We start from the raw sequence: 141,645 nt of genomic DNA, 5'->3' as shown, positions 1-141,645 counted from the left end.
GAAAGGAGTTTTCAAAAAATGGGGCTAGAATAAGTGGGTATCAACACAGAAAAAAAAAACCTAAACTTGGGGGCTTCCCTGGTGGTGCAGTGGTTAAGAATCCACCTGCCAATGCAGGGGACACGGGTTCAAGCCCTGGTCTGGGAAGATCCCACATGCCGCGGAGCAACTAAGCCCATGCGCCACAACTACTGAGCCTGCGTGCCACACCTACTGAAGCCTGCACACCTACGGCCCGTGCTCTGCAACAAGAGAAGCCACCACAATAAGAAGCCCGTGTACCGCAACAAAGAGTGGCTCCCGCTCGCCGCAACTAGAGAAAGCCCACGTGCAGCAACGAAGACCCAACACAGCCAAAAATAAATAAATAAATTTATAAAAAAAAACTAACCTTGACCTCTACTCCACGTCATTCACAAGAATGAATTCAAGGTGGATCAGAAACCTAGATTAAGAGCTAAAACCAAGTTTTCAAAGAAAACATGGAAGAATACCTTCATGACTTCCTGAGAGCAGGCAAAGATTTATTAACTCATAGAAAGCAATATAATTGTAAAGAAAAATCTGAGATGCACTTCATAAAAATTAAGAACTTCAGTTCATCAGAAGACACCATTAAGAAAATGAATAAAAGAGTCAGAGTGGGAGAAAAATACTTTTTAAAAAGCCATTTCCAACAAAAGACTGTAATCCAGAATATATGAAGAACTCCTACAACTCATTAAGACGACGAACAACCCAATTTTTTTAAAAAGTCAAAATATTTGAACAGAAACTTCACAAAAGAAGACAGATGAATGGCCAGTAAGCACGTGAGAAAATGTCCAATATCATTAGTCGCCAAAGAAATGCTAATTTAAACCAAATGAGATACTACTACACACCCACCAAAGTGGCTAGACTTGTTTGATAACAACAAATGCTAGCAAGGATGTAGTGCAACTAAAATACTCATACACTGTTAGCGGGAATGGAGAGTCTGACAATCTCTTATAAAACTAAATGTATAATGACCCAGTCATTCTATTTCTAGGCATTGACTAAAAAGAAATAAAAACATGTTGACAAAAAAGGTCTGTACAAGAATACGCATAGCAACTTTATGTATAATAAACCCGAACTTGAAATGGCCCCAGTGTCCATTAATAGGAATATAGGTAAGCACTGTGGTATCGCACAATGGAAACTACCCTGCAGTAAAAAGGAACAAACCACAGATTCCTGTAACAGCATGGAAGAACCTCAAAAGCATTATAACAAACAATAAAAGCCAGACACAAAATATCACACACTGCATGGTTCCATTTACATGAGTTCAAGAACAAGCAAAACTAATGGAACAGAATTGTGATGCGGGGAAAAATTCACAACAGTAGTTGCCTCAGTGCCGGTAGGAGCTGGCACTGACTAGGATGGAGTATGAGGGAACTTCCTGAGGTGTAAGATTCAACGTCTCCACGGGGGGTTGGCTCAACCTCAAAACTCAGTGAACGTACACTTAAAATTTGTACATTTCATTTTATATTGTAAATTTTATATCAAAAGAAAAAACTAAACAAAAGTTAATCTCTAGCTAATGATATGCACCCTTAAGTACTTGGCGGGGGTTAAAAAAACATGGATGAATGTGTGGGTGGGTGGGTGTGCGGGTGGAGGAATGAATGCATAACATGTTAATGGCAGAATCTAGGTGATGGGTATTCGGACACTGACTTTTAAGTTCTTTCAATTTTGTTATGTCTTAAAATTTTCAAAATGAAATGTTGGGAAAGATGTAAATGGATAAGCATCATTAAGAGAACACACAGTTGAAGGCATCAGCTGCCACGGGTCTTCAACCCAGGAATCTCTCGGGAGGACAGACTCACCTTATCTTTATAGGTATCGGGCAGTGACTTGGCTGTCTCTGTGTCTTCAGGAAGACTGATATAAAATCCCAGGACATCTCCCTGTCCATAGCCAGAAGAGTAGTGTTTGCCAATGGACTGGTGGAATTTGGTCCCCTTTTTGCTCCGCCAAGAATAGCTAAATTTATCATAACCTAAGGGAGCTTGAAGGTTACCTGTCCCAATAAAAAGATATACAGGAAGTCAGAACTGCAAGTCAACTCTGGTTTGCTAAAGGAAAATATTCTCCTTTTTTTACTTTTTTGCCAGTTTTGTAAAATGGCTAACGAACTATTTCTCACAAGCAATGAATTATAAAAATATTCCTAGGAACTGCAAACCACCTAAACCCTCAGGAATTGAATTTTATGACCACAATCCAATAAGCATACAAGTCATGAAGCTTAGCCAGATGGTCTATACCTCTCCACCAGTTGCCACGTCCGTATCATAGCCCCAGCTTACCTAACGGCTGGGACCAGCCCAGTCTGGCAGCAGTGTCTGGCGGCATCTCATCCACCGTGATTTCAAAGTACCAGGCACCTTTCCGAACCCCATGAGAAGCCCGAACCATAGAGTAGCCCTTCTCTCCAACCACAGTCAGCCGGTCATCAGAGATCTTTAATTGGGGAGCTGCAGTGATGGAGATTAAAACAAAGGCCTGCAACTTATTTGAAATACTTGGAGACAACTGCCACAAACTCTTACCCTCCAGTAAAACGAAATAAAAAATCAGAAATATCAAGTCAGGAATTTGAAATATTAGTTCAGGAGTTTAAAAGTCTCCAGATATAGATGAAGGAGGAGAAAGAAAGAAAAAGGAAGAAAGCTGTCGAGTAATCAGTTTTTATTAAATGTGATTTTTTTTTTTTTTTTGCGGTATGTGGGCCTCTCACTGTTGTGGCCTCTCCCGTTGCGGAGCACAGGCTCCGGACGCGCAGGCTCAGTGGCCATGGCTCACAGGCCCAGCCGCTCCGCTGCATGTGGGATCTTCGCGGACCGGGGCACGAACCCGTGTCCCCTGCATCAGCAGGCGGACTCTCAACCACTGCGCCACCAGGGAAGCCCTTAAATGTGATTATTTAAGATGGCAGGTTAAAACTAATTATACTTGTCTATTCCCTAATATAACAAACCAACTGTAATGTGTTTGGATCCTGATGTGAATAAACCACCCTTTACAAGACTTTTTATTTGAAACAATTTCAAAGTTTCAAAAATAGTGGAGTCCATGGGCTTCCCTGGTGGCGCAGTGGTTGAGAGTCCGCCTGCCGATGCAGGGGACACGGGTTCGTGCCCCAGTCCAGGAAGATCCCACATGCCGCGGAGCGGCTGGGCCCGTGAGCCATGGCCGCTGAGCCTGCGCGTCTGGAGCCTGTGCTCCGCAACGGGAGAGGCCACAACAGTGAGAGGCCCGCGTATAGCAAAAAAAAAAAAAAAAAAAAAAATAGTGGAGTCCTCACATGTCCTTCACTCGGCTTGCCAAGTGCTAACACCATCTGTGACCATCACACAAGGATCAAAACCAGAAAATTGACACTGACACAATACTGTTACACTAATCTATAGGTCACCTTTGAGTTAAGCCAGTTATCCAAATAACATCCTTTTTTTGTTCCAGGATCTAATCCAAGATCCCCCATTTCATCTAGTTGTCGTGTCTCCTCAGGTCTTTCATGACCCTGACATTCTGAAGGGTACTGGTCACTTGGTTTGTAGAAATGTCCCTCAAACATTTGTCTGTCCGATGCTTCCTCCTGTCTGGGTCCAGGTCATGCCTCTGCCGGGACACCACTGCAGTACTGCTGGGCCTCTCAGTACGTCAGGTCAGGAAGCACATGCTGTCCAAATGGTGATGTTAAACTCTGATCACTTGGTTAAGGTGGTGCCTTCCAGGTTTCTCCACTATAAAATTACTATTTCCCCTTTGTAATTAATAAGTATTTTGTGGGAAGATAAAAAGATATTTGAGACCATCAAGGAAATCTGATTTGGACTGAATTCAGATGATAGCAAGGAATTATATGTTTTGCTAAGTGTAATAAGAGCTTGTGGCTATGAAAGCAAACTCCATACTCCTTAGAGATACATATTTTTAAGAGTACATAGGGGGAGACTTACTTCTTAAAAATTTTTAAAAAAGAGTGAAATAAAGGAGCGGATAAAACAAATATGGCAAAACCTTGATAACTTAAATCTGGGTGAAAACTCTGTGGAGCTTCATTGTATTCACCTCTCGACCTTTGCGTATAGTGTGAATCTTACTTTACTAAGAGACCATTATGTAACATAAGGGGACAATCTAAACCAACTGGAAGGGACACTGTGACTTGGAAGTTGGAAGTGAAGCAAAACATGACAAAAGGCGGGAGAGTATTTTTGTGCTGTGTAGGTTGATTCTATAGATGTAGAAGCATCTCCAACCCAATTAAGACTTAACTGAGGGAAACGCATTTGAAGTAGTATTTGTGGGACTCTAGAAGTTGTCTGAATTCTGCTGGAATAACAAAATGTCGTTTCATTAGCTTTTATAAAGCTTACGATTTATGAAGTACTTTCATAGGTAGGTAGGTAAGTAGGTAGACAGGTGGCCAGACAGACTCCCCCTCACAACCCCCACCTCCAGCGGAGAAGCAGACCACGTGGCTGTTCAAGCTCAGCCCGCAGCTGGCAGAGCCTGATTGAAGCCCTGGCCCTGCACTCTTTCCGTGACCCCGCAATGGCTCCTGTATTCGGGAGATACGATGACAACCTCCCTACATTAAATGCACATTGTTCAACAGAGCTTTCTTAGGTATCTGGCAAATTCTACCTTCTCAAATACAAATACTTCTTCCTTTACTCCTTCCTGATCAATTCAGTCCTAAAGCCATTAGGTGGGGCTGAGCAAGGTTAAGTGTCTGTGACAGAACAGGATATTAAAGGGTCTACCTCCTCACAAAACTTTTTAATTACAAAGGGAAAAAAGAGCAACTTTCCAGTGGATAAACCTGGCAGATACCACCTTAGCCAAATGATCAGTGGACATCACCAGTAATGGGACACATTCAAGTCCTGCACCACCTACAGGATGTAGTATGTGAGATTATTTCTGTGATATTCCTGTTGAAGATGCAGAACTTGGATCATTAGGAACAAGATGAAACCAAACTGAGGGATATTCTGTAAAATAACTGCCTTCTAACTTTCAAAAGCCTCAAGGTCAAAGTCTAGGAAAGATGGGGAAGCTGTTCCAGACTGAAGACTTAAGAGTCACAACAACTAAATGCAGCAAATGATTCTCAACTGGACCCTTCTGCTATAATGGACGTTCTGGATCAACTGGGCAAACGTGGATAGAATATGAGCATCGGATGGTAGTAATCAGATGCTAATTTCCTGATTTTGATCGTTGTGTCAGCTCTGTAAGATGTGAAAGTTTAAAAAAATATCCACTAGTTCTTTCATATTCTTCCTTTCAAGAGGTGGAGCCTAATTTCCCTCCACTTGAGTGTGGGCTGAATTTAGCAACTAATTTCTTGTAACAAATATAATGAAGTTGAAGTGACTGTCCCACTTCAAGACAGGTCAAACTCTTTACAGCTCTCTTGGAGAACTTGCTCTAGGAGAAGTTAGCTTCCATGGATGAAGACAAATTAGCAGTCTATGGAGAGGCCCACACAGTGAGGACCTGACGGTGTCCCATCAAAGCCACGTGACTGAGCCATCTGGGAAACAGACCGCCATCCCCAGCTAAGAGCTTGACTGCAACTTCCTGAGTTTTCCTGAGCCAGACCACACAGCTAAGCTGCTTCCAGATTCCCAACTCTCAGAAACTATGGGATGATAAACACTGGTAGTTTTAGAATGCTAAGTTTTATGGTAATTCATTATGCAGCACTAGGTAACACAAGGAGAATGTCCCCGTTTGTAAGAAATACACAATAAAGTTCTCAAAGGTGAGACAGCATCATGGCAACTGACTCTCAAGTAGTTCAGGAAAAAAAAAGTTTAGTACTGTTCTTACAATTTTTTTTAATAAATCTGAGATTATCTCAAAATAAAAAGTTTAAAAGATACAATATAGATTTACTATTAACTTTTAAAAGGCTCAGCATAAACAGCAGGCAGCCACTGCTATCCTACGTATTAAATTCTAACATGTTACTGCTAAATAAGGGCCAGTGTTCTCCCATTTTTTCCCCTCCAGAATTATAGCTATTATGTATAGTGAAACACAACAAGGCTCACTTCTTAAACCCTGAAATCACTTATTTGGCCCTTCCTTACTATCAAAGTATGCTTGTCACTCACAGGAGTCAAACCGATCCATGTACAATGGTCATTAAACTGAGGGATTATGTCCAAGTGACTTCACTTGACTCTACTTCTGAAGGACTAGCATCAGTACAAGTGTTATAGCTTTTAGCATCAATTCAAGAAACAATGAATGGGCTTCCCAATGGAATAACTATATGGACATGTTTAGATTCAATTCAAAGAAACAACTGAAAGAGGCATATTTTAAACAATTGTGGAAATGTGAATATGGACTGAGTATGGAATAATTAAGAAATTATTATTCACCTCTATCAGGTAAGATAATGGCACAGTGGTTATGTTTCTTAAAATCCTTGTTGGAGGGGCTTCCCTGGTGGCACAGTGGTTGAGAGTCCACCTGCCAATGCAGGGGACAAGGGTTCGTGCCCCAGTCTGGGAAGATCCCACATGCCGCGGAGCGGCTGGGCCCGTGAGCTATGGCCGCTGGCCCTGTGCGTCCGGGGCCTGTGCTCCGCAGCGGGGGAGGCTGCAGCAGTGAGAGGCCCACGTACCGCAAAAAAAAAAAAAAAAATCCTTGTTGGAGATAAATACTGAGACATCTAAGGGTGAAATAATATGCTATCTGGATTTGCATTAATACTTCAGAAAAACAGCAAAGAAATCCATGAGGTACACTTGTCTAAAAGTAGTTTATTTAAATTCACTTTCACATTCTAACAAATAATGAATGCTATTCTCTGAATAATTGAATAAATTATGCCATTAAAAGAACTATTATACATTAAAAAGAGTTTTGCATGACAAAAAAGTCATAAACGAAGTTAAAAGACAACTGACAAACTGGGAGAAAATGTTTACAACGTATCCCACAGACAAAGGGCTAACATCCCTAGCATATAAAGGGACAAAAGACCAAAATTCCAACAGATAAATGGGAAATAAAAACACACAAATATAATTCACAAGGTAGTGACTCTTAAACATGAAAGAAAATGTTCAAACTCAAAGAAACACAAATTAAAACACTGAGATTCCCATTTCTCACCTCTCAGACTGGCCAAAATTAAAATCTAGGACAACACCTTCTGTTTGTGAGGTCATGGGGAAACAAACATTCTCTACGTTGCTGGTGGGAATGCAAACCGGCACAGCCATTTGAAGGAGAATTTGGCAATATCTAACAAAACTAGGTATATACGTACTTACCGTTTGGTCCAGCAATTCCACTTCTAGAATTCAACCATGAACGTATACCACCAACAATACAAAAACACACACACCCATGGTTATTCACTGCCTCTTGATGAATCCAAAATCCTGGAAACAATCTAAATGCCCACATTCAGAGTGGTTGAATAAACCATGTACATCCACATAATGCCATATCATAAAGTTAAAAAAAGAAAAAACTGAGGATGAGCTCTTTGAACTGGCGTGGAGTAACCGCATGAACCAAAATGCAAGACTATCTACAGTATGCTGCCCTTCATGTACGAAAAAAGGAGATAAAAGGAAATACACGCGTGTGTGCTCACCTGTGCAGAAGAAATAAAGGATGAACTAGAAACCAGAGAGACTGGTCATGTAGAGGGTGGGTGGGAAAGTGGGAGAAAAAGAGGAAATGAGAGTGGGGCAGCAGGGGTGAGGAGGGATGACACTCTGGGCAAACCTTTGTGAAAAACAGTAGCTCTAGAACTACAGTAATGTTGCACATACCCTTCAAACTCTCCCGACACAGATGCACATGCCCCCAAGATGTGGGAGAACCCCAAATGGCATACCAACACTAACAACTGAGCCTACCATATCACAAATGAAAAACATAAGCACACTGAAGGAGGTGGGGAAGGAAAGAACTAATCTAAGTTAGCATTATCCTGATGGGATATGCAAGGCTAAGACAGAAAGAGCTGTACATAAATGCTGTAATCTAGTTAGGGAATGTTTCCTACAGTGGTTTGCAATTTTCAAACCACCTTATGTGCATATTAGACATGAACGAGTAAGAAAATGTATTGGAGGTAATTAGAATCAGGTTTTACTGTTCAAGAAAGAAGTTACAAATATGGAAAGGTGGAAGGCTGGAATAACCTTGTGGTGTTTGATTAAAATCCAAGGTAGCAAAGTAAACTCAGTATAGGCATGTATATATGTGTCGTTCAGAATACGGACATACATTTCCCACCTCGGTTCACGGAGGGAGCCTAGAAGCAACACCCTGTAACAGTAAGCACACAGAACACTCACATCTTCATTTCGAAACACCATTCTCCAATCAAAGGAACCCGGGCTCTTTGGAGACGGAGCCGATACTTGGCCTGAGAGCACGGAAAATATGAGATGAACCAAAAACATCTTGTGACGTCAGCAAGTAAGGAAAAAAAGGTGATGGGGCTTATCAAAAGGACACAAGATTCCATTCCCAACAACGTAGGTGGACCTGGAGGGTATTATGCTCAGTGAACTAAATCAGAGAAAGACAAATACTCTGTTACCATTTATATGTGGAATCTAAAAAACCAAATGAATGTACATGACGAAACAGAAAGAGACTGACAGATATAGAGAACAGACCAGTGGTTACCAGGAGGAGACGGAAGGGAAGAGGGGCGAGATAGGGTTAGGGGATCAAGAGGTACAAACCACTATGCATAAAACAAACACCCAATAAAAACATAAAAAATAAATAAAGCAACTATACCCCAATTAAAAAAAAACAATGATGCTTTAAGGATATATTGTACAGCATCAGGAAATATAGCCATTATTTTATAATAACTTTAAATGGAGTATAATCTATAAAAATATTGAATCACTATGTTGTACACCCAAAAGTAATACAATATTATGTCAACTATACTTCAATTAAAAAAAAAAAGGAACCAACCTAAAGAAGCTCCTAATGGCCAAAGCTGGAGTAATTTGAGCAACAAAATAAATATCTGTTAAATGCACACTGATAAAAAGAATCAATTAAATAATAAAGAAAAGGAATAGCAACGATCAGGCAAATACCACATTAACAACTGTTGCCGACAAGATCCACTGATGGATGCTAAAATCAGTGGGCAAAACTTTACAGAGAAACGGGATACTTGCATAGCCTCGCAGTATCTTTCCCTAAGATATTTATGAACTACAAAGGGAAAGACAATAGAGACAGCAGAAACCACCTTAACACCAATAATAAGACAACACAACCAATAATAAGACACATCGACATCACCAGCTCATGAGGTGATGCAGTGGGAAGGATTCATGTCTGCGGTGTTCTTCCAAAAGTGCAACACCTCAGTCTAATCATGAAAAAAAGTCAGACAGACCCTCACTGAGGAACAGTCAACAAAGTAACTGATTAACACTGCAACAGACTAAGGAAAAATAACTAAATGCAATGAGAGATCCTAGAAAAGAGGCACTAGAGGAAAAATTGGTGAAATTGAAATAAAGTCTTTAGTTTCATTCATAGCATTTACTGATGTTATTTAATCTCCTGGTTTTGATAACTGTACTATGGTTATGTAAGATCTTATTATTAGGAGAAGCTTGATAAGGGATATATGGAAATTCTATTATTTTTGCAACTGTACTGTAAGTTTAAAATTAGTTCAAAATAGAAAGTTAAAAAAAAACCCCACATACCATATATAATTGGCTAGAGCTTATAAGAAGAGAAAAGGAAGAAATTATTTCTTGCACATCCCGGCTGGGTGTAGTCAGAGATGGGGGTAAGGGAGTGGTAGCAGAATGATGTGTCCGTCGAATTCTAGACGGGACACAGCTGACGACAGAAGTTCAAAGTAACACTGGGTCCAACACGAACATTAATAGCTTACCTACCTCGATCATGTAGGGCTAACAAAACCCGTTCATACAAGCAGGCTCTGTAGAGGTCTCCAGGAATCGGTTTTCCTGCCCAGCAGTCGAGTTCAAGCTTCTCAGGGTCAGGGGCGTGGGGATCGGGCTCAGCTAGAATATACCGATAGCCATCTTTGTTAAATGGGTGTTCCAAGGGGTAGCCATGAGGGGGAAGGCGCTGAGCAGAAAACAAAGGGTCACTGCAGAAAGGAAAAAATAAAATCAAGAAACTAAAACCCCCTCTAGCTCCAGTGCCTTCAATTCTGTAAGAAAGGCCTCTGATTTATTAGAGTTCTGCTGGAACACATGTAACTTCAAATGCTTTTCATTATTCAAATAGATGATCCTGCCCTCTGCAGGCAAAATGGGGAAATGAAAATTACTTTAATCTGTATGGATACCTATGAAACTGAGCCAGTAGACCACAGAGGAGAAAGGGTGCAGAGGAACAAGGGCAGCTGCCTTTAGCATATTTATTACTATAACTAATGAACAGAAACTCAGAAGATATGAGCATTTACTACCTGTTTCCAGGCTGAATAAGAAATGACCTGGATTTCGCCACCTCAGTACTGAGCAAAGTGAAGGGAACAGCCATCAGAGGGGAGAGGCAGAAAGTTTATGTAAAAGAGCTAACATTCAGTATCTGTTTCACTCTCTCTGGTCCATCTACTCTTCCTCAAGATGCCTTAATGGAACTTTACTCCCAGGTAAATCACCACAGGTGTGCTGCCCCAGGGCTGTTGCCCCAGGGCTGTTTCACTTAGTAACAAGTTCCTAAAACAGGTCACCTAGTCTGGGGCTCATTTACCCCTCAAAGTGCTAAGGATTTGAGAAAAAGAGACAGGCTTGCGTCCTCAGACACCCGAGCCCTTCCCCGCTGACGGACTCTGCCAGCCGCAGAGGGCACTCTAACAGTGGTGAGTGGGGTGGGTGTTCTGCCCACCTCCGGGCCTTCTTGGTGGTCCCTGTGGCCCCGCCATCCTGCTGTTTGCGCTTAGCTCCTCTTCCTTTTCCACTGCTTCCCGCTGCAATTCCCCCTTTAAAGAAAAGGCAGATCAGTTTCAATGAGCTGTGACAGATGCCCCATGGGGATGCTAACACTCCCAGCGTGCATTTGTGTAACACCACAGGAGGATTTCCTGCCTGAAAGCAGACTGCGCTTCACTCTGGTTCAGAACGAGTCTGCCGAGCAGCTCCCACCCCAGGACTCTGGGTTCTGGCAGTAAGTGCAGTGAACCTAGCACTAACGATACCTGTGTTATAGTTTAGACCTTCACTTCTTAAATGAACTGCAACTACTAGTACACTTTCCGAGGATGTGACACAAATGCATTTTCACTCGTTCAGATTCCAAACACCCACAGCTAGAAACAAGTGCATGGATAAAACCCTTTTCCACCCAAATGAATACACACACCCATAAGGAGAGAATATCCCCACTACAAGGGGGGTGCGCGCGTGCTTGAACTCCACATGGCGCACACTCCATAAGCATAAGAGAGGCACAGCATCTGCTAAAGCACTGGACTTCAATTTCCAACAAGACAAAAGTACACCAAACGTGGAAAACAAAAACAGAGGTACTAAAAAGGTGGTTCTGTCCAGTGCCGCTAGGCATCCAGTATGGTTGTCTGTGACACGAGCAGGAAAGGCGGCTTTAAATTTAGCAGGCGATCTTTACAATTATTAAAATTGTGCCAATGCCCCAAATTTAGGTTAGACTAACCTGGCTTGTGGAATTAAGAGAAAATACCCATAGAGAATTTATAAATTTTATTTTTTAAAAAATGAGCTACATACAAGGGCCACAAGGAATACTACCTTGTATATTTCTAAAAAGGTACTCAAGTATTTGTCCAGTTCTGTCATTCCTCTCAGTTTGTTTTTCGAACTTCCAGAAAATATCCCTGGACTGTAGGAAAACACCTTTATGTAAACAACTGCATGAAGTACTGTATCTTAATTTGGGGCAAGCTTGGAAATTATCAGCAGTTCTGCTGCAATAAAAAGAGGATCAATGGGCTTCCCTGGTGGCGCAGTGGTTGAGAGTCCGCCTGCCGATGCAGGGGACACGGGTTCGTACCCCAGTCCGGAAAGATCCCACATGCCACGGAGCGGCTGGGCCTGTGAGCCATGGCCACTGAGCCTGCGCGTCCGGAGCCTGTGCTCCGCAATGGGAGAGGCCACAACAGTGAGAGGCCCGCGTACCGCAAAAAAAAAAAAAGAAGAAAAAAAAAAGAGGATCAAGAAGACACTGAAGGCAGGTCATATTCTGCGTAGACAGGACCAGATTCGTGCTGAACTTCCTTTTACGAACATACCAGGTTGTCATTCCTAGTCCTCATAAAAGGCTTAATGTTAAACGGCTGCAACATTAACATCTCTAGTTCGAGTTACCTTAATCAAAAAACTATTAAGTTTTTATTGGCATCTGCATTTCAATTATTTTGAGAGAAGTTTTAGATCCATCTTGAACAAAACAAGCAACACAAAGGGGACTGCTGGCCATGTTAGGCAGAATATGACAACGTACAAGCTTCCAATTACTAACATTAAACCGGAACTACTGTTTCATATCGAGTGCTACTGCCACCATCTCCACAATGCTTTAAAAATTTAACTTAGGTTTAGCTTCTACCACAATTCAGCGAAAAGCATTTTCCAAAACACAAAATACTTAAGTCTGAGAGGCTGAAAGAAGACAGAGGAGGAATTCACCTCCAAAAGAGGCTCCACCTGTAAGAACAGAAGTGGCACCATGTATTTGTCAAATGTTAACAATTAAAAGGAGATTAAAAATTACAATTATGTAATTTAACAATTACATAATTTTTACAAATAATGTAAAAAGATGAACAATACACTTAGCTATTTCCCACCCATCTTAGAATATTAGTAACAGTGGAATGATTACATATTTAAGATGCTACCACTCCAAAAGACAAGGTAATGACACCATGTGTCAGATGAATAGCTAGCTACCTCCCCATTATACCCACTCTCATTAGATTACCATTAGCAGCAAAGGGCTTTCCTGCTCTTAGATGGGTTAGAGAGAAAAATATGCTACAGTGGGTGATCAACACAGAAATGCTGTCATGTGAATAAGCTGAAGATTAAGGGCAAGAAAAATGAGAAGATGGGCAGGAAGTGTATTATATAACAGCTGAATTAAGGAAGAAGAGTGCAGAGCAAGTGAATCTAAAGTGTTAGTTATGAACATACAGATGGGGAGTCTAATATAAACACAGCGAATCTGACCTTAAAATTGTACCTTGTTTTATGCTAAATCTGTTTCACTTAAGACCAAACTGTAGTGGAAAGTGACAAAAAGTTCTCCCCTACTACCATCTGTCAAACCCTTGGCTAGCTCCTAAAAATTGAGATTTGGACTTTAAAGCATCTTAGTAAATATCCAGTTAAGAGTCAACCCAAAGACTGCCCAATTCTAGGCACATCTGAATTCAACAGCTTACAAGTATTTCATCAATGAGACACTGAAACACTTACCATTTAGATTCCCACTGGTAGACACAGCACTGCTTTGTTTTTGGTTGTCATAAGCAGGACCAATGTTACTAAGATCCTAGAGGGAAAAATATTCAATTATAAAGGGAGGCTATCTAATCAAACCAACCTGGCAATGCTCAAAAGAACAGGAGAAATTCTAATTGAATGACAACCTAGATCTGAAACCTGCAGAGGTCCCAAACTTAGATGCTTCAGGGATCAGCCAGTAACACAAGTGACGCAGCCAAGTGTAAGGCTCCAAGTGGTTAAGAATGAGGATGAGTGGCAACCAACCCGTGCTGGGGGGTACGGCCGGGCCGAGGGCGCACCTCCCTGTGGGAACCAGACCCAGTGTAGTCAGAGCTTCGCATTTTACAAGAAAAGGCAGAAATCTGAATTTCTATATGAAATCTTAAATGTTCAATGTGGGCAAATCAAACATTTTAAGGCACAGCTGAAAGATTTGACCTCCTGAGATGCTGAATGTGACACCTGCCATTTAAACAAAGAGGGGAAGTTTTCTTTTTCCTCATATTATGCTAGATACACAACACAAATTCTTCTTCACGGCAAATTTTTCTTCACACTAACAAATGTTTTTAGAGCAAAATTTGAGATGGAAAGAAAAGGAGAAATAACTTGGAATGGCATATTTGTGTTACAAGTGAGGAAATGGAAGTTAAAAAAGATAAAAATGACACGCATTGAGTCATAACATTTTAGGGAAGGGCCAGAACTAAAACACCAGTCTCCTGGTTTAAGGTGAGTGTTCTTTCTTTCCATGTGTAGTAAGAACCATTTATTTGGAACCCACCATGCTATGGGCATTTGTACATGGCAAACATACAAATGTCAACAAAGCCTGATTCTCTCTGTCCCCACGGCTTAAAAATCAAAAGGGGATTATGAAGCATATTAATGTACCTGATCCAGAAGGCCAAATTTGGGGTAATCTTCTTCTGGGTCCTTACTCCCAGGATCGGGGTGTTCCTTTACTAAGAATACATCTCTTTCTTTACTCTAAAAGGAAACAGCATTTTAGTATTACTGGAAATTTTATACTTAAAATGAATGGATGATGAACCGCTAACTCCAATCCCTAGGTGTAATCTCCAAATCCCAAAGCCCGCCCCCCACCAGAAAGAAACCCAACACACAACAGTATTATTTTTCCCTGATTAGAAAATTAATGCATGACCATCAAAAAATTCAAACAATAGAGAAACTTAAAAAAATGAGAGCCACTGTCCTTCATAACCCTCACCCATCCCTGCATCTCACAGAGATACATACTGTTAACAGCTTGTGCTGACTTCTCCCCAGGTGCTCTCTCTAATTCTAAGGACAATAATGTTCAGAGTTTTTTTTTTTAATCAAAGAAAACAATTGTCTCCAATTTCAATATAAAAAATTATACTTGCCAAAGTGCACTGGACAAAGGTTTCAGCATCGTACATAAAACTGCCATGTCTTCATTTAAGACACAATGTGCAATTTACTGATTTTGTGTGAAAACTATTAAAATTTACAATTGCGCTCCAAGATTTAATACTAGGTTGTTCTCATTTTCTCAGTCATCACATTATTTCAGTGTGACCAAAAAAATATATATACACACATATATATATATATAAATTCTTACAAGGAACACTGGTTTTCTAAATGTTGAGTCTAGTCAATTTTAGCCTACTTACCATCGTTTTAACAATGTTATTTGGCCAGGTCATTTTCCCAGGTCTCTGTCTGGTCGTCATGCACTCCCAATATTTATCAATAAATGGTATGATATCCTAATTTTTAAAACAAAATATACTAAAGCTTTTATAGTTGCTTTCAAAATTATATTCACAAAAAAAAAACCGCAGCATTTTCAAAGACCTTGTCAGAATCAAAAGACAAATTCATGTTTTGCCTTTTAATAACTGAACAAATACATAATTGCATGCGAACAACATATAGGTTGTGGGGAATTTCAAACAAGTATACATATACAAGGACTTCCCTGGTGGTCCAGTGGTTAAGACTCCGCGCTTCCACTGCAGGGGGCACGGCTTCGATCCCTGGTCGGGGAACTAAGAGCCGGCATGCAGCAAGGCGCAGCCAAAAAAAAAAAAAAAAAAAAAGATTCTGATTCAAACAAGTATATACAACTCTTAGTCACATAGGACTCATAATCCAGTTAAAGGGAAAAGACCTGCCCTAACTCTGTAAGATGACTCCCAGGTACTCTCTCTCCTGAGCTCCTGTTCCTTCCCACCAGAGACATCTCCACCTGGAAACCCCGCAGGCACCTCAGACTTCTCCTGACCGAGACTGAACTCTGTACCTCACCTCATAAATCTGCTCTTAACACTCAGAATCGCCCATCACCCAGAGTCACAGGCTTGACACACGGAGTCACTCTTGTTCTTCTCGTACAACCTGCGCATCTAAATGGTCACCAAGTGAATTTTTTAAAAATATTTATTTATTTATTTATTTGGCTGTGTCGGGTCTTAGTTGCCGCGTGCGGGCTTCTCTCTAGTTTTGGCGCGGGCTCAAGAGTGTGAGGGCTCAGTAGTCTAGCGGCATGTGGGATCTTAGTTCCCCAACCAGGGATCAAACCCGTGTTCCCTGAACTGGAACAGCAGATACTTAACCACTGGACCACCAGGGAAGTCCCACTAAATGAATTTTTAAGTTTCAGAAACCTTTCACCAATCAGGGCTCTTTCCACCCCCACTGCTTTGACTGTGGTCCTCGCCAGTCCCTGCCTGCACGACCACAACAATCTCTGAGCTTGATCCTCTGGCACCAACCTCCCCCCATCCTAGGCCACCTCCCCCAGCCCACCAGAGTTTGTCCGCCGCTAACACCTTCCACCAGAATCAGTTCCGTGAACACCAAATCTTTACTAAAAGGAACCAGGCTGAATCAGGCAAAGCACAAGGGAAGACTGGGATGTTTTGTTGTTCCAGAAAGTAAGGAAGAGTTCAAAGACTGAAGAGGGACATATCAAAAAGTGTCAGGAGTCAGCCGGGATGGGTCTACACTGGTCAAATCTGAGCATCAGAAATCCAGAAATCCCATAATGGACTATAAAAATCAGTGATTCTTAAAATTAAAAACAACAACAACAACGGTGGGGGGGAGGACTCTTCTTTACAGAAGAACTGTAAACCAGTAAATGTATTCTGTTTACAATGACCATTCTATTAACTGCTTCAGGCTAGGACAGTCAATGGCTGCTACAACCACTGCTTGAAAGGATAAATTACTTAATAATTACAAAGAAAAAGGGGTCTCTTTACAATGGAAACATCAAGCAGTTAAATTCAGGACGACTAATAAATAACCTCTTTACCCAAGTAGTCAAATTTAGGATCACTAATAATAAAACAAAGCAATATCTTATGTCTCCTGATGTGATACACAGAAAAACACACACTATCTACATAATATTCTTGCCAAAAATGTTTAACCCGAACCTAATCATAAGGAAATAATCAGATAAATGCAAATTGAGGAGCATCATGGCAAATAACGGTCTAGGCTCTTCAAAATTTCAAATGTTATAGCAGACTAAAATAACAAAGTAAAATAAAGGAACTATTCTAGAGATAAAAGAGACATTACAACTAATTTTAATGTGTGATCCTTGATCAGGTCCTGGATAGAAGAAAAAGCTATGACGGATATTATTTAGACAATAAAAATACTGAGAAAATGTACACTCAATACACAAAAATATAATCTGTATATATAAGATAGTTGTATTGCATCAACATTAAGTTTTTTCAGTATGATCACTACACTGTGGTTATGAGAGTATATTGGGTAAAGTGTAATATCTACAATTTAGTCTCACATAAGCTTAGGGGGAATATATAGATATGGGGAGATAAAGCAAACACAGCAAAATAGTAACAGCTGGCAAATCTAGATAAAGAATAAACAGATGTTCATTGTACTATCTGAATTTTTCTATATATTTGAAAAATTCAGAATAACAATTTAGAGAAAAAAATAAGAGGCAAACCTAATCACAACACACCTCTATTTAAATGCATTCTTTTTAATGTAGGAAAAAAGGTTGGGGGGGGGTTGGGCGTGGGGAGGGGACCCTCTGCTGACTCCTCCGGCTTACAGGGTTAAGTCTAACCTCTCTGTTTAATAGAAAAGGCCCTGGTCAGTCTGATCCTGAATATATTCGTCTCACTAAATACCCTACACCAACCAGTGTCTTTCTTTTTTTTGGGGGGGCCTGGCCGCACGGCTTGCAGGATCTTAACTCCTCAACCAGGGATTGAACCCGTGCTCCCTGCAGTGGAAGCGTGGCCCCTGCAATGGAAGCTCCAAGTCCTGACCACTGGACGGCCAGGGAATTCCCCAACCAGTGTCTTTCAAACTGTAGGCTGCAGTCAATTAGCAGGCTATAAAATCAACTTTGTAGGTGCATACTAGCGTTGACTAGAATAGAAAATATCGGCACGCAGAGGGAAAAGATCAGAGAGGGCCTCAGTTTTAAATGAGAGCGGGCACATATGCGTGTATACCAGGTCACAGCGTAAACTCCAAAGTTGTACAATTTACTTAAGTCATATTTTGTTCCCGTGAGTCACAGGAGGAAAGACTCACGGACGGGCTGATCATCTAATTCTGAGTCCTGACTTCAGCCATGCGGTTTTCCAGTTTAACAATAAAGGATGAATCTTTTTAATAAACTGGCCTTTTCCCCTGACAAAATCTGTGATTGGCATCCATAAAAACAGCTCAAACTAAGCTGAGAAGGTTCACCTCAAGGTCTGATTATTAACTGTGGGACAGACAGTTGTTTGTTTCTATAAAGCCAATCAAAACTATTTAAGGATTTATCTTTTTTTTTTAAATACACTCTTTTTTAATATAAGGATTCATCCTTCTAATAGCTAAGCCAATGACACAATGAGCACACACTAGGAAGTTAGTAAATCACATGAAATGAGAACAAAGTAACCACTGAATTAGTCATATATTCATAAAAATTGGGGGGAAAGAACTTATTGTTAGACTGTACAGTTGACCCTTGAACAACTCTGGGATTAGGGGCACCGACTGTCTACACAGTCAAAAATCCTCATGTAAGTTTACAGTCAGCCCTCTGTATTCGTCGTTCTACATCCAAGGATTCAACCAACCTTGAAATGTGTAGTACTGTAGGATGTACTTAGTGAAAGAAACCTGCATATAAATGGACCAGTGAAGTTCAAACCCATGCTGTTCAAGGGTCCACTGTATTTAGAAGTTCCTCCTGATTCTCCGGCATAATTGCAATTACAATAATTCTATCTCTACCTTATCTTTGGAGAACATGGTTTTCGGATGTTCATCCTGTGTTCGGGACTGCCAGGTTAGGTTGGCCAAAGCACTAAGGCACATTTCTTTCAAGTCTATAAAAACAAAAAGGAAGAAAAAGTTACCTGTAGTAATATATCCCTGTTACCAAAAGAATATTTAACTAGGTGGTCCACAGATTAACAACCACAGCAGCAAAGAATAGAGTCATCATTTGATCTGAAATGGACAATAGCAATTATTCAGAGCTAAGCCCCAAGGTAACTTCTACCAGCTACCAAGCAAAGGTTTCCTGATTCGGCTGAGCCCAAATCCCTTTTCTTTGCCAGCTAACCAGAGGACAGTCACTTTGCAGTACTCCGGAGTTTGTCCTTACTTGCTTGCTTCCGGAGGAAGTAGGTATTCCCACTATGATGGCATACATTGCAGTGGAAACTGTAGTTGGTCATGAAAGGTAGACAGGATCTGGAGAACAGCCAAATTGTGCAAATTAGTGAAGTTCTGAACACACACTTATGAGAAGTAAATCAACGGGGATCCTCTCCCTCAGTGAAAGTTACATAATAACGCTAATGTATTAATATACTCTTAAAACTTAAAAAGGTCACCAAGGGAATTCCCTGGCGGTCCAGTGGTTAGGGTTCCACGCTTCCATTGCAGGGGGCACAGGTTCAGTCCCTGGTCGGGGAACTAAAATCCCACATGCTGCGCAGCAGGGTCAAAAAAAAGGTCACCAAAACAGGGCTCATATTTTTACAAATACCTGGATTTTTCTGTCACAAAAATTTAGTAAGACATTATCCACTATAGTTGATAATTCGGCATCTGCAAGGTTCTGACCTGAGCCCTATCCAACTAGTTTATTATAGTTTGTAAGCACCTAAAACAGTATACCAGGCGACTTGTGGAAGAAGACAAAGTAGTCTCTTTAAATATCTTTACATTTAAATATCTGTATTTATATTATGTTCAAGTATCTTTGTAAAGTGCCAATACCATTGTTGGAAAGGGCAGACAGGTATAAAAAGATTAATTTTAAAATGTAAATAGTTATTCAAGAACAACACAGAAGTCACAAAACATGACCTGCCTCATTACCAAATGAATCCTACAGATGACAGTTAGTCTTATTTAAGAGTTTAAAGGACCCAAGTAGTAACTTCAGATTTAAGAGTTAGGGAAGATTTTTTGAGGACACAAATTAGGATTTGGAAAGATGAGTTGGTTTTCTTTTCTAGAGGCAAACTATTTTGTGTAGAGATGAGAAAGTGCAAACTAGGAGGCAAAGTGGCAAACTGGTGTACACAAGTTTGGCCAGGGGAGGGGAGTTGTCGGGGGTATGGTAAAAGATAAGGCTTGAAAGGTAAGAAGTACAAGAGGCCTTACATGCCCGTGGAAGTGGATCTTCTCTGTGGGTAACAGGAACATCTTGAAGGGGAAGCCACCTTGTGAAAGCAGTAAGTTTAGTGATAGGATGGGTCTGAAGGGAAGAAGAGATTAGAAACGGGAATATGGAAGAAGCTTCTGTAGCCATTCCAGCAGAAGGTTAAAAAAAAAAACCTCACCTCGAGTGAAACAATAAAAATGGAAAGGACAAGCAAGTGCACAAGAAGAAAAAAAATTGGTCAAGCTTGGTAGCTGATTTGACGGGGGCGGGCATGAAATAAAAAGAGTCCTAACCACTAAGACTGCTTGTATCATAGAGGAAATCTCCTAAGAGGTGAGCTGGGGGCAAGAGAAGGCCTGTTTGAAGGCAGAGAGGAAGAAACTGGTGGAGGGAGAGACTGAGGGCTAACAGGAACCATGCATTAGAGAAGTGTCGTGGCTGTACTGGGTGACTGGAAAAGTATAGGGAGAGCTTGGTCCTGAAAAGGAGAAAGTAAAAGAAAAACAAAAGACTGGTTTAAGTTGGAAGAGAAGCAATCAAAATAAAGGCAGGTTTATCTTGGACTTTGCTGAAACTGGTTTAAGGTATCCTTAAAGAGATGCTCCCAAATGTGTGTCTACTGCCACCACTCAAGGAATTAAGAAATATCCTTAGGACTGTTAAGATCGAGTTCCCTTACCTTTACCTCTCTCTAGAGCCCCTTCCATTAAACAGTCCATTGTGATAAGCTCACTTACAGAAGAGATAGGCAGGTATATAGTTACCTAATTCAAACACAATCAAGTGTTTAGAGCAGCCTTTTTCATACCCGGCTAGCTCACTCACTTCCTCCATCTCAGCCATAAACGATAATCTGTCCCACCTGCTGGGTTTTAGGTATAACTTCTCAAATTCAGGTACAAACTGGTCTCTACCAAACCTCTGAACGGTGGTTTGATTCATTGCTGGATTGTTCCACATTATCACTCTGATAAATTTCCTTTCCTAAACCCTGTTTATCCAAACAAATTCTCCTTGGCAAAAGTGGCCCAATTTTAGGTCTAACTGACCAGCTTATATATTTTCCCTATAGGTCTTTCTACCGAGATCACTTCTTCCTGATCCTTCAGTAATTTTCTTTCTTTTTTAAACATTCTATCCTTCCTCACCAGTCACATATTAATAAAAACATTAGTATTTCTTTAACTTTTTAACTAGAAAGCAGTCATCAAATTATAAAGGAAGGTTATTTCTTCACAAACCCATCCAAGGGGGATTAATTTCAGAATTAACAACACAGCCCTATTCTGAGACAGTCTTATCTAAATTTATTTGTATAATATGGACCATAAAGAACACCCCAGAGAGGCAGCAGTATAGTTATTTCCATAGACAGTGAGTCAGTAATGCTGCCTTGCTAGCTGTTGACCGAATACTCAGAATAAGTAAAGGCGCCTTTCATTCTCAATCGTTCATAAAATGGTTTTAATTCACTAGACGAGGTTTAAAGACTGGAAATTGGTTTTGCTGAGGAGAGAATTCAGGACAAGTAAAGGGAGTGAATTAGAAACCAAAAGGAAAAAAAGGATGGCTCAGGCATGAAGAGGACTGGCCATCTCAAATTTTTGACATCAGGCTTTTTCCACCATATACACCAACCCTTTCTCCCAAATCCACAATACCCAATACAAGGTTTAAATGACATTGTCTCAAATTTGTTTATTTAATGCTTTGTAATTACATGGTTTGTCTCCCGTCCAGGCCCTAAGTGCAAACACAGGGATAATAACTATCATTATACCTGTTAAGGGCTTGCCCTTAGTAGAGAGAAGACATGCTCAGGCTATTAAAACAATTCCTGATTCAAATCCTACTACTCACTGAACAGGGGTCAGGAGACACAGGAAACACTACGCATCTACGTTTGCCTAGACAGTGACTATTCAACTGTTGGACGTGTTGAGATCTAACATTTACAAAGTGATTCTTACAAAGTCTACGAAAAATACTCACGAGGTATCTATGCCAAAGGTGTCTGCTGTGAACCATTTGGTACATATTCCACACTGCAGCTCCACCTCTCCCAACTGGCGACCATTCTCTTCATCCACGGAGCCCGCCTGAGTATCCATCACCTCTGAAGTATCCCCAGCACCTTCCTGTGTCCACAGAACCATGAGAGAATCAAGTTAGTTGACCTGACTGTATTTCTGATTCGCTTAAAAACCAACCCTATTTTGCTTTGCAAACATCCAAAACAAATACTTACTAGTGTATCCTTTCCATTAGAGGATTCTGTCTCCAAGCCACCACTTACATCAACTGAGTTTGCATCCCTGTAAAATAAGGAAAGCACTCAGAAAGAAGAATTTTCAAGAGAAACACACCTGAAAACGCCTATTCCCAAAGATAATGATCAAAGTACAGCTGAACTTCACACTCCTACTTTTTTCAGCAAAGACTTTTCTCAGACTGGATGCCCAGCATTAGGAAGAATGCGGCCAAGATAAGCCCATGGCGCATCAAGGAAACCTAATCGGCCCTTACAGACAAGTCTACAGGGGATGGAACTGGTCCTGGGGGAGGTTCGAAGAGATGCAGCTTTTCCGCTCTGTTTTCAGAGGGACCATTACTTCCACCAGTCTGGCAGCGCAAAGTGGTTTCCTCTCTGGGATTTTTGAAGGGTTCCTGCTAGAAAGTGACCTATCCGCACCCTGCTGGTGTGCAAGGGCCGGGAGGTAGGAGGAGAAACTTGGCCTAAAAGATGCGAAAGAGGCGTAGCCCGAGATACAGTTCAGAGGGGACAGGCCAAGCGGCGAGCGGGACTAAGATCCGGGAGGGAGCAGGGCGAGCGGCTGGCCGCAGGGCCTGGGTTCGGAAGGGGCGGGCCGGAGTGCTCCCGGGAGCCGCGGGATTCCGAGAGGGGCGGGCCTCCCTCCCCTCCCCTCCCCCCCGTCCCCCTCCCTCCCTCTGTCCTCCTCGGGCTGCAGGACGTCTCACCCGCTTTCGGCCTCTCCAGAGCCAGGCTCCGCGGCTGGAGCAGCAGACGTCCCCTCCCCGGCCGGAGCGGCTGCTACCGCTACTACCGGCTTCGTTTCCCCTTCTTCTGCCGGTGTTGCATTTGCAGCCACTGCCGGGCCGGGTCCTGCATTCACTCCCGGGCCGGGTACGGTTCCCGCCGCCGCCATCACTGCCGCCTCCCAGGCTTCTCGCGAGAATACTGTCTGCGTCTCGCGCGAGTTGCTCACTGGCCCTCTAACCTTCAAATAGTGAAGATTCTCAGTGAGTACACCGCCTGCCAAGGGAAGGCGCGCTCTAAGCCCGCTTTAAGGTCGGGAGGGCAGACAGAGGTGGGCGGGGCCTCGGGGCTGGGTAGATACAGACCGAGCCACGTGAAGGCGGAGGAGGTGAGATTACTCGTTGGATTGCCTCTAGGACTCACTTCATTTCAGGGTGGACGCTGCGCATTTTCGTGACCGGGACGAAATCACCGCGCAGATGAGGCGCCTTGAGAGCGCTGGCAGCCTAGAGGCGTTGAAGGCTGTGATGTGCATTGCAGACTTTCCTCACCGTTAGACGTGGGAAACGTCTTCCCGCCCCAGAAGTAGTTTGTTGTACTGCCCTCGTGATCTGCCACTTTGAGCAGGTTTCCTAGTGGCGTCTAGAGATGGGCGGCTTAATTTTGTGACTTTAAAATTAATTGAAAATTTAAATCAAAAAAGTAATTGGGGAATTCCGTGGTTAGGATTCGGCACTTTCACTGTGGAGGCCCAGGTTTAATCCCTGGTCAGGGAACTGAGATACCGCAAGCCGCACAACACGGCCAAAACAAAACAACAACAAAAAAAGTAATTGTTAAGAGATCACCATGTGATTTGGCATAGAACTTTGAAGTCGTTGAAAGAATTGAGTTGAACTGATTTCTAAATGGGAATCTGCTTGTTTATGTAAACAGAGGTTGTCAGCTCTTATATCTATAAACACGAAAAATAGGAATAGAATTGATGCTGAACCTGTCTCATTCTAGCAGTAGCGATATTAATGGATATATGGATTAATTGAAAATCTAATCCTCAGTCTCATTAAGAATTGCATCTCTAATACAATTTTAATTTTTATGTTTAGTAATCAAAATGTATACTATGTTTATTCGATCAGTTGTATACTGATAATTGAAGAAATATTTTAACACTAGAGATTTATGGTCACAGAAAGTACATAAAAATTTAATTTCAACTTTTATACATATTTTTATTGCAGAGAAGTATTTAGCCTTTAGTAAAAAAAATAGATATATACACATATGTATTAATTACCTATATATTTTTACATGTGGGTGCATATATATATATGTTCCATTTTATCTTATGAAGGAAGAAGAACGGAAATAAGATGATGTAAAATTTCCAGCTATTAAAGAAATCTTGTTCATGTATTTTTTTTTTGTTTTTTTTAAGTATACTCTTCAGTGGTTTTTATTTATTTATTTTGCTTTTTAAGATTTTTTTTTTTTTAATGTGGACCTTTTTTTTTTTAAGTCTTTATCGAATTTGTTACGATATTGCTTCTTTTTAGGTTTTGGTTTTCTGGCCACAAGGCATGTGGGATCTTAGGTCCCGGACCAGGGATTGAACCCGCACCCCCTGCATTGGAAGGCAAAGTCTTACACTGGACCTCCAAGGAAGTCCCTGTTTTGGGGGGTTTTTTTGGTGGTACCACATGGCTTGTGGGATCTTAGTTCCCCGACCAGGGATTGAACCCAGGCCCTGGCAATGGAAGTGCCAAGTCCTAACCACTGGACTGCCAGGGAATTCCCTATATCTTTTTTTTTTTTTAATGCCAGTAGTGACACACTAAATCGATTTGATGACCCAAATTTGAAAAACACTGGTATAGCATTGTTTTCAAAGGGCAGTGGTCTGGGGATTGAACCCTGGACAGCATCTGCATTTTAAATGAAAGTCATGAATGATCTGAAACCAAGTCCCCCTAAAACCGAGTTCCTTACTCAATTTATGATTAATCTCTCTATCCAAAACTTCATTCCCTTTCTTGTCCCCTCTGAGCTCAATTCCTTGTTTACTGAACAGTAATCAACCAGAGTCAGATGATTAAAATTGCTGTGGTCAATAACATCGTTAATGTACTAAAATTGCTATTATAGACATCACCATTAACGTACAAACTCAGATTGTTTCTCCAGGGCAAGATGAGCTAATAGACCCTGGCCACAGAATGTAAACCAGAGACATTCTGACTCTCGGAACTATGATTAAGAACCAGTGTTCTTTTTTTTTTTTTTTTTTTTTTTGCGGTACCCGGGCCTCTCACTGTTGTGGCCCCAGACGCGCAGGCTCAGCGGCCATGGCTCACGGGCCCAGCCGCTCTGCGGCATGTGGGATCCTTCCGGGCCGGGGCACGAACCCACATCCCCTGCATCGGCAGGCGGACTCTCAACCACTGCGCCACCAGGGAAGCCCAGAACCAGTGTTCTTAATCAAAATGTGAAATGTCACAAGACAGTGTTTAATCCCAGCCTCTTTGGTCTTCCCCTTTAAAACACCCCAAACTCAAAGACCAAGTTGGAGAGTGGATCTGCAGCTTGTCTCCCACTCCCTCATTTGGTGCCCTGCAATAAATGCTGTATTTTCCTTCACCACATCCTGGTGTTGGTAGATTGAATTTGCTGCACATTTGGCCAGAAGACCTAAGTTTAGTTTGGTAACATTCATTTTAAAAGTCCTAAATGATTTCAATGGAGTAATAGAGTGGTGGGGGCAGAATTCACATTGCAATGGATTGAGAAGTGAATAGAGGGCTGGAAGGAGAAATAGCTTTGTAGACAAATCTTCCCACCTTTTTCCTGAGGCATTTTACCTCTATAAAGAAAACCTGAGTCAATAGGGCAAAATGTCAACATCTGCTAAATTTGCTAGTCTGTTGCATGATGTCTTGATGTCTCATGGCAGAAAGAATTCAGTGAGAAACAAAGTGATAGGTAAGAAGTGGATTTATTTAGAGAGAAACACACTCCACAGACAGAGTGTGGGCCATCTCAGAAGGTGAGAGCGGCCCCCAGGGTACAGGGTTGTCAGTTGTTATAGGGGTGGGTAATTTCATAGGCTAATGAAAGGGAGGACTATTCCAAGGATTTTGGGGAAGGGGCGGATATTTCCAGGAATTGGGCCACCGCCCCCTTTTTGACCTTTATGGTTGGCCTTGGAACTGTCATGGCACCCGTGGGTGTGTTACAATGGGTCTATTCAGAAGCTCAAGGTCTAGTGGAAGTCAGCTTGTCCGCCATCTTGGACCTGTTCTAATTAGTTTATGTCGTGTCCCTGGGCTATGTCATTCTTTTAAAGATGGTGCCCTGCCCCCTTCTCTCCTGTTTCAGTTCCAGCAGGGAGCCAGAACCTGTGCCATCAACATCCGGCATGAGTGAAATGGCAGCTCGCCCTCTGTCTCCTATTGCTGATGACCCTGCAGCTCTACCATCGCTCACCTCCACTCCCTCCTCCAGTCAGTAACTCTTCTTTTTTAAAAAATAAATTTATTTATTTTATTTATTTATTTTTGGCTGTGTTGGGTCTTCGTTGCTGCACGCAGGCTTTCTCTAGTTGCATTGAGCAGGGGCTGCTCTTTGTTCCGGTGTGCGGGCTTCTCACTGCGGTGGCTTCTCTTGTTGCCGAGCGTGGGCTCTAGGCCCGCGGGCTTCAGTAGTTGTGGCTTGCGGGCTTAGCTGCTCCGTGGCATGTGGGATCTTCCCGGACCAGGGCTCGAACCCATGTCCCTTGCATTGGCAGGCAGATTCTTAACCACTGTGCCACCAGGGAAGCCCCTCAGTAACTCTTCTTGTCTGTTCATTCAGTGCCAGCCTGTGTGCCAGCTGTTGTACTGTACTACTGTACTTTTCAAGGTACTGTACTGTAAGATTAAAAATGTTTTTTTAATTTTTTGTTTGTTTTTTATGTATTATTTGTGTGAAAAGTATTATAAACCTATTACAGTACAGCACTATATAGATGATTGTGTTAGTTGGGTACCTAGGCTAACTTTGTTGGACTTATGAACAAATTGGACTTACGAATGCACTCTCAAATGGAACTTGTTCATATGTAGGGGACTTACTGTAATAATGATCTTAAGGGAACAAAAGGACAAACCTATCAGGCAAGAGAATTAACAATGGCAAAGATAACAAATCAGTTGTAGACTCCCAGTTCTACTTCAATGGTAAAGACTAGCGTAAAGCACTGCCTTGAGCTATTTTGCAGAATTTAAGTCTCTCCTCAAGTGCTCAATCACCAGATCAACTGGAACCTAAGGGATGATGATGTTGACCTTTTCTGACCCTCCTGACTTCAATCAACTAAAGCTTGGACTGTCCACTGCTCAAGCCCCTTCAACAACATGCACGTACCCTTAGGTTAAAACTTTCCCAATTTTGCTGTTTGGAAACACTACTTTGAGAAAGATCCCTGGTGTTCTCTTTACTTGATACAAGTAATAAATCCTTCCTTCTTCTTATCTTTGGCTTGGTTGTATCTTATGGCTCGACATCCACCAAGAGGAGACCCAGTTTTCGGGTAACACCAGGACAGGTTTTTTTGTTTTGTTTTAATTTTTTGCGGTACGCGGGCCTCTCACTGCTGTGGCCTCTCCTGTTGCGGAGCACAGGCTCCGGACGCGCAGGCTCAGCGGACATGGCTCACGGGCCCAGCCGCGGCATGTGGGATCCTCCCGGACCGGGGCACGAACCCGTGTCCCCTGCATCGGCAGGTAGACTCTCAACCACTGCGCCACCAGGGAAGCCCTGTTTTGTTTTATTTTTGTTTTTGTTTTGGCCGCGTGGCTTGTGGGATCTCAGTTCCACAACCAGGGATTGAACCCGGGCCCCAGCAGTGAAAGCCTGGAATCCTAACCATTAGGCCACCAGGGAACTCCCAGGACAGGTATTAAAGTGAACTAACCTACTGAAACCTAGTCCCCCAAAACCGAGTTCCCCTGCCGAGTTTATGGTTAACCTCTGTATCCAAAACTTTATTCCCTCCCTTTCTTGTCCTGTACCTGTTCCCCTAAAGATTGAGGAGCATCAGAGAAAAGGGGGATTGAAACTGCCAGGGTACAAAAGCCTTTCCCTCCCCCCACCCCCCGCCCGACCAGGGATCAAACCCATGCCCCCTGCAGGGGAAGGGGAAGCACAAGGTCCTAACCACTGGACCACCAGGGAATTCCCCTCCCCCACTTCTTTTTGTAGGAAAAGGCTTTAGTCTCCTCCACCTTCCCTGCGTTCCAAAGACCAGATTCAAGCAGTTATTAATTAGAGAAGTGAAGGAATGCAGAAGCAAAGGAAAAGCAGTCAAAAACAACAGTTCAGCCATGAAACAGAGTCCTAGTTCCTCCTCAAGGGATATACATCACAATCTGACATAGATCTTTGGGTTGTTTTATAGGAACTAAGACCTCCCCCAACCCTACCACCCAGGTGGAGCATGGTGACTACTTGCTGAGACCCCAGACTGGTTGGAACCAGAAAGTTGATGATTGACATTCCTGGAACACCACTGTTACCTCACCACCACCCAATTAGGAGAACGTGACACACCCCACAGCCATCACCCCAGATGTTGCCTTTAAAAACTCTTCCCTGAAAACCGTCTGGGAGTTTGGGTCTTCTGAACGCAAGCGGCCCATTCTTGCTGGGCCCTGCAATAAACCTTTCTCTGCTCCAAACGCTGATGTTTTTGGTTTGTATGGCCTCACTGTGTGTTGGGTACATGAACTTGGGTTCAACAACACTACTTCTGTCACCTTTTGAGCAGAGAAAAAATGGTCCAGACCCTTAAGGAACTGAGGATTTTCTTCTCATTTAAAAAGAAAACAGAGATACACGTGAACTGAACTGGATTCTAATTCTGCAGAAACTGACCCAAATCTGTGTCCATTTTACATCTCTGTGTCAGCACCTACAGTCACCTCTTGAATGAATATTTTCTTGCTGTTCCCTCAGAAATGAATGAAGCTTTCCAGAAATTCCTACCACTTAACAACCCACTATTAGACCTGCCTCCTCCCAGGAGCCTGCCCTTAGTAAAATATAGTCATCCCTTGGAATCAGGGGGATTGGCTCCAGGGCCCCTGAGAAAACCAAAATCTTCAGATGCTTAAGTCCCTTATATAAAATGCATACAACCTACACAAATCCTCCTGTACACTTTAAATCATCTCTATGTTACCCATAATACCTAATACAATGTAAGAGCTATGTATATAGTTGCTGGTGTATGAGATAGTCAAGTTTTGCTCTTTAGAATTATCTGGAATTTTAAAAAGTATATGTTTTTGATTTGCAATTGGTTGAATTCACAGATGTAGACCCTGTTGATATGGAGGGCAGCTGGAGTGGCTCAAGCAGTACCTCACAGAAGCCAGACGTCTGGGGGTGGGACCTGAGAGTTCTAACAAGCTCCCAGGTGATGGCAAGGATGCTAGTCTGAGGATCACGCTGGGAGTAGCAGGGAGCAGAGTGTTTCTAGCTCTATTGCATCTCCCCACAAGCTTCTCTAATGTGCTCCTTTTCAAAAGTGTTACTGAGCCAGACTTGGGTCCGAAGTAAAGCCAATCTACTGACATCATGTTGTGGTGAAGGAGTGTAGCATTTACTGCAGGACACCAAGAAAGGGGTCCAAGGCAGCTAGTACTCAAAAGATCGAACTCCCAGATGGGTTTCAGGAAAGCATTTTTATTTTTTAAAAAATGTTTATTTATTTGGTGGTACCAGGTCTTAGTTGCAGCATGTGGGATCTAGTTCCCTGACCAGGGATCAAACCCAGGCCCCCTGCATGGGGAGCACAGAGTCTTAGTCACTGAACCACCAGGAAAGTCCCAGGAAAGCATTTTTAAAGGCACGATGAGGAAGGGGAAGTCCCAGGATGCACAATTCTCTGATTGGCCAGGGTGGTGTCACAGAGGTTAACAATCCTTAGGCTCCAGTAGGTCTGGGGGCTATGTGCTCATGGTCATCAAGTAGTTAATTTCTTCCGTTTGGTGGTGGTTTTAGCGTCTGGAAAACAACTCAGGAAATGTGCGCCAGATACTATTATCTAGGCACTTCAGAGAGGAGCTAAAGCAGAGGATGTGGGGGAGGGGTTCTGTCCTGGGAAGGCCCCATAACATCCTGCTTGGTTACAACAGGGCTTTGTTTAAAACTCACCATAACTAACCCTGCTTAGCGATTACTTGATGTAGCAGAAGAGTTCTGAAATCGTAAATTTCCCCTCTTTTCCCTCTTTAGTCTTCTTGCCACACTCCTTCCCTCTCTCCCTTTCCACAAAGTGCTTAACCCTGGCTTTGCATTAGAATCACCTGGGGCGCTTAAAAAAAAAAAGACATGGGCGTCCCTGGTGGCGCAGTGGTTGAGAATCTGCCTGCTAATGCAGGGGACACGGGTTTGAGCCCTGGTCTGGGAGGATCCCACATGCCGCGGAGCAACTAGGCCCGTGAGCCACAACTACTGAGCCTGCGCGTCTGGAGCTTGTGCTCCGCAACAAGAGAAGCCGCGATAGTAAGAGGCCCGCGCACCGCGATGAAGAGTGGTCCCCGCTTGCCACAACTAGAGAAAGCCCTCGCACAGAAACGAAGACCCAACACAGCAAAAATTAATTAATTAATTAATAAACTCCTACTCCCAACATCTTATTAAAAAAAAGACAATACCCTTTGGACAATATAACTGAACCCTGTAAAAGAGGGATCCAGAAACTGAGAGCGTTAAAAAAGCTTCCCACGTGGTTCTAATGTGCCTCCGGGAGAAAGCGCTGCATGAAAAAGAAATAGCCTTTACAGGGATTTCCATGGTTGCCCAGTGGTTAGGACTCTGCGCTTCCATTGCTGGCGGCGCCGGTTCGATCCCCGGTTGGGGAACTAAGATCTCGCAAGCTGTGCGGCAAAAAAAAAAAAAAACCTACAATACACGTTCTTAGAAGAACAGAAAGGACGCTGCACATAACTAAGATGTTTGGGGTAAATGCTTTTTCCTCCCACACGAAGAGATTACCCGGGAGATGAGAAAGGGATGGGCCATGACTATGTAGTAAGTCCAGATAGACTGGGACTCAGCCTTGCGGAGATGTGGGTGCCCTGATGTGGCCCAGAGGAGGCAGGAAGACTCCCGTGTCCTCTAACCTGGTCCATACGTAGTGGAGGGAGCAGCCGGAGCTGAAGGGCCAAGGCTTCAATGACACACGTGGGCCCATAACTGGATACCAGGTGGGATGAGGGAAGGCTCGGTGGATGCCTGAATGCATAGACAGCATCAAGCACCAGCTGCCCGGACCCTGACACCTGAAACCCTGTCCCCAGGAAGAGAGACGAGCCTCAAATGAAGCCTGGATGTACCACCTCAACAGAACACAGTTCACAAGAAATTCTGTGTTGGATTATACAAAGAAATGTAAAGAGAATGTAAAGAGAAATTAGGTTGGATTATGTGGATGAAAAATGTCACCTGCCACATCAGTAGACAAAGGATGTTGCAGCCATCAAGCCATCACATTACAGCCGCCCCAGCTGTGCACCCTGAGGGGCTTTAGGATGGAGAAAGCAGGATGCTGGCCCTAGATAGCTAAGCTAAGGTGCATATCAAAGGAATGATTTCAGTGAGCCCAGACTCTTGCATCATCCATGCACAGAAAAGCACACTAAATTCATTAACTTGAGATGTCTGGTTTTCTTTAATTAACAATAATCTTTTATTTTTTCATTTTTGGCTGCGTTGCGTCTTTGTTGCTGTGCACAAGTTTTTTTCTCTAGTTGTGGCGAGCGGGGGCTACTCTTCGTTGTGGTGCACGGGCTTCTTATTGTGGTGGCTTCTCTTGTTGCGGAGCACGGGCTCTAGGTGCTTGGGCTTCAGTAGCTGTGGCATGTGGGCTCTAGAGCGCAGGCTCAGTAGTTGTGGCGCACGGGCTTAGTTGCTCCGCGGCATGTGGGATCTTCCCGGACCAGGGCTCGAACCCATGTCCCCTGCATTGGCAGGCGGATTCTTAACCACTGTGCCACCAGGGAAGTCCCAACAGTAATCTTTTGATGTTCCAACTACGGGGTCTTTGTTGCAAAAACTCCTACATAGCCTGGCTCTTCCCTTACCTCTTCAGAGCAGTCCCTCAGAACTATCTGAGAGGCTGGCTTCTGAGCTTAAGTCCTCAGTTTCGTCTGCAAAATAAAACATACTTCTCAACTTTTAGGTTGTGCATTTTTTTCAGTCGACAGTTATAAAAAGATATATTCCTTGCCATCTTGAGCTGTGGACCAAGAATTACATCCATGACACTGGCAAAGATGAAAGTGTTTGCCCTCCAGAAGAGTTGTATTTGTAATTTATAGAGAGGATTCTGGACTGCCAAAGGCTTCAGTGTCTTATGGAGAGAACTTGTACGGAAACAAGCATGCCCCATTCCTGTACCAGCCTTTGCCAAAAGTCTCTGGATACTTTCCTAAAAAAGTGCAGTTGGTTAGATGCCCAGAACCCTAGATTCGTAGGGTTCCCCCTGCTTTCCCCCCCCACCCCATGCCCCAGTGGTTTTTTAATCCTCTATAAAGCAAAACAAAGCACTCTGTGTTCCTTGTAATTGTCCAAAAGATGAAGATAATTATTGTGGTGTTTCATCTCACTGGAGCATTCCTTTAGTCTCTGCTGGAGGGAGCTCTTGGACCTTAATCTCTAGTGTTTATAAACTGAGTTGACTAAAGACTCCTGATTACTTCCAGTAACCAGGTATCTGGGTCCTACTCAACACATTTAAAAAGAATTCTATTCTTCCTTTTATTAGAAAGAGGTGATTCTCCATGTGGGTAGGGATTTTTATCTATTTTGTTCACTGATGTATCCCAGACACCTAGCCCAATGGCTGGCACATAGAAAACACTCAAGAAATGTTTGTTGATGAAGGGTATTGCATTTCTCTCCTATGAATGAGGCTTGTCTCACTGTGAGGCCAAAGTTGTCACCAATCCCTGGGGAAAGCAGCCCAGAGGGTTCAGTAACGGGCTCCTTTGGCATCTGAGAAGTTTGGAAACAAGTTGCCTTTGTCTATCCGAGGACACAGGGGCACCGACCGGCTGGTTCTCCACTCTGGCCCTTGTCGTGGATGTAGGTTTGCTGTGATAGGCTTGGATGAGCGGAGCTGATGTCGTCCAATTATGGAGCTCAGCAGTTTTTAAAGTGCATTCCCAGGACTGGCAGCATCAGGCTCATCTGGGGACTTACTAGAAATAAAAATTCTCAGGCTCCACTGCAAGACCTAGAATCAGAAACTCAGGGGGTTCCACCCAGCGACCTGTCTTACCAAGCCCTCCAGGTCATTCTGATACCCTCTAAAGTTGAGAAGCGCTGGGACTTCCCTGGTGCTCCAGTGGTTAAGACTCTGCGCTTCCACTGCAAGGGGTGCAGGCTCGTCACCTGGTCAGGGAACTAAGATCCCGCAGGCCGGGCTTCCCTGGTGGCGCAGTGGTTGAGAGTCCGCCTGCCGATGCAGGGGACGCGGGTTCGTGCCCCGGTCCGGGAAGATCCCACATGCCGCGGAGCGGCTGCGCCCATGAGCCATGGCTGCTGAGCCTGCGCGTCCGGAGCCTGTGCTCCGCAACGGAAGACCCCGCAGGCCGTGTGGTGTGGCCCAGAAAAACTTGAGAAGCGCTGATGTGGCAGGGTGATGAGGAGGAACAGTGTTGGAAGCTCAGGTCCCATCCTGAGCGCTACGAGGGCATGGACCTACTGATGCTGGTACCAATTCCAGTGCGTGGGGAGAGGGTTTCCCCCATACCACCAGGCAATTCTCAGGGTTGACCTACAATTTAATTCTGACACTGTCTACCTGGAGATGGCATCAGCTCCCACAGGTTAGGGTCTCAGTCCTACAAGACTGTCCCTCCTCCCCCACTTCAGACACCAATAGCGAGTCCACGTTGTCACCTGTGCCTCTGACCGACTGGGTAGAGATCAGAGGTTCCCACGCCCTGCACCCCACTCGGGTTCCATTAATTTGCCAGAGCAGCTGACAGAGCTCAGAGAAATTGTTTACTTCCAGATGGAAGGGATGCATAGGGCAAGGTGTGGGGAGAGGGTGCAGCGCTTCTGTGCTCTCACAGCACCCCACTCTCTCCCCACATGCTCACGAGCAAGGAAGCTCTCTGAACCCTCTCCTTCTGGGTTTTTATGGAGGCTTCATTACACAGGCATGGTTGATTAATCACTGACCACGGGTGATTGAGTTCAGTCTCCAGCCCCTCTCCCCTCTCAGGTCACGGGTGGGACCGAAAGTTCCAACCTTCTAATCATGTGATTGGCTCCCCTGGTGACCTGTGCCCGGCATCTTTAGATTTCACGAAGTCACCTCATTAACTTACCAGTAGACACCTGTATTACTCTTGTCACAGGAAATTCCAAGGGTCTTAGGAGCTCTGCCTTAGGACGAAACTGGGACGAAGATTATTTATTTATTTATTTATGCCGCACAGCGTGGATTGAGGGACACCCAGGCCCTCGGCAGTGAAGGCACCAGCCCTAACCACTGGACCACCAGGGAACTCCCCGTATTTATTTACATCACAGCATGCAACAAGATGCATCCCTCCTCCTCCAGTTCTTCCGGGAGCTCGTGATACAGCCTGTTTAGAATGCGTGGGTTAGGCCCTAGGGAGTTTCTCTGCGGAGTCCCCATGGAAAGCTTTCTGTTGAAGGCCATAAAGGTGGGCAGGGAAAGAGTGAGGGTAAATTTTCCCTTGCTCTAGTCCTATCAAGTCCTAACCAGGCTGTGGTAGGTGGTTGTTCTGCTGGAATTGCGGGGCATGAGCTGTAGTGAGAAGCTGAGTGTAAAGGAAGCTGTGTGGTACAGGAACCCCCAACCATCTGGGGAAGATCAAGAGGACAGCAGTTATCTGAGGAGACTCAAAGTAGGGGACACCTGAGAGTGAGCTTGCCTCATTCAGGTGTAGGAAGAGACGAAATTTTCTTTTTTTTTTTGGCACGGCTTGTAGGATTTTAGTTCCCCGAACAGGGATCGAACCGGGGCCACAGCAGTGAAAGTGCAGAATCCTAACCACTGGACCACCAGAGAATTCCCTTTTTTTAATCTTTTTTTTTTTGGCTGGGCCACACGGCTTGCGGGATCTGTTCCCAGACCAGGGATCGAACCCATGCCCCCTGCAGTAGAAGTGCGGAGTCCTAACCTCTGGACCGCCAGGGAAGTCCCAAGAGACAAAATCTTGACCTCCTTTCTTTCCCCTCCTCGACAAAAGGAAGGTTCTGAGTGAACCACCAACTTTCACGCAGTTACTCCAGGATTTAAGTGTTCGTGATGCAGGCCCAAGAGCCAGGGTCCTCTGCTATCCCCTCCACCCTGAACCCAATTACCCCTCTGGTCACATACACGGTGTGTGGCACCCACACGTGAGTGTCACACAGGCAGGCCAGCTGTCTCACGGGTCAGGATCAACAGCTCTCCCTCCTGTTTCCGATGACCCATCCTCAACCCTGCAGGTCCGGAGCAAGAAGCTGGAGTCTCCAGGAGGCATAGAGGAGCCAGTGGCTGAAGGTTCTGGTTGGAGGTGTTAATAGGACATTGTCAACATTCTGTCACTGTTGAGTGGTGCTTCCAATAATTTTTTTTTTTTTGCTGCATCACACGGTTTGTGGGATCTTAGCTCCCTGACCGGGGATCGAACTTGTGCCCCCTGCAGTGGAAGTGTGGAGTCTTAACCACTGAACTGCCAAGGAAGTCCCCAATTAAATCCTGACTGCAGCGAAGAATGGTGCTGCCATCGTGTCCTCTGCGGTTGGAGCGCTTCCATACCTAGGGTTGAACAGGTGGAGGGGATGAACCACAGGACACACACTCTACAAACTGCCCGCACACAAAGATCTCTTTTGCCCCTGGGCAGCGGGATGGCCCCTTGCCTGGAAAAGGCCAATCTAGGCTGCCATCTACACAGGTTCGGAGAGAGGAAGTCATACTACTCTCTCTCCCCAGATCGGACCAGGTCCACTGGCATAACTGGTCAGTGAATTGAGTGAAGGCGTAGCAAGTTCATCAGGTTGCAGAGTATTTGGGTGTCAACACGCCTCTTGGCAGACATCAGAGCTTTCTAGCTTGCTGTAGAGGTCCCTTGTCTGTTAGAGGCTCAGCTTGGGAGCCAGGAGACACAGCTCTGGGTGGGCTTCCGGTGATTCTCGGAGGGCTCAGAAGCAGAAACTGTCCCAGGAGTTGGGGGATTGCCTGAGTGACAAGTACACTTATACCCAGGATTCCAATGCAAATCGGAACCTCTCCTACAGAGGCTCAGAAGTTTTTAACAGTTCCAAGTCCTGCCTGTCCTTTTGGAGGGCAGTCTTGCTTCTCCCAGGTTGGGGTGGACGGACCAGGAGAAGTTTGAACACAGGCACCCTTAGCTTTTCTTCACCTAAGGGAATGAATATAACTGAGTCACTTTTGAGAGGGATGCTCCCTTCCTTGTTTTAACGGAGTCTTCCAGCAGGAGGCAGCACTGAGTTGAATATCGTACCTGGACACTAAAAACCTTCCTTCCTCTTCAGAACAAAATGACAGCTCAAAGTCTTCCTTTTAAAACTGTCTCCCTGTGCTCTGGCCTCTGAACAGCTGGGGGGAGGAGGGATGCACCTCTACTTTGGTCATGGGGCCTCTTCTCTGCCACTCTCCCTGCAGGACACATTCAAGTCATACTCTTCAGAATGTGTGCATTCAAGAAAACCTAACCAGGCTTCCCTGGTGGCACAGTGGTTCAGAGTCCGCCTGCCGATGCAGGGGACACGGGTTCGTGCCCTGGTCTGGGAAGATCCCACATGCCGCGGAGTGGCTGGGCCCGTGAGCCATGGCCGCTGAGCCTGTGCGTCTGGAGCCTGTGCTCCGCCACGGGAGAGGCCACAACAGTGAGAGGCCCGCATACCGCAAAAAAAAAAAAAGAAAAAGAAAACCTAACCTTTTTTTTTTTTTTTTTAATTTCGGCTGCACCGGGTCTTAGTTGCGGCAGGCACACTCCTTAGTTGCGGCATGCGTGTGGGATCTAGTTCCCTGACCAGGGATCCAACCCGGGCTCCCTGCACTGGGAGCGTGGAGTCTTGCCCACTGGACCACCAGGGAAGTCCCAAGAAAACCTAATCTTTAAGTGCCACACTTTTCTCCAATTAATCTGCAGTTTTCTTACCTTCTCACACTCCTTCAACCGGCTGCAGAGAGGAGAGAGGCTTTGTTCTAGTTAATTCCAGGAACTGAGGCGTCTGTTGCCTATCGCTGGGATGCTGGCTCTTCCACACGGGATTAATTGTCCTGAAGCAAGGGGCGCGTGTCCCCTGAGGGGGGTCAGGGAGGCCTGGACGCGCTAAATCCTGAAGTTTATTTTAAGGAGGCCAGGTTTGATTTCAGCAATGAAAGCTGGATGCACAAAGCAAGAATCACGCTTGCCTCAATTGCTAAAGGTATGTTGCCTCGCCAGGTCGGCTCTGGAAAGCAGGGCTTTGCTCTGCTCTCCAGTGCCTAAAACAGTGCCTGCACATGGGCACACGGTAGGTACTCGATAAATAACCTTTGCACAAATGAGAATATGCTACCAATCTCCTAAAGCCCAGACCGCAGTTCCAACCAATATGGTACAAAGGGCATGGGTTTTGGGCTTCCCTGGTGGCACAGCGGTTAAGAATCCGCCTGCCAATGCAGGGGACACGGGTTCGAGCCCTGGTCTGGGAAGATCCCACATGCCACGGAGCAACTAAGCCTGTGCACCACAACTACTGAGCCTGCGCTCTAGAGCCAGCGAGCCACAACTACTGAGCCCACATGCCACAACTACCGAAGCCCGCGCACCTAGAGCCCATGCTCTGCAACAAGAGAAGCCACCGCAATGAGAAGCCCATGCACTGCAACGAAGAGTAGCCCCCGCTCGCCGCAACTAGAGAAAGCCCACGCACAGCAAGGAAGACCCATTGCAGCCAAAACATAAATAAATAAATTTATTTTTAAAAAAGCATGGGTTTTGGAGCTGGACAGAGTTGGAATCCTAATTCTGACGCACACTAGCCATGGACATGTGTGAAATGGAAATAAAAACACTCACCTTATGTTATTGGGACCATAAATAAGATTGTAGTAAATCTCCAGACATAGAGAAGGCCTTCAAGCAGTTTTCCCCTCAATAATCTAATCCTGTGCTACCTCAGTTTACCTGGTGCTATCCAACACTCTTCAGCCTCACAGGACACCCTTACACACACCATGTCCATCCCAGACGCACCCACGCTCACTGGGTCCCCTCTACGGCCTCCATGTCATCTGCACTCTCCACGTGCTTCTGTCCCACTGGCCTGTCACTCTCAGTCACTGGCACTTAATCGCACCTCCTGGGATTATTTCATACTTTCTCAGGTGTCTGTCTTGAAATTCTCTTGCATTGCCTCAAGGCCTGGCATCATGCTGCGTGTGCATGAGGTTTAGCAAAGGCTCGTTAAATCACAACAAGGGTGGACTTAGCTGGAAAAGACCCCATGCTGGGTCTGTCGATGAAGCCCACCCTTCCTGAAGTACTGGTTTCAGACCGTGGGACCTCGTGCTTGGCCCTGTGTCCTTGGGCCTTTTTTTGAGTCCTTTAGCAGTGACCATCACACTAGAGGGTACCAGTAAAAAGATGGCCTACGATGGAACCTCAGTCTGGCTACCTGGGAGCTGGAGGTATGCCCACAGCTGTGCCAACAGCAGTGGAGATTAGAAAAATCATTTGATCAGGCCCCTACGCTCTGCTTGTGCTTGCTAGAAACATTCCCCAAGGTTCTGTTTTGGCCTTCTCACTGCTTACTCTGTGCCACCCCTAAACTGGCATTCCTCTCTGGGTCACTCAGACCATGATTTCCTCCACCTCACCAAGTGGTCAGAGGCTATACCCCTTCCCATCTGCACTACCCTGGGGTAGCCTCTTCATTCACATTCGGAAAACCCAACAGCTTTGACATTCCTCCAGCTAACGTGCTCTCCTGGCCCCTGTACCTCAGGCCATCCATGATCCAGGAAGGCCCCCCCTACATTAAAACCCTACCTGTCGGGCTTCCCTGGTGGCTCAATGGTTAAGAATCCGCCTGCCAATGCAGGGGACATGGGTTCGAGCCCTGGTCCAGGAAGATCCCACATGCCGTGGAGCAACTAAGGCCGTGCGCCACAGCTACTGAGCCCACGCGCCACAACTTCTGAAGCCTGTGCACCTAGAGCCCGTGCTCCACAACAAGAGAAGCCACCACAATGAGAAGCCCGCGCACCGCAATGAAGAGTAGCCCCTGCTCGCCGCAACTACAGAAAGCCCACACCCAGCAACGAAGACCACTCCACAGCACCCAGCCAGGATGATGCTCAATACCTGGGTTTTCTGGTGGAGATACTTCTGTTCTGTGGGAAGGCTCACAACTTGTGAAGAATGTTCTTATTGTCAGAGAGGCCAACTTTTTTTTTTTTGCGGTATGCGGGCCTCTCACTGTCGTGGCCTCTCCCGTTGCGCAGCACAGGCTCCGGACGCGCAGGCTCAGCGGCCATGGCTCACGGGCCCAGCCGCTCCGCGGCATGTGGGATCTTCCTGGACCGGGGCACGAACCCGTGTCCCCTGCATCGGCAGGCGGACTCTCAACCACTGCGCCACCAGGGAAGCCCCCGAGAGGCCAAATTTTATACTCTGTCCCTTGGATCCTGAGAGGTAGGACCAAGAAGGGGAGTGCACTTGTGATCATGTAGACTTGTGAGCACGGCCTCTGGTTGCATGTCAGAAGGGGAGAGGGAGACGCTTCTAGGGGAAAGCTGAGGGATTGGGAAGACTGGGCCAATCTCTACTCTGATCCTAGTTGGGGCTTTAGTTGTTGCCTTAGCTCAGATGGTGGCCCCTCCACCGTCTTACTCCCTAGCCAGGGGAAAAGGATGTGCTGCATGCCTGGAGTCAACATGTCCCCACGGCCGGGTCCTTCTGCACACTGTCACCAGGCACAGGGATTCCAGCTGCCGTCACAGTCTTTGCCAGGAGAGGAGACTCCAACTCAGCTATAGAAAAAAACCAGGCAAGGGACCTGGCCACTAAGGCCTTCTGCTCCCCAAACGGCAGGTTGACAAGTGCTGAGTCCAGAGCTGGTGAGGTCCAGGTCAGCCATGCCCTCGTGGTCAAAGGCCATCCACCCCCCAGCATACCCCGTGATGAGAAACACCTGCTGCTTCTCAGCAGGGACCTCTACGTGGCATTCAGGGCCCTTAGAAATCTGGCCCCCCCTTTTTCTGTCATTTATAAGCCACCCCTCCTCACAAATTGCCCGCTCTGGCCAAAGCGGGGAACTTGATGTCTTGTCCTTGTACAGCCTGGTTCCCCAAGACCACCTGCCCTTGGCAACATGGGCCCCTGCCTCCCCCCAGCCAGTCGTTCTCAGGACCCAACGGTAGCATCACCTCCATGAAGCCTCCCCTTGCGTGGACCACTCGCTGGTTACCAACCCTATACAACCTCTTTTACGCTACCTTTTCTCATGGGCAAATCTGACATTTCAGTGAAATCCCCAAGGCAGAGAGCTTCTCACATCCATGTTCCCCTGGCAGCTCATACAAAGGGACACTTGACAGACACCAGGGGCACGTGGATCAGTAAGTCGATGTCAGCGTGGGGTCAGGCTCTCCTTCCCTTTGATGCTTGCAGGGAAGGGCCCGCAGAGCTAAGGTGACTGAGCCACTGGACACATTTGGGGGGGACACAGCCCAGAAAAGAGGTAGCACCTAGCACCGCAAAACAGGAGATGGAGAGTAGTGCAGCTCCAACCCTGCCCCGATGACATCTGTCCTGGACCCGCGTGCGCTGTTACCTTCCCAAGCTGGACAGCGAGGCCAACCCGTGCTCTACTCACCCCACGGGATCCGTGTGACGGTCAAGCGAGATGCTGTATAGAAAGCGCCTGACAAGCATGGCACAGAGTAGTTGGCATTAGCTATCCACATGGAGGTGAAAAGAGCTCAGACAGGGGCCAACGCTTGGCCCTAGGGCGAAGGTGGCTTTTATTTCCTTTCTTGGGAAGGGAGGGGGAGGGGAGCTTTCCCACACACCAACCTGAGGAAGGGGTGGGTGCGCCCCCCGGAGGAGGGGGCTGGGAGAGCCGGAGCGTGTCCACTAGCTGGCCCTGGGCTGCAGGGTGTGCCTGAGGTCACTGCCCTCGGGTGACAGCTCCTGCAGGGCTGCAGGCACACGGAGGTATCTGCTGGTGTCCACGAAGGGGGAGGGGAGCAGGTGCCCTGAGCGAGGGAGCAGCGGGCGGGGCTGGAAGGCTCCACACCTGACAGCTGCCCAGCATGGTGACTTTCATAAGGCCTGGCTGGTGTGACCCTTCTCCCGAGACGGGCCTCTGGGGCCCAAGCGGCGTTGCTCACTCCGACGGCTGGCCCTTTAAATGTCCATCTCAAACTGTGACTCTTCACCTGGGGAGAGAAGAGACAGAGGGCCAGGTGAGCCACGGGCATGTGGGAGCGCTGACATTCTAGAGGCCAAGAAGAGGCGTGGTTTCCCATTCTGCTGTTCCCACAAGGAGAGCAGGGCCGGGCCAGGTCTGTGCTTCCAAGGAGAACGGAGAGAGGGCAGGACCAGGAATTCCCAGAAACACACGTCCAGCTGTGCTCCCTCCCCCAATCCCAAATGAAGCACAGAGACCACGTCTCCCCACAGGAGAGGTGACAGCCCTGAATTCTGTAATAAGAGTGAATGGCTCCTTGTGATTTGAAATAAATACAACTTCCCAAATATTTCTTAAACGTAAGCCCTTTCTGAGCACATGTCCCAGCTTCTGGTTTAGAAAGTGGTACCCTGACCTACTAGGCATACATCCGATTTCCCACAGAACAGCCTGACCCTGCGATACAGAAGTTATTTGGGTAATTCAGCCACTCACTGCCCTTGTCCAACTCTTACCATTAAAATTTTCAAGTAATTCATGCTGCGGCAGCTTGTTTTTTTCTTTTTTTTTTTAAATTAATTTATTTGGCTGTGCGTGGTCTTAGCTGCGGCCCTCGGGTTCTTCGTTGCCGTGTGAGGGATCTTTTAGCTGTGCCTTGCGGGATCTAGTTCCCTGACCAGGGATTGAACCCAGGCCCCCTGCATTGGGAGCGTGGAGTCTTAACCACTGGAGCGCCAGGGAATTCCCTTGTTTTCCTTTTTAATGGAACTGCCTCCTTCACGGTCTCCTGGCCAAGGCTGCTCCAAGGTTCCACAGGGCAGGATGCCTGCTGTGACACCCGGAGGGGAACAACTACCCTCGTCTACCCACAGATATGTGGGTCCAAGGGCAGGAGCCTTGGCTTCTCATAGCCAGTTACGCAAAATGGACAATCATGTCCCCCTCCTCCACTACACCCCATCCCAACAACCATGCAGACCACTAGGCTGTTATTGTGGGGTCAGAGCTGTTGGCCTGGGGCACTGCTGGGCTAACCTGCATTTGTTATGGGCCAGAGCAGTTCCAGAAACTGGGAGGGAAGAGGGTGTGCAAGTGCGGGCGATGGACAGCCTTCAGGTAGTGGTGACACAACCATTTCAGGTGTTGACAACCTCCATCCTCAACTACCAGTCTTTGGTTTAAGCAGGGGGACCGACCACGTGACTCTATCCCTCCTTCTCTCCATCCTGTAACACAGGGCAGGGAACTGCGCTGCCTGGGGCCGTCCTTCCTACTGCGCTCTCTGTGCCCGTCCACCTCCCTTCCCTCCAAGGCTCTCCAAGTCTGAAGGCAAGGCAACTGGGGCCTGTCTTGGGAGGTGGGGTTCCCGAGTTAATAATGAACCACATCCTGCAGGCGATGAGTTCTGGGGAGACGGGTTCTCTGCTGCTGTCAGCAGAGCCAGCCCAGCCTGAGGTCCCAGCTGCTTCCTGTCCGGGCTTGGTGTACCGCCTTTGGGTGAAGGGTCAGCAGCCTCCAGGCTGACTCAGGTTGTCTGCGAGTGCTTATGCTGCGTCCTCCGCGTAGCGGGAGCGCACAGATGCTCTGGCCAGCCAGTCCCGATGCCACAAAGAGGGCATTCACACACCTCTGCCGGGGTGGCTACTCTGATCGCTTGGCAGGGGGTGTGGGGAACAGACACCAGGAAAGACCCAGCTACCCCATGTGGTACCTGCAGAAACAACTGGTTGCACTGTTTCTACTGTCTCCAGAATCCGCTATGGACACCCTAACAGAAGGCATCCTGGATGCCTTTCTGATCCCACAGACATGTAATTTCCTAGAGGGTGAGGATGCGGTGACTTTGATGTCACCTCCTGCCCACAAATATCGTGGGTGGGCTCCGAGTATCACAGACACGCGGAAACACTTCAGGGACAATTACACAAAGGTTATGAAAGTGCTTCTCAAAGTGGCTGCGTGATCCCCTGGCAAGCTCCCCACTAATGAGATTTTATGAGGCCAAATCGCCTTTCCTCCGGTTCCTGGGCCCCTTTCCCCGGGAAAGCTGGTTCCGATGAAGTTCTACACTCCAGTCCCTACCCGCACCCTCTGGACTCTGGGCAGTTCCAAGCAGGAGCATCATTCCCCTCCCTGGAACTCCCCGTGAGCGGATGGGACCACACGCATCCCCCTCCCCAGGGAGAGCCTGGCCGAGCCCGGCCACTCACCGCCCGCCGGCTTGTCCTCTGGGCTGCTGCTCAGGTGGTCCTGGCTGGCTTCTGTAGGGGGCTCATGACCCACAGGGCTAGTGACCCCGGGAATGGTGGGCAGGTCCCGCGGGGGCGTTTTGGTCACAGGTGAGTTCCGGCACTCCATTAGGAACTTCCGGTCGTAGATGATCCTGGTACCTGGCAGGGGGCGGGGACATTGATAACGCCATGGCGGACCACCCGCTCCCCCCCAGCCTGCTGTTTTCCCTCATGTCTTTGAGGTGTGGCTGCAGCGCAGGTGGGGGGTTTTCCTGCAAAAGCCCGGACGGAGGAGTGAGGCTTACTCATGCCTGGCTGCAGCCCAGGACCCTGCTGCTACCAAACTGCCTTGGCTCCCCATCCCGCGGGCGATCCTGTGGCCCCCTGACCGCATCCATCCTCCCCTGTGCTTGCTGCTCACAGCCCACCAACTCACTCCCAGACCCTGTGCTCGGTGTCGCCACTCACGACAATCACATCCGACAGCGGAGAAAGTGCGTTTTTTATGCATTTTTCAATTCTGTCCTTACAGCACCCTCGTGGGATATCCAGAATCTTTAACTCCATTAACAGAGGGGCAAAGAGAAAAATCAAGTGATCCCCCCAACCAGTAAAAAATGAGAACGCTTCCTGTCTGGACTCAAGCCCTCCCGCCCCACGCCGCTCTTCACTCAGCCCATCTCCCCTGAGACACCCCCGCCCCCAGCATCCTTTACCTATCCGCTCCGATGCGTCCCTGCACTTCAGGGCTTCTACACAGGAGAGAGGGTGACTCTCCTTTCTCAAGAGTCACCCTAGGGTGAGGAACCGTGTCTTATGACTCACTATCCTTAAAGCACCCAGGACCCCTCCTATGAGGGCAGCTGCCTGGGAGACTCCTTAAAAAGGGAGTGTTTTCTCAAGCAGAGGACCCAGGAGCCTGGTGGGAGGCCAGCTGATTCCTCAAACAAGAGTGAAGACTGAGAAGGTTACCCCCATTGGGCCCTAGTTTAATCCTGATTATCTCAGAAGCACCAGCATGGTCCTAGTAACATAACACCTCCTGAACATTTGCTGATGGCTCCCTTCTCAACAGGAGCAGGCCCCAGGCTCCTAGCCATCACCAGGCAGAGGAATCTAGCCAGAATTTAAAACTGTCTTCTTGTCATTATGTTTCTTTTTATAGCTACCTTCTATTTACAGCAAGTGAGTCTGGTTTTTCCATATACAGTTGTGATATCAAGCTTCCTTTTAATAAATACAATAGGATATAATTGAATATGGTAATAGTACATGTTATATATTACATGATATATGTAATAATAAAAACTAAATTTAAAGGAGAAGGTGATATAAAGAGAAATATTAAATATATGTACAAGTACAATGCAAAGTATGATAAAGACTGCAGAGGAGGGACTTCCCTGGTGGTGGAGTGCTTAAGAATCCGCTTAACCACTTAAGGGTTCGAGCCCTGGTCCGGGAAGATCCCACATGCCGCGGAGCAGCTAAGCCTGTGAGCCACAACTACTGAGCCTGCGCTCTAGAGCCCGTGAGCCACAACTACTGGGTCCATGTGCCACAACTACTGAAGCCCACGCACCAAGAGCCCGTGCTCCACAACAAGAGAAGCCACTGCAACTAGAAGCCCGCGCACTGCAATGAAGAGTAGCCCCCGCTCCCTACAACTAGAGAAAAGCCCGCATGCAGCAACGAAGACCCAACACTGCCAAAATAAATAAATAAATAAATAAATAAAAAGACTGCAGATGAGGGAGAGGTCTAAGTTAGGGATTAACATATACATACTACGATATATAAAACAGATAACCAACAAGGGCCTACTGTACAGCACAGGGAACTATATTCAATATCTTGTAATAACCTGTAATGGAAGAGAATCTGAAAAAGGATAGATTTATATATATATGTATTGCATAACTGAATCACTGGGCTGTACACTTGAAACACTGTAAATCAACTATAATCCAATGAAAAAAAAAATAAAGACTGCAGATGGACGGTGAATGGCCCCAGTTTAGAAACCAGGATGCAAGGACTTCAGGAATGCCCTTCCTTATCAATAGCCCTGAAATACGTCCCTCACTTAATGGCTCTGCTGAGTGACATTCCAACAGCTGAGATTCATTTCTCAATGTTGAGCACTGCCTCTCTGTTAACCCTTGGAGCCAGGAGAGGGACCGGTTTGCATCTGAGCTCTGATGTGAGTTAATAAGACTGGGCTCCAGTGCTGAGGATGACCCGGGCTGCTGGAGAGCAGAGGATGGTGAGAGATACCCAAGGTGAACTCTGCCTCCTTGCTGAGTTGTCCCAGTCAGACTCGGGCCTGTCTAGGCGGCCGCCCAGTCTTGCTTTCCTCTTCTGAGAGGCAGTATTGCTGGGGCTGACAGCCCTGCCCCTCATCACCAGCAGGACAAAAGCTCAGAGCTCACGTTTCCCAGGGGGAGGCGTGGACAGCAAAGCACACAGAATGGCGCTGTACGTTAGGCTCTGCTATCAACCAGCCGGGTGGCCCTGTGCACCTCACCCTCTGTGCCTGCCCCTGGACCCCCGCCGTTCGGGCCTCACCTGTACCATGAAGGGCTGTGTGCCTATGAGCCCGGTGGGCTACAAATGGAGAACAACGGAGCCCTCTCCTTGAGGGAGGACGTCCTGGCTTCAGAGATGGGACCATTTTTCTGTTTCTTAGTTCTCACGGCCTGGCACTTTACTGCACGGCATGTGGAACTTCCCTGACCAGGGATCGAACCCGCGCCCCCTGCAGTGGAAGGGTGGAATCTTAACCACTGGACCACCAGGGAAGTCCATCATTTTTTTCTTTATTTTTATTGAAGTATAGTTGATTTACAATAGTGTGTTAGTTTCTGGTGTACAGCAAAGTGATTCAGTCACATATATATATATACACACACACATATACATACATACATATATATATATTCTTTTCATATTCTTTTCCATTATGGTTTATCACAGGATATTGAATACAGTTCCTTGTGCTATACAGTAGGACCTTTTTAATCTATTTTATGTATGAGAGTTTATATCTGCTAACCCCAAACTCCTTAATACCACCTTGGCTTTTTTTGTTGGTTTGCTCACCACAGAGTAGGGAACTGACCCCATTGGAGTTGAACCTAAGAGCTGGAGATCCAATCGTCTCAAAAAAGAACTTGGAGGGCTTCCCTGGTGGCACAGTGGTTAAGCATCTGCCTGCCAATGCAGGGGACATGGGTTTGAGCCCTGGTCCGGGAAGATCCCACATGCCATGGAACAACTAAGCCAGTACGCCACAACTACTGAGCCTGCGCTCTAGAGCCCGCGAGCCACAACTACTGAGCCCGCGTGCCACAACTACCGAACCCCGCGGGCCTAGGGCCCATGCTCTGCAACAAGAGAAGCGACCACAATGAGAAGCCTGCGCATCACAACGAAGAGTAGCCCCCGCTCGCTGCAACTAGAGAAAGCCTGCGCACAGCAACCAAGACCCAACGCGGCCAAAATTAAATAGATAAGATAAATAAATTTAAAAAAAAAAGAACTTGGAGGTCAGCAGCTTCTGGGGAGGTTCTTTAAAGGTCACTAGCCCTCAGCAATTTTTTAAACAAGTGTAGTAAAATAGAAATAACATAAAACTTACCATCTGAACTAATTTTAAAATGTACAGTTGAGTAGTATAAGTACATCCGCATGGTTGTACAACCCATCTCCAGGACTGTTTTCATCCTGCCAAACTGAAACTCTATCCAGGAAACAACTCCCCCTCTCCCAGCCCCTGGCAACCACCACTCCACTTTCTGTCTCTCTGAGCTGGACTGCTCTAGGTGCCTCATATAAGTGGAATCATGCAGTATTTGTCTTTTTGCAACTGGCTCGTTTCACTTAGCATAATGTCCTCAAGGTTCATCTACATGGTTGGACCCCATGTGGGAATTTCCTTCCATTTAAGGCTGAATAACATTCAATTGTATGGCTATACCAATTCTGTTTATCCACAGACATTCGGGTTGCATCTACCTTTTGGTTATTGTGAATAATGCTACTAGGTACATGGGTGTGCAAATATCTTGAGGCCCTCCTTTCAATTCTTCAGGGTACATACTCAGAAGTAGCCCCCAGCCTTTGAAAAGTCAGTAATTACGCTTAAAAGAGAAAAAGAAATAAACAATGTGCCCTTTATCCTATGGCTAGTGCACTTATTTAAAAATAAAAATCCTCATTTCAGTTAATAAAATCCATAATCTAAATGTCAGCAGAGGTGGCACCCAAGACAGCCACCATCAGAATAATTCAGCCAGGGATGGAGGCTGTAGGATGGTAAACAGGGCGTTCAGAGAGTCAGCTGACAAGGCATGGAGCCTGGGAGGGGAGGAGACCACAAAGCCACCACTGACTAATTTGGGGCTGGTGAAGGATAGGAGCTGGAGATGAAGCTGCTTTGGCTTTTTAACCCTTTCTTCTTCCAACCCTTCATGGGATCCACCATCACACAGCTTCAGTGAACAGTGATCTTCTGGAAATTCCCTAAGCCTCCCACAGAGGACGCAAACGTTACAAAACACACACAGTCCCATACTGTCAAAAATAGGAAACCTTAGGTGACAAGGCTGCTGCTGTCTCCTGGAACTGGGGACGTGGCCTGCATTACGGGGACAGGAAGTGGGAACCAGCAGGGGATGCCACGGCCCCTGCGAGGCTGAGCGAGGTGCTGGTCAAGTGTGATCCTCTGGCACGTGTGGGTGTCACACCAGCCGGTGCCCACGTAACACTCTTCAGCTGAGGGCCTGCTTCCTCTCCATGTAAGGGAAAATGACTCACCTCCACTAGGTTTCTATAAACAAAAGCTTTTGAGGATCTAGGCAGCTTCCAGCTGGTAGAGCCAAGACAGTGTTCCCTGCTGCTTCTCTCACAAGTCGTGCAAAACACCAAGAACAAGTAGAAGCACATGCTCCCACCTGGGTGCAAAAGGGGCTCCAACTGTTCTCCAAATCACGATATATGAAGACAGAAAGTGAATGGAGTTGTGGTTCTAACAGAGAGAGGGAAAGGGTGACAACTTAATGCAGGAAGGTGGCAGTGGAGGTTACAACAGGAAGCAAGCGGGGTCCGAACCCAGGAAGGTTCAGGAATTAGAGGCATCAAGGAAAATGGGGATGGGGGCTGAGAACAGGGAGAGGTGCCACACATTCCTCACCCAGGAGGAGGGGAGACAGGGAAAATAAGTAAAGCTGACCTCCTGAATGGTGGCCTCAAACGCCCAGCCCTGCCCTGCCTCAGAATCAAGAGTAAAGATAAAGATCTGTAGAAACGGATTTTGGGAGGGGGGTATCCCAAATGCAAAAAACCAACTAGCCACATGATTGAGTCCACCAGTCTCCACAACTCACAAGGGGCTTCCGGTCAGCTCTTAAGCACCTCACTCTTAAATATAAACAGTCAAATGTCTCCATGCATTTCTGAAAAAAGCTCCCAACATTTAATGAGATTCAAATAAACCAACAGGGACTTCCCTGGTGGTGCAGTGGTGAAGAATCTGCCTGCCAATGCAGGGGACATGGGTTCAAGCCCTGGTCTGGGAAGATCCCACATGCCGAGGAGCAACTAAGCCCGTGTGCCACAACTACTGAGCCCGTGCTGTAGAGCCCATGAGCCACAACTACTGAGCCCACGTGCCACAACTACTGAAGCCTGCATGCCTAGAGCCCGTGCTCCGCAACAAGAGAACCCACTGCAACAAGAAGCCTGCGCACTGCAACGAAGAGTAGCCCCTGCTCGACACAACTAGAGAAAGCCCGCGCAGCAACAAAGACCCAACGCAGCCAAAATAAATAAATAAATAGATAAATTAAAAAAAAAAAAAAAAAGAATCTGTCTGCCAATGCAGGGGACACGGGTTCGAGCCCTGGTCTGGGAAGATTGCACATGCCGCGGAGCAACTAAGCCCACATGCCACAACTACTAAGCCTGCACTCTGGAGCCCATGAGCTACAACTACTGAGCCTGCGCTCTAGAGCCCACGAGCTACAACTTCTGAGCCTGTGCTCTAGAGCCCACAAACTACAACTACCGAGCCTGTGCTCTAGAGCCTGTGAGCCACAACTATGGAGCCCACACGCCACCACTACTGAAGCCCGTGTGCTGTAGGGCCCATGCTCCGCTACAAGAGAAGCCACTGCAATGAGAAGCCTGTGCACCTCAACAAAGAGTAGCCCCTGCTCACCGCAACTAGAGAAAGCCTGCACGCAGCAACAAAGACCCATCACAGCCAAAAACAAAACAAAACAAAACAAATCAAAACCAACAGGAGAAAACAGTTAATAAAGGGAGCAGAAGACATAAAGATAACCAATTAGAGATAGTACCCGAATCCTGGATAATAGGAAGTCAAGAAAGAGAGAAAAGAAAATTTGATCAAAAGAATTTAATTAAATAGAAAAAAAGAAAAGAGACTTTTACCGAATTGAGAGATGAGTCTTTTTTCTTTTTTTTTAAAATCAGTTTGCTGTTTTTATTTTTTTAATTTTTATTTATTTATTTTTTGGCTGCATTGGGTCTTCATTGCTGCGTGCGGGCTTTCTCTAGTTGCGGTGAGTGGCGGCTACTCTTCATTGAGGTGTGCGGGCTTCTCACTGTGGTGGCTTCTTTTGTTGCAGAGCACAGACTCTAGGCGCGCCGGCTTCAGTAGTTGTGGCATGCGGGCTCAGTAGTTGTGGCTTGTGGGCTCTATAGCACAGGCTCAGTAGTTGTAGCTTATGGGCTTAGTTGCTCCACGGCATGTGGGATTTTCCCGGACCAGGGCTCGAACCCGTGTCCCATGCCTTGGCAGGTGATTCTTAATCACTGTGCCACCAGGGAAGTCCCCGTCTACTTTTTTCAAAATAAATTTATTTATTTATTTGTTTATCTACTTATTTTTGGCTACGCTGAGTCTTCGTTGCTGCACACAGGCTTTCTCTAGTTGCGGCGAGCGGGGGCTACTCTTCCTTGCAGTGTGCAGGTTTCTCATTGTGGTGGCTTCTTGTTACAGAACACGGGCTCTGAGCATGCAGGCTTCAGTAGTTGTGGCACGCGGGCTCAATAGTTCTGGCGCACAGGCTTAGTTGCTCTGCAGCATGTGGGATCTTCCAGGACCAGGGCTCGAACCTGTGCCCCCTGCATTGGCAGGCGGATTCTTAACCACTGCACCACCAGGGAAGTCCTATAACTTTATATATATACAACTTTGATTTTTTTTTTAAACTAAGGGACAGGTTAAATAAGTTATGGGTCAGACCTACAATGCAATGCTGTGCAGGTACTATTGGAATAAGAAAAGTGTACACTGTCCACAGTATTTCATGAAAAAGTCACAGAACTGTATTTTGTGTTTGGTTATCTCTGGGGGTGAGATAAGGATTAAGGCAAAGAAAACATCTTTTACACTGAACTTTTTTTTTTTAATACAAAACTGTAATAAGGATATAGGGATATTAAGCAAACAAATAAATAAGGATATAAGGTCAGAATCTCCTTTCCTAGTAAGTCAAGTTAAAACTGCTGTGGCTGGAACAAGATAGCCTCCCCACCTCATGAAAGCCCAGGGGGCTCTCTGCTGGGCTGGGGAAGGAGTGGTAAGCTCACCCTCCAGCACCTCCAGGCCATGTGTACCAGCCCCGTCCACGCTAGACTTTAACTCCAGAACTGTATTCAAGGATCAGGAGAAGTGTTAACACTCACCCACAAAATTGCCGGTCTTTGCTCAATCCCATGCCCTGAGAATAGGTGTGCTGGGTCGGTCGTGTATTCACTCACTGAACTCCTTTGTTTGTTTGTTTTGGGGCCGCGCCATGGGGCTTGCGGGGATCTTAGTTCCCCGACCAGGGATCAAACCTGTGCCCCCTGCAGTGGAAGCGCTGAGTCCTAACCACTGGACTGCCAGGGAAAAGTCCCTCACTGAACCCCTTTGGACCACAGCAGGCCAGGTGTGAGGGATGTAAGGGACCGTTAGATATAGGAACAGCTCCCTGATCTCAGACACACACTTAGTCGGAGGAGAAAGACCTGGAAACAAACGATTACTGTCAAGTGTGTGGAGTCTAAAAATGGAGGCATAGGTGGGGATCACAGAGGGACAGGGAGAGACCTACCCCATGTGTACTGCTGGCGACAGAGAATCCAAGCCCCCTGACCCTAACCCCCTGAGCCAGAGAACCATCCAAATCACCCCAATTCTGCACTGCCCCGAACTGGGGGGTGGTCCGTGGGCGACTCAGATGGGAGGTACTGGAGGTACAGAGCAGGGGAATCCAGAACCTGCCACCCTGCAGGGCCGGGGGGAGAAGAGAGGCGGACCGCCCCCACCCCCATCAGCCTTCCAACCATTTGTGTAGCTGGGATCCTGTTGGGTGCTGGGGGAGAGTTCAAGGTTGGGTCTCGAACTACATATAGAGAATAACTGAGGCTGCCCTCTAACTGAAAGCCCATTCAAATGCATGGCCGTAAGTCCAGCGGGCTGCCAGAGTTCCCAGCTACGGAGAGAAAGGGTGGGAACAACACTGGAGTAGGGGTTGGTGGGAGAGAATACAGCGCTGCTCTTCCTACAGCCTAGTGGTCAGAGACCCAGCTCTCCCACTTGCTGGCTCTACCCACTCTGGGCGTTATTGCTCCATGTCTCTGTGCCTCGATTTCTTCCTCTGTAGAATGGGGATGATGGTGATGACGACAGTGCAACTTCACAGGGTCACTGCGTGGGGCAGCACAGTGGCTGACACAAAGTAAGCCCTAAACAAACAAACCCTAGCTATTACCATGGCCAGTGTGGCTTCAGGTGACATACTTTACCCTTTATTCAGTCCCATCCACACCAGGGATCAGTTGTATGGGGGCCAAAACAAAGAAACACAAAGAACTGGGACAAATCAGAGGGAAGGCAAGCAACCCTGCGAAGAGACTTGTGGGGAAAGGGCAAGGGTGGAGATGGGGGAGGGTAAGGGCGTCCTCCATCCTTTTTTGGTCCACAGAAACATGCTTCAAGAACCACCACAAGGTGACTTCCCTGGGGGCGCAGTGGGTAAGACTCCGCGCTCCCAACACAGGCGGCTGGGGTTCAATCCCTGGTAAGGGAACTAGATCCCACATGCATGCCGCCACTAAGAGTTCACAAGCCGCAACTAAGGAGCCCACGGGCCACAACCAAGGAGCCCGTCTGCCATAACTAAGACCCGGCACAACCAAATAAATAAATAAATAATTTAATTTAAAAACAGCAACAGAAACAAAAGAAAAACACCACAAGGGGACTTTCCTGGCGGTCCAGTGGTTAAGACTCTGCGCTTCCACTGCAGGGGGCGTGGGTTGGATCCCCGGTGGGGGAACTAAGATCCCATGTGCTGTACAGTGTGGCCAAAAAATTAAAAAGAACTACGGCATGTTTGATAACTAGTGTCATCTGGGACTTTAAACTCCTTATGTGCACCAAATGCAAGAATGGCATTTTTTCTCCAGGCAGGTTTTGGCGTGAGGACAGCTTGTTTGAACATATGAAGCAAGGCAGACCTTCCCTAGGGTCTGGTTTCCTCAGCGGTAAACAAGGGCTTGTTCTGGGCTCATTCTAACTATTTTTAAAGCACCAACCCTGTGCCAGGATTTAGAGGTAATCTCTCAGGTCTGTTTCAGCTCTGACACCAACCGTTTATTTTTAGGATCTCCTTGTGGGCAGGTGCTTTTCAAGTGTAACTAGCCCGGGGCCGGGGACGCAGCAGTTCTGGGCTCAAACCCGGGTGTGCCACACACCAGCCCTCATCTCCCAGTCCCAGCTTCATTCCACAGCTCGGTGCCAACAAGACCCGCGCCTCCCAGGAGTGGCCTGAAGATCACATTACCACGTGAGCCCTGTCTGCCTGTGGGCAGGGGGGCGGCGCTCAGAGCCTGACCTGCTAGGTCTCCGTGGCCCCCTCGACCCCCCGGAGGGAGACACATTGTCCTCGACTCGCAGACAGGAAACTGAGGCTCAGAAAGGCCGGCCCCTCGCAGCCATCCTGAGGCAGACACAGCCCACGTCGCCTCCGACCCCAAACACCAGCCTTGGTTTATAACGAGCAGGGCAGCGGGGCCACCGCACCGGCCACTGGGGAAGTCGCAGGGGTCTCCAGATTTCTGCCTCCTTTCCCGCCTGTTTGGCCAGAACAGGACGTTCCCTGGGAGGGAGGCCTCCTAGATTCCTTCTTCATCCCCCGCCCCCCCTGCGGTCCCGCCCTCCCCTCGGGGGCCAAGCGGCGTCTGGATGCAGCGGCTCCTGTAAGTTGAGACGCTGGTCCCTCGCTCTCCCCGGGCCTCCCAGGCAGAAGCCCTCCTCCCCAGGACGTGAGGCCCAACAAGAGTACAAGCGCGGAATTCCTAGAACTGCTGTTCCCCTTCCAGGGCCGGGAGAGCATTTCACAACACGGTCAGGCGGAGGGCCGGACGCCTGTGCTCGGACGCGGGCCAGCCTCCCGGGAGCCACGCACTCGGATGAGCTTACAGCCGGCTCACCGGCGGTGCCCCGACGACCGGGAGGCACAGCTGCAGCCGCGCGGGCCCGCAGGGCTCTCCCTCCCTGCCCTTGCCTGGGCGGCTGTTCTTGCTGGGCAGTCTGCTTGGCAAGCAGAGCCGACCGGTCTGGGAGAGAATCGTGGTAGAGAAGCAGAAGAGCACGCTCCCTCCAAGCCTGCCCTTCACGTCTGGCCCCGCCAGCTCTGCAGAGAGAACCAAGATGCCCACGTTCTCAAGGGTCAAGGGGTCTTATGAAGGTCCTGGAGTAACAAAGGTGCCACCAGCGAGTGGCAAAGGGCCCCCCCTTCAGGCCCCATGAGGGAATAGGCCAGTTGATTCGAAAATTAAGCAGAAGGGACAAGGCTTTTACAGGGACGTTCAGAACAAAATAGTTGAATGAATTCTTCTAGGGCCAGCCCAGCTCCTCCCCGTTCCCTGTGCACCTGGCAGAGACAGGTAAGGCTGCCTCCGAAACTCACTACCAACAGGGGAGTGCCCGTCTGAAATGCCCCACCCCTGTTGTTGCTGGAAACGGGAGGGGCCCTGTTTTTTGTGAACGGCACCCCCCAAATTCACATGCAGAAGCCCCAACCCCAAGTACCTCAGTGTAACCCTAATTGGAGAGAAGGTCTTTTAAACAGACCATATGTTAAAATGAGGCCATTGGGTAGGGGCCCTAAAACAACATGCTGGTGTCCTTGTAAGAGGAGAGAGAGATTCCACAGAGGAAGGACACCCACCAGGTGCAGAGGCAGCAAGAGGGCTGCGGTCTGCAAGCCAAGGACAGGGCCTCAGGAGAAACCAAGCCTGCCGGCACTTTGATCTTGGACTTCCAGCTTCCAGACCAAGGAGAAAATAAACTTGTTTAAACTACCCAGTCTGTGGATTTTGTTACGGGAGCCCTAGCAAATTAATATAGGCCCACTTTCCCCTTTTGTTCAGAAGAGCAGAAGAGAGAAGCCCAGGGCTTCCCTGGTGGCACAGTGGTTAAAGAATCCGCCTGCCAATGCAGGGGACACGGGTTCGAGCCCTGGTCTGGGAAGATCCCACATACCACGGAGCAACTAAGCCCGTGGGCCACAACTACTGAGCCTGTGCTCTAGAGCCCGTGAGCCACAACTACTGAGCCCCCATGCTGCAACTAATGAAGCCCACGTGTCTAGAGCCCGTGCTCTGCAACAGGAGAAGCCACCACAATGAGAAGTCCGCTCACCTCAACGAAGAGTAGCTCCCGCACCGCAGGTAGAGAAAGGCCGCGCGGAGCAACAAAGACCCAACACAGCCAAAAAATAATAATAATAATAAAATAAAATAAATTTTTAAAAATTTAAAAAATAAAATAAAACCCAAGTCTGCTTCCTTTGTGAAGTCTCCCTGCCACTCCCCAGAGCCCTTTAAAAAAAAAAAGAGAGAGAGAGAGAAGCCCACTTATACACACCCACTCTTTAAGGCCAGAGACCCAGTTCTTCACCTCCACACCGTGTGCCTCACCAGGCGTGTGCTGACTGTGAACCCGTCTGTACTCCCAGTAGTCTCCCTCCCACCCACCTGTGGACTGCTGGGCTCAGACACCTGACATCATCCTCTTGCCAGTATTGCAGAAAGTCAAGGATGTTCAAATGCGAGTGCTGAGCAGGGCTGGGCAAGCACGGGCTCCTCTGAAGGGTGTACCCAAAGCCCGGCTGCTTGAAGGGGAAAGAGGTAGGCTGGGCGGCAGTTAGTAAGAGAAGGCATGACACCAAGTGAATGTATGGCCCAGTGGCCTGGCACCATGGCCATCTGTATGGTTTGCGTTCTGGAGCTGGACAGAAGGGCTTGAAAATGGGGCATGAGATCTATGACTCAATATTATCAGGAAGGTGTCCTCTGTTCTTAAACCAACGGTCAATACACAGGCTTGTGATTCCTGTCTGCTTCTACACCTGGCCCTAGCTCTGCTGGCCACACAGCAGGACAGGCAGTTAAGTCTTCTTAAAGGACTGTTCTTTGAGGCTTGGCCCTTATGGAACATCGTCTAAAAGCGTGGTCCGCATAAATCCTCCAATCCCTGTTTGCACATGTGGCTTCCCTCATTCAAAGGAGTTATTTTCCCCTCTCGTTGAATCTGGGCTAGCCCACAGCTTGCCTTGACTGACAGAATACTATGTCAGTGACATTATGTGACTTCTGAGCCTAGGCCTTAAGAGGCCTTGCAAACTGCCATGGAAATAAGCTCACATTCTGAATGATGTGAGACCACGAGGACAGAAAGAGAGCCCAACCTTCCAGCTGTCCCCAGCAATGCCCAGACAGATGGCTAAGGCCATCTTGGACCTTCCAGCCCAGGGCAATCCAGCTGCCAACTGTATGCAGCCAGATAAGTAGCTCAGGCAAGATGATCAAAAAATGCCCAAATGGCCCAAAGAAAGAAGAGAAGTAACAGATTGTTGTTGTTGTTGAAGTTACTAAGTTTGGGGACGGCTTGTTATACAGCAGTAGCTAACTGATACAGCCATTCTCATCAAGACAAGTATCTCTGGGTCTAGTATCTGAGCTCTCCCCATGAACCTTCATGGGCATAAGCAATGGGTTACAAGGCCCATGTCTTGAGCATCCAAATGCCATGGATAGATGTCACCTATTTCCACCTAGTCAGCAATACTGACTGCAAACAAGTAAATAAAGAGCAGCAATCCTAGTGTCTAAGACCTGGGCCCCAATACTGAGTTGCTCAGTATAAAAAGTCACTTCCTTCCACTTTCTGCTCCATAATGATGGGGAATAATACTGGGATAAGTGGGAAAGTTCAGAGAAAGTTAGCTTCTGCCTCTGGGACTTTCCAAGATAAATAACTATACCTGTAACTGAAAGGACAGAAAAGAAAATTCTAAATATTCTTATTAAGCCAGCTCAGACCCAGGCCTGGTGGTAGAGACACTAGGTTACCCTGAGAATGCTTTCATTGCAGGAGTCTTTTCAACCCTTCACCTTCTAGACGTCACACGTAGCTGGTGGCACTGCAAAATAAGCCGTCTCTGAAAGAACTTCCTATCTAACCTAGGGAACAAACACGTAAACAAATACACGTGATTCACTGTTATGAATCATAAAGCAGGAAGAACGCTGGCATGGATCTCAGTAAGATGAGAAAGTAACAGATTTTTCCTTTGTTTGTTTGAACACACAAGGATCTATGCACACAAATGAATACCTTTTGTCTGTTTCACCTTAAGAAGCAATCCTTTTTTCAGTAATGCTGCCCTTTCCTAATTCCTCTTCCAGGAACGACATCAAATAACAACCTGACAAGCAAACGCCTCACTACTTTATACCAAGAGAACAATACGGTACCATCCTGCTGGCCCTTTCACCAAATGTGGTAATGAAGGACTTCTTTGCTCTTTCACGAAAAAACAAAAAAACTCCTTTTTCAAATAATGAGGCCCTGCCACCTTTGAGGAAAAAAATACATAAGCTTCTGAAGGCAATTCAAATCCAACAGCTGTGTCTGCATTGTTAGAATGTAAGGCCTACCAGGCCGACTACTTAGAGCGGGCAATTCTCACTTAATATCATACAGGTTCTCAGGGGTGGCGTGGGGTGTCTGTCTAATTGCTTCAGTCTATAGATAAAACTCTGATGCTTATAATTCTACTTCAGGTGTGACTTCATCTTTCTAACTTGCAACGCAAGCCCTCGAGGTCACACTGTCTTCCCAGGCCATAAAGGCCTTAAGAACAGGGAGACCATGGGCATTGGAGGGAGTCTGGGATGCTCTACACCAGGGTCCTCGTCAAAGTCTTTAATGAGGCACATAGTGTGGAATGTTCCAAACGCTTTAAAAGGAAGCTCAGGTCAGTGTAAAAGGAGGCCCATTACAGTTCCCTCCTTGCCTTAATGTCAAGTTCTTTTAACCTGTAATAAAGAGATAATGTGGACTTCCCTGGTGGCACAGTGGTTAAGAATCTGTCTGCTAATGCAGGGGACACGGGTTCGATCCCTGATCAAGGAAGATCCCACATGCCACGGAGCAACTAAGCCCGTGCGCCACAACTACTGAGCCTGTGCTCTAGAGCCCGCAAGCCACAACTACTGAGCCCGCGTGCCACAACTACTGAAGCCTGCATGCCTAGAGTCCGTGGTCCGCAACAAGAGAAGCCACCGCAATGAAAAGCCAGCGCACCACAACAAAGAGTAGCCCCTTGCTCACTGCAACTAGAGGAAGCCCGCGCGCAGCAACGAAGACCCAACGCAGCCAAAAATAAATAAATAAATTTATTTTTAAAAAAAAGAGACAATGTGACTAAGGCCTGGGGACACTGGCTGTACCCCAGCTTCAGTGCCCAGCCCACCTCCCCATCTTCCCGGCACTGTCTGTTCCACAGCCAGACCTGGGAGCTGCCCCAAGGTAAGCTTCCTGGGCACAGATTTTGTTTGTCTAACCAAATAGGGTGCCAGTAACACCTGTAGTCCTACCTGCGTACCTCTGATTAACCTTATCCAGGTCCAGGGCTTAGGTATGACTACCCCCCAAGCAACAACCCCTATAGCTTTGGGGTCAAACATCCAATAAGGAACTGGGAACATAGAGGTTGGTGGGGGAAGGGTGGATGAAGGTATCTGACCCACTCAAAGGTTCTGCTGGTTTATGGTGTTACTGGAGATTTTTAAGACTTCACAGATACAGAGAACAGACTTGTTGCTAAGGGAAAGGGGTGGTGGGGAAGGGAAGGATTGGGAGTTTGGGATTAGCAGATGCAAACTATTCTAATATATATAGAATGGATAAACAACAAGGTCCTACTGTATAGCACGGGGAACTATATTCAGTATGCTGTGATAAACCATAATGGAGTGAAGTGAATAGGGCTCTGTGCTTCCAAGGCAGGGGGCACAGGTTCGATCCCTGGTCAGGGAACTAAGGTCCCTCATGCCGCAGAGCATGGCCAAAAAAGAAAAAAAAAAAAACCCTAATGGAAAAGAATATGAAAAGGAATATATATGTATAACTGAATCACTTTGCTGTACAGTGAAATTAACACATTGTAAATCAACCATACTTCAATAAAATTAAAAAAAAAACAACCCACAAGACTCCACAGACTCAAATATTCATCTGTGACACTCCCTGAAGTAAATTTCTCTTAAGTTCTCCAGATACCTAACTTCAGATCAGTGACTCAGCCTGTGTAGGGTTAATGACCATGGAAAGCAAAGTGAGTCACACGCATGGAGACGGCTCAGGTCACCTGCTCTCATTCTGCCCCAGGGACAGACACTGCAGTGCTCTTCCCAGCAAGAGTGACCAGCAGACACTTTACTCCAGTAGCTCCTGACACTTCCCACCCAGGAAGACTCTGTCAAAAGCCTGGCTCTCCAGACCCTGGTTTAAAGATGGATGCCAAACCCAACCTCAAGAGAAGTTTACCTGGATAGAAGCATCGCTTTTGGTCAGACCGCGGAGGACTGAAACGGTGAGGGCTGTCACATTCCACTAATTCCTGGGTACTCGGAGTGTGGTACTTACACCAATCACTGGGAGCTAGTTAGATGACCCAGCAGTCCCACTACTGGGCATATACCCTGAGAAAACCATAATTTAAAAAGAGTCATGTACCAAAATGTTCATTGAAGCTCTATTTACAATAGCCCGGAGATGGAAACAACCTAAGTGTCCATCATGGGATGAATGGATAAAGAAGATGTGGCACATATATACAATGGAGTAGTACTCAGCCATAGAAAGAAATGAAATTGAGCTATTTGTAATGAGGTGGATAGACCTAGAGTCTGTCATACAGAGTGAAGTAAGTCAGAAGGAGAAAGACAAATACCATATGCTAACACATATATATGGAATTTAAGAAAAAAAATGTCATGAAGAACCTAGGGGTAAAACAGGAATAAAGACACAGACCTACTAGAGCATGGACTTGAGGATATGGGGAGGGGGAAGGGTAAGCTGGGACAAAGCGAGAGAGAGGCATGGACATATATACACTACCAAACGTAAGGTAGATAGCTAGTGGGAAGCAGCCGCATAGCACAGGGAGATCAGCTCGGTGCTTTGTGACCGCCTGGAGGGGTGGGATAGGGAGGGTGGGAGGGAGGGAGACGCAAGAGGGAGGAGATATGGGAACATATGTATATGTATAACTGATTCACTTTGTTATAAAGCAGAAACTAACACACCATTGTAAAGCAATTATATTCCAATAAAGATGTAAAAAAAGAAAAAGAAAAAGAAATGCAGAATCTTAGGCCCCACCGCAAACCTACAGAATCAGAATCTGCATTGAAATGAGGTCCCCAGGTAACTCGTATGCACATCGAAGACTGAGAAACAGCACTCCAGACTGAAGCAGAAGAGGGCCAGGAATGGCCTTTCCTCATTAGGTCAAGCTCCTCTGCCCTGGGCAAAGGGGCGGCAAAGGCTTGGGCTGAAGTGGGTTTTGGAGGAAGACTCCACGACTTGGCTGAGGCAGAGACAAGCCTGGATCCTCCAGGTTACGGGCTGTGAGCTGTGCCTCCCCGGCTGGACACCCCAGACAAGAAAGACCTGGCTTTAGGCTCCAGGCACTGCTAGCTTCCTTCCTGTTGGCCTCAGAAACGAAGTTACACTCTGATGCCCCTTCTTCTCTCTCTCAACTGAAGACCTTCAAAAGGAGGTAGATTGGCTGAGGTCTGCCCCAAAGCCCTATTTCCCAGTGCAAAGTGAGAAGGGGCAGCTCCCTATCAACGGCACCCCTGGCTATTGCTTCCAATCCGACCCACCCCATCTAGCAACAAAGCTGCAAAATCGGGCCACCTGAGCCTCAGGCCTGCCTCAGTGCCCACCCCGAACAGATCAAGCACAGGTTCACACCCTCACTTGAAGGAGCCCCAAAACTGTCCAGAAAAGTCCCGGTAGACACATCATGACACAAAAAAGCAGAACAGCGTGGACTATATAAGTTCCAGCATGGAAAGAGAATTTGAGTCAAAGAGTGGTAGGAAGGGTCGCTGGGAACGTTTCCCTGGATCATTTTTAATAGATGAGGCAGCATTTCTCCCCTCTATGCTTGGCTGCTATTCCTTCTTCAATCTGTGGAAACGGTGTGACACTGCACAGTGGGCACGTATTTGGGGCCTCAGTGCCGCGTTCCATAGAATAAGGCGGCACCGTTGTACAAGAACGTCTAAGATCGCTAACAGCTCTAACACTGTATGTTTTGGATCAAACAGCTCCGGACCTCGGATCTGGCTGTGCTCGCTGGTGGCGGGACAGCTGCCTGAGAAAATAAGCATGTGGCCCCGACGCTGGCAGGCGACGAGGCTGCAGACCCGCCCGCGCGCGTCCGTCCCCACCCGTGGGTCTCAGCGGAGCGCCAGAATCTGCGGCGGTTTTCGAGTAGTTTGGGAAGGAGCGGTGGAAGAGGGTGGAAGAGGAGGGGGGAAGGGCAGAAGCGGGTGAGAACAGCGCGAGGACGAGAGGGAAGTGGTGAGCACGAGGGTTTCATCATGCAAACGCGCGGGCAGGTTTCATCAGCGCCCGTGCGCCGGGACTCCGGGGCTGGGAGGGAACACCAGGCTCCCGAGGGCAGCCCAAGGCGGGCCCCCACCCGCGCCAGCTCAGCTTCCTCTTCCTCATCCATTCTCAGGGAGGTCACACGGTTCCCTCCCCTCCCCCCCCGGGCAGAAGAACGTGTTTTTCTGCACGGCGCTGCCCGCGGCCCCAGGTCCCTTCGCTGAGAACCACACGCGTAAAAGGGCGATCTGCCACCCGTGTCGTCGAGGCACTACTGGAGCAGGCGAGCACCCTCAGCCCAAAGCTGGGGGTGCCTCGGGAAGGAAAAAGGGCTCCGCAAGAGGCAGTGACGCCAACAACCTATTCCATAAAAACCCCAGGCCCGGCCTCTTCTTGGTTCGTGGGTCACCCTGACCCCACCCTATTTCGCCTCAGAACTGCCCCCAGCACCCACAAGGGGCAGCACAGCTTGGCATGTGGCAGTCCTGGAAGCGTGCGTTTGTTTGGGTGAGAGAACTCAGCTGTCTCTCCCAAAAAGAAGGAAACTAATGTGGTGGCATTTGCAGCCGCGGCTCTGGAGTTCGCACCCAGAGGGCGGGCTATGGAAGGCGGCCCCCCGTGCGCTCCCTGTGGCCACCTCCGTGACCCTCACCGCCTCCCTGATGCCCCGTATCCGTTCTTCCCAGCCGCCGCGCCCCGGAGCCAGGTCGCCACGTCCAGCTGGCGGTTCCCGAGCCCTCGAGCTCTGCCCAGTCCGTTCTCCACACCGCCCGCACCCAGAGCGGGCGCGCGGCGACCCCCGAGCCCGTGCCTACCTCCCGGGGTGGTGCTGAAGAGCGTGCCGCCGGGGGTGGTGCTGTAGTCCCCGGGCGGCAGGTGCACGCCGTCGCTGAGGACCACCCGGCGAGTGGCGGGGATGGCCCGGCTTGGGGTCTGGCTGCAGCTGCTGCCGCTGGACATGGTCTCCCGAGCGCTCCGCCAACAGCCGGAGCGGGGCCCTCACACCCCTCTGGCCTCGTTCAGTCTCGCTCGGGCCCGCCCCGCCCGAGACCGCCCCTTCCGCCTCTCGGGGTGACGCCCCCTGGGATTTGTAGTTCCTCCCGCGCCGCCGCCACGCCCACCTCCCCCCGGGCCGAGTGCTCTGCTGTTCCTCCCCCGCGCTGGGTCTGAGGCTTCTTACCCACCCGCTCCAGCGCGCCGAAGCCTGCGCCCCGCCCCTGTTCCTTTCGGGTACCTCGCGGTCACGCCCCATTCCTTTCGGGTCCCCAGTGGGCACGCCCCTGTTCCTTTCGGGTCCCCAGCTGACACGCCGGCAGGGACGGGTCGGTTGGGGTTGGTGGTCGGGAAGCTTGCCTACGTTAATGCCTTGCTGGGTTGGGGGCGCGTCTCAGGCTGTGCGGGGATCCTAGCCCATCCGGCCCCCTGTGGGAAGGCTAGTTTCAATACTGGGACATCAGGCCTGAAGGTCCCCTCAACCCTCCCTGTTTCGTGCTCTAGTTCCTCAGATGAGAAAGTGGGGATTGGTTGGTTGGTCATTCATCGGTTTATTGAACATTCGTGATATGGCAGGCGTGGAAGAAAGCGCCAAGAATGCACATTCCTTGCCCTGGAGGCTGTGGGAGAAGGACATGGGGACAAGCCATCCAGCTGGGTGACGACGAGGGGTAAACCTGGAGCGAGGTGGGGCTTTGAGAGACTGGACCTCGGTGGGGCGGGCGTGTGGGGAGGGGTAAGAGTCGGTCAGAGAAGGTGCCTTACACCCTTTGAGTTGGGTCCGTCCCCCCCGACGCTGCCTGACGTTTAGTAGGTGCTTCTTGAATGAACGAAGGAAGGAACGAATCCTCAAGGAGATCCCCAAGTGGAGGACAGAAAAGCCTGTGGTGGCCACCTCTTGGAAGGGAAGAGGAGAGAGAAAAGTTTAAAAGGGAAATTAGGGCTGGATTGTGAAGGGTCTTTTATTATGCATTTCTTTTTTTTTAATAAATATTTTATTTATTTATTATTTTTGGCTGCGTTGGGTCTTGGTTGTGCGCGCGGGCTTTCTCTAGTTGCGGTGAGCGGGGGCTACTCTTCATTGTGGTGCGCGGGCTTCTCACTTCGGTGGCTTCTCTTGCTGTGGAGCACGGGTTCTAGGCGCACGGGCTTCAGTAGTTGTGGCACATGGGCTCAGTAGTTGTGGCGCACGGGCTTAGTTGCTCCGCGGCATGTGGAATCTTCCCGGACCAGGGCCCAAACCCGTGTCCCCTGCATTGGCAGGCGGATTCTTAACCACTGCGCCACCAGGGAAGCCCGTGGAGGGTCTTTTAAATCATGACAGTGTGTGCAGACCTTGTCTCAAGAGCAGGAGATATCAGACATCTTTTAAGCTGGGGAGTGACACGATGTTCTTTTTATAATGGACTATAGGAGGGTGAGGCCCAAGGTAGGAAGTCTGGTTGGGTTTGGTCACTGCTGAGCTAAACCCTAGGCCTATGCTGTCCAGCATGGTAGCCAGTGGCCACAAGTGCCCACTGAGCACTTGGAGTGTGGTTAGTCCACAATCACAAATACACACTGGATTTCAAAGACTTAGTATGAAAAAAATAATGTCATATATCTCAATAATTTGTTTTGTACTAATTACATGATGAAATAATATTTTGAATATATCGGGCTAAGTAAAATCTATTATTAAAATTAACTTCACCTGCTTTTTATTTTTTTTGATGGGACTAGAAGAAATATATATGTGTATATATATATACACACACACACATATATATATGGCTCATAGTATGTTTCTATTGGACAGTGCTGCTGTAGAATGAGGTGGTATGAAAGCAATACTAAAGATCTCAAGGGCTTCCCTGGTGGCGCAGTGGTTGAGAGTCCGCCTGCCGTTGCAGGGGACGTGGGTTCGTGCCCCAGTCCGGGAGGATCCCACATGCCGCGGAGCGGCTGGGCCTGTGAGCCATGGCCGCTGAGCCTGCGCGTCCGGAGCCTGCGCTCCGCAACGGGAGGGGCCACAACAGTGAGAGGCCCGCGTACCGCAAAAAAAAAAAAAAAAAAGATCTCAAAACTGTCCTCCCAGAAAACTATGGAATCATCAAATGTTAGCTCTGGTCAGGTACTTTATAGGTCATCCAGGACAATAGTTATCTCCATGTTATTAAAAAACAAAACAAACCAACCAACAAACAAAAAACAAAGGCCCAGAGAGGAACGGGAGGGTTTGCTTAAGATCACGCAGCTGTGAAATGCCTGAGGCAGGACCAGGACCCAGTCTTGCCTCCCTTCCAGGCCAGCCCTGTTCTCACCACACAAGAAAACAAAGTGGCCCATTCCCCTCCCTTGGGTGGGACTGTTTTGAAAAGGTTTGTTTTGTTCCTTATCAGACCTGCATGTTTGGTTAGAGCAGAGTTTCTAGGGAAGAGGCCTGCTTAGAAAACTCCACACTCACAATGGCCTGAGCAAGAGGGCTGCCAAGGGCTGCTGCGGGGAGTCTGAGGACTGCAGGGGAGCCACAGGGCGGGGGCCGTGGGTATGGGAAGAATACTAGCCTGGGCCCGGTGCTGCCACCACAGAACTCTTTAGTCCTGGACCAGACTGAAGGGCTATTTCCTTCTCTGGGCCTTTTTCTCAGCATCTTTGTTTCAGCATCTATCAGATGAGGGGGGTGTGTTTGAACATCTCTGAGGACGCTGAGCATTGACATTTTATGTCTTTGACAAACTGCTGAATTCTGTTTCCTGCCCAGACATTTCACCTATGGTGATTTCTGCCTCTTTACGGAGCAGGGACTCATTCACAGGAAGCCTTGTAATCAAGTATCGGCTCCTATGGGCAGGGACCGTGGGTTTACTCTCACTCTTGACAAAGGCCACTGGAATACTTTTGGGTGCTTCTACTAAGAGCCAAACTTACTTATTTCTGTCTTCCCTTCGAGAAAGGGAAGGTCAAAAGAAAGAAAACAGAGTGAGCCAAGGATTGTTTAAGGAGGACATGGCGGGTAGGACAGTTTCCATCCCACCTTACTCTACTTGACCTGTAGATGGGGAGGGGCAAGGGTCCCATCTTATCAGTTGAAGGAAGTGGAATTTCTCTGAGTAGCAAGCAGGCACACAGGCCCAGTCCCTGCAGTATGAAATGCTCTGTGAGGTTAACAGATAATATCAGGGGAAATTAAGAACAGCCCTAAGTGGGCACCGGCCCTCCCTGGAGTCCATCTCAACAAGGCTGTGCCGAGCTGGACCAGGGTGGGGAAGCAGTGCTGGGAGAGGGTCCTGGGAGTGGCTGCCTGGGGAGGATGGAGCAGGGGCCACAAGAGGAATCAGGGAGGAATCACAGTGCAGTGGAAGCCAGGGAGTGTAGGGGAGGCAGTGAGAGAGAAGTGAGCTGTTGTGTTTGTTTGTTTGAATCCATTCCTGTTATTTGATGCTGGAAATCCTCCTGGTTCACCACTGGGACTCCTTCCTATTAGCTGGCGTGTCCTGTTGCCAACCCCCCAGTGGTCTTTGGAGGCTACTGTGCTTTCTTGTACAATAAGGGATTCTGGGCTCCTCTTCTGTACTTACCGCCCCAGACGTAGATGCAGCCTTTCTTCATGGAGCTGTGGTTTCCATTCCAGACACATCTATAGCATCATTGCCTGGTGGACTCTGTGAGTGGTTCCGTGGCCCTTGTCCATCCTGATCCTCGCTGGCCATCTGTCTCCTCATACTCTCTCTCTCCTATTTCATCTTTGGATGGCCCTGCTTGCAAACCCAAGCTGATGGCTGACAGACGCACACCTTCATGCCGTGTCTCCGGGCCCCCCAGCATTCAGCCCTTTTGTGTACTCGTGACTCTTAGCGCTGCTTTGCCTCCGATAAACCCAACGGCAAGGCTACTTCTTACGCTAAGAGCTCTTTCTTTTCAACGATCCTCTGTTATCCTCTAGTCAGTGGAGAATCTCCCTGTTTTCTTTAGTATACTTTTTTTTTTTTGGCCACACCGTGTGGCATGCAGGAGCTTAGTTCCCCAACCAGGGATCCAACTCATGCCCCCTGCAGTGGAAGCGTGGAGTCTTAACCACTGGACCGCCACAGAAGTCCTGCCTATTTTCTTTAATGTCTTTTTTTTTTTGGTACCTTTGGACCTCCTTCACCCATTTCCCCTAATCCCCACCCCCTGCCTCTGACACCACCAATCTGTACTCTCTGTATCTATGAGCTTGTTTGTTTTTAAACAGCTCTTTTGTAAATGGTTGAATCTCCATCTGGGGCAGGAAGGTTAGGAATCACTTGTCGTATAAGAGGGCACAAGAGCCTCTGAAGAACACAGGGCCATGGTGACAGGACACATGAGCTGACGTGAAGGATTCCCAATGATGAATTTAAAGTTTTAGTGTCGTTTTGGGGCTCAGAGTTCGCAAGAAAGGTTTTAATGGCTCAGAGCAGGGTCTACAACCTTTACCTGGACTTCAAGAACAGATTGTTGGGCTTAATTCCTTGGGAATCGTCATCTTCCCACTGTGGGAACAATGCAAGGGTGCTGGAGGGGGTGGGTGTGTTGACCTCTAGGCAGGGCGGTTTGCCTGGGGGGCCCTCCTACGGATGACCCTGGGTGTGTCCACCTGAGATGGGGCCTCACAGGCTTAGAAGGTATTGTGTGTTGGCCAGGAGAGCAGAACAGCTGAGAGGTTTTGGTGGCAACTGAGGAAGGGTGGCACTGCGGTCACCAGGGGCCAGCGGGTGGCCAGATCCTTGGCCCTAACCAGCCTTCAGGGACGTGTCCCTCAGGGTCACTTAAGTCAGGTAATTTGAGGAGAGTTTAGTAAAGGGATGATCTACAAAGTTGAGGGCAGGAGGTTGGAAAACCAAAAGGGAAATCGTGGTGCCTGGGGCCAGAATTGGGCCTGAAGGAGTGAGGAAGGTGTTTACTGGAATCCAGAGACAGAGAGAGACAGAGAGAGACAGAGAGAGACAGAGAGGGAAAGGCCTCACAGGAGCTGTCACCTGCCATCCTGGCTGGGCACAGGGAAAGAGCTGGAAGGTAGAAACTCACCCTCACTGGCCTCCTGCCCTCGGCTCTGCTGCCAGGCTCCTTGATGGCCCAGTCCAGCCAGAAGACAGAGGACAAGGGGGCCCATGGATGCTGCCCTGTGGGCCAACCTCCTGGGGCACCAAGCAGGGACAACAGAAGATTCCAGCACAGCAAGTAGAGGGGAAATTGGGAGGCGTGTGTGTGGAGCAGTCCTGAGCAAGTGCGTGAGTTTGTGTGTGTGTGTGTGTGTGTGTGTGTTGAACCTCACAGTGCACTCTTCTTGCTTTGGGGTGAGAGCAGTGACCTGTGTCCCCAGTCCCCTTGAGACAGGAGGGAAGGGGGCAGGGCACAACCTTTAAAAGAATAACATAGCTCGAGGACATGGCCTAAACTGATTAGCACCAAATGGTCCAAGCCTTGAGCCTCAGTGTATGCTCACTGTAACACATCAGCATGCTAAATGACACACCCACAGGAGCCATGACAGTTCCAAGGCCAACCATAAAAAGTGGGCTGTGGCCCAATTTCTGGAAATCCCCGCCCCTTCCCCAAAATAGCTGGAATACTCTTCCCACTCATTGGCCTACGAAATGACTCACTCCTATAAAAACTGACAACCCCAGGGGCTTCCCTGGTGGCGCAGTGGTGGAGAATCTGCCTGCCAATGCAGGGGACACGGGTTCGAGCCATGGTCTGGGAAGATCCCACATGCCGCGGAGCAACTAAGCCCGTGCGCCACAGCTACTGAGCCTGCGCGACTGGAGCCTGTGCTCCCGCTCGCCACAAGTAGAGAAAGCCCTCGCACAGAAACGAAGACCCAACACAGCCAAAAATAAATAAATAAATAAATTTATTAAAAAAAAAAAAAAAAAAACTGACAACCCCATACCATGGGGCCTTCTAGGTGGCCCACACTCTGTCTCTGGAGTGTGTTTCTCTCTAAATAAATCCAATCCTTACCTATCACTTTGTCTCTCACTGAATTCTTTCTGCGATGAGACATCAAGAACCTGAGCTTCATTAAGTCCTGAGACCAGGTGTGTGATCTCAGTTAAAAGAGCATGGATTCGGGCTTCCCTGGTGGCTCAGTGGTTGAGAGTCCGCCTGCCGATGCTGGGGACATGGGTTCGTGCCCCGGTCTGGGAAGATCCCACATGCCGCGGAGCGGCTGGGCCCGTGAGCCATGTCCGCTGAGCCTGCGCCTCCGGAGCCTGTGCTCCGCAACGGGAGAGGCCACAACAGTGAGAGGCCCGCGTACCGCAAAAAAAAAGAGCGTGGGTTCAAGTCCCAATCTGAGTTGCACGTTTTCACCCTTATGCTCAAGATCCTCAGTCCCCAAATGTTCTCCCCCACCCCCAAATATCTCCTCCACTCACAGGTTGATGCCTGAAATCCCCTGTTTTAAAAAAGCTTTCTGTCCTCAGCTAAAGGTTCTGCTAACTGTAAAGTGACGTTCACATTCATGACACCACAAGCAAGGAGGAAAGGAAATGGACACTTCCTGTGCTCTGTGCCCGACCTGCATGTGAGAGGTCTGACATTGACAAGACTGATAAATGGCCCCAGGACCTTGTAGGACAAGTATAACAAGTATTCCTAATTCACACATGGGGCTTGGGGGGGGCGGGTAGGGGTTTAGCCTGCCCATGCCACAGCTCACATTTAGATATTTTTATAACCTACTTGGTCCAAAGCCCATACATTTCATCACCACCCCTGTGATTCCCAAACCTCAGAGTGCTTCAGATGAGCCGAGAAGCTTATGAAATAGGTGGGATCTTTATCTGGGAGCTGGTCTTGATGTGAGGAGAGGGGGAAGCCGTCCCAAAGCACAGAAAGGATACAGTGGAGGCAAGGGTGGTGTCCAACACCACAGACTGGGCGACATAAACAACAGACATTGATTTCTCAGTTCCGGAGACTTGCGAGTCCAAGATCAAGGTGCTGGAAGATATGGTTCCTGGTGAGACCCCTCTTCCTGGTTTGCAGACAGTGCCTTCTCAGTCTGTCTTCACACGGTGGTGGGGAGAGAGAACTCTGGTCACTCCTCTCTTTTTATAAGGACACCAATCCCATGATGGGAGAGGAGCCCACCCTCATGACCCCATCTAAACCTAACTCTAACCTCCCAAAAGCCCCCATCTCTAAATACCATCCCAGGATCTCCCTGGTGGTCCAGTAGTTAAGATTCTGCACTCCACCACAGGGGGCGCAGGTTTGATCCCTGGTTGAGCAACTAAGATGCTGCAGTGTGGCCAAAAAAAAAAAAAAAAAACCAATAAAACCCCCAACCAACCCATTGCGGGGGTTACCATCATACAGGCATGAATCTGGGGCTAGACACAAACATTCAGTCCATAGCAGAAGGAACCTGGAAGATTTTTGCCAAGGGTGGGTCCACCCCGCCCTTCTGAGTGCTGACCGTGCCTTTCTTCAGCTCCCCAGGAAGGGCTGCAACGTAACTCCCTCTCTTTCCCCTCCCCTGACTCCAGCTGAACCCCAGCTTTCAGTCTCCAGCCTCACTGGATCCCACAGAAAGCAGTGCCTTCAGTAGCGACATCTTTGAACTCAAAGACGATGGCACAGTGTTAATTCCACGGGTTTTGTAAAGAAAACGTCCCGGGTTCACAATCCACTTATGATCTACGTAACCTTTGCCAATCACGCTGAAATGCAATGTTCTCATCTGTGAAATGGAGGTAACACTATCTACCTGGGTTAAAACGTGTAGCACAACCTTTGGGACCCGGTGGGCTTCCAGTGAGTGTAAAGAGCTGTCTAGAAGCCCGCCTCCTGATTTCCCGGCCTGGGCTTCTGCCTGTGACTCTCCATTTCCTTTATTTGAGGCGCAAAATGTGACATTTATTAAGCGTCCCGGGGCTGGGGGCCTTGCACTGCCCATAAATGGCTGGCCATCCTGACCTCGGGGTCAGTGGGTTGGCTCGTACACACGAGAAAACGTTCAGACGAATAAAAAGGAAAGGAAGCCATAAGGGGTGATGGGAGGGGGTGGCGGGGTTTACTCTTCTGAAGCCACCCCAGAGCGTGGGAAGCGCTAGGGGAACCCCAAGAGCCTCCCCGCCTTTGTTCCCCAGCCTCTTGGCTGCTGGGCTGGCGCGCCCTCTAGTGGTCCTCCCGCTGCAAACATTTCTTTTTAATTAGATCAGTTCCTTTGACAGTCTGTCCTTGAGGCCACTCAGCAAATTTTTGCTGAGAGACTTCTTTGCCGGGGAATATTCTAGGCATTGGAGATATACCAATAAACAAAACAAAACAAACCCCTGCAGTGTTCTTTCTCTAAACTAACTCTATAGCCGGTTAGTAACTTCCATCTGGATCCCTGAAGTCTGTTATTTGTTCCTTCTTTTGTACTGCCAAAGGTGAATTTTTAAAAACTAGCATGCGTAGACCACCAAATAAAACGAAACCAGAGCATCGTGTAATATTGGTGCAAATTTGAGGAATGAGGTTTTTAGCTCAATTTTAAGTGACTTGTCGTATCTTAGTGCTTTTTCTTTTGTTGTAGATTATGATTCTGGTTTTCCCCTGCTTTTTATGTTTGCTCATGAGTGTATTTACAAAGAGAGGTTCCTCTAGATCTGCACTATCCACATATGACTATTTAAATTAAATTAATTACAATTTAATAAGGTTAAAAATGTAGTTTCTTACTTGCACTACTCACATTTCCTGTGTCTACTACCCACATGTGACTGGTGGCTATCTTGTTGGAAAGCACAGATATATAATATATAATATTTCCATTGTGGAAGGTTCCACTGGACAACGCTGTTGCAGTGATGGGGATTCGGCTGTAGGAATGTCGAGTTATGTTAATGTGAAGGTGTAATCCCTCCACTCCTTCCTCCTGCCTTTTTACCTGCAGTTTGGACAGTGGCCTCTGGCTGCAGGGAGCCAGAGGGATGTGAGCTTTAACTTCCTACTGTTTGCTGACCCAGTTAGGAGATGTGTCCACCTTCTCTGTTCCTCCTTTTTTTAAAAAAATTTTATTTATTTATTAAAAAATTTTTTTTGCCTGCGCTGCACAACTTGCAGGATCTTACTTCCCCAACCAAGGATTGAACCCCTGCCACTGCAGTGAAAGGGCTGAGTCCTAACCACTGGATTACCAGGGATTTCCTCTGTTCCTCTTTGGTCCAAGTGCACATCAGACCAACAGAGGGAGCAGGTTCCCAGGCTGATCAGCCCTGTGGTTGCTTCTTTGTTGGGAGACTTCAGTTGCCAAAGCTTTGTCTCTCTGCCCACTTGGTCTTGGGTTGCCAGCTCTGCTCTTGACCTCTGCCCTTTCTGGTTCTAATTATGGGCTAGAAGGGACTTGGGGAACCCTCTTATCAAGCGCTTGTGCACAGGGAAGACTTTGATCTCCTCCTATAAAAGAGCAAGTGGGCAATGAATGCCAGGGTGTCTGAAAGTTGAAAGTCTCCACTTCTTGAGCCACTACCATTAACTTAGGAGCAGAGGTAGCTGGACTGAGCATCCTGGTCCACGGGCTCTTCCCATTTCTTCTGCTAAAGTGCTCTGCGACTTTGGGCAAGTTATTCTCTCAGCCCAAGCCTCAGTGTCTTCATATGTAGTGAGGGATGTGGGACTTGATGATTGCCAAGGTCTGCTGAAATTCTAGAGTTTGTAACTTGGCCAACGCCTTTGTGACTCCAGTGCACAAAGAAGTTATGATCAAGATAAAGCAGATTCCCTTCCCAAAAAGTAATCTCCTGGCTCAGATGGTTTCACTCCAGTTTCAAACACCTAAAGAAGAATAAGCAGCAATTTTGCACAAACTCTTCCAGAAAATAGAGGAGGGAACACTTCCCAACTCATCGTTAGGCCAGTATTATCTTGATATGAAAACCAGATAAAGACGGTACTAAAAAAAACTATAAACAAATATCTCTCATGAGATATAGCAAATTGAATCCATTGTTCTAAAATAATTATAAATATCAGAAGAATTATATACTATGACCAAGTAGGATTTATTCCACATATATAGTCTGATTCAATATTCAGAATTCCACGATATCAAGTGGTCAATAAAGTTTAGATTAAAAATAATGTCCAGGGACTTCCCTGGTGGTCCAGTGGCTAAGACTTCACACTCCCAATGCAGGGGGCCTGGGTTTGATCCCTGGTCAGGGAACTAGATCCCACATTCCACAGCTAAGAGTTCGCATGCCTGCCACAACTAAAAAAAGATCCCACGTGCTGCAAGTAAAAAGAAAAAAAAAAGATCCTGCATGCCACAACTAAAAGACCCGCGTGCTGAAACTGAAGATCCCGCATGCCGCAACGGAGATCCCGCATGTGGCAACGAAGATCCCGCATGGAACTAAGACCCAGTGCAGCCAAATAAATAAATAAATATTTTTTTAAATGTCCATCATAGCAACAGGTTAATTAGAAAAATCATAATCTTATCAACTAGTACAGAAAAGGCATCTGACAAAATCCAACACCTATTTATGATTAAAAATTCTCAGCAAGTTAGGAAGAGAGTGGAACTACCTCAGTTTGATAAAGACATCTACAAAAAGTTTACAGCTAACATCATAGTTGATGGTGAAAGACTGAATGCTTTCTCCCTAAGACTGGGAACAAGGCAAGGATGCTTCCTCTCACTACTCTTATTCAATACAGTACTGGAAGTTCTAGCCACTGCAAAAAAAAAAAAAAAAAGAAAAGAAAAGAAAAAGAAATAAAAAGGCATACAGAGTGGAAAGAAAGAAAGAAAACTGTCCTTATTTGCAGATGTATAATTGTGTATGCAGAAAATCCCAAAGACTCTACAAAAAAGCTCCTATAACTGCTATGTGAGTTCTGCAATGTCACAGGATACAAGATCGATGCACGAAACCAATCACATTTCTACATACTAAGAACAAACAGGCAGAAACTGTAAATGCTATACCATGTATAATTGTTACAAAGAAAATGAGACACCTAGTTACAAATTTAACAAAATATGTGTAGGATCTGTAGGCTGAAAATTACTAAATGCTGATAAAGTCAATCAAAGAAGACCTAAATAAATGGAGACATACATTGTGGTCATGGACTGGATGACTCAACATAGTAAACATGCCAATTCTTCCCAAATTCATGTATAGGTTTAATGTAATTCCTATCAAAATCCCAGCAAGATATTCTGTAGACATAGATAAGCTTATTCTAACACTTAGATGAGAAAGCACAGGCCCTAACACGCCTAAACCAATCTTAAAAATAAAATTAGATATAAGATACTGTAGGAGACCAGGATGAAATAAAAGGAGGATCAAATCCTGGCCAGCTCTTTCCTGAAAGTAGAGATGGAACCTCCTCCAAAAAGTCTTCCGGATTAGCTCCTATACTTACTTAACTAGCCCCTGCATATACCCTACTTGAATTGTATCAAATTATTTTGCCTTCATTAATGTGAGAGTTGGTGAGTATTCCTATTTTTCAGCTGTGCATTCAATAATCTACAATACATGGGGTTTGGTGAGAGCAATATTGTGGCTTCTACCTTTTTGTATTTCTCACCAGGCCCAGGAAGGTGTTCCTGGGGTATTCAGTTATTTTGCAGAAAGAACAGACTAAGATGAATATTCTCATCCTGCTCTTCTCAGGGCTTCCTGGTCCCCACCAAGCATCTTGTCTCCACTGTGCATCAGGAACCAAGATCCCAGCTCAAGACCTCAGAGGCTTCATCACCTCCCAGCACCAGCTGCTGAGCCCATTACCCACAGCTGGGCAGGAAAAGCCCGAGGTCTCCTGAAAAGTGATGACATCGGGATAGCCCTCCTTCCCCCTCTGCTAAGCTCTGCTCTGGAGCCCCTGAGGCCACCAGGCCCCCCATCCTGCTGACATTTCCTCTTCTGGTACTCAATGGCTCATTAGGAGTGGAGGGCTTGGTTGGGGGCCAGGAGAAATGGGAACAGTGGAATGAAAGGCAGGAGCGTGGACCCTTTGGTTTCTAGGCTGGAAGCATTTGGAAGGGGCAGCATTTCATTTTTATATTGAGGAGGTGGAAGAGGTCATGGCAAGAGTACTTTGCAGGGACTTCCTTTCTGTAGCCTATAGAGAGGATTCCAGATGCTAGAAGTGGTTAAAAAGATAATCCCTCCATGGGCCCCATGGTGTTTCCCTGGCGATCACGGATGGTGTCTGAGTGCTTTTCCTGTTCCCTGCAAGCCCAGGAATCCCTTATTCCCATCACACCATCCTGGAATGCCTTCCTGGCTCCTGGGGCTGCTGCCTTTGGTCTTAAATAGTATCATGACATTGGAATCACTTCCTAATCTGGGGGGAGATGTGAGTCCAGGCATGTGAGTGGAAAGTAAGCCAAACCAAGCAAAGAAACTCAAGTAAGAAGTGATCCCTGGGGGCTTCCCTGGTGGTGCAGTGGTCGAGAGTCCGCCTGCCGATGCAGGAGACACGGGTTCGTGCCCCGGTCCGGGAAGATCCCACATGTCGTGGAGTGGCTGGACCCATGAGCCATGGCTGCTGAGCCTGTGCGTCCGGAGCCTGTGCTCCGCGATGGGAGAGGCCGCGACAGTGAGAGGCCCGCGTACCGCAAAAAAAAAAAAAAAAAAAAGAAGTGAGCCCTGGGCTTCCCTAGTGGCGCAGTGGTTAAGGGTCCGCCTGCCAATGCAGGGGACATGGGTTTGAGCCCTGGTCCGGGAAGATCCCACAGGCCGTGAAGCAACTAAGCCAGTGCACCACAACTACTGAGCCTGCACTCTAGAGCCCGCGAGCCACAACTACTGAGCCTGCGTGCTGCAGCTGCTAAAGCCCACGCCCCTAGAGCCCATGCTCCGCAACAAGAGAAGCCACTGCAATGAGAAGGCCACGCACCACAACGAAGCGTAGCCCCCAACCAGAAAACTAGTTTTCTCTAGTTCTCGCTGCAACTAGAGAAAGCCCGCGTGCAGCAATGAAGACCCAACGCAGCCAAAAATAAATAAAAATAAATAAATAAATTTATTAAAAAAAAAAAAAAAGGGTTTGCGGGACTCAGCTTCCTTCCTTTTTCCAGACGGGAAAGCTCCTCACTCCGTCTTAACTGGAGGGTCTCATATGCAAGACGTGGGTCTCCCCGTCAGAGGAGAAACCGTCCTCTTGTTTTGCTCCCTTTTCTTCCAAGCACCGGATACTCCTTGTTCAGTACTTGTTCCCGGTGAAAACTGTGGGCTGATGTGAGAGAAAGGCCAGAGACCGTGCAGCTTGAGTGCCAGACAGGCTCTAGCCTTGTTGGAGATTTCCTTCCCAGGGAGAGGGAGGGAAGAGACCACAGATGCAAGCAGCATGGCGATCTGCCCTCTTCCAGGCTTCCAATCGAAGAAACAGGCTGCACAGAAATCAGCGGAAGCAGTATCCAGGGGTGACTCGGAAGGCATGATCTGAGGCTTGGTGAGCACCTTCTCCTGCTCTCTCCCTCTCCCACCCTCCTGATCGCTCCCCGACCTCCCTGGGAGAGGGTGCCTTCCTGAACCCCAAGAAACTCTTGTCTGGGCTGCAGGTGGGCTGTGTGACCTTGTCCTGTCCCTGGGGAGCAGCCTCTCTAATAGTCAAGGATTTTAATCACTATTCAAAGAGATTAGAACATGGATTTCTCTTCCTACTGCAGGAGGGAAAGAAACATTTCTGATCCCCTCTTTCATGGATGACCAGGAACAAGAGAAAAGGCACTGCAAGAAAATCCTAAGCGTCCACCCCTGTGTCTGCCTGAATATAAGGCTCTTGTCCCCGGCCAGCTCTTAGCACAAGAGGACCTTTTGGCTCCTGAAGATGGAGGTTCCTTCCCTGCCTCTCCTTCAAGCTCCTTGCCTTGGGAAACAGCAGATGTGTGGAGAGTAGCCACGGCATGTTGTAGAAGACAAGGAAAGTGCTAGGTTGGGGGCTTCTTTTCAGCTCTGGGGGCAGGGCGGTGGTCCTCTCCGAGCCCTGCCTCCCCTCCAGAGGACAGGCTGGCAGGTGGCACCGGCCGCAGACTGCCAGGGAGTGTGGGGGAGGCGCTTGGGAAGAGGACCCGGCTCCTCAGATGCCTGTACTCCTGCTGGGAATGAACCTTCACTGTGAGATTATGGTCCAACCTCAGTTTCCTCTCCGGACCTCAGCTTTTTAATTCTGTAGAATGTTGGTGTTGGATTTGATCTTTCAGACCCCTTTTAGCTCATCATTCTACCCTCCTGGACTAATTGCAACAAAAGGAGAAACAGCGAACACCAAGCCGGCTGTTCAGAGGCCACACCTACGCACAGCGTTTCAAGCACGGCATGGCATGGACGCTTACAGTGGAAGAAGAGAGACAGGATGAGAGGGGAAAGCTTGAACACACGAACACACGTAGTCTTGGACAAAGTACAGGGCTCAGTCGCCTGAGCTAGGCTTCCTCCTACCCTGTCACATAAACAGGCACACAGCCACATGCACATGCATGGACCCGGTCATGAGGCTCGGAGGACAGACCAGGAGCTAAAACCAACAAAGGCAGGAGAGCACACCCTGCTCCTAGAACTTCTGCCCATGGGGCAGGGCAGCTGCTGCCTCTTTCTGGCTCTGCTCACCCCATTTTCTAAATCACAGACCATCACACAACTGGCCTCTGACACGACAGGATGACCCGCATCCTTGGAGCCCTCAACACACAGACAGCAGCAGCCTAGGGGCCTGAACTCGGCAGATTCAGAGGTCCGCATGCACAGTCTACCTCCAAGGGCACAGAACAAAGGTCATCTGGGGGCCCAGGGCCAGGGTAAAGCTCTCTCTGGGCCATGCACGCTTCTCTCCACAGTTGGATGACCTCTACAGACCTGACAGCCTAACTCCCTGGGGCCAGTTGTTTGGGTGATTTCCCAAAGCAGCGGGTCACTTGCCTCCCACCCCTCGCTGGCCATCAGAAGCGATGGCAAGAGGGTAAGTGGGTACATTGCCTGGAGAGGGAAATCTGGTAATACCTTTTAAATTTGTAAACTATATACCGCATGATATAGTGATTCTATTTACAGGAATTTATTCTACAAATATACTCACAGACGTGTGAAACGACACGATTACAAGTGATTCATTGCAACGTCATCTACTAGGCACGATGGGAAGTAAATTAGATGTCTATTAATAGCCGATCGGTTTCATAGATTATGGTATAACCATCCAATGGAATACTAAAAATGGCAGGCTTTTGTGCATTGGTATGGAAGCGTCACAGATATATATTGCTAAGGTAAGACAAGCAACGTTCAGGACAGTCGGTATATTTTTCTACTATTTGGGTCGAAAAGAAATGACAAAGCCATATGTATTTGCATGGACCTGTTTATATATAAAATATTACTGGAAAGATAAACAAGAGACTAATTAATGGTGGTTATCTGTTAGGGAGTTGAAAACCGGGCTGAAGGCAACTTTGTATTACACACATTTTGTATATTTTGATGGCTGAATAACGTGGATGCCTCACCTAGTCAAAAGGGAAAAGTAAGAAACACAAAAGCACGATAAAAAAGAGACCAAAGTGGTAAAGGATGGACCCCTTCTCCCTGTGGGCCCCAAGGTAGTCGGTGAGGTGGGGAGGCCAGACTGAGAAAGGTGGCATAGGAGATGGGCCAGAGCAAAGAAGGAAGCTCTCCAGGTGCTGGGCCACTGCTCTCTGCTGGCTCCTAAATGCCTCCACTAACAGGGGCCCTAATTCCTCTCCTCACAGTCTCCTTTGGTTATGGGCCTCATCATTTCCCAAACGCAGGCACGCTCACGTGGTTTGGGAAATCTTGTCTTTTTTTGAAATGTAAACACTTTTACACAGTTCCTCAGATTAACAAGGTCACCCCTAGCGCAACAGCAGCCTTTGAAGCCGCTTGACTTCCTGGCACCCCTCTCCCTTCCCCCCACCAACTCTGGCACCCTGGAAAAAACAAAAAACAAAAAACCCTGCTGCATGACATGGATTTGTTTTAGAGATTACTCTTGGAGAATCTTCTGTCACCCCTTTGTGGTAACTGGCAACACTCTCTGGGGTGTTGCAAAACCCAGCTTGGGAGTGACTGCCCTGATGGTCAGCAAGCGGCCATGGTCAAGACTCTGGCCAGCTGGGGCCTGCAAAGCTTGGTAGTGACTGGAGGTTGGGGGTAGAGGCCGGGCCTCTCCACCTCTACCCACGATGCACTTCCATGGATCCAAAGGCCTGCCTGGGGTACAGCATGGGCACAAAAGGCATTTGCTTGGGAGCCACTGACCAACCCTGCTCGTGGGTAGGCAGCTGGGTTCTTTTTCCTTGAGGATAATTTTCGGTCCTCACTTCCCCTCCAGTCTCTCTAACTCCCAGGCCCTGGCTCAGCCTCCCAGAGGGATTGCTTAGACCAGAGGCATTTTCCATGATAATTTCACCCCCTTTTGTCCCATTGTTTCAGGGGAGGAGGCAAGAAGTTTCAAGGTTCCGGATCGACAGGACTTAATAAAGGTGTTGTACCTTCCTGCCCTTCAGCTTGAACACTGTTTTGCAGCCTAATCTCCCCACACCCACTTTGAGAGGAACTGGCTTAGCCGCCGGGAGAGCCGGGCTGGGAACCAGGCATCAGTGTGGGTGAGGGAAAGGGGAAGGGAGGAGGCCCTGGGCTTCTTCAGGTGAAGGGATCCTCTGATGGGATTGTAAGAGAGACTTCAACGGACACTAAAATACCAGGCCTGTGGTTCCACACGCTCCGAGACGCAATGTGTGGATTCCTCAGCTCAGTGTCTTCTACTTTTCAAATGTTCGTGAATAAAATCTTCAGGGAAGTAGAGAGAAGACTTTGCCATGGTGATGGAAGATTTGTGGAGAGCTGGGGGTGATGGTGGATAAGCCTCAACCTGGAGCCCATTTGTTCATTTTTAACACGTCTCTACAACAGGAGCATTTTAAGAGAAGGGGCTCACCTAGAAGCTTCTTGGTGGAAAGTGTGTGGAGGGGGCAATGTGGAAGACGGAGAAATGGAAACTCTCAGCATCTTAGGCTACCTGAGGCCAAATCCAAATTCAAATGAGGAGGCGATGATAAAGACTCCTGGAAAATGGAAGATTTGAAAAGGAAAAAAAAAAAAAGAAGGGAAACTAGAGCGACAGGGAGGGTAAGTGGATAGAAGCGAAGGGGGTCAGATCTCATTGGAAGGGGGTCTTGGGAGAAGAGGGAAGACCCTGGCTGCCCTCTATGACTTAACTTACAATATCTTAGGGGGAGGGACACCCAAGTAGAAGAGGGGCTGCTGTGGGTCGTCTTGTTTGCCTTGGGAGGGTTACCTTTTCCTCCGACAAGGTAAAGCGTTGGGGGCTTCTCCTGTGTCTTCCTCGAGAGTTGCTGCTGGACCTTCCGGGGAAATTGGTGCAGAAAACCCACGCCGCTGGAGCGCTGCGCTGAGTGTGTCAGCGCAGGCGCCGGTCATGGCAGGAGCGGACACATCGTGGCAGAGAACACACGGCGTGACCTACCTCTTACACATCTTACTCCGGATTTGGCTAATGGAGGAGTCAAGCATCCGTCGTGCTTCCCTACGCACGCCCCAATTTCCCTACAGATGCCGAGCGTCGCGACTATTGGCCGCTGCCCCTTTAAGGGCCGCCACTCCTCCTCCCACCCCCTCCCCAGTGGTGGCACCCAGCGTGGGAGCGGGGGCAGGCTGTGCGTTCTCGCGGGTCGACTGGGGAGGATGGCCCAGGCCGGGGGAATCGCTCCCACGGCCCGCTGCCCCGTCCCCTGAGCCGGGTAAGCTGCGAGACCCCTTCCCTCTTTCCCTCCCGCCCCGCGCGCGACTTAGGAATGGCTCCCTGGCTGCACGGGAACAGCCCTCTGGCCCCATGGCCAGATGTCCCTACCCGGGCGCCCAATACTGCCAACGCGAGCGGGCTGCCCGGGGTGCCGTGGGCGGTGGCACTAGCGGGGCTCTGTTGGCGCTGGCGGTGCTGGCCACCATGGGGGGCAACCTGCTGGTAATCGTGGCCATCGCCCGGACGCCGAAACTCCAGACCATGACCGACATGTTCGTGACTTCGCTGGCCACAGCCGACCTGGTGGTGGGGTTCCTGGTAGTGCCGGCCACTGGCCCCTGGGCGCCACCGGTTGCGAGGTGTGGACCTCGGTGGGCGTGCTGTGTGTGACCGCCAGCATGGAAACCCTGTGCGCCTTGGCGGTGGACCGCTACCTGGCCGTGACCGACCCGCTGCGCTACGGCGCGCTGGTCACCAAACGCCGAACCCGGGCAGCAGTGGTCCCGGTGTGGGTCGTGTCCGCCTTGGTGTCGTTTGCGCCCATCATGAGCAAATGGTGGCGCGTCGGGGCCGACGCCGAGGCGCAGCGTTGCCACTGCAATCCGCGCTGCTGCGCCTTCGCCTCCAACATGCCCTACGCGCCGCTCTCCTCCGTCTCCTTCTACTTTCCGCTCCTGGTGATGCTCTTCGTCTACGCGCGACTTTTCGCGGTGGCTACGCGCCAGCTGCGCTTTCTGCTCCGGGAGCTGGGCCGCTTCCCGCCAGAGGAGTCTCCGCGGGCTCGGTCTTGCTCCCTGTGCCCCGCCCCGGCGGGGCCGTGCGCCTGGCCCGCAGGGGTGCCCTCCTACGGTCGGCGGCCGGCGCGCCTTCTGCCTCTGCGGGAACACCGCGCCCTGCTCACCTTGGGGCTCATCATGGGAAACTTCACTCTCTGCTGGTTGCCCTTCTTTGTAGTCAACGTGCTGCGCGCCCTCGGAGGCCCCTCTCTAGTGCCCGACCCCGCTTTCCTCGCCCTTAACTGTCTAGGCTATGCCAACTCTGCCTTCAACCCGCTCATCTACTGCCGCAGCCCTGACTTTCGCAGCGCCTTCCGCCGCCTGCTGGGCCGCTGCCGGCCCGAGGAGCACCCCGCCGCCGCCTCCCCGCCCCCGCGACCCTGACCAGCCCCGCAGAATCCAGGCAGCGCCCACCGCTCGACTGGTAGGTAGCCAAGGCGAAGGGGTTGACGGCTCGGGATCAGGAAGCATTCTGTATCTCCTTCGGTCAATTTTTTTTTTTTTTTTGCGGTACGCGGGCCTCTCACTGTTGTGGCCTCTCCCGTTGCGGAGCACAGGCTCCGGACGCGCAGGCTCAGCGGCCATGGCTCATGGGCCCAGCCGCTCCGCGGCATGTGGGATCTTCCCGGACCGGGGCACGAACCTGTGTCCCCTGCATCGGCAGGCGGACTCAACCACTGCGCCACCAGGGAAGCCCCTTCAGTTTTTTGAGCTTGGGGTTCGGTAGGAGAAGATGGGGCTGGGGTCTCTGCATCGAGGGAAGTGGGGCATGGAGTAGGGAACCGAAGTGGAACCCAGGGCCCTTTCTTTTCCCGCATCCCAACCCACCCTGCCCTGGGGTTGAAGCAAAGGAGGGCGGGCCGGTTGTTCTCCACCCCAGGAGCAAGGGGGGGCCCGGGATGGGGTGGGTCCCGCTGTGCCCAAGGGCCCCCCTCGCCTGGTCAGCTCTAGTTTTGGTGTTCTAGCTGTTTCTTTGCCCAGATTTCTTGCCACCTCTTGGGCTGGCTTTGACTAGACCAGAGGTCCCCCAAAGCCCTCGGGCTCAGCTTTGGTTTCTTTGAAAGGTTTGATAGCTATGAAGGTGAGAATCCACTTCTGGGATGGAGGCTAGACAGGCTCAGGAACGTGTGAGTGCGAATTCTTCCCGGGTAGGAACCGGGCCGGGTTGAAGTTGGGTTGGGCTTTGTGGCAGGGTGGGTCCCCGAGGCTTTTGTGTAACCGCACGTGCCCCTCAAGGTCCCTGAGCTTCACCCATTTCCCTCTCCTGTTCCCACCCTCTGCCCCCTCACCCCAAGATACCTCATCTCCATTTTTTTCAGGGCTTCCTGGGGACTTTCTTAGGCCTTGAAGAAACAACTCCATTGATCCAGAACCTTTGGAGAGCCTCTGGCCTGTTCGGAATGAGCCCTGTGGAGTTTCCGAGCTGGAAAACTCTGCCCTGACCACTGAGCCATGAGATGGGGAGGGGGTCTGGCTTGGGAGGGGGAACCCTTACGAAGTGGGTTTTCACCATTCTCTCTCTCTCTCTCTCTCTCTCTCTCTCTCCTTCCGAGAGACGTTTTCTAAACCCCACCCCTGAACTTCACCACTACCTCAGCAGCCTGAGTGTCTGGCTGTCCTTGCAGCAGCCGGGCTGGCTTTGCCTGGGCACCCATCCCCTTGCTCACTTGAGTGCTGTGTGCATAGGGCAAAGAGAGCACCCTCGTTCCATTCCTTCTGCCACCCAGACCCTGATGAACCAGTCAGTGTACTGGAGGCCCTGGCGACCCAGGCTGAGAAGCAGCAGCTAGAAAAGGTCAAGGTTTGGGGTTTGGTTCCTGGCTCCCTCACTACAGCCCTCTAAGCTCCAGCCTCCCTCACTCGAGGCACAGGATGGCTTTGATCTGCCTCACAGCAGGGTCAGAAGGACTTCTTTAGAGTTTGGGGGGCTTGGGGTTCGTGGGGAGGGGAACCATTAGAATGGATTCCTTCTTTTCCTTTTAAAATCAAATTAATAAATATTACTGAATGCAGAGTATCCATTGTCCTCTTTTCTCTCCATTTGTTTTCTTTGCATAATCCACTTTCTCCCTTCTTAGAGCTGGCTTTTGACCGAGGCAATAAATTTGGACTAATCCTTGCCCCTTTCTTCTTAATCCTCATGAAAGGAAAAATGAAGTCTGTTTGGGTGAAGGAGATGGAGTTTGAGCCTTTGACACTCCTGTCTCCCCACCCTTTCCAAAATTCCTGGAAGCCATTCTACCCACGGGATTGAGCAGTGTGTCCACAGGAGGATGGGGCTGCTGTGCCTGGGATCAGGGCATATGGAGCTCTTGTGCTATAAGCCGGTGGTGGATTCAGGAACCAGTTTTGTTTGGTGCTGTACGTGTGTGTGTCTGGACATGCAGACCGTTGTTTGTGTTGGGCAGATGTCTTGCGTTATAAATATATTCTGACATTTCCCATCCTTTCCATAACCTCTACCTTCCCACTCCCTTTCCTGAGAGGCAGGAATCTATATTATCCTCTTTTTTTTTTTTTGCGGTACACGGGCCTCTCACTGTTGTGGCCTCTCCCGCTCTCCCATTGTGGAGCACAGGCTCCGGATGCGCAGGCTCAGCGGCCATGGCTCACGGGCCCAGCCGCTCCGTGGCATGTGGGATCTTCCCGGACCGGGGCACAAACCCGTGTCCCCTGCATCGGCAGGTGGACTCTCAACCACTGCACCACCAGGGAAGCCCTATATTATCCTCTTGAAGTAAAACTGGAGTTACAAGTTTGAGCTCGTTGATAATTTTTTCCCCTTATTTCAATTTTTATGAACTTTATCAGGCAGTTTCCTATGGAAAGAAAATTGCTGTGGAAATCCCCGGGTCATTTTGTGGGTTCTTATTTAAACTCCATAAGCAGAGACCATTGTCCGGGCTGATTTACAGGATAGCCACTAAATCGTCAAAAGTTTAACGTGCTGGATGACAGCAGCATACAATGCATTGGCTAAGTTCAGGGGCTCCAGGGATATGAAACTCTGATCTGCCCTGAGGATGAGCTCGGTGGGTTTCCACATATGGGTGTTGCCTGTGAATTGGACCTGGCCTCAGCTGCTTTCTCTTGTCCAGGAGTCCAGGTTTTATTTCTTAGGATGTTTGCATACCAAAGATGACTTTCTCCTTTTCGACCCAGAGCAGTGTGAGATCTCTGGTGTCTGAGGTATGGAAAGTTTCTTGGCAAGGACGCAGCTGTTGAACCCTTAGGGGAGAGGGAAGTCTTGCTTTAGCCTGGGGACACGTAAGAGGGCCTCTGCTCTCTCCCCATCTCTGGATGTTTTCCCAGCATCGCCGAGGGAAGTTGCCCAGTCAGTGCTAGGCAGGGGAGAATGATGATTTGGGGGAGGAAGCGCTCTCTGGTGTGTAGAATTGTCCTTGAACGCTAACCAGGGGCTCATAAGGCTTGAGTCTTGCTCGACGTGCACCCGCGTGCCAGCTGTCAGTCTCCTCTGGAGTGTTTAGACTTGCACCGGGGCTGTGGACTCCGTCTGCGAATTGTCACCGGTGCATCTGATGGAGAGGCAGCCGGCTGCTCTGGTCATTTCTCCAGCAACTTGTGGCCAGGTGTCAGGCTGAGGGAGATTCACATCCTCGGATGCCTGCGCTAGCGCTAGCACGGGGCCTGAGCACTTGAACTGTGGAAGACAAACAACCATCCTCGGAGCCTAGGGGTGTGAAGACTTACAGACCAGTGAGAACAAAAGGGCCCTCCGAACAGCTGGCCCTGCCTGGGCGAGGGCAGAAGGGAGGGGGTGGGAGGGGAGAGTGCTGAGCTGGAGGACAGGGGATGAGGGGTGACTGGGTTTTTCAGAGGGAACCTTCCTTCTGCATCAGGTGGGACTGCTGAGGGGCAGGCAGAATTAGGGGGAGGGGGAGGTTGATAACAGACATTCCTAGGACTCTCCCCGTGGTAGATTCTTCTGGGGAGTGATGGTAAGTGCAGGCTGTGGTCCTTGTGGGGGGTCACGGGGCTATCATTCCACACCAGCTTCATCCCTCCACCCTTACAGAGTTGAGCGGCTTCTCCCTGTCGTCCTGGGGCCACAGGTGAAGGCCATGGAAACAGTTTCCTTTATGGTTCCATCCTAAAAGCCAGAGATCCAGGCTCCCTCTCAGACCCTCTTGGCGGAGGGAGTATGTCTTTGTTTGTGTGTCTGTCCCGGGAAAAAATGGGAGCCGGCAATGGGGGTACAGATCTGCTAATGCCCGCCCCAGCCCCCTGCCAAACGCCCTGCGGACAGTCTGCCTTAGGCCAATGAGTGAGCAGTTGAAGATGATGCTCAACTGTCTGGTGAGCAGAAACTCCATAGGGCCATCGACTCTTTCATAGCTCATCCTATTATGGGATTAAGGAAAATCAGAATGCATTCCTCAGTTTCCTCATCTATAAAATAAACGGAGAATAACCCTTTCTCTCCTCTCTTGCCTTTAGAAGGGGAATGACGGTGACTGGGACGGCTGGCTCTCATCGACCTCTGGGGAGCCCTAGGCAGAGCTTTGCAGCGTCAGCGTTTATGCAGAGCTTTTGCGCTCCATCCAAGGCATAAGCGGTGCGAGGCGCCCCCTGACGGCGGTTTAAGGTACAACAGGTGTGGACAGAGTTTGCAAGTTGCCCCGACTTGCAAAAACTTGAAGAGACCCTAGGAATGGTTTAGCCCAATCCTTTGATAAAATGGATGAAGAAACTGACTTCTAGAGAGGTGAATTGTGAGTAGCCAAGATTAGTCAATGAAAGGCAACACTGCACGGAATTTGGAGCTGGAAAAAACAAATAAAAAAGGAAGGAAGGGAATGACCCATCAATAAATATGCCAACACTCTAAGAGGTGCTCTCCAAATGTTATGTTGTAGTGACAACAAAGAAAAAATACAGCTGCATAGAAATCAAAGAGCTTGCTGTGCTGATTCTAACCCAGTCTACCAGGCTCCCAAGTTCACGTTCTTTTCCCTGCACTCGCTGCTCACCATCAGTCACACAGAGCAAGTGATTTAACATCTCTGTTTGCCTGTGAATCAAACGCAGATTATATTACTGCTCTACTCAGTTCCTGCACACTGGTTTTGCAGCTCAGATGAGAGGCTGTATGTGAAAAGATTTGGAAACTGAAAGGGCTCCACCAGTGTAAGGGGTGTCATAGAGTATGGAGCTCGGACTAGTCCCAGGTCTCCTGGCTTTGGTCTTTGTTTGGTCCTGCTTCTGTTGACAGCCTGGATCTTGGACCCACTTGCCTTTGGTCACTGTGGGCATGTCCTGCCTGGTCTTTCTTCCACAGGTTCATCCCTACCTCAGGCTGATTCCACTGGTGTCACCTCCATGTCACTGTACACCTCCCCCTCCAGCTCTCTTTTCACGATCAGACCCTGATCTGGCCTGTGCCTGACCTTTTGGTCATGGTTTGGCTCACCCTACCATTGGGGTGCAGCATTTATAATGAGGTCATTTTAAGGATGGACAGAAGGTTTAAGAGAGAGGGCACTTTTAGATGTCTGTGCTTTATGGTACATTTGTGAGAATGTACCCTAAGGAACCGGAAGAGGGAGATGGTATATTAGTTTGCTAAACCTTCCATAACAAATCACCACAAACAGAAAATTATTCAGTTCTAGAGGCTAGAAGTCCAAAATCAAGGTGTTGGCAGGATCATGCTCCCTCCGAAGGCTCTGGGGGAAGAATCCCCTTTTGCCTCTTGTAGCTTCTGGTGGCTGCCAGCAAGCCTGGGTGTCGCCTGACTCATAGCTGCCTCACTGCAACTTCTGCCTCCGTCTTTGTCTGGCTTTCTCCCCCGTGTGTCTGTGTCCAAATTTCCCTCCTCTTATAAGGACACCAGCCATTGGATCAGGGCCCAGCATAATTCCGTAAGACTTCATTTTAACTTGATTATACATGCAAAGACCCTATTTCCAAATAAGGTCACATTCTGGGGTACCAGAGTTTAAGATTCAACATCTCTTTTAGGGGGACGCAATTCTACCCACAGCTGAGGGTGTGATGGGGAAGCAGGAACACTTTTAACTCTCCACGCTCATCTTATTACTGCTGTCTCAAACCCACATTTCCCAGGCTCTGTTTCATCCTATAATCAGTCAGAAGGGTAGTGGGCATGCTATGCACTCCTGGATTTCCAGTTACGAGCCTTTTCTCCCATCTCCCTGGGCCCCAGATTTGAGAGGCGATTCGTCAAGTCAGACTTTGTGTTTGTTGTCTCCTGTGGGCAGAATTTGCTGTCCATTCTCCATTCTTCCCTTCTTCCTTGAGTAACAGAACCCTTAAGTTTTATTGGGGCACGTGGCCTCCCTAAAAACACATTGCGGCCTCACCTGCAGCTAGGTGTGACTAAGTGACTTAAGTCCTAGCTGATTGAAGTGTGCAGCTTCCACGTCTGAAAGGGAAAGGGTGTATCCCCCATGTCCGCTTGTCCACTTCCAGCCGGCTGGAATGCAGATGTGATGGTAAGAACTGAAGCAGCCACATTGGGTCATGAGATGGCAACCACGTGTTGCCAACGGCAGAAGAACCAGACATGGGGAGCCTGGGTGTCCAACGGTGTGAAGTCATCTTTTTAGCCCTGAACTGCTTATGTTTAAAACTCTTAAATGAAAGAGAAATAAATGTCTATCCTGTTAAGCTACCGTTGTTTTCGCTTTTTTTTTTTTTTAATAGCTGCTGAATCAAACACATTCATCAGTGAAGGGAGGCAACAAAAGGATAACAATGAACGGACATCTCCTACATTCTGTAATGAACGTGGCTTGGCTTACAAGGCTGCCTTGCTTTGGTTCCCCTAGGGCATCTCTGGGAACTGGCATTTCTGTAGAGTCTGAGTTCGCGTCGTACCTGTGGCCACCAAGCCCATCTCCTGGACATTAACTCACATGGGGACAGTGAGCGTGCTCGTTTCCCAAGACCGCCGCAACAAGTGACCACAGCCTTGGAGTCTTAAAACAACAGAAATTCATTCTCTCACAGTTCTGGAGGCCAGGACTCTGAAATCAAGGTGTTGACAGGGCTGGTTCCTTCCGGAGGCCCTGAAGGAGAGTCCATTCCAGGCCCCGTTCCCAGCCTCTGATGGCTGTGGCAATTTTGGCTTTCATGGACTTACAGACACATAGCTTTGACGTCTACCTCTGTCTTCACTTTCCCCCAGTATCCCTGTGTGTCCTCTCCTTTCCTGTCTCATAGAAAAGCACAGCTGTGTCTTTGTAAGGGACAGATCGGATTTGGATTTGGGGCCTATTCTAATCCAGGATGATCTCGTCTCAAGATCTTTGCCTTAATTATATCAGCAAAGACCCTTCTTCCAAATCGGGTCACGTTCTGAGGTTCTGGTTGACATACCTTTTGGTAGGCGGCACTGTTCAACCCATTACAGTGAGAGATCCATGTGAACTCTTTAACGAATAGTTCTGATCTCATGAAATTTTCATCCACTCCAGTCACCCCTCACGGAAGGGCTGTTTTCTCCAGAAGCTCTTGGACTCTGTGGCAGGCAGAATTCTGAGATGACCTCCAAGGACCCATGTCCTTATATAATCCCCTCCCCTTGAACGTGGGTGGGGCCTGTAATTTGCTTCTAACAAATAGAAAATGCCGAAAGTGATGGGATGTTACTCTTGTGATTATGTCATGTTATGTGGCAGAGGGGAAGGGATTTTGAAGATGTAATTAAGGTCCCTAATCCATTGATTTAGGTTAACAGAAAGGGAGATTATCCTCAGGTGGGCCTGATTTAATCAGGTGAGCCCTTTAAAAGAAGGTCAGAGGGCAGAGAAGAGAGATGCACCTACTAGCCTTGAGGAAGCCAGCCACGGTGAGCTCTATAGCTGCAAGGAAATGGGTTCCGTGTGAACCTGAAAGAGGACCCTGAGCTCCAGGTGAGACTGCAGCCCTGGCCAACACGGTCATTGCAGCCTGGTGAGACCCTGAGCAGAAGACCCAGGCTCCTGACCCATGGAAAGTGAAATAATAAATGTGTGTTGTTCTGAGCTGCTTTTTGGTAATCTGTGGCCCAATAATAGAAAAACAAATATAAACTTACTTCCCAATTCTGTCCCAGGCTGCTCTTTCTAACAGTCCTTCTCTGGTCCTGTTTTTAAAGATTTCCTATCAGAAACCGAAATACAATGGGACCCCAAGCTCAGGAAGGTCCCATGATCTGCCATGGCCTGCTTTTCTCCAAAGGACTCTGGGAAACTCTTGCTTGTCTGGTCCAGAAAGAGCATCTCTCAGCCTCCGTCCTTCACTCCTGAGGGAATGACCAGTCATTCTATGATTCCTTCTCCCCAGCCTTTTGATAAAATTAGGAGCTAAAGAACCCATTGCACTACAGTTTTCATTTCTGAGTTGCTAGCGAGGAACCACACTTTATAACACACAGTAAACACAGTTCCCAAAGCCTCTTCAGCAAGAAACAAGATGAAGTCTTATTGCTTCTGCTGTTGGTATTCCCAGAAGGAAGAGTAGATGGGTCAGTTCTTCCCAGAGAAGAGAGTGCTGGGCACGGGAGAGCTTTGCATCAGCTCAGTGCCACCCACGGCTTCTCTGTTTTCTCTCCCCCCGTCACTGGATCATGTGACTGAGCCCTTCCTCTGCGGGCTCCCCTTGGGCCCCAGTCTGAATCTAACTGACGTTGGAACACTCTCCCAGGGCCACAGGCAGCTGCTTTCCCAATGAAGAAATTCTTACCATTTGGGGGGAAGGAGAAACATATGAGGCTGGTGGCAAACATCACCGCTACGTGAAGATGCAGAGGGGAGAACACATTTTAAGAGCAAACTAGTCCTTTCTCCCTAACCCTAACTCTCATGCCCATCCCCTTGGTAGTCTTGCTGGCTAGCTGGTTTGACCCGTTCTGGTATTGCACTTCTGACCCCGTAGAATGAAACAGTTTTGAAAACTTTGCCTTGCTTTCCTTTAACATTTCTTGCAAGTTGTTGTAAGGAAAAAGATGTTTCTTAAAAAAAAAAAAAAAAGGTAGAAAAGTTGGACAAAAGTAAGTGAATATTATTAATGATACATAAGATATTGTTTAAATTAAGCAAATATTTTGCAGAACTGACATCTCCCTCCAGGCTTGCTGTGGTGCCTGGTATTTTTATGGAGGACATCTGGTGAGTTTACCTGGTACCCACAGCATATCTCAGGCCTTCAACACTTAACCGAATTAACTCAGATAGTCTTCACTGGGCCTTCTTGCCTAGCTCTGGCTTCCCTCCAGTTCATCTCCCACAAGCCCACAGATAGATTTTTCTAAAGTATAAATCTGTGTCATTCCTTTTCTCAAAATCATTCAGTGATTTTTGGAAGCATTTGGGGTAGGATTCAGACCCCTTAACACAAGGGCCTGGCATTAGATGGACAAGTGCCTACCCTCCTAACCTGATTTCACACCACTCCTCTCCCCCATACACTTTTATTCCAACCACACTTAATTTTTAGTTTTTGGCCACACTGCGCAGCCTATGGGATCTTCGTTTCCCAACCAGGGATTGAACCTGGGCCCTCGGCATTGAACGCGCAGAGTCCTACCAGTGGACCACCAGGGAATTCCCCCAACGACATTTAAATTCACTAAAGAGCTAATTTTTCTTTGTACCTTCACACAGACTGTACCCTCTGTCGCCCATCCAAACACAGATTGTACCCTCCACTCATCCACTCACTCATCCCTTCCAGCAATAAGTAATAATTTTAAAGTGAACAGATTCTAAATATGTTACAAGTAAAACTGACAGGGTTTGCTGATGGCTTGGAGGTAGGGTGTAAGAGAAAGAGAGAGAAGTCCGGGATGAGACCAAGAGTTTTGGGCTGAGAACCTGGCAGAAGGGACTTGCCACTTACTAAAATGGGGAGAAATGATGGGAGGATATGAAACTATGAGTTAGTTTTTAGATACAGTAAATTTGAAACGTCTATGAATGATTTATTGGGATACTATGTAGGCATTTGGATTTCCAAGTCGGAAGTTAGGAAAGAAACTGGAGTCGGATATATAAGTGTATGGTCAGGCCACCCAAGATGGCTGTTCTCTTGCTCTCTGTACATCCCCTGCTGGGCCAGGCCCTGCTTCACCTACACCCTACTCACCTGACTGACCTTCCCTCTTAATCATAGAGCCTAATCAGTAAATGCCTATGTACTTACCCTGGCCCTAGCTAGTGATTGTTCTAATCTTTAGATCAGAACTATTTCAACTATGATAGTTTACCAAAGGAGCCATGAGGGGTGCACCCCTTTGCTGGTTTCCCTGTTAACTGATGAGCCATCCTGACGTCAAGTCCCCTATAACTAGTAATCTCTCTATTACCCCGGGAGCGAAGACTACTGCCTTGTCCTGCCTTCTGTCTGCCACACACAGCGGGGTGTCGCTCCAAGACCTCGCTTCAGACATGTAAGGTCCCTCTCATCCATTACACCATTGATGTCTCTGTTGCTGACTCTGGGCTCTTGAGACTGGACAAGTCCATGGCTTGCAGGCCTGTGGGCGCAGCTCAACAGTAAGTCTGACAGATTGATTCCAGCAGTGAAAAGCTGGAAGAAGGGCCTCAGTCCTTGTCTTCTTTGAAGAAAGAATTCAGCAAAGAGACCAAGATTGTGAAAAAGATAAAAGATACAAGTGTTTATTAGAAGCAAAGTATGTGGGACTTCCCCGCTGGTGCAGTGGCTAAGAATCTGCCTGCCAATGCAGAGAACATGGGTTCAAGCCCTGGTCCAGGAAGATCCCACATGCCGCGGAGCAACTAAGCCCGTGCACCACAACTACTGAGCCTGTGCTCTAGAGCCCACGAGCCACAACTACTGAGCCCGTGTGTCACAACTCTGAAGCCCGGGCCCCTAGAGCGTGGGCTGGTGTTCTAGGGAACACCCCAGGCATGGTCAGAACTTGGGGCCACAAACACTCCATCCCCAGTTATTGGCTGATCAGCTTCCAGGCAGAGCCTCAGGCACAAGCCAACCGCCCCCTCCGTTACTCCCCACATGCTGTCACTCTCCGTAGCCTAGGGTAGACCAGAAAGGAACCTTCCCTCTGCTGCTGAGACGGCAATGGGGACCGTGGATGTTTAACACGTTTGGAAGCACAAAGCCAACACACATAAAAATAGCCATTAAAGATGGTGGTTCCTGGGGACTTCCCTGGTGGTCCAGTGGTTAAGAATCCACCTTCCAGCACAGGGGACGTGAGTTAGATCCCTGGCCGGGGAACTAAGATCCCACACGCTGTGGGGCAACTAAGCCCGCGCTGCAACTAGAAGAGCCCATGTGGCCAAAATTTAAAAAAAAAAAAAAAGATGGTGGTTCTTAAGCCTTGGGAATGGATGATTCAGTGAACACTCTCTGACTGCCTTTCCAGCATCCCTTCTCCGCTCTCCCATTTCTGAGAACACCTGGCATCTCTTTTGGGAATGCTTCTGTCCATGCTTAGCTGTGCAGTTTGGGAGGGATGAACACCCCGCCTCAGCTCTAGGTGACTGGTTTACACGCACCAGAGTATCCCATCCTCGGTCAGGGATGGGCCAGTGACCGACTGCAGCCAGAGAAAGGAGGCCGGGGGCTTCGAGGAGGGAAGCTTCCTCGTTCTTGCAAGGAGCCAAGAGAAGAGACGCTTTCTCTTCTTCTGGATAGTGAGGATGTAACGTCTGGAAAGGCTGCAGCCATTGTTTGAAAACATAAACACTTTTTTTTTTTTTTTTTTTTTTGGGGTGCGGGGGCCTCTCACTTTTGTGGCCTCTCCCGTTGCGAAGCACAGGCTCCGGACGCGCAGGCTCAGCGGCCATGGCTCACGGGCCCAGCCGCTCCGCGGCATGTGGGATCTTCCCGGACCGGGGCACGAACCCGTGTCCCCTGCATCGGCAGGCGGACTCTCAATCACTGCGCCACCAGGGAAGCCCATAAACACTTTTTAAATGAGAAATCATATGCAGGTGGTCTAGCATTTCCAAGGGGCAACATGGTGTCCAGTGGAAAGCAAGTCAGGGTTATTCTCTGTCCTTGTCCACCAGCCAGCCTGTTCCAGTTTGCAGAGGTGATCACAGTTACCTGCTTCTCATGCACCCTTCCAGAGATTTTCTAGGCATATACATGCAAATGCATCTTTTATTGATATATCCCCCCAAATATTCCCCACTTTGCTATCTATTTGTACCTCCTTTGTTCTTAATGATGTATCTTGAATATTTTTATACATTTGTACACGTAGGGCTGCCTTTAACACCTGCATGGGATTCCATTATATGGATATCCCATTATTAATGTAAACATTCCTTCAGGAATTGGCATTTAGTTTATTTGCAAACAGAGCTGCAATGTAAATTCCTCAGATGCGTTTCCTCTGCACATGTGCTACACTGGCATTTGCTCCCGTGCCCAGAGTCAGCCCGAGAACAGAGCAGAAACATCCGGAAGAGCAGAGCCAAGGGAACCACAGAAAAGGGAGCTGGAGCCCTGACGACTCATTACGCTCTGGCTTGAACGATGAGTGAGGTCAGATGTACCCTGGGCTGCCCCCTTATAGAGCCAAGAAATTCCTTCTCTTTCTCAAGGTAGTTTAGGTTGGGTTTTTTATTACCTGCTGCGTGAAAAGTTCTCATTGGCACAGATGTTAAAATTGTCACAACTGAAATGTGTAGTGAAAACAAGAATGATGAGTAATGACACGGCAATTTTGATCTCCATAATCTTTTTTTTTTTCTGGCTGCGTTGGGTCTTCGTTGCTGCACACGGGCTTTCTGTAGTTGCGGCGAGCAGGGGCTACTCTTCCTCGTGGTGTGCGGGCTTCTCTTGTTGCGGAGCACAGGCTCTAGGTGTGCAGGTTTCAGTAGTTGTGGCACAAAGGCTCAGTAGTTGTGGCTCATGGAGTCTAGAACACAGGCTCAGTAGTTGTGGCGCACGGGCTTAGTTACTCCACAGCATGTGGGATCTTCCCAGACCAGGAATCGAACCAGTGTTTCCTGCATTGGTAGGCGGATTCTTAACCACTGCGCCACCAGGGAAGTCCCAATAACCATCATCTTAAAATATAAACATCTTAGAGAAGAAACCAGAGGGGTGTACACCAAAATGTTAACTGTGGTTGTGGATTGACTGTAGGACATCGGTGCTCTTTGTTATTGTTTTTTGAAGTTTTAAAGTTTTCTACAATAATAAGGATAACTTCCACTATCATTGTCTCAAGGCAGGTTCCCTGGAAGCACAGGCTGAGACAGAGGTTTGGGGCATGTGATTTTCAGAGGGAGTGCCCTGTAGGAGGAACCTGTAAGGAAGTGAGGGAAGCACGATTGTGAAGGGGAGGGGGCCATGCAAGGATGGGGCCTTGGCCTGATTGGGGGATGGGCCCTAAAGTGCAAATTGAGCCACGTGCATCCCCCAAGGCAAGAGGGCTGGCTTTTTGTATGCCAGGATCAGGCAGTCCTGGGGGTATAAGTGTGATGCTGATGGGGGTGTAACCTGCCAGGTGGTTTCCTGTTGCCAAGGACAATCTGGAAGGTAGATCTGAAAGATAAGCCTTATCCACCAACAGGGCTGGAAAATGTATTTGAGTGAGACACCAACAGTGTCTGCAAGGATCACAAAGTCATTTGGAAAAAAAAAGAAAGCAAAATGCAAGACTGACCCTGCAGAGGCCAACGCTTTCTGCCTTTGGTCTCTGCCTTCTACACTTGCTGCTCGGCCACCACTGAAACAGTTTGCAAATGTAGAAGTCTTGTCTGTAAATAACAGAGAAACAGGATTGGCTTAGAGAGTTGCAAGTTATACTGTTCTAAACATAGGACTCTTTATGAAAATAACTGTAGAAGAAAACAGTGATTTCTTTCTATTAAAAAAAAAAAATCTGGAGCCCTGAGCAAAATGAAAGTAGAAGCTTTTAAAATGTATCCCTCGATTCACGTTACTGCTGGGTCAGAGATTTTCCCATCTGCAGGAGGAGCCCTCGCCGGGCTCATGGCTGCCTGCGTTGCCCCATCTTCTAAGGGGCTGACTTGTTATTTTGGATTAGGTGACGAGAGGAGCCAGTGAGTTAGGGAGAGGTGCCTGGGAGTTCCAGGTCCTCCCTACGCCCTCCCCCGGCCCCCTCTCTCAGAGGGTTCTCCCCAGTTGTCTTGCAGTATTCCCGTAGCCCTTGAGGACGGCCACCGCGGAGACAGTGAGTGGTGGGGTTCTGTTGCTCTGGTGACCAGTTGACCGGAGCCTCTGCGTTGGAGTTGCCAAGGTTCTGGGAAGAGGCTGGTCTGTCGGGTCCAGACTTGGAGGAACGCTGCAGAGCAGAAGCCTTCGGGAGCGGAAGCACAGTCTTGGCTCTACTTTCCCTCAACGATGTCTGTGTTCACGGATGTGCCCCTAGCCCAGAAGCTAGAAGGCAGCTTGCTGAAGACCTACAAACAAGATGACCACCCTAACAAGGTGTTCCTGGCCTATAAAGGTAGGTGCCTCGTAGTTTTGGAGTGTGAGACCTAGTCTACCATCATTGCCTCTCGGAGGGCCGTATCGGGAGAGAGCCCAAGCCTCCCCAGACAGACAGCTCTGCTCCTGTTAACAGAATTGCCCAGTGGGTAAATAAAAGAGCAGGAAACCTCCTGGGCCATTCTGTGCCCTCTGCCCTTCTCTGCGGGTTTCCCGGGATTTGATGAGAGCTGTATCCTCTCCCCCAGCTCTACGCTTGGGGCCTGCGTGGACACTGTACTTCCTTCAGCCTCTTCATTCCACCCCCTCCCTCCTCCGCTCCTGTACTGAGAATGGCTCCTGAAATGGACTGTTCAGGGATGCAGCCAGCCCTTGTTATGGTGAAAGTCAGTGTCACCTTTGTTCAGTCTCATGTACCTACAGCTCTCACGTTGTCTATCATTTTTGCCCTTTAAATGGCATAGGTTTCTGTTGCCTTTTTTAAAAAGATGAAAATTAGATACATTCACTAACAACACATTGTTTTGATAAAAGGGGAAAAAGAAAAGGAAAGTTGTCTTTTCCTAGATGACTTCCCAAAGCCCCAAGAGAGGCAGGACAGATCTGTGGGCTTTCTGAAGAGCCCAAACTCGCAGATGCTGAGGTGGGCGTTAAGAGCCCCCTCTTCGGGCTTCCCTGGTGGCGCAGTGGTTGAGAGTCCGCCTGCCGATGCAGGGGACAGGGGTTCGTGCCCCGGTCCGGGAAGATCCCACGTGCCACGGAGTGGCTGGGCCCGTGAGCCATGGTCGCTGAGCCTGCGCGTCCAGAGCCTGTGCTCCGCAACAGGAGAGGCCACAACAGTGAGAGGCCCGCGTACCGCAAAAAAAAGAGCCCCCTCTTCCCTTACCCTCACAGTCTGCATGACCAGCCAAGGCCAACCCTGGGTGTCCTCTGTCGTGCGCAAGACCCGAATGCAGATCGCCCAGGATCCCTCCCTGACCTATGAGTACACGCCAGTGATGGGCATGAAATCATTCATCCAGGCCTCCTTGAACCTCCTCTTTGGAAAGGACAGCCAAGTCATTATGGAGAACAGGGTGAGAAGCAGGGCCCTTTCCTTACTCACCGAGACACAAGGAGTGGAGATCGGGGATAGGGGATGTACAATCATAAACCTGAAAGAGACTTTGGGCGGGCCCCTTGAGGCTCAAAGAGTCCCCCAGCTTGGTCACTGGAGGGCAGAGCCAGGACCCCAAACCAGGGCTCTCGCACCAGCCCACGTGCTCATGTGCAAGCTCTTTTAAGAAGGGGATGATCTGAATCTGAAGTGGGGCTGGTATCACCATCACTCTTTTTTTATTTTTTTTTTAATGGTTGACAATCAAAGAGGGGTAATATTTTGGGACACATGAAAATTATATGAAATTCAAATTTCAGTGTCCAGAAAATGTTATTGGAGCATGGCCACGATCATTTGCTTGCCTTGTCCAGAGCTGTCTTCTGCTATAAAGGCAGACTTGAGTAGTTATACAGCCTGAAAGCCTAAAACATTGACTGCTTGGCCCTTTGTAGAAAAAGGCTGCCCGTGCCTGGTATGGATGTGAGCACCACGGGGGTGGAGGGTGTTCTTTTTGTTCCCTTATGCATCCCAAGTGCCTACTACAGTGTCTGGCACATAGTAGGAGCTCAGTAAATCTGGTTGAATGAGTCAATGGAGGCGTATGTGTTGGAGCATGTTGCTTTGACCTCCATGAGGAAGTGACCCTCCTTCCCCAGCTTTTTCTGGGAAACATCAGTGCCTGCAGGTGCTACTCCTGCTTCTGGTTTGCTGGCAGGCAGGGGGCGTGCACACTGTAGGTAACAGCGGTGCTTTCCAGCTGGGGGCCCAGTTCCTCAAAACTTGGCATCGGGATTCTCAAGTAGTTTACATCATTTCTTCTCACAAAGGTGAGTGTTAGGCAAGTGGGGGCGACAGCAGACCCCCGTCCTGTGTTCCTGATTCCTACCCCATTTGCAATCTCCACTGTTGTCCTCTGCACCCTCTGTCATGAGAAACATGGTGGACGAGCCAAGGTATGCCTGTCCCTCTCCTGTTACTGTCCTGCCTTCGGCCACTGACCCTCCCCCTCAGGCTCACTCTCTGGTGTGGCTGCTTCCATCTTTCCACCTGCCGCGTACCAGCTGGTGGGGGATGTCTCCCCACAGAACCGCATGGACTCGTCTTCCAGGACATGGGCTTTACAGTTTATGAACACATCTTCTGGGACTCCGCACGGCTGTGCTTGGACTCCAGCATGCTCCTCGATGTGGTGGAGGTAGATGTGCTCGCTCAGAAGCACCCCCCGAGACTTGATTCACAGTTTCCCTTTCCTTTCCCGCCCCCTTCGATCATCAAGGCCTTTTCTAGGCTTGGATTCGTAGCCCTTTAGTAGGACCAACATGGAGGACCACGTCTCCTCCCAATGTCGCGTTGCCACGACCTGCGTGGTCAAGGAAGCGTCTGACGAGACAGTCTCTCCCTGCAGCAGGCCCCGCATGGCTGTATCTTCGTGATTGGGAACATCGGCAGCTGCAAGCTGACACAGGGTCAGTGGACACAGTTGATGGTCCTCATGAAGGTGAGCCCATCCTCCCGCCTGGCTCCCCTCCCTCTCACCACCTGCCGCGCCTCCATCAGTCCCTTCCTTTTCTCATTCTCCTTTCTCCTACAGAGCAAGCAGATCTTTCCATTTTTTGACATTCCCTATCAAGGTTTAACGACAGGTGACCTGGAAGAAGATGCTAGATTCTTACAATACTTTGTGTCTCGAGGCTTTGAGTTCTTCTGCAGCCAGTCTCTGTCCAAGAATTTTGGTATTTATGGTATGACGTGGGCAGGAGAAGGGAAGGCCTGGTGGTGCCCCACCCTGGGCACGAGCGACGCGTTTGACATCTCCTACCCTCTGGAGAGAACCCAGGCCTCCAGAGAGGGCACCGGCGGCAGAAGGGAAGGGCACTGAGCTACCAGTCAGGTTCTGTGGTATGGTCTCAGCTCAGTTGCTAAAACTGACTCTAGCTGAGCCATCTCACGCCTCTCGGGCTTCTGTTTCCTCCACTATAAGACGAGGGGTGGGAGTTAGTGATCTTTCAAGTCCCTTCCACCTTTAAGGCTCTTACCTGTGGCTACTTTTTCCTGCAAGAGGAGCCTGTGGCAGCTTCCCGGGGCATGGATGCCAACTTGGTGGGGCTGGGTGGTGAGCCCCGCGGTCCAGCCCTCTCTTCTGCAAGGCAAGGGGCAGAGACTGCGTGCACGGCCGGGGAATGGCAGAGGGGGCGCTGAGACAGGCTGTCTGTCCCAATGCTGCAGACGAAGGAGTGGGGATCCTCGTGGTGGTGGCACTCAGTAACGAGCTCCTGCTGTGCGTCCTCTCGCAGCTGACGGACTTCGCGCAGGCCCTGTGGCTAAACCCTCCCACCACGGGTGCTCGCATTATCACCTCTGTCCTCTGTAACCCGGCTATGCAGGGAGAATGGTAAGGGGGAGGGGTGGGGCAGGACGGGTGGGCGGAGCCTCTGGATACCCACAGACTTGCTGACTCACAGGATGCAGTGGCTGCCTCTCTTCCTGCCCACATTGCCTCTTTACTCTTTACTGAGGAGCCCCTGTGTACCAATGGCAGCGGCTACGCTGAGGGTTGCCCAGCCTGCGGCAGTGGGTAATAGGATGCGCTTTTTGGACCCAGGTCAAATTATTATTGAATTATTTGAACATTCCCAGATTGCAGGAGGAGATGAGGAAGGACCAAGGGCCTGCTACTCTGGCAGTCTGCCTGAGAGTCTGCTTCCCTTGCTTACATTAATATGGGCTGAAACCCCCTCCCATTTATAACCATCCCAGGTGGAGGCCTGGCTCCACCACTTTTGAAGGGAGAAGAGGGGAAAGGCACTGAGGAGGCTGAGAGCATGGGGAGACCTTATGCTCTTAATTTCCTGATGTCTTTCCCTTGGCAGGAAACAGAGTCTGGAAGGGGTTGTAAAGAACGTCATGATGACCAAGGAAAAAGTGAAGGAGAAGCTCCGGCTCCTGGGAACCCCAGGCTCCTGGGATCACATCACGGAGCAGAAGGGGTCCCATGGCTATCTTGGACTCAACCGTAAGTGTCTAGGAAGGGACAGCTCCCCACTTTCTCACCTTGTATTTGGGCTTGTATTTGAGCATAAACTTCATGGACTAGGTGACCAGTCCCTAGCTTCGCCCCAGATTTTGATCCTTTCCTGAGGAAGGTAGAGCTGCTTTCAAGATGCTTCTGGATCCCCAGAAAGGCTGACACTCCCTCTCCTCCATAATTCACCCTAGGCTAGAGGGGAGCTAGAGGTGGCCACCTCAGGATCTGAGACCCTATGGTCATCACCAGCCCAACAGGTGGACTACTTGGTCAAGAAAAAGCATATCTATATCCCCAAGAATGGGTGGATCAACTTCACCTGTATCAATTCCTACAACATAGATTACATCACTGAGAGCATCAATGAGGCTGTCCTCTTCACAAAGGACTCAGAGAAATAGCTTCCAAAAGTAAATGACTCCTGATTGGAATAAAACCTTTGGTCTCTAAAAAAATCCTGTGCTGATTATTCATTGCTGCAATTCATTTCTCTGCAAAACACTCTCTGTCTCTCTCTCCATCCATTGATGAAGCATTGGTCTGGCCTCAGCAAAGAGACCCAGAGAAAAAGGGAATGTTTACGTTCATTGACCATCTCATATTTGTTGAGCATCTATCATATTAAGGGCCTGATCTGGTGTCTTAGTGCATTTGGTCTGCTATAACAAAATATCATAGACTGGGTGTCTTATAAACAACAGAAATTCGTTAAGATTCTTAGAGTTCTGGAAGCTGGGAAGTCCAAGATTAAGTCACCAACAGAGTCAGTGCCTAGTGAAAGCCCACCTCCTGGTTCATAAACAGCACCTCTGCCTGTAACCTCACATGGTAGAAGGAGTGAGGGATCTCTGAGTCATCTTTCATAAGGGCACTAATCCCATCCATGAGGGCTCCACGTTCATGACCTAATGACATCCCAATACCATCACATTGGTGATTAGCTTCCAACATATGCATGTTGAGGAGACACAAACATTCAGACCATAACATCTGGGCATCAAAAGGTATGCAAAAAACAGGCACAGTCCAGTTCTTTTTCTCTGGAAGTTTATAGTCTAGTTGGAAATGAGCCTTAATCACATGAAACAGAAGTGACTATTGGGTGTCTGTTAATACATGGAACTCTGCAAGCCCCCAGGATACTAAAAGGTATAAGACACTGTTGCTGCTCTTATGATGTCCTCCACCCCAGCTGGAGAAATACAACTCACTTGGTAAAAAAGAAGTTAATCATAAAAGGTGGCATGTAATAAGTGCTAAGTAAGTTTCAGGAAAATGTTAACACAGTAGGACTTCGTTGCCCAAACTCTATACATTCCAAGGCGCTTCAGGACTGACCCTTGACCAGTTACTGGGAAATGAAGTCTGAGCCCTTGGAGTTTCCTGCCTGACAAGAGTGGTTTGTATGATGGAACCCTTGGGTCATGCTGTGTCAGTTTGATGTCTAGGGGCTGGAGACTGGGTAGTTAAGGTGAGTTATGCAGGCACTGCATGCCCATGTGATTAACTCCCAATAAAAACTTTGGATATCAAAGTCTTGGTGTGCCTCGTTGGCAACACCTCACACACGTTGTCACACACTGGTGCTGAGAAAATTGAGCACTGTCTGTCAACTGGAACAGGACAACTGGACAGGAAACTGGAAGCTCGTGCTTGGTATCTCCTGCACTCCACCCTATCTGCCTTTTTCCTTTGCTGATTTCAGTCCTGTCCTTTCACTGTAATAAACTGTAACCATGAATGTAACAGATTTACTGGGTCCTGTGAGTCCTTCTAATGAATCATTGAACCTTGGGGACTCCTGAAACACACATTAAATTAGGTGCAGAGCTGCATTTTTTTTTTTTTTTTCCGGCTGCATCGGGTCTTAGCTGTGGCATGCGGGCTCTCTAGTTGCTTGTCCCACCGCATGTGGGATCTTTGTTCCGCCATCAGGGCTCGAACCAGTGTCCCCTGCATTGCAAGACGGATTCTCAACCACTGGACCACCAGGGAAGTCCCAGAGCTGCATATAGCACAAGGATTTAAGCAAGTCCATTCTCAGCTTCCTTGCACTCCCTGAAGAATGTTCTTCAAGTGAGCTCACTTGAGCTCACTTCAAGACAAGTGAGCAGCCTCATGGGGTTGGGCTTAAGATACCCAAACCTGTCTATCAAGGCTGGCGGCTCCTTCCTGGAAAATAAATAATACCTTTTCCATAAATTGTAGTTCTTATGAGAGGAAGCAGAGGTTCTGTCTATGGGTCTCATAATTGAGAAGGATTGCAAGCAAGCTCATGGAGGAAATGAGGCCATCTCCTTTGGTTTCCTGATGCTTAGAGATGAATTTATCTTAAGTTCCTGTGTTTACCCACAGGTGAAGATTCTTATTTCAGGTCTTCTGAAGAGTCTCTTGTCCCCAGATTCTAAGGGCTTCTAGTCTTAATGTCAGAAGATCTCTAGAAGAACCCTCAGTGGGTAGCATTTGTAACCATTCTCAAAGCATGAGGATAGAATTTATTCAGCCAGGTTCTCTCCAACCTCCTGAGCCTAATAAAATAATTCTAGTGACTTTCAGTTTATGTAGATAAGAAAGCTTTGAACAAGCAAAGCTTGGAACTGCCTGTGACCTCTCCTACTAGCTTATATGAAATATGCGGGCTTTTGGTACCCCCAGCCCAGAATCCCAGCAGGATTTGAGAAGAGAACATCTTTTCACCCTTTGTTGCTAGGTGGCTTCAGGTCTCCATTTTACATCTCTTTGATGTTCATTTAAGACTTCCATGAAACTAGTTTCTGCCTTGATCACCTCTTTTTAATTTTTTAATAGAAATAAGTTTTATTTTTAATTTTCCAAAGTAAAAATGCTGTTAACAAGACTTAGTTGATATCTAGTTACCTCATACAGCTTTTTTTTTTCTTTCTTGAAAATACCAAAATACACTTGCACTGCATTCTTTTTTCTTTCTTTTTTTCTTTTTTTTTTTTGCGGTACGCGGGCCTCTCACTGTTGCGGCCTCTCCCGTTGCGGAGCACAGGCTCCGGACGCGCAGGCTCAGCGGCCATGGCTCACGGGCCCAGCCGCTCCGCGGCACGTGGGATCTTCCCAGACCGGGGCACGAACCCGTGTCCCCTGTATCGGCAGGCGGACTCTCAACCACTGCGCCACCAGGGAAGCCCGAATTTAAACTTTTTATTGCGAACATTTTCAAACATAGTAGGAAGAATTATATAACGAATCCCCTTGCACCCAATGATTAAAGCACGGCCAATCTTGTTACTTCTGTATCTCCATGCACTCCTCCAAATTATTTTGAAGCAAATTGCCATATATTTTCATCTGTAAATATTTTAGTATATATTCCTAAAAGACAAGGCATCCTTTTTTTTTTTTTTATTTTTTTTTTTTTTTTTTTTTTTGGTCTTGGCAAGGCCGCATCACAGATGGTATGTTGTGTTTTATCAGGAAGCAGGTGATGCTAGTTGTTTTACTGGGATGTTAGCAGTCACAGAGGATCATTGCCGAGCTCCATTAACTCATTAGTGTTGAAGAATGGTGATACAGGTGTTCTACTTCTAACATCACTTATTCATTAGCTGGAATACTTTTATGAATAGAAATTTCCCCTCACTGTGATTTAATGTGAGGTACACTTCCTATAGGAAAGGCAGAATTAGTTTTGATGCTTTCCCTTCCTTTACTAGTTATTAACTTAATGAATTGGTATACTAGCAATCCCCAAAGGTGGTTGATAAGGTGTGTTTTTAATCTTTATGAATTTATGGATTTAAAATGATTTGTGTTGTAGTCTACTGTGACCATCATCCTTATTGATGTTAAAAATGTCCCATCTTTGACCTGTCAGAGCCAATTCAAATTAGTTTCCAAGATCTTTGATAGAAGCCTAGCAGTTTTTGAGAGCTCCTTTAAGACTTAATCTTAAATCTTCTTTAAGAGTTTTGAGAGTTTCTGGCATGACAAGACATTCCAGGAAAATTTGAACATTTTCTGCCCCAGACCCGGAATCAGTCTTTTCTCAAAGGAGCCCTAATCATTTTTAGCAGATAAAAGTATTTATACACCACAATCTGAGCTCTTAAGGTTCTCATTGATATTGATTAGTCATTATTTCCAGGTGTTTTCAGTAAACTAAAATATATTGAGTGAAAGATTTAACTCAAAATGGATCATAGGCCTACGTGTATAACCTAAAACCATAAAACTTCTAGAAGGAAGCAAAGGAGAATATCTCTGTGACCTTGGGTTAGGCAAAGTTTTCTTAGATACAACATCACAGCATGATCAATAAAGGAAAGAATAGATGAATTCGAATTCATCAAAATTAAACATTTCTGTTATTTAAAGTCATTGTTAAGAGAACTGAAAATCAAGCCACAAACTGGGAAAGATATTTGCAAATCATAGAGCTGGTAGAGGACTGGTAACTAGAATATATAAATAGCTCTAAAAAAGTAACAAGAAAACAAACAATACAATTTTTTAAATGTTCAAAAGATTGGAACACATACTTCACACACACCCCCAAAGCTATATGAATGTCAAATAAAGCATATGAAAATATGTTCACCATCCGTAGTCAAAAAGGAAATACAAATTAGAAGACTGACCATACTAAAGTGTTGGTGAGAAAGTAGAGGAACTGAAACTCTCATACGCTGCTGCTGGGAACATATAATTATCATGTCACCCAGCTATTCCATTACTAGGTATTTACCCAAGAGTAAAGGAAATATATGTCCATACAGAATCTTATACATGAATGTTCATAGTAGTTTTATTTGTAATAGCCAGATGTTCATAAACAGGTGAATGGATTTCAATGGGTTAACAAATTGTGATATATTTATACCGTGGAGCACTACTCAACAATAAAAATGAAAGAACTACTGATATACAGGGACTTCCCCGGCAGTCCAGTGGTTAAGACGCTGCCCTTCCACTGCAGGGGACGCGGGTTCCATTCCTAGTGGGGGAACTAAAATCCCACATGCAGCTCAGTGCGGTCAAAAAATTAAAAAAAAAAAAAAGAAAGAACTACCAATATACACAACATGAATAAATCTCAAAATAGTTATGCTGAGTAAAAGAAGCTAGACAAACAGTACATACTCTATGATTCCATTTGTATAATATACTAGAAAATGCAAACTAATCTTTAGTGACAAAAAGACCAGTGGTTGCCTGAGAGGGAGGGGTTACCAAGGGTCACAAGGAAACTTTTGCAGGTGGTAGATACGTTCACCATCTTGATGGTGGTGATGATTTCACAGGTGAATACAGATGTCAAAGCTTCTCAAATTGCACATTTTAAATACGTGCAGTTTATTGTTATGTCAATTATACCTCAGTTTTTTAAAAAGATATGAAAGGAGTGACAAAGAATGAAAAAGTCATGGGGGCTAGTGAATTAGAGGTCTTGAAATCAGAGAAGTATAGAAGGTGATGGTCTGCGGGCAGGAAGTATGAAGTCAGTATCTCAGTCACAGTACATTTTCTGGTAATGCAATGACTTGGGTGTGACCATGTGAGTGGGTGGCCAGGTGAAATGAGAATATTACTGTACAGGAGGACTATTCGCTCACTTCTTAAGCAGAAGTCTTGCTTTATGTTCTGAAAAAGGGAGGTTTTCCTTGCCACCCTGCCTAAATAGATTACTCTGTGATCCAGCAATTCCATTTCTCAGAGTTTATTCTAAGGGAATAAGGAAGTGCCCAAGAATGTGTGTACAAATATGTTTATCATCAAAGTTTCTTATGATCAAAAATTGATATCTAAGTGTTAAACAAGAGGATTGGTTAAATAAATTATATCTATTCCTCTGAATACTATGCACTCATTAAGAATGAGACGATAAATGTCAGTTTAGTGACCTGTAAAGTGAGGCAGAAGCATGAGGTGGGGTTAAGTACGTGGCCCCTGCCACCTATTACATGTGTGGCCTTTGGCAAGTCGCTTAACGTTCCTGGGATTGAGCTTCCTCATCTGTAAAATGGGATATCAATCGAGTGTTACCTCATTGAGCTATTATGAGGATTAAATGAGTTCACATATGTAAAACACTTTGGAATAGGGCTTGGTACATAGTAAGCACCATATTAAGAGTTAGCTATTATTATAATACCTTAAGTGAAAGGTATTGCCTTTCACTTAAGTGATGCCTTAAGTGAAAATTAGGTTACAAAACAGTATGTACCATAGGACTCCATTTTTCTAAGCAAATTACATTAAAAATTAATATATATTTATATTCAGAAAAGTCTGGAAGGATATGCTTCTAAGACATCTCTGAGTGATGGAATTACAAATAACATTCATTTTTTATTTGTATATTTTAACTTTTTATTATTTTCATATAAAAAACTACTTTTATTTAAAGAATATGTATTAGGTGGTTCTCAGTGATCAGATCTGTATAGCTTTTGGAGAAATAAACTTTAAAAGAAAAATATTAAAATAAATCATTGTTAACTTTTATTTTAAAAGTTTTATTAACGAAGATTACATAGCAGCATTATCTAATGAAAATTTGTGAACAACTTAAGAGTCCAACAGTAAGGGAATCATATCAATTTAGTGGAATATTATGATCCATTAAAATGATTGTTATTAATACCAATACCAAGTAGTATACTTATGCAACCAGGGAAATATATAATAAGTGATAAAAGAACACAAAATTCTATGTATGTAAACCAGGGATAACATGGAAGACTGAAAATAGTGATTTTTTAGGAATGGTAGGAGATGGGCAGTTTTTCCGTTTGGATTTCTTCACAGTGGGATGGCAATAACACGGGAAGGAATACTTTTTCATTTTTTGTTCCTAGGAGCCCGTCTTCCTTTGCCTAGGACCCTGGAGACACGGGGGCTTCGACTGAATACATTGTCAGTAAACGCATCTGGCTCTTCCAAGGAGTCCAGACTGTGACAATGACCATTACTATCATAGCTAATGGTTGTGGAACGCTACCTGGAACTGTACTATTCTAAGCACTTTATGTCTATCTTGTCATTTAATCTTCATAACAATTCAAAAAGGTAGCTATTTTATTTTATTTTATTTTTATTATCATCATCACCTTCGTTTACAGTCTCAGCATCAGTAACCTGCCCAGCCCAGGGCACACAGCTGAAAAGGGCTGCAGGGGTCCATGTGCTCGGTGCCTTGACCCCTGCTACAGGCGCTGCCTTCCCCCATGCCGGCTGCTCCCATCACCCCTTCATTCTCGTCCCCCAAGGGCTCTGGCTCCCAACCCCGAGGAGGTAATAAGCACCCAGAGCGGGGCCCAGAGGGAGGCTGCTGGGGCCCAGAGGAGCCTCCAGGGTTCGCGCGCCCGGAGCCAACTGTACCGCCTGCGCCATGCGGAGAATCAAGAGCTGCAGAACTGCGTCCCCTCCGAGCAGACAGTCCTCTGCGCAGAGGGGAAAGCTTGCTCACCGTCGGGCTGGTGAGGACATGGAGATGAAGGAACGGGCAGGAGGGAGGGACTGGTTCGCAGGCTTTCTTAGGACCGGAAAACTCTGCGCGAGGACGCGGGCGCCACCAGCCGCGCAAGAGCAGTCGCGGCCGGCGAGGCTGCGGGGAGGCCAGGTCCCAGGCCCCGGGTCCGGAGATTCTGCACCGACACTGCGGCCTCGCCTTTCCTGGTGCCGGGCAGGTTCCTCCCGGGCATCGCTGACGCCGCCGGGGACCTGGCTGGTCCAGGCTTCTTCAACTATCTGATGTGTGCGTGTTGGGGAGGAAGGCTCCGCGGAGGCAGTATTTCCGAAGTGCAGTCAGCTCCGCCCCCCGACCTGCTGTCGGGGATCTTGGACTTCAAGTGAATCCGCCTCTGTCGGTGGCCCGCGACTCCAAGGTTATCCAAGCCTGGGCAAGCTGGGATTCCAGAGGGTTCCAGAGGATCCCGGGGACAGGCGAACCCGTGTTTCTGCTCACAGATGCGGGCGCCGAGCCCAGCAGTTTGTAGTGCACGCACTGAGCTTTCTGGGGCTGCCTTCTCCCCTTTTCCATGGGCTGTGGGTCCCAGCAAGACCTCGTAGTAAAAGAAAATTTGCGAGTTTGTTCCGATTTCCCCTGGTCGGCAAGTGGCTGCAGACGCACAAGGAGAAGCCTGGGCCCTGGGCGCATCTTCCAGGAAACCCCGTTGTCCGCAGGCAGAGATGGCCCCAGGCTCAGCTCCAAATCCCGGGTGTGTGTGTGTGTGTGTGCGCGCGCGCGCGCGCGTGTTGGGGGGCCCAGGGTTGGGAGGACGCCCAACTCGAGCTGAGGAAAGTCGAGAATGGGGTTCCACGGTGGGGCAAGCGCGCAGCCTCCCGGACGGAGCGGACCTAGCAGAGCCGGGCAGTACCCGGGGCCGAGCATCCGACCGCGGGCGGCGAGGTCACCTGGCCAAGCACCGGCCAGCGGGTAGAGGGGAACCCAGAGGTGGGAGAAAGGCGTTCTTTACCTAGGAGTCGGCCTGAGTCCCTGGTCTAAGGCTGGGGCTCTGGTCCCTGGACAAGGCCTGGAGGGCTGACCCGCTGTGGGATGCGGGGTAGGGGCCGTGGTGGAGGATGGACTCGGAACTGCTCCTGAGCGCCCCCAGCAGGCCTTCGCCTTCGCTCGCGATTCCACTCCTGCCCGGGATCTAGGGTCTTCCCCGGGAAGCCAAATTCTTGTGCTCGCCTACGCCTCTCCCGTGGACTTGTAACAGGGACCCTCACTCCGCACCGTGATTTGGGAGTTAAGCGCCCTTCTCTCGCTTGCTCACCACACTCCAGCCACACCGGTCTTCTTCCAGTTCCTCCAGTATAAACAGGTCTTCCAGTCTCAGGGCCTTTGCACAGTCTCTCCTGCCCAGTAACGCCCTCTCTGCTTTTTGCAAGGTCAGTTCTTTCTCATGGTGTGGGTCGCAGATCTCAGCTTAAATGTCGCCCCCGCCCCCGCCAAAGACTTGTATGTAACCATCCTACAAAGTAAGGTCTCCCTTCCCCCACAAATATATTTTATTTCCTTTCCTTCTTGTTTCCTTTATGCTTCTTGCCGCACTTTGTATTTATTTTGCTTTATTCTCTGACTTTGCCAGTAAAATAGCACAAGGAACATATTTGTCTTGTCAAGTGGGCACATAAAAATATCACAAATATTTGTGGTAGCATTTTTTAAAAAATAAATTTATTTATTTATTTTTGGCTGCATTGGGTCTTTGTTGCTGCGGGCTTTCTCTAGTTGAGGTGGGCGGGGGCTACTCTTCGTGCCCGTGCGTGGGCTTCTCATAGCAGTGGCTTCTCTTGTCGCCAAGCACAGGTTCTAGGTGCACGGGCTTTAGTAGTTGTGGCACGTGGGCTCCGTAGTTGTGGTGCACGGGCTTAGTTGCTACGTGGCATGTGGGATCTTCCCCGAACAGGGATCAAACCCGTGTCCCTTGCATTGGCAGGCGGATTCTTAACCACTGCGCCACCAGGGAAGTCCCTGTGATAGCATTTTTATTAACTAATCGCCTCCTTGCTCCATAGAACATTAGAACCAGAATATGCCTCCTGGACAGGGCAGTTCTGCAGAAATCTGTGCTACTTGCAGCAGCCCCAATCTGTCAAGGTAGAGGGTTGGCATCTAAGTGTGATCTTTGTTCCCTGAATCCTCGCTTAGAGCCAAAGACAGGTACCTCTGCCGGGCAGGATTCCCGGGCCCTCGCACAGGGTTTTATGGTGTCAATGAAAAAAATACGAATGGCAATCAAGAAGAACTTGAGCTATGAGACAGAGAAGAGAAGGTTAGAACTGGGGGGAGAAGAGTGTTGGAAATGGTACTGGGGTCAAGATGAAAAGCACTCTGGAGTTTGGTTGCACGAGAAGCTAATGTCCTTAGCGCTCCTGGATGGTACAACTTAAACCATGTAAACTTCATTTATTTTTTCGGTACACGGGACTCTCACTCTTGTGGCCTCTCCTGTTGTGGAGCACAGGCTCTGGACGCGCAGGCTCAGCGGCCATGGCTTACGGGCCCAGCCGCTCCGCGGCACGTGGGATCTTCCCGGACTGGGGCACGAACCCGTGTCCCCTGCATCGGCAGGCGGACTCTCAACCACTGCGCCACCAGGGAAGCCCGAACCATGTAAACTTTATACGGTATAGCACAGGGAACTCTTCTCAATACTCTGTAATGACCTATAGGGGAAAATAAAAACAAATGGATAAATGTATATGTATAACTGATTCACTTTCCTGTACAGCAGAAGCTAACACAACATTGTAAATCAACTATACTCCAATAAAAATTTTTTTAAAACATGTAAATTTTATACTATGTGCATTTTACCACTACCGAAAAAGAAGTTACTGGGCAACAACACATCATCCATGAGAACTTTTAGGGGGTCTACCCTATCAGACCCTGAGCCGCTAACCTCCCCTTCCTACCAGGAAGTGCAGAAGGTCAATGATGGAATTTGGGTTTAGGACCTGTCTTATCAATGAATGGTATGTTGGTGTCCGAGGGATTGTCGATGTGGTGCTGGGGACGGAATTAGCATAAAGCTATGGGAAATTGGTGGGTTTTGGTGGAGGGGAGGTGGGAGTGGGGTAGGCCGGGAGGAGAGGGTGTAAAGCTGGCCTGTGGGATGTCCTTCTCTGCCTCTGCTTTTTCCCGAGGGTCTCAGGGGCGCACAGGGAGGGAAACTCATTCTACTCTATCAACGGCACGTTGCAAGGCTCACCCACGTCGGCTCTCTCCCGTTTCCTGACGTCTGAGACAGTAGGTGGTGCTGTTTAGCAAACTTGGGAGCAGGGAAGAAGAACCCTGAATTTTAAACTTGAGAAGTTGGGCAGCTCTGGCCTGGTAACTCTCTCCTTCCATCTGCCAGTACAGAGGAGGGTGGGGGAGATGGGAGTCTTCTTCCTCTTTGACCTCTAAAGAACTCCTCACTCGGCCCCAGGGAGAAGGAGGCCCGAGATCTGCTCTCAGGTGTACTTCCCACGTGTGTAGGCATCGCAGATGTCTTTGGAATGCGGTTCAGGTGAAGTCCTGGGTGGTGGCCACCTGCAGCTTGTCTGGGAGGGGCAAGGAAATTTAGAGGTGTTCTCACACCCCCCTCCACCAGCCAGGCTGACTCACCCTCTACCCAGCTTAGGGGTGACCTCGATGGTCCTGCCTGCTCCCCCTGGTCCTAGGAGCCCCCCTTTTCGTAGGAAGTTCAAACTGCTCTGAGGATTCTGCAACGCTGAAGTAAAACAGAGCAAACACTTGAAAGCCATCTCCTTAAATGTATTTTTAAATGTCGGGCTTTGGTCCAGCGAGTGCAGGTTCCAGAAAGCATGCACAGGGACTGGTCGGGGAACTGCAGTGCTTTCCACGTGGGTTAGGGCATCGGATTAGGTAAGAGGTCTCCTTCTGTCCTGGGAATCCGGATTTGATTGTTTCACTGGGCTTTGTCCCCAACAATGACAGGATTCTGGGGAATGAAAACAACACTGGTTTGACAGCTTCAGCAAGTTTTAAAAGCCCAACAGGACAGAGCCCAGTGTGCCTTTGGGGCTCCATGGGCTGCCGCTCACTCTTAGCACACTTTCATGCCCTCACCCTTGTTTTTCCTCTGCCTCGCCTTTCCCCTGCTATTCTAATTTATGCTCTTTAACTCCATTATGTGGTTTTGTAAGCAGCCTTAAATCCTTTTGGAAACAGGTCAGGGTACAAAGAAATAGAAAAACACGGCTCTAAAAGGTTAGATGTTCTGATATTGGCTGAACCTTGAGCTAATATAAGAAAATGACTCCAGGGCTTCCCTGGTGGCGCAGTGGTTAAGAATCCGCCTGCCAATGCAAGGGACACGGGTTCAAGCCCTGGTCCGGGAAGATCCCACATGCCGCGGAGCAACTAAGCCCGTGCGCCACAACTACTGAGACTGCGCTCTAGAGCCCACGAGCCACAACTACTGAAGCCCGCGCACCTAGAGCCCGTGCTCCACAACAAGAGAAGCCACCGCAATGAGAAGCCCACACACTACAATGAAGAGTAGCCCCTGCTCGCCGCAACTAGAGAAAGCCTGCATGCAGCAACGAAGACCCAAGGCAGCCAAAAATAAATACATAAATAAATAAAAAAGAAAGATCCTTAAAAAAAAAAAGAAAATGACTCCATCCCTTAATCACCATAACATCCAGAATCTTCTACGACTGACAGCAGAGAGAGGGTCTCCTTATGAAAAAAGGCAATAGAAATAAATGCACAGCCTTGACTTTGACCCCTGGCGTTCCTAAGGCCTCTCCCTGGCATCTTTCTAGGGCTGCTGCTCTTACCATCAAGCGTTAGGGTAGGGTGGAGCCTGGGGATGCTGCGTCCTGTAACCATTTTGCTGCTGTGGACTCATGACCTTTCCCTTAGAGCTCCCTGCAGAGCTTCTAAAGCTCTAAACCCAGAAGGTCGGAACATTTGAAATGACTTCCGAAAAGACTATGGGATAAGCAAAACGGAAGCAGAAAGTTACAGGAAACTAGTGACGGCTACGGATTTTTATTTCATTTTCCATTAGTGGGGTCCCTCTTCCCTACTCTCTAGTCTGCCTCAGGACAGTGCTACCATCTTAGGATATATGCACACACCTCTTCCGAGTCTAAAGCTAAGGGAGCAAGGTCTAGACAGAAAGAGGGAATTTCCTTGTCCCCAACCCTCTCCTGGTTCTATTTTCTATCTGAACATCTGCTTCCTTTGACACTTGGAATGATCCCCTTTCAGGGCTGTTCCTGTCAAAGCGAGGCACCGCACGATGGCCTCAACTTTCATACAGAAGCCGATCAGGGCCGCAGTTGTTTTCTTACACTAGTGACAAACCTAAGCAATTCTCAAACTGCAGGGCCTACCATCTCCTTCCTCAACAGGTGGTCCTTACCTTCCTAGGATCACTTTCAAACCGGCTGATGTTTCGTAACCTCCAGCACCAACCCTGGCTTTCAGTTTTAACCCACACTTTTCCCTCCAGTCTTAAAAGATGAATGTAGCCATACCAAATACTTAGATGTAGTTCCCTGCTTTCTCTGAGGTGTTTCACCCAAAGGCCTGTGGTCAGGGGCATCTCAGTGTTGAAAAGTCATTTTTACCATCCAAGTGGATTTCAAAGAGTTTTAGAGATGTAAGATCATAGAGATCATTTAACACCATCCTTGCAGAGTACTGAGGCTGGAAGTGACTAGATGACTTGCTGAAGGTCCCAGAGCTAAAGTGTCTACACTAAGATTGATGCCTGTTGATTCCCAGACCACCCCTTTCCTCACCTCACCACCCATATTGACCTCTTTCAAGTCTAACAGAACTGTAACTGTACCTGGAATTTTCTTTACAGAAGTAGATGATATATATATATACGTACAGACACATAATACATATATACACATACAAGAGAATAGAATTAGGAATTAAAGTAATAGAGGAATGATTCTTTGTGTTATGTACACAATTTTAGCTGTTGGTCATGGGTGTCTTAAGGTATGTATGGAAGCAAATCTGACCGCTAGTAGATGGAATGAATGAATGTGTCTTAAGGGAGAAGAAATGTAAGTCCATCCATCCATTGAATGCAGAATTAGGGGAAACAGTGAAATTTAGATGTGGTCCTACCCTTTATTTATCTATTTCTTTTTCCGGCTGCACCGTGCAGCTTGTGGAATCTTACTTCCCCAACCAGGGATTGAACCCAGGCCACGGCAGTGAGAGCACCGAATCCTAACCGGATGCTATGGAATTCCTGGTCCTACCCTTTAGAAGTTCATGAAGGATAGACATGGTTAAATGATTCTAATATAAAGCAGACTTTGATCAACATTGTTACAATTTAAAAAGGAGTTCAGGATCACTATGTGTGAAAAAATAATAGTAACACAAATAAGGAAAGTTATCAGTAAATACAAGCAAATTACATGTATACAGGTATATAGTGGGTACGTATATACATGTGTATAGATATGTAGCAGCTGCCCGTTCACATACATGCCATTTTTTCCACTGTATTCCAAGTATCCAGTAGACAAGGATGATGTTATTTGGGATGAGTTCTTGTACTACTTCCAGCTTTTTTTCCAGCAATATATATATTTTAAAGTATACACTACAAACAAACGGAGTTTATTCCAGTGGTGTAAGGCTTGTTCAATATTTGAAAATCCATGAAGATAATCCATCATATTAACAGAGTAAAAATAATCACATTGTATTCATTATATCAATTGGTATATATTTCGGGTAGAATTTCAAGGAAGTATAGAGCGTTCATGACAGTGTTTACAGGTAGCTAAGTGTTCTCAGATTTATAAAGGGCCTGGGGAGGGGGAATTAAATATATGGTGCTGTCATGAAAATGCAGCCTCAGGGTAAAGATGAAGCCAACTTTCATCCTTTCTGTGAAAGAGCAGGGCTTTTAAGAACTTTAAAGTTATTTTTTTCCACAATAGCCTCATAGGGAACCCTTGGCTTGATTCTATGTCTGATGAAGGAAATACATTTCCAGTCCAGACCTCTCCTCTGAGCTCCAGACCCACATATCCACCAGTCTGTTTACCATCCTCTTGGGTGTCTCAAATGTACCGAGAGCTCAACATGTCCAAAATGGAACCCAGTCCTTCTTCCAGTGTTCTCTAGCTCAGTTAATGGCATCATTGTTCACACAGTTATGCAAGCCAGGAACCTAGAGCCAGCTTATAATCTCCCTGAGGGCGGGCACCTGGCCTGTCTTGTTTTCTGCTCTATCTTCGAGCCCTAGAACAGTGCACGGCACAGAGTAGGTATTAAATTACCGTCTGCAGTCTCTAGACTGCATTCACTTCCCTCCTTCTCCACCATTACTACTCAGTCCACCTGCCATAACTTCTCACTGGCACTAATGAAATAGCCTTCTAACTAGCCTCCCTTGACCCATGCACAGCCCTACCGTTATCTGTCTTCCACTCTAGCCAGTGATCTTTTCAAAACACAAATCTGACCCTAAGAAAAGTGTTCTTGCCATGGCCTCTGAGGCTGTGTACGGTGTGTATCCTAGCACTCTTGCGGCCTCCTCTCACACCGTGATTGGCCTTGCTCTTTATAGCCAGTCAAGTTAGCCTTTTTTTTTTTTTTTTTTTTGCCAAATGTGGGCCTCTCACTGTTGTGGCCTCTCCCGTTGTGGAGCACAGGCTCCGGACGCGCAGGCTCAGCGGCCATGGCTCACGGGCCCAGCCGCTCCGCGGCATGTGGGATCTTCCCGGACCGGGGCACGAACCCGTGTCCCCTGCATCGGCAGGCGGACTCTCAACCACTGCGCCACCAGGGAAGCCCAAGTTAGCCTTTTTTACAATGCCTCCCATCACTTGCTCTCTCCTGCCACAGGGCCTTTGCACGTATTGCTTTCTCTGCTAGGACCATTCTTCACCCACTTAACTTCTACTCATCCTCCAGATGTTACTCTCAGAGAAATTTAGAGTATTAGGTCCTGTAGGTCCTGAGGAGACTGATTGTATTTGATGGAGAAGTGATAGTCAAAACCACTTGAAAAATGCTGACAAGAGATATCTCCACAGCACCGATGGTGGTTTCATTTTTACATTTGTTTGTAAATTATTTTCTACACAAAGTTTTTCACAACTTGTAAGAAGTTTTTGTTTGTCTTCCTATATGAGAAGAAAGATCTAGTCAAGGACCATTGACACATATAACCATTTCTCCCTTTCTTTATGAATTTTTGGAAAGTATCATCAAATACGTTTACCTGTATTCATTTATTTTCTCTTGGATGTAAATTCTCAGAAGAAGATCTTACTCTGTTTTTGGATTAACCATTATAAAGATCATTCCCAGTACAATATGAATGTTTAATTATGCTTAATAAAAATATCTCATGATGATAGACCTCGAGGTCCTCCTTACTTTATAAATGCTCTATAGGATGGTTTAAGTGCAGTTCAGCCTGCTCATTGTTTGGAATATTCCATATTGTAAAGATGTCAAATTTCCCCAAAATTAATCTACAAACTCAATGCAATCTCAATCAAAATTTGAGGTTGTTTGAGGCCCAGTTTTTAGGACTCAGTATTTTCACTGCTGTGGCCCAGGTTCAATCCTGCATGCCATGCTGCGGAGCCAAAGAACACCCCCCCAAAAAAAAAACAAAAAACCTCTGTAACTTGTAGATAACTGATAGCAGTGCCAAGCTCATAAAAATAAATTCTGTCTGGTGGAGGAACACACCCCCAACCGTGGAAAAACCAGTTTTGCCTCAGTTTGCACATTTATTTCAATATTCCTTTTTTAAAAAAAATTATTTATTTAGTTGCACCGGGTCTTAGTTGCAGCAGGCAGACTCCTTAGTTGTGGCACCCGAACTCTTAGTTGTGGCATCCGAACTCTTAGTTGTGGCATGCACATGAGATCTAGTTCCCTGACCAGGGCTGGAACCTGGGCTCCCAGCATTAAGAGCAGGTAGTCTTCTCCACTGCACCACCAGGGAAGTCCCTATTTCAATATTCCTGATCTATACATGAGTCTATTCTTCGGATTCACCTTGGAACAGGCTGAAACACCTTGCCACCTTTCCTTCTTAATAAGTTAAATAAAAATTTAACATGTGTTCATTTTTATATCTGTATGAGTCATGGTTTTATCTTATTTTGGAGAATTATCTTTTCACAATAAAGTTAATCCCAGATGGATTGCTAACCTAAATGTGAAAGTAAAGCAGTACAGCTGCTAGAGGATTATAAAGGAGACTGTATTTATGACTTTGAGGCAGGAAAGTTTTCTTAAACAGGACACAAAAGCGCTAACCATAAAAAACTGATAACTCAGATTTCATTAAATGTAAGAATTTCTTTTCACCCAAAACACCACTACGAGAGTGAAGAGGCAAGCCACAGAGTGGGAGAGGATATTTGCCTGAGATTTTTTTGGACAAAGGTATAATATACGCAATCTATTATATGTATGCTGTGAATCAATAAGACAGACAACAGAAAATAAAAACGGACAAAAGAAACGAATAGGCATATCACAAAAGACCATATCCAGATGGTCAATGAACAAGCACACAAGCCCCTTAGTTATCAGGGAAATACAAATTAAAACCACTTCACAGCCACCAGAAGAACAAAATAGGAAAGACTGACAATACCACGGTTGACAAAGATGTGGAGAAACAGGATCTCTCAGACATTGTGGATGGAAGTAGAAATTGGTATCACTACTTTGGAAAATGATCTGGTGCTCTCTCAGTGCTAAACATATAATTACCCTGTGACCCAGCAATTCCATGCTTAGGTGTGTGTGTATGTTTATGCATATGTACCCAAAGACATATGAGAATGTAGAGCAAATTTATTCCTAATAGGCCTGTTTCCAGTGGCAGCCGTCCTTGGTGGTTTAAAGCAACAGGAACTTATTCTCTCGTTGTCAGTTCTGGAGGCCAGGAGTTCAATTGTAGAATGAAAAATAGGTTGTGGTATAGTCATACTGTGGAATACTACAAGACAATAAAGATGAATACATTACTGCTGCAGGAACACCACTGGTGAATTTCCTAAACATAACACTGAGTGAAAGAAGCCAGACCCTGGGGAATTTCCTGGCGGTCCAGCGGTTAGGACTCTGCACTTCCTTTGCAAGGGACACAGGTTTGATCCCTGATCGGGAAACTAAGATCCTGCATGCTGTGCAGCACAGCTGAGAAAAAAAAAAAAGTAAACATGTCAGATCCCAAACAAATACCTAATATATGATTCATTTACATAATGTTCAAAAATAGCAAGACTAATCTTTGGGGATAAAAGTCAAGGTAGTGGTTACCTTTCGAAAGGAGGGGAGCCTAGTGACTGGCGGTGAACTAAGGGGAAATTTCCGCAGGTGCTGGTCCTGTTCTATTTCTTGATCTGGATGGTGAAATTTCACAAGGCTGGAAACTTTTGTGTACTTTTCTGCATATAATGTTTACAGTACATTTTTCTTTCCTTGATTATAGCCATGCTGTAATGCTATAATAAAGTTTGTTTTAAAAAATCTGTTCCTGGGCTTCCCTGGTGGTGCAATGGTTAAGAATCCGCCTGCCAATGCAGGGGACACGGGTTCGAGTCCTGGTCCGGGAAGATCCCACATGCTGCAGAGCAACTAAGCCCGTGTGCCACAACTACTGAGCCTGCACTCTAGAGCTCGTGAGCCGCAACTACTGAAGGCCGCATGCGTAGAGCTCGTGCTCTGCAACAAGAGAAGCCACTGCAATGAGAAGCCTGCACACCACAACGAAGAGTAGCCCCTGCTCACCGCAACTAGAGAAAGCCCGCAAGCAGCAACAAAGACCCAACACAGCCAAAAATAAATAAACAAATTAAAAAAAAATTCTGTTCCTATGTTATATAAACACTTTTCTTCCTTTTTTTTTTTTTTGGCTGTGACGCTCGGCATGTGGGATCTTAGTTCCCCAACCAGGGATCAAACCCATTCTCCCTGCAGTGGAAGGGCTTTATTCTGGTGCTCTCCCTTGGACCCTGCCAAGCATCAAGCGCTGGGCTTGGCTTGAAGCTTCCGGGTCTATGTCACGATTCCTTAGGGTGTCAAAAGTCCACGTAGCCATCAGCCCTGTGCCACGTGTCGTGGCATCAAAAGGGAAGAGGAGTAAAAGGTTGATGGGGTTGTTTACATCCTCCTCTTGGCCGGCTCTGCTGTGGTGGGGTCCCCAGTGGTCCAGGGGGGGCAGCGGTTGAGAAAGTGGAGGCTCATGGCTTTTCTGAGAGATGCCAGGAGGAGAACAACATCTTGAGGGGCAGCTTCCAATGCGAGAATTCAAGGAGGAGTAAACACTCAAAACTTCTACTTTGCCCCTATGTGCCATGAAGTTGATTCTGGAAAGGTGGAAAATGGCTCTTATGATGAACATGTATTTTTTTATACTCAGAAAGTATAAACCTTATAATTTATTTAATTAATTAATTAATTTATTTTTGGCTGTGTTGGGTCTTTGTTGCTGCGCGCGGGCTTTTCTCTCTAGTTGCGGTGAGCGGGGGCTACTCTTCGTTGTGATGTGTGGGCTTCTCATTGCGGTGGCTTCTCTTGTTGCGGAGCACGGGCTCCAGGGACCTGGGCTTCAGAGTTGTGACACACAGGCTCAGTAGTTGTGGGTCGCGGGCTCTAGAGTGCAACAGGCTCAGTAGTTGTGGCAGACGGGCTTAGTTGCTCTGCGGCATGTGGGATCTTCCCGGACTAGGGCTCGAACCCATGTCTCCTGAATTGGCAGGCAGATTCTTAACCAATGCACCACCAGGGAAGTCCTAAACCTTATATTTTAAAAAGACAGTAATACAGGGCAGTGCTGGAGGTGGCGGTAGCAGGGATTAAATGGACTAATGTTGAAGGTTCAAGAGTCCTTTATGTCTCTTCTACCTAACTTGAGCTGCCTTCCATTGGCAAGGAATTGGGAGATGGTTAAGGCAAAGGTGAGGACCACATTTTTCCTGCCTTCGAGCTGCTGGCAAGTGAGTAAAACCAGTGCTGACTCCGAGTACAAGAAATAAGCTAGGGGGACTTCCCTGGCGGTCCAGTGCTTAAGACTCTGCGCTTCCACTACAGGGGGCACGGGTTCGAACCCTGGTGGAGGAACTAAGATCCTGCATGTGACCTGGCCACCCCCCTCCGTGTCCGCCCCCCGAAAAAAAAATAGCTAGGAAAAGGCAGCAGTTCTGAATGGGAGCGGCGGGAGGGAAAGCTTTGGGCAGAAAGTGGGAAGGTGAGGGCTGCACATTCCCTAGAGCTTTTCAGCTGTGGGATTCAGGAGCCTTCTCTGAAGGGACCTGACAAGTTGGAAAGGCAATACCTTTGCATAATCCGTGAGGCAAGCTTCATTAAACAAAGCAGTACTGTCAGCAAGATTGTAGGGAGATGGCTGAGCCATCCTCTTGTTGAGACCCTCCTCTGTCCGCTGGGCCATGCTTTCAACCTCTTCACTGCCACAGCCCCTGGGGCACAGGAAAGAGTCTGGTGCTCACTGACTCCGTGAAGAAGCAGGAAGCCCTTGCTCCTTGGAGGGAATCTTGGTCAACCGAGTGGGCCGGAGGAGGCAGAGGCAGCTGGGCCGGAGCAGCCAGAGGGCTGTTTAGGCAGAGCCCCAGTGAATGAGTCATGTGTGTGGAAGGCTGTCGCTACCCCCCAGAGACTGGGGCGAAGGAGAACAGGCTGACAGGCAGCCCTACCAGGCCCTTTCTCTTCCTCCCTCGGGGGAGCATGTGGGCCCCTCCAGAGTCGCCAGGATGATCTCTGAGGTCGTGTGTCTGCAGCTGGGGGATGTCGAGGGGCCGTAGGGAGGTCGGCCGCTGGCGGGGCAGTGACGCCTCTCCCTCCACAGGCCCTGTCTCCCGTCTCGTCTGGCTCTGCACCATGTCTTAGAGGGGAAACCTTCCCGGATGAGCCTAAGAGCATATCTGTGCTAGAGACCCCACGGCGAGGCCCAGCGCCGCCCAGCAAGAGGCCCGGGCCCAGGTGCTCTCCGCCCTGCTGCTTTGGGAGGAGGACAGGTGGCTGACCCTTCCAGTTGAACCTGTCAGGTGCCTTGTCTGCTGAAACTCCTTCCTCTGCCAGTCAGAGCCCCAGGCGGGGCGGGGTAAGAGGGGAGAGCAGTCATCCCTCCGCACCCTGGCCATGGGAGGTGTTTACAAACACTCCCGGAATTCAGGGAGCCGGCCAGGGGTCAGCGGGCCCAGCGCCAACCTTGCCCCCGTCATTGGGCCTGCTCCACCCATCCACCCCCTGCCCCACGTGGCCTGAGGGTCTGTCTACAAAGCTGGAAGAAGACAGCCTCTTGGACTCTGGGCGGTCAGTAGGTAGGCCTTCAGGGACAGTGTGCTCCAGCTGGGGAGGGGGAAAAGCCACCCTGAGGCGTGTGGAGGGCGATCAGCCAGCTTCCAAGCTGCTGGACCTCCTGGCATCTCTCCACCGGCAAGTTTCTCATTCCCGCCTCCGGTGAGCCCCACTCCTCCGAGTTAACCCCTGCCCATGTCTAGTGTCTAGAGAGAAGGATATGGACCGGGATTTCTCTGAGGTGGCGAGGCTGCCCTGTCCTCCCCCAACCTCTCACTTCCTCTTTAACCACGGAGCCTATCTGTGTCTGACAGAGACCCAAACACATGAGGTCACCAGGGGATCCTGTTTTCTCCTCCCCTCTTGCACCCCGCCTGTCCTCATATCCTTCACATGAGTGGAGGGGATGCTCCGTGTCATACTCAGCCTGTGGGGCTGTCCTTCTGGGTTTCACTCCTGGCTCTGTCTCCCCCGGGGAACCGTGTGTGTGTGGGAGAGGAGGTGAGGCTGGAGATGAAAAACTTTACTCCTAGGATCAGTTTGGATGGCAGATCTCTGACTTTGGCTGGGAGGCAGTGGAGCAGTGGACAGGCAGGGCAGCCAAGAGGGGAGTATGGTACAGCCTTATTTATTGTAGCATCAACTTAGAATAGTCACCAAGGATGGGTCAGGGGTGGGGCAGAATGGGGCTGGAGGCAGACAGTCTCCAGGTGAAAGCAAAGGCGGGTGTCTGGCTGTGACCTACCGCGCTATTGGCTGCTGGGCTGCTTCTGGTCATACCTTGCCTTACGACCTGATCACACCACTGTTCAAAGTCCTCTGGAGGCGGGCTCACCTGGTCCAGAACTCTGTATACACACCATGGCCTGGTGTCCATGGTCTGCGTGGCCCCGCCCTACCTGGGCTGCCTTATCTCCACCACCCACCCCCAACGCCTTCCTGAAGTATCCCACGGTCTAGCCCCACTGGGGTACTCTGACCTCCACACTCCTGCTTTAGCTGTTCTGTTCTCTCCTGAAAGGCTCTTCCTCCATGCTCCCTTCTCTGCCTTTCAAATCTGGCATATCTTTAGGGCCCAGCTCAATGCCATGTCCTTCATAAAAATCCACCTGCTTAAGATGTTAGCTATTTTATAGAGAATGGATAAACAACAAGGTCCTACTGTGTAGCACAGGGAACTATACTCAATATCCTGTGGTAAACCACAATGGAAAATAATATAAAAAAAGAATATATATGTATAACTGAGTCACTTTGCTATACTGCAGAAATTAACATTGTAAAACAACTATACTTCAATTTTTAAAAAATTAAAAAAAAATCCACTAGCTTAGAGAAATTGCTCTATCCTCAAAACACCCAAAGCATTTTGTTGGTACAGGACTTCCTTTACAGCATTTGTCAGGGCGTGCCTTGGGACTGGGTCTCATTCAAAGGGTTTTGTGCCCTCGGTTTGTAGCACCTAGCACACGCTGGGCACCAGGTCAGTTCTCAATATATCTTTACAGTAGCGAATGGAGCCATAAGGTTGAATGAGGTTAACAGATCGTCAAGCAGGGAAATGGCACCAAATCAACAGAGTTCTGCTAGGCTTTCCTGCCGCTTACAGGTCTGGTACCTCCTTTCCTTTCCCCTTCCGATCACTGTTAAACATTTCAAAGCCTAGTAAATAGGCCTTTCCCACACTGCAGCACCCCTCAGTTGCAAACCTGAGGCATAATGTCTGTCTTGTAATTTCTTACGTGGTAAAAGGAAACACTATGTACTCATGGTTGGCTGGGATAACCTGCCAACTCTTCAGTTCCGTAGCACTTCCTGAGTACCCACTGGCTGCCCAGGTTTCTGCTGGGGGTTCTGGAGGAGACAAGTCACCACCCGTTCCTGCCCTGAAGAGGGCTATCAGAAGCCAGACCCTGGAGAAATCTGAGTGAAGCTTTGCGGTGGATAGGACATGGGTTGGCAGAGAGGTGGGCAGGACCGCCATGGGCCAGCCAAGTGAGTACACGCCTGAGGTGGGAAGATTATCTGGGCTACAGTTTGTTCAGGAGATAGAGGAGAATGAATCAGGGTGGGGTCCAGATAGGAGTGCCTTGAGCCATCCAAGATTGGGGTTCTGAGGATCTGGAAGAAGAAAAGGATGCAGCAGAAACACTAGATGGGAGTCAGGACACCTGGGTTCTAGTCCTGGCTCTGTTGCAGGATCTTGAACGAGTCACTTCTCTGCTTCCCTGGCTCTTTCCTTAATTCTAAAACCTAAAAACTTTCAAAGTGACCTTTGCAATCTGATGATCAATAGATATTTGAGTCTTTGAAGTAGCATATTGGGAATGAAGGGAATCAGCCACTCTAATGGAAACTGGGAACGAGAAAGTGCCTGACTGGGAGCTCAGAGATAAAGAGCGAGGAGAGACTGCAGAGGGTCCAGCCAGGGAGAAAAGGGGAACTGCGGGGAAGGGCCCCGTTGGGCAATCCCATTTTCAGTTCCTCCTTTCGTCCCCTTCCCCGACTTAGCCTCTTGGCCTCACCTTATTTGGTCAGGGCGGGGCAAAACAGAACACTCCTACGCCGTCTCAGGCGCCCCCTGCCTTTCCCTTCTCCTTTTCGGGTCCTCAAAAGATCCTCCTCGCTCTTCCCTCACCTGGCACCTTCCCCGAACCCACTTTCCTCCATAGCAACGCCCCCCGCGGCCAAAGTAGGAAGAGCAACGAATTTGGGAACGCATTCATAATTACCCTTGTAGCTACCGTTTATTGGGAACTCACCCTGTGCCAGGTAACATTTTTTTATAGCAATTCTATGAGGTGATTGTTATCTCATTTTACAGATAAAGAAAGTGAGACCCAAAGATATTAAGTAATCTGTGCAAGGTCACACACCTGCCGGTTGGCAAGGCCAGATTGGAAATGAGGTGTGGCTCCCCAGTAGCTGCTCTGGCCACTTCCGGTTGGGCCGGGAGACCTTTGGCAGTCGGAGACCCCTGCCCTCACCTAGCACCTCTCAGACCCGAATTCTTCAAGCCCCGCCCCCGCCCGCGCCGAGCCCGCCCAGTCCTCGGCGCCCTGGAGCCTCGCCCGGTCTGCGCGGAGGAGGCGGGCCCAGCACCCGCAGGTGGGGCGGGTGGCGGGGCGGGGCTGGGAGGGGCAAGGCATAGAGTGGGCGTGGCCGGAAGCCTTAAAGAGGCCGGCGCGGCGGGGCGGGCTGTAGGGGCCGCGGGTCGCGGCGATCTTCTCAGTTTCGGTTGGACCGCAGCGCAGCCACCATGTCCCTGGCGGCCTCGGCGGGCAGGGGCCCGGGGGCCGTGTGGTCCCCAACGCACGTGCAGGTGACGGTGCTCCAGGCTCGGGGCCTGCGGGCCAAGGGCCCCGGGGGCACGAGCGACGCGTACGCAGTGATCCAGGTGGGCAAGGAGAAGTACGCCACCTCCGTGTCGGAGCGCAGCCTGGGCGCGCCCGTGTGGCGGGAGGAGGCCACCTTTGAGCTACCGCCGCTGCTGTCGGCTGAGGCAGCGCCCGCCGCCGCCGCCGCCGCCACCCTGCAGCTCACCGTGCTGCACCGCGCGCTGCTCGGCCTCGACAAGTTCCTGGGCCGCGCCGAGGTGGACCTGCGGGAGCTGCACCGGGACCACGGCCACAGGAAGACCCAGTGAGTGCGGGCCGGGGGCGAGGACGCGTGGTCTGGGCGCCGAGACCCTTTTGAGTGTGTCCCCACCAAGGGGACGAACGGAGCGAGGCCTTTCTAGAGGGATCCCCTCGGCCCGTACTAGTATTCTCACCTAGCTTCACCTTCTTGGGCTCTCACAAGTGTGTGGCTTCGGGTACCTGGAGCGTTTTTGAATCTGCAGGACGGCGCTCGGCGTCTGGAACTTAGTAATCACTTAATGAATTTTTGATGAATCGAAACTACCTGTGGGCTGACGAATTACTCTTATTTAGTTGAGTAGCGTGTATATTTGATGTACGCATTAGCCTCCGTGGAAAGCCTCCTGGGTATTTAATTGTACTGGACACTGAGCTGAGAATGGCTGGGCCGGGGCGCAGGGAGGACCCACTGGAGCAGTGAAAGCCACTGACACTAGGGCCCTAGAGGCTCGCCCAGGGGCTGAGTTGGGGCGTTACAGTGCGGTGGGGACTGGGGAACTGGGAATGCGGGCTGCCTGGGGAGGGCTATCCCCCAACCCGACCTCACAGCCGCCGAAGGGGTTGGTCAAGAGAATTTGCCCCGCCCTCCTCTCCGCCCCTCCCTCAAGAATGCTAGAACAGTTTGGTCTTCACTTTCAGACCGAAAAATACTAACCGTGTTTGCCCCGGGCCCCAAAGGAGTAAGGATTTCCCATTGATGGCTGGAGCCAGGGCCTGCCGTTGGCCGAGCTGAACTGAAAAGTAAGCATTGTTTCTGTCCGGAGTTTGTCAAGTTCTCTGGTCGTACTGGGTAGTGGGGAGGGGATGGCTGCTCACCTGTAGCCACCGCACCGCCCCCCCGCCCCCAAGACTTCTCTTTTAGGGTATCAGAGTCCCGCAGGGAAAGCAGGGCGAAACCCTGTGCACTCCAAAGTGTTACCGATTTATTTGTTCTCTTTCGCAGATGTTGGGAAGGGAACATTTGATTATGCTCATCTAGTGTACCGACAACTAGCCTCGCTTAGCTTAATTGGTTACTTTGTTGGACCTTAAGTATGCAAGGCAGTCATGTTATCACCTAACTCCTGTGGTTTACAAAGCACTCTGATCCATATTGTGTGTTTTAGATATAAACGGTATTTCAGCTTTCCCTTGTGAAGGAGACAGGAAGAGCCAGAGGATTTGAAGTTACCAGACTCCCCTTTCTGTAGGGTGCTTGCAACTGTAATACCTGCTCCTCTTATCTGGCCAAAGATGAACAGGCATTTCTGAACTCAAATCAGATAAAAAGAGAGAGCCTTGAGGTGAGGATGGATGGGGTATCTTTGTGGCATCAACTTACAAGCCATAAGGTGAGCAGCAGCGTCTTTGCTGAGCTGGGGCTGAAGCAATGCTAATTTTCCATTTGACTAAATGACATTTGGGGCCTGGGGTTGGCTTCCTTTCCAGCTTCAACTAGGCACCATTGGCCGTCCTTTGTCTTGTCCCATCCCGAGATGTGTGGATATTATCGTCTGTCTCTGCCATCTGTTTCTTCTGTGAACCTTTTATTCCCTTGAAAGATAGATAGCATCTTCCTGCCAGAGATGGGGATTCCAGATTCCTGGGTCTGGTGCCCACTCTCGCCCTGACTCATTGCTGGGCTTCAGGCTGCTCGGTCTCTAAACATCCAAGTTGCCTTATGTATAAATGGAGCTTGTGGCCAGACTTAATTGATGTTTATAAGATGTTTCCAGGTTGCTGGATTAGTGGAGCCCCGTGTATAGATTCAAAAGGTTCTGTTTCTGCTTTGGGAGGAATGAAAACCTCCTCAAGTTCCCTGTTTCAAGAAGGGTACAGTCTCCGCATCTCCATTTTTCTCATCCTCTCTGATGTAATTCTAAACTTAGATGATTACTCCTGTCTCTATCATATGAGCTTGTGACCACTTAGAGTATCAGCTTGTAGGAAAATGGTACTTCGTTGATAGATTTTTTTTTTTTTAGTTGATAGATTTTTAATAACTGCAAAGGAAGCCTTCTTTGCTCTGCTAGTAGTAGGTGAAATTGCAAGCTTTCCACCTGTCACTTGCTGGGACTTTCCAAGGTGCTGGGGAAACCCAGTTAAACTAAGCCTGTCTGATGTCCTGGTACATCACTTGGGTGCCCGAGGTAGCTGTGATTTGGAGCATGAGATATACACTGAGAGGTGGGAATTCAACGGAAAGAAACTGGTTGGGCTAGGAAGATCATTTGAACTAGCTATTAATGGTTTGACTCCACCTTAGGCATTAAAACCAAAACCAAAACAAAAGCTCAAATCTTGGTCTGCAGTTTTGTATGTGTGTGTTAATGTGTGCATGTGTGTTCATCTCTACAGAGAACAGTTGCTCCTCTAGAGTATGATTTTTTTCCCCCATGGGTCCAGAAGCTAAAACTCAAGGCATTAAGAGCTAACTGTGCTGATATTTTCATTTGTTCTCTTAATAAGCCCCCATGTATCATATATCTGGAGTCAAGAGAATATGCTTTTTGTAATGACTCAGATTTTGCAGACCTCAAATTTAGTGTGATGATACATATCTTTAAAGCACTAAACAGAGGCTGACATATAGATAGGATCCATTTAACAGGGAAGAGTGTTTGGCCCCTTTAGTTAAGAAAAAATGGAAATGAGTTGATTTTGCACTTATACAACTGTCCCTCATATCCGAGGGTGATTGGTTCCAGGACCTCCACCCCCCCCCCGCCCGACCCCCGGGATAACAAAATCTGCGAATGCTGAAGTCCCTTATATAAAACGGCTTAATATTTGCATATAACCTCTGCACATCCTCCTGTATACTTTAAATAATCTCTAGCTTAGTTATAATACATAATGCGATATAAATGCCATGTAAATAGTTGTAAATACAATGTAAATGCTATATAAATAGTTGCCAATGCATGAATCCAAGTTTTGCTTTTTGGAACTTTCTGGAATGTTTTTTTTCCGAATATTTTTGATCTGAGGTTGGTTGAATCCAACATGTGGAACCTGTGGATACAGAGGGCCGACTCGTGCGTACTTATCTGGAGTCTCAGCTGGGCCCCGGTTAAATGGGAATCAGTTAAGTCCCGTGATCATAAAACAGACGTGAATCTGAGAGGAGGCAGAATCAGGTGACTAGCATGTGGATTTCTCTGCTGTCCGGTCTCATGTAGTTTGGGGTCCTAGACTGAAAACAAAACAAAACAAAACAAAACATTTTTTTTTTTTTGTTGCGGTACTTGGGCCTCTCACTGTTGTGGCCTCTCCCGTTGCGGAGCACAGGCTCCGGATGCGCAGGCTTAGCGGCCATGGCTCACGGGACCAGCCGCTCCGCGGCATGTGGGACCTTCCCGGACCGGGGCACGAACCCGTGTCCCCTGCATCGGCAGGCGGGCTCTCAACCACTGCGCCACCAGGGAAGCCCCAAAACATCTTTTTAGGATACTAAGAGCAATAAAAATGGGAGAAATAATCTCTTAAAGACACATTAAAATAAATATTCAGGCTGGTGCCTGGAAGGCCATTGTGTAAGTAAATAGGATGAAACTTGATACTGTGATAGCCTTCCAGATATGAAGAGAGACTGATGGAGGGTCATTTTCTCATATTTCTTGAAGATTCAAGAGGAAATTTGGTTGCATGTGAAAAGATCTGGACACTGATAAAGGTTAGACATTTTGAAGAGCTATAAGTATAGTAAGAAAGAGTGACAAGCTGTCAAAGGAAATTCAGGTGATTAAGGAGGGCTAGACAGTTGTTTTTCTGGGAGAGGTGGAGGCATAGAGGTGACAGATGAGCACAGAGGTCTCGAATTCACAAATCTGAGCCGTCAGTGTTTGCACTTATACCTCTGGGTTTCCTAAGCACGTTTCGGCTTTTTATAATAGACTAGAAAATTCGAGCAATGCTGTTACTGCTTAAGTTTTTCTTTTCTTGGGATTCCCCCTAAAGATGCCATTGGGCGTTACTGGAAACCCTCCCACCCAGTGTAGGAACCTGATAGCTGACGTCCAGGACGGGGATCTGTGGGTTCTGGGATAAATAACCCCAACCTGTTCACAGCAGGGGAACGGAGTGACTAAGAAGGGGGAGGTTGGCTCAAAGTCACAATTCCATCGATGTGAAAGATGTTCCCTCCTGTTTTTCGTGATATGATTTGATGATGATTTCATTTAGAAGACAGTTAGCATGGGGAAAGTTCTAACTGCCTTTTTCCCCCTTGTTTTTAACGTTCATCCATACTTTTAGTAATTATTTTTTGATGCCTACTATGTGTGAGGCACTTGTTATACATTGTAAACAGTGATGAACAAAACACACATGATCCCCGCTTTCAGAGAGCTGAGAGCCTTGTGGGGGAGATAGCCAGTAAACAAATGAACACATAAATGAACAATCCTGTATTGGGGTGAGTGCAGTGGAGGAAGAGAACAGGGTGTCATAAGAGAAAAGAGCAGGAAGGAGATTGCAGGTAGCCTCTCTGAGGCAGAGACCTGAAGGATAAAGAGGAATTTTCCCAGGGAAAGGTAGGGGAAGGGGGAGCAGCCTGTGCAAAGGCCCTGAGGCAGGAATGCCTGGGAAGCTGGAGAGGTTGCATCCATTGAGGCTGAAGAGGAAGGCAGGGCTTCGTTGAAGAGCAGTGGAAGCCACTGAGTGTTGAAAGTAGAGGGGTGATGTGATGCAGTTCGTGAACGATCACTGTGGCTGTTGGGTGGAGAGCAGATTTGGAGCAGGCCTAGCCTGGAATCAGACAGGTGAAGTGGGAGGCTCTGGCAGGAATCTAGGCAACCAATTATGGTGCTTGGACTCGAGTGACAGGCATGGTCACAGACAGAGGTAGGTGGATTTCAGAAGTATTCCGGAGGTTCAGTTGGCCTGACTGGTGATGGGTTGGGTATGGGTGGGCGTGAGTGAGAGGAAGTGATAAGAATGAACAAACAAAATAAGGAGAACTTGCTGTTGAAAATGAACCAGGAAACGGTGGTAGATTTCTTTCCCTGGCAGTCACCGTGACACAAGAGTGAGGTCACCATTACAAAGACAACACCAGCAGTGATACCTGTGCGCTGAGTGAATGAGCAGGAAACACCATTGAAACCAGGGTGTGTATATGTATGTCTTCAAGTGTTTACAGTTTCAACACAGGCCAAGCCTTTGTTTTGTAATAACCCGATGTGACCTCTCTGGTTGCCCCAACCCGCTGGTAGAGTCACTTCTGCGAGGACTACAGGACTAAGAAAAGGAAAAATAATAAATAACACGAGGGAAAATAAACCTGTAAATGAAAACTACGCCTCTGGAGGCAAGTCAGTCAACCATGTAAAGGTTTCTCACATCAGGGAAGGTGAGCGCACAAAAGAGCCTTGTTTTGCTTAACTTCCTTTTGGTTACAAAGACTTCTGTTGTATTTCCACAACTACCATCAGAGGAAGGCTTTTCTAAATAGTATCTCTGTCATTTTAATTGTAGTTATTAACTAAAAAATGTTATGATTACATTAACAGTACACGTGCTTATTAAACGGTCATCAACTCCAACATGCACTTGCTGACACCACTCTCCCTCTCCCTGGACGGTAATCTTAGGTATCCATTTGGCCGCTCCAATTTTAATTGCCATACGTCCGAGAAAGCTGTGCTTCTCACCCTATACTGTTGGAGGGACGCTCACTCTGGCCTAGCTCCAGAGGATTAAGATGCCCTGCCCAAACGTGGGAGCAATAGAAGGGCATTTAAGACCTTCTCTTCATCTCAGAGCCATGCCCTGGGTGGCCTTTGGTCCTGGGCCTGGTGCGGATCTGCTGTGCGGGATCTTAGTTCCTTGACCAGGGATCGAACCCTCACCCCCCTGCATTGGAAGCACGCACTCTTAACCACAGGACCATCAGGGAAGTCCCCCTCAGGGCCTTTGAATTCCAACACAATTAACACCCGACACGTGTATGGCCTTTGAAGAAAGCCAACATCCACTGTGTGGAAAAAACTTGGTGAGCGGGTTGTGCTCCCCTTAAGGGGTCCTGGGCCAGATCTCATGCCGCAGCTGGCTCAGCAGGAGACCAGGCCAGTTCCTCTGCTTTCCCCTTGGCCAGGGACCACTTCCGTCTCGTTGTTTGCTGTGTGACCCAGCCTAGTTGCGCAGATGTCTCTGAGTGCGGTCCCTGTAGACACAGGGCAGGCGGTCGTTTGCCCGTGTGGACGTGGAGAAGTGTTTAATCTTACTTTTAGCCCAGTGGATTAAAGACTAGGGGTGGCCTCGGTATGAGGTCAAAGCCCCGCTTCTCTCCATTTCCCAGTGTGCTGTCTGGCTTGCTCGTCAGCACCCCTGCTCAACACTGGAGAAGCAGGTCACCTGCAGCTTGGGGCTTACGGTGCCCTTGGTAAAGGAGCCGCTTTTAGCCACTAATGAGACGAGAAATTCCTTTCCTGCTGGGACAGGTCTGGGGATGATCTGTTAGAGAAAAATCAAGGGCTTTCGTCTCCAGGGTGTCCCTGAGGGACACATTTAGGAATGTGCCCGTAGGGAGAAAAAAGGCAGCTGTAATTAAGTGTCTTTTCCTGAATGCTGGCCTCTGAGTGGAGCAGAGGGAAGGCATTTACAGGAAATCCCAGAAAAACCCTTTCTAGAGGTGTGACCGCTGCACACTTCACTTTTAAAATTCTTGTTTATTAAAAAGGACATGGCTAACTGAGGGAGAACAGCCAAGGCTTCCAGAAAGCCTGGTCTGAAAAGGCCTCTTGTGATCCTTAAATAACAGCTGTCCTGTGTCAGGGGCACCAGTGGCAGGCGGGCCCCGAGTTATTTCTTCAAGAGTGTCACCACCTACAGCACCAGTCCTGTGGGGTTTCCTTTTACGCTAATGGAACTTTTCGTTTTTACTGATCATTTGTCATGAGAACAGGATTTTGAAATCCTCTTGGTATGGGGTTTTTTCCTCGTCCTTGGGACTTACCTGATTACCAGATAAATCAGATGCTGTGCTTCCCTGCCGGGAGCTCCCACAGAAAGGAGTGTGAGTCTGCCTGTGGGGTAGAGTGGACTGAATGTTCTTTGATGTCTGTCATGCTGAAGTTGTTTTCTTTTGTCCTGGCCGAGAGGTGGTGAACCAAACCATCACATTTTCTTTCCCCATCCTTAAAGAGACCCCACAGAGACTGTTCTTTGGCAGATCATGTAGACTACATCAGTGGCATTTACTTTTGGGCAAGAGGCGAGATACCTGATCTGATGTTAGAATATTAACATTTGTGGCTTTTTGAGATATGGTCAAGTAAAAACTTGGTAACTAGATGATGGCAGGAGTGGTAGACTTACATGTTTATAAATGTGTTAATTTTTCTAATTCTTAGAGAATCTTAAAACACTGGTGCTTGGTTTTTTCTTTAGTCTTTACCTACAAGGAGTTTGGTATTGCTTTCAACTTAGAAAATATGTCTTGATCCTTATACTGCAGTCAGTTATGCCATCTTGGCATATGTCTGAAACAGTTTGGGGGCCTCTGTTTCTTGTCTCTCCCACCTACTTAGAAATCCTGCAGAGTTCTGAGGATCATTAAATCTCAGGATAAGTTATAGAAATTATTCACCAATCGTGGTATTTTTAAAAATTGTATGTACTTTTTAATTTTGGAAATTGTGTCATACAAACAATTTTTAAAAATTATTTATTTTTGGCTGTGCTGGGTCTTCGTTGCTGCACGCAGGCTTTTTCTCTAGTTGCGGTGAGTGGGGGCTACTCTTCGATGTGGTGGGTGGGCCTCTCATTGCAGTGGCTTCTCTTGTTGCGGAGCACGGGCTCTAGCCGTGCAGGCTCAGTAGTTGTGGCTCACGGGCGCTAGAGTGCAGGCTCAGTAGTTGTGGCGCACAGGCTTAGTTGCTCCGCAGCATGTGGAATCTTCCCGGACCAGGGCTCAAACCTGTGTCCCCTGCATTGGCAGGCGGATTCTTAACCACTGTGCCACCAGGGAAGTTCCACAAACTAATTTTATAATTGAGTCTTTTCCCGCTCCCTTCAAGTGCAAATCATTGTTATCTGTGTCTGATGGCTTAAGATTGGATCCTTAGGAATACAGTCAGTCAGAACTGTTGATATCTTAAGTTCCTGTTTGAGAACCATGTTTGAGAACAGTCAGTCAGAACTGTTCATGTCTTAAATTCCCATTTGAGAACCATGGGTGAACGACGGTATAAATGCACTTCACAGAACATCATACAACCATGAAAAATGGTGGGTATGGAGACTGTAAGACAATTATCTTTAAAAACACGCTGCAAATAGAATTGCACGTGTACTCTGGTTACTACCAAGTCATAATCATAGCGAACACTGCGAACACGTACTGAGTGTAAGTGCCAGGCACTGTTCTAAGCTCTTTACATATATTAAGCCATTTAATCTTCATTACATCCTTATGAGGTAGGTGCTTTTAACCCTGTTCCACAGACAAGTTAAGTAACTTGTCTGAAGCCTCTCAGCTAGTAATCGTTGAACTATGCGGGGGAAAAAGACTTCAAGAAAATACAGCAAAAGGGAATGTTTGAATTAGCATGAGAGAAAGTCGATTTTAAGAAAATATTTAAAAAAAATTTTCTATAACCTGTTTTAGTTACTTTCTAAGGGAATTTCTGTAGAGCAAATAGTATAGGAAGATCAAAAGCGTTTTCAACCTGCTTTTTCTGTGATCTCTCCTTTGCCATGTCATTTACTGGCTTTTTAGGATTGAATTTGGTGACTACAGATAGCTTTTCAGTGCTTCCAGAATGGCTGTTTTAGGGATTAGGGTAAAAAAGGAGCCATTTGCAACCCTCATGATTTACCACCAGGAAGTTGATGATGGGCAGAGGGGAAGGTCCACCTCAGCGGGGTGGCGGGCAGGGGCAAGGCTGGCTGGTCGGTGATTCTGTATTCACAGTTAGGTAGTTAGGACTAGCTATCTTGGTCAATGACAAAACCTGTTAAACTACTTAGCTTCTGGAGGATACACACCAGAAATCTTTTATAGGTCATAAACATCTCTGTCCCTGTTTGCTGTGCATTGCCTCTAGGCTACCAAGAGAAAAGTCTGGACACTTTACCCATGTGGAATCAGTCCTTTTCAGAACCCCTTTTAGATGTCCTCCTCTGCTACCCTCACGTGATTTTTATTAATTATTTTTATTCCCTGGGAAAGACGGTGAATAAACTGCTTCTTAAAATTTCTCCGTCTAAGAAAGATCAAGTGCGTCCTCCATCTCAAACGTTAGACTCGGGTGCTCTTCTGTTCTTCCTGCTTCTTTCCTCCCTTGAGGCCAAACTCCCCTGTGTCATGAAGTTTAGTTACCACGGGGGATGATTCATGCTATAACTCATGGTTGAGTTTTTGTGCAGGAAGGGAAGTAGGCGGTCCCCCATTGACCCTGGAGTCCACATCAGACCCATAGACAAGGACCCCTTGAAATTAATGCTCACCCATTAAAATGAAGTGACTTGTGGAGCTGGTGGTCTTCCTTTGCCTTGCCTTTCCTGGAGCCTCCTGTGTCTAATGGGAGGGTGCAGTCTTAATTCATTTTGCTGAGTCCCTAAGTAGGTGGTTCTTATAGCCCCTTGGGATTTCAATTAGCTGAGAACCTTCTTTGTGTGTGAGAGTCCTTGTTTTAGCAGAAATTTCTTTTCATGTCTAATTATTTTCTCACACTTCATAGTCAGAAAGAAAAGGCAGCAGTTGTTTCAGTGTAACAAACGCTTTGTGATGTTTGGTGAGCCAGCTCTCTACTGGTGGATAAGCTTTTCAGCGAAGAATCTGGCCTCTTCGTTTTGTATTTCCAGTGCCTGCCGTGCAAAAACATGAACCGAACCGAATCTTTGAAGCCATCGTTTCTCTGTGTCTTGAATCTTTGAAGCCAACATTTCTTCTGTCTGTGTCTACCCCTCTGGAATGTTTTAAAGGAAAAACATGTTTGCTTCAGCTGCAGACAGGTTATTTTTGAGGCGTACCAGTCAGTCCTTTACAAGTGTAATCCCGCACGTCTGCAGGGATGCACTGTGAGACCTTTCATTTCCCAAGAGCAGGAACCACACTGCCCCCGCTCTCCCACATTCCGATAGAAGGCCCCCTGGGACCAGCTTTCCTTGTATTGAGAAACCTACGTTCTGAGGCAAACCAGCCCTGAGAATTGGACATGGTTGGGTGGTTTTAGCTGTTCTCAAAAGGAGTGTTTAAAAAGCCCAGGAGGACTTCCCTGGTGGCGCAGTGGTTAAGAATCTGCCTGCTGATGCAGGGGACACAGGTTTGACACCCGGTCCGGGAAGATCTCACATGCCACGGAGCAATTAAGCCTGTGCGCCTCAATTACTGAGCCCACATGCCATAACTACTGAAGCCTGTGCGCCTAGAGCCCGTGCTCCGCAACAAGAGAAGCCACCGCAATAAGAAGCCTGCGCACCGCAACGAAGAGTAACCCCCACTCGCAGCAACTAGAGAAAGCCCGTGCACAGCAACGAAGACCCAACGCAGCCAGAAATAAATAAATAAAATAAATAAATGTATTAAAAAGAAATAAATAAAAAGCCCAGGAGATTTGACAATGCGGGTCCAGACACTAGTTCCCCAGCCCGGCGACTCGGGAAGCAGACCCTGTGTCCTGCATACTGTATATTTTCCTTCCTGTACCCAGTTCATGCTTTTTTACTTTTATTCATTCTTTCCCTTGCTGCTCTTAATAAGGCATCTTTCTGAAAGTGTAGAAGACTTAAATGAATTTTTCTATATTTTTAGCTGTTGCCTTGTCTTGTGTTTGACCAAGAAAACCCCAAACCAAAGAACTCCCAAACAGTAGGGCAGCCTGTTTGGATAATATGATTTTTGCTTGTATGTTCATTTCCAAGATCCTCCCTTGACTGAGGGGCATGGAGATTAAAGTTTTCATTCTGTACCATTTTGTATGATTTGAATTGTTATGCGTGTTATTACTTTAAAATACAGTTTATATACATTTCTTGTCACTTTCTGTGTATTCAGAGATCCTTTTAATTTTGGAAGAACTAACTTTTAATTATAAGTAAAAATGACTATTTGCTTATAGAAGGGATCCTTTTATTTTTCATTTTTTTGATAGGTTGCAGGATTTTTTAGAATATGGGCCTAAAAATAAACTTTCTACACTGGGATTATGGCTTTCTCTCTGTACTCTGCCCTTTGTACTGGGAAAGCCCAGCCGTGATTTCTGAGATGATTCAAGCTTTCTGGGCCTTCGTGAATGGTTGTGCTGGGACACAGCCACCCTGCTGTCACATGCTGTGTGGCCCTGCTGGGACCTGATTATATATGAACTACTTCTGTGAGGTGCTGGAATTAAGTGCACTGAAAATCAAACGGACAGAAACACTGATAAATTGAACCAATGCTTAAATGTTGGAACCCACAAATACGTCCTGCTTTGGAATTTCTTAGGGTGAGACATTTATGGATCGTTGCTTTCATGAACTATCAGATTATACTTGTGTCAAAGATCCCTTGCTTAGGGCTTCCCTGTTGGCTCAGTGGTTGAGAGTCCGCCTGCTGATGCAGGGGACACGGGTTCGTGCCCCGGTCTGGGAGGATCCCACATGCCGTGGAGCGGCTGGGCCCGTGAGCCATGGCCGCTGAGCCTGCGCGTCCGGAGCTCCGCAACGGGAGTGGCCACAACAGTGAGAGGCCCGCGTACCGAAAAAAAAAAGATCCCTTGCTTAAGCTGTGTGAATTTAATGATCAGGATAATATTGCTAGAAGAATTCCTGTCTTCCTTTCCAGCTTTAATAAATCCAGCAGACTCACAGGGGTTACTTACTTGCCTACGATTCAGTCTGCTTTTCACGTCCTTAAATAGCCCTGTGGCTGTTCTTGGCTACCTGGTCTTTGGTTTTAGGCTTGCGTGTGAAAATAAATGACAGGAACAGTTGAAGTGCCTGTTCATACCTCCTAGTGGTGTTAGAAGTTTCCAAAACAAATCCCACTCTAGTGCCCAGGGACTAAACCTGAGCATCAGGTGATAATAGGCCCTCAGGGAGGATCCTAGAGTTGGTTGCAGCTTCTCTCAAAATAAACAGACTTCGGCACTGATACTTCGGGGAAGGCGGCCCCCGTTCAGGGAGCTGGCAAGTGGTATTCTTTGAAGGTCGGGAGCCTTTGCATCCCCTGGGAGGGTGAATAGAGAGGTGGAAGAGCTGAGAGAAGGCCCTGGGTGGAGAGGTGAGGCTCTCTGCTTGTGGCTGGTGTGGTCATCTGTGCCTCCACCCTCAGCTCTCAGCAACTTCCCCTATTCAGGTGCCTACCCTTGGTATTTACAAAAGCTAACCACCCCTCATCACCAAGGCTACCATTTAGCACATGACTGTCAGAAGAGAAAGATACAAATAATCCTCTCAACATCTAAATGACAGATATGCAAACTGTTCCCAGCCTGCCATGGAAAATGTGTTGGGAAGACACTCGGCTGGCAGGGTGAAGCTGTCTGTAAGGACCTTGCGTCTTCCTCCTGCTCCAGCTGTGGACTGTGGTTTTAAAAATCATAAAAGATTTCTCCTAAAGGTCCAAAATCGTAGCTCATGTCATTTTCCCAGATCTTGGCTGTATTTTGTTAATCCAGTGTAAGTCCTTCTCGATGACGTTGTGTCTGAACTTTATGTGCAGCCCTATGATTTATGGTTGATGCCAGCTATGGGGGCTTTCCCCTTTCTCTTCTTTCATCTCAGGACATTTAAATTGGAAGCTTAAGCCTTCCTCAAAAAGAATTTAAATTTCAGCCCTCTTTTCTATGTGTTGTAAAAGACGGCTCAGCAAAGATGAGTTCAGAGGGAGTGCCAACCTGGAATCTTGGTGTAAGGGAAAGCTTTGGGGAAATTGTAGAGCTGGTTCAGAGTCCTGACTGTGCCTTTTAGCAGTTGCAAGGCCTTGTACCAGTTACCTAACTTGTGAGCCTCAATTTCCTTATCTGTAAAGTGGGTATGCTGTCCACTTCATGTCATTCTCGTGAGACCTAGAGGAGGACGTTTCTAAGTGTGTTTCTGCATCCCTCTGCCCCTTTAAGTGTAGAATGAGCTAAAGTAGCGGGGGCACGATCTGCCCTGGGAGCAGGACGGGCTGAAGGTGAAAGAGGAACCTGTGTTTATTTGGGCAAAACCATCATTTCCTTGAAGTCCACAGCCCTCAGCTCTTAAATAGGTCACCGAAAAGAACATCAGAGTGTGGTTCTCGGCATGTGAGGGTGACCCGGGGGCAGCTGTGGGTCAGCCCTGTATTTGGAGTTGTTTGTTCTGCGGAGCCCGCGCCACTCACCGGGCTCACATTCTTGCGGTTCACCCGATGGAAAATGCCGAGGGGAGGTTTACTTTCTCTGAAGTTCGTCTTTCAATGGAGTTGGGCTGATATAATATCATTTGCCATATCGTGAAGTAGTTTGCAAGTGACCAAGTGAAATTCTTGAATCATGCTTGAAATATTCCTTTTTCTGATTATTAAGCTGGGGATGAATGCCTCCTCTCAGTTTCTCTTTCTTTCTCATCGTGGTAAAATACATATAAGAACGGTGACCATTTTAATCATTTTTAAGCGCACAGTTCTGTGTCATTAAGTGCTTTCACATTTTTATGCAACCATCACCACCGCCCAACTCCAAAACTTTTATTCTCCCAACTGACACTTCCAGGTCCCCCCGCACCCCCCAGCCCCTGGTGACCACCATTCTCCTTTCTGTCTCTGAACTCGGCTGTTCTAAGGGCCTCACATCAGTGGAATCATACAATATTTGTCACTTTGTGACTGCCTTATTTCGCTCTTTTTTTTTTTTTTCTTTAACAAATCTTTTACTCTGTCTTATAGTTTCCATTACTCCCTGCCAGGGACTATTCTACAAACCCTTGCTTTTCTCTTGCAAATTTGCACTCTACCTACGTAACTGTTTGTATATGATCTTTGCATTTTTACCCCGTTGAAGGAAAAAACCAGTCACAGGAAGTGATTTGATGGAATGTTTATTTTATTCTTAGAAATAGCTCTTTACCGAATCAAGATTTTAGGTGACCTTACACTAAGTACAGAATCAGATCCTATCTTTGCCTAGAGGGTGTCTTCTCAGAAATAAAACTTCAAGTTCTGCCCTCCCCCACTGCACCCCTCACTCCCCAAAGAAGAGAACACAGGGTGTGTGTACGAGGCTGGTAATAGCAGAGAGGAGAGGCCAGGTAACACGGACTGTGAACATCGTTTGAGGTGCTTCCATTCAAAGGTAACCTCTCAGCCTTTCTCCTCGTAGGTGGTGTACCTTGAAATCCAAACCGGGGAAGAAGAATAAAGAACGAGGAGAAATTGAGGTTGACATCCAGTTTATGAGAAGCAACATGACCGCTAGCATGTTTGACCTTTCCATGAAAGACAAGTCTCGGAATCCCTTCGGGAAACTGAAGGACAAGATCAAGGGGAAGAATAAGGACAGCGCGTCAGATACCGTGTCAGCCATCATCCCCAGCGTGACGCCCTCGGCTGACAGCGATGACGAGTCTCCTTCGAAAGACAAGAAGAAGAAGTCAAAGCTCAAGACCTTGTTTTCCAGGTCCAACCTGCAGAGAGCACCACTTTCCCAGTCCATGTCTGTCCTGCCGACTGTAAAGTCAGACAAAGTGCTGCTTCGTCCTGGAGACTTTCAGTCCCAGTGGGAGGATGAGGACAATGGCGAGGACAAGTCCTCCTCTGCCTCGGACGGTGAGTTTCCTTCTCCTCCTCCTTACTTGGCCCTTCTCCCCCAGCTGAGCCTACTTTGCTTTGGGAGAGAAGAAACAAACAAACCTTAGGAGAAAGATTTTAATTCAGCTCCTCAGTTAGTACAGTGATGGTGATGCTGGTGGAGGGGGTCGCGGGGGTAGTGGTGATGCTGCTTTTACTGGTGGTGCTGGCGCTGTAGCTGCTCGTGGTGGTCACGGTAGTGGTGGTGATGATGAGGGGTAACCTTGGTTAGGAAGCCTTCTCTATTTCTAAGCCCTCTGGTTTCTAGGAATGTGCGAATGCCTTTTCCATAACGCCTGGCTCTGTAACTGATGTACATTAGTACAAGCTTTTGGGGCTAACAGAATGAGTGCATGTACAGTTTATTTTTTATTTTTATTTTTGTGGTATGCGGGCCTCTCACTGCTGTGGCCTCTCCCGTTGCGGAGCACAGGCTCCGGACGCGCAGGCTCAGCGGCCATGGCTCACGGGCCCAGCCGCTCCGCGGCATGTGGGATCTTCCCGGACCGGGGCACGCACCCGCGTCCCCTGCATCGGCAGGCGGACTCTCAACCACCGCGCCACCAGGGAAGCCCCGAGTTTCTTTTTTTAATTAAGGATAAAACCATGGAAACTTACAGTAATTCTGATATTTCATTAATTCGTTGGGTACTTATACTGAGCTCTCATGGAATACATTCCTAATGAAAGCCGAGGAATCCAGTTCCATTAACTCTGAATTAACTGGATATTTTGAAATTCAGTCTCAGTGACCAGATCCCTATTATTGGCCAGATTCTGCACCTCTACCAAGAGCACTGCCCTTATCCTTGCTTCCATGCACGGCTTCTCCACCTCAGCACCGCTGATAGTTGGGAGGATAACGGTTTGTTGTGGGAGCCTCCCTGTACTTGTAGGAGCGTTAGCAGCATCCTGGCCTCCACCTGCTAGATGCGGGTAGCACACCCCACCCAGCTGTGACAACCAAAAATGCACTCAGATGCGTGAGGACAAAAGCCATGCCCCGCCCCCCACCCCCACCCCCACCCCGTGTTGCGACCCATTCCCTTAGCTTCTCACTCCCTTGGTTCTTGGTTCTTCTCCCACAGTCTTGTCTCACAAGGGAACGGCAAGCGTGGATCCTAAGCAGCTGAACCAGATCCACTTCAACCCCCCCAAGAAGGAAGGACTCTCCTTCCTGGGAGGCCTTCGGTCTAAGAATGACACCCTTTCCCGCTCGAATGTTTGTATCAACGGGAACCACGTCTATGTGGAGCAGCCTGAAGCCAAGAGCGAGACCAAGGGCAGCTCCCCGGCCTCCTCGCCATCCCCCCAGGGCCTCAGGAAGAAGCATTTGTTCTCATCTACAGAAAACCTGGCCTCTCGACCTTTGAAGGAGCCTGGGGAAGGAGGTGCAGTGCCTTCCGAGTCTTCCACAAAGGATTCTCTCAAGTCCATGTCCCTGCCATCCTACCAGCAGCTGGTCAGCGGGGACCTTCGGGAGAACGCGGCTCTGGCGACCTTGGAGGCTGCAAAGGAAACCAAAGAGAGCAAGAAACAGGAGAACAAGAAGTCCTCTCTGCTCTCCCTGGTGACCGGGAAGAAGGACACAGCCAAGGGCAGTGAAGGCGAAAGCCCGCCGGCCGCCCCCGGGAAGGAGAGGGAAGGCACGCCCGTGGCGGTCAGAGCCAGTGAGGACCAGCCGGGGCCTGTCGACGACCCTGTGAAGAGATCGGACGAGGAGACTGCGGCCATTGTCTCTGGACGGGGCAGAGCCCCGAACCCCTTTGAAGACGTGCAGATCCCAGAACCAGAAGCTGACCCAGAGCCCAAGGCTGCACCAGCGCCACCTGTTCCCTCACCCAGGGCTCCCCAGACCAGAGCCGTGAAACCCCGGTGAGTCTCGGCCCCTCCCTGGGGCCCAGCGGCCATGCCTACGTTAGAGCAGACCTTGCTTGTTGGTCCGTAGTGGTCCCTGCAGAAATTGTTTTTAGCCAGTTCCTACCACTGACCTGGCCCACCTGCAGAGACTGCAGTGATGTGCCCCAGCCCGGGGCCACTGCCAGCAGGCGTGGTCTGCCCCTTGCCCGACATTTTCCCTGCAGGCATCTTTGCCGCAAGCGTTTTCTCTGCACACAGTTTTGCTTCTGGCGAAAGTACCTAGAACTGGTCTGTCCATCTCAGTGAGATAAGCAGAGCACAGTGGAATGCCCTGGTTTTGTATCAGATTCCGAGTGCCGTGGTCTGGGAGCAATACCAGGTTTCGGTGGTGGTACGTGCAGACCGGGGTTTAGTAGGTTCTTCCCATGAGTTCCCTTTGAGGCAGGTGTAATCTCTCCTCCTTGCACTTTGGTGTGGCTTTGCTGGCACAAGAGACCCTTGGTCCACTGTCAAGTGTGACTGGGAGGGTTCTCTGTGTGTTTCCTCTGCACGTTGTCTCACTAGCCGGTGTTCTGCTTCTCAGTATGACTCACATTCACAGTGACGATATTCCTGTGCGCTGGGGGTGGGAGAGACTTTTTTTTGAGATTCTGCCTACTTTGATTTCACAGACACACACACACACACACACACACACACACACACACACACACACAC

General features: G+C 48.1%; 5 protein-coding genes and 1 long non-coding RNA gene across 13 annotated transcripts in view; 4 read left to right on the top strand and 2 right to left on the bottom strand.

Annotated features, from left to right (window-relative positions):
- ASH2L (ASH2 like, histone lysine methyltransferase complex subunit) overlaps positions 1-23,414 on the bottom strand; it is a 27,639-nt gene extending 4,225 nt beyond the window's left edge. The window contains exons 1-12 of one of the 2 annotated variants that reach the window (XM_027122847.1): positions 23,197-23,414; positions 22,466-22,532; positions 22,210-22,361; positions 19,207-19,295; positions 18,831-18,925; positions 15,212-15,307; positions 14,442-14,537; positions 13,518-13,593; positions 10,951-11,044; positions 9,987-10,204; positions 2,352-2,519; positions 1,869-2,062 (exon numbers count right to left, since the gene is read on the bottom strand). In XM_027122847.1, the coding sequence (XP_026978648.1) occupies positions 1,869-2,062; positions 2,352-2,519; positions 9,987-10,204; positions 10,951-11,044; positions 13,518-13,593; positions 14,442-14,537; positions 15,212-15,307; positions 18,831-18,925; positions 19,207-19,295; positions 22,210-22,361; positions 22,466-22,532; positions 23,197-23,384 (1,533 nt within the window). In that variant the 5' untranslated portion in view covers positions 23,385-23,414. The remainder of the gene's footprint in view (positions 1-1,868; positions 2,063-2,351; positions 2,520-9,986; positions 10,205-10,950; positions 11,045-13,517; positions 13,594-14,441; positions 14,538-15,211; positions 15,308-18,830; positions 18,926-19,206; positions 19,296-22,209; positions 22,362-22,465; positions 22,533-23,196) is intronic. The other variant, XM_027122848.1, reaches the window with a different exon arrangement.
- Positions 23,364-28,929, top strand: LOC113628877 (uncharacterized). Of its 3 annotated transcripts, none has more exons than XR_003436285.1 (3): positions 23,364-23,478; positions 26,591-26,715; positions 28,650-28,929. It is a non-coding gene; the product is annotated as an uncharacterized LOC113628877 (long non-coding RNA). The 3 variants fall into 3 exon arrangements; XR_003436287.1 differs by having other exon boundaries at positions 23,368-23,478; positions 26,559-26,715; XR_003436286.1 differs by lacking the exon at positions 23,364-23,478 and adding an exon at positions 23,568-23,603.
- A 12,310-nt stretch (positions 28,930-41,239) lies between these two features.
- EIF4EBP1 (eukaryotic translation initiation factor 4E binding protein 1) lies at positions 41,240-62,927 on the bottom strand. The gene is made up of 3 exons (XM_027122833.1): positions 62,695-62,927; positions 43,864-44,043; positions 41,240-41,681 (listed from the first exon to the last, which is right to left on the bottom strand). Exons 1-3 carry the CDS (start codon positions 62,837-62,839, stop codon positions 41,650-41,652), a joined length of 357 nt encoding a protein of 118 aa, XP_026978634.1. The 5' UTR covers positions 62,840-62,927; the 3' UTR covers positions 41,240-41,649.
- Positions 62,928-80,669: 17,742 nt separating this feature from the next.
- ADRB3 (adrenoceptor beta 3) lies at positions 80,670-88,554 on the top strand. Its single transcript, XM_027123036.1, is given in 4 exon segments — positions 80,670-80,784; positions 80,787-80,942; positions 80,945-81,817; positions 85,852-88,554. Coding segments are annotated over 3 exon segments (1,104 nt in total). The 3' UTR covers positions 81,778-81,817; positions 85,852-88,554.
- A 7,083-nt stretch (positions 88,555-95,637) lies between these two features.
- Positions 95,638-100,384, top strand: GOT1L1 (glutamic-oxaloacetic transaminase 1 like 1). The gene is made up of 9 exons (XM_027123035.1): positions 95,638-95,833; positions 96,709-96,890; positions 97,629-97,740; positions 97,999-98,108; positions 98,319-98,411; positions 98,505-98,655; positions 99,140-99,305; positions 99,784-99,926; positions 100,188-100,384. Exons 1-9 carry the CDS (start codon positions 95,728-95,730, stop codon positions 100,337-100,339), a joined length of 1,215 nt encoding a protein of 404 aa, XP_026978836.1. The 5' UTR covers positions 95,638-95,727; the 3' UTR covers positions 100,340-100,384.
- A 23,514-nt stretch (positions 100,385-123,898) lies between these two features.
- RAB11FIP1 (RAB11 family interacting protein 1) overlaps positions 123,899-141,645 on the top strand; it is a 29,965-nt gene continuing 12,218 nt past the window's right edge. For 2 of the 5 annotated variants that reach the window (XM_027122828.1, XM_027122829.1), the window contains exons 1-3: positions 123,899-124,353; positions 138,602-139,047; positions 140,157-140,943. In XM_027122828.1, the coding sequence (XP_026978629.1) occupies positions 123,971-124,353; positions 138,602-139,047; positions 140,157-140,943 (1,616 nt within the window). In that variant the 5' untranslated portion in view covers positions 123,899-123,970. Of the gene's footprint in view, positions 124,354-125,513; positions 125,633-138,601; positions 139,048-140,156; positions 140,944-141,645 lie in introns of those variants that run through there. The other 3 variants (XM_027122827.1, XM_027122831.1, XM_027122830.1) reach the window with 3 other exon arrangements.

The sequence above is a fragment of the Aethalodelphis obliquidens genome, unplaced genomic scaffold (genome assembly GCF_003676395.1).
Source record: "Aethalodelphis obliquidens isolate GAN/ISIS:26980383/991018 unplaced genomic scaffold, ASM367639v1 scaffold25, whole genome shotgun sequence".
Lineage (NCBI taxonomy): Eukaryota > Metazoa > Chordata > Mammalia > Artiodactyla > Delphinidae > Aethalodelphis > Aethalodelphis obliquidens.
This window is presented reverse-complemented; position numbering and strand designations above follow the sequence as displayed.

What these genes read in the sequence shown, in the direction of transcription:
- GOT1L1 (XM_027123035.1), top strand. Translation starts at nt 95,728, where the DNA reads ATGTCTGTGTTCACGGATGTGCCCCTAGCCCAGAAGCTAGAAGGCAGC. An exon ending in AGTTGATGGTCCTCATGAAG is followed by an intron (nt 98,412 to 98,504) that starts GTGAGCCCATCC and finishes TTTCTCCTACAG; the next exon opens with AGCAAGCAGATCTTTCCATT. An exon ending in CCGGCTATGCAGGGAGAATG is followed by an intron (nt 99,306 to 99,783) that starts GTAAGGGGGAGG and finishes TTCCCTTGGCAG; the next exon opens with GAAACAGAGTCTGGAAGGGG.
- EIF4EBP1 (XM_027122833.1), bottom strand. Translation starts at nt 62,839, where the DNA reads ATGTCCAGCGGCAGCAGCTGCAGCCAGACCCCAAGCCGGGCCATCCCC. An exon ending in CTTCAGCACCACCCCGGGAG is followed by an intron (nt 44,044 to 62,694) that starts GTAGGCACGGGC and finishes GCCCCCTGCCAG; the next exon opens with GTACCAGGATCATCTACGAC. An exon ending in AGAGGACAAGCCGGCGGGCG is followed by an intron (nt 41,682 to 43,863) that starts GTGAGTGGCCGG and finishes TTCTCTCCCCAG; the next exon opens with GTGAAGAGTCACAGTTTGAG.